The sequence below is a fragment of the Stegodyphus dumicola genome, chromosome 2, assembly GCF_044657685.1.
Source record: "Stegodyphus dumicola isolate Sdum_Otavi_A_Nest chromosome 2, ASM4465768v1".
Classification (NCBI taxonomy): domain Eukaryota; kingdom Metazoa; phylum Arthropoda; class Arachnida; order Araneae; family Eresidae; genus Stegodyphus; species Stegodyphus dumicola.
In genome coordinates, this window is record NC_140769.1 from 181294635 (window position 1) to 181438813 (window position 144179).

Sequence of the window (144179 nt, forward strand, 5' to 3'; positions counted from 1 at the left end):
AAGTAATGGAACGTCCAATTAAGAAATGACCCGGCGTTAAGGCTTCAAAGTCATTTGCATCTGTTGATAAGGGTAAAATTGGACGAGAATTGAGAATACCTTCAATCTGTGTGACAACAGTCCAAAATTCTTCTAAAGTTAATTTATAACTGCTGATTGTACGCTGAAGATGGTATTTAAATGACTTAATACCTGCTTCCCATAAACCACCGAAATTTGGTGCTCTAGGTGGAATTAGTTTCCAATTTATACCTTCAGATGTTAAGAAATCTGCTATATCAGAATTAGATTTAAGGACTAAACTATGCAATTTTTTCAGTTCTGATTTTGCACCAACCATATTAGTACCGTTATCTGACATTATGGTATTACATTTTCCACGTCTAGCAATAAATCTTTTAATAGTAGCAAGTAATGAATCTGTGGTTAAATCAGTTACTACCTCTAAATGAATTGCTTTAGTAGCTAAACAAATGAATATAGCAACGTAGACTTTTGCATAATTACCCTTTCTCTGATTTTTATACTTGATGAGGAATGGACCAGAAAAATCGAGTCCACAAGTATTAAATACAAACCCTGGGTTAACTCTTTCACCAGGTAAATTTCCCATAAGTTGTTCACATACAATTGGTTTAATCTTAAAACATGTTACACATTCATGTACAACCTTTCGAGCTACATCTCGACCATTAATAACCCAAAATTTACTACGAACCTGATGCAATAGTGCTTGAGCACCAAGATGTAAATATTTAACATGGTAATACTGAAAAATTAATCTAGTAAACACATGATCTTTTGGCATTACATAAGGAAACTTTTGGTTGTAATTAAGATTACTATTGGCAAGTCTGCCTCCTACTCTCAGAAGAGAATCATTATCTAGAAATGGACATAAAAATTTTAACTTACTTTTGGAAGAAACACAATTCTTAATTTTTAAAGACAGAATATTCTTGCTAAAATGCTGTAACTGTACATACCTGATAATGATTTTCTCAGCGTCATCCAATTCTTTAACAGTTAGAGAACCTATTAAATGTTTTCCCTTACAATTGGCTATAAATCTACAAACAAAACTTAATACACGAATAATACGAATATAGTTATTACTAATGTTAAGAATATGATCTAAAACAAGGGAATTAGAGTTCACATTTAGATTAACTAAGTCATTATCCTTAAGTTTGAGTTCTTTGACGTATTCCACATCATCCATATCAGATGAAATTAATTTACAAGGATTAGTCAAAAACCTCTCCTTAGTTAAGAAAGTTGGTCCATACCACCATAAATCATTATGAAGAAGATCTTTAGGTTCAGCTCCACGTAATATCAAATCAGCTGGATTATTGTGAGTGTTAACATGGTACCACTCATGAACCGCAGTCATGCTTCGAATAACAGATACTCTATTAGCAACAAATGTCTTTAGTTGATAAGGTTCCTTCTTAATCCATGCTAATACTATTGACGAATCAGTGAAGTAATACACCTTGACAATAGGTAGCTGAATGGCCTCTAATATTCTTTTCATTAGTTTTACCAACAGAACTGCACCACAAAGTTCCAAACGAGGAATGGTAATTGACTTCAGAGGTGACACACGAGACTTGCTGCACAGAAGTCTTGATGAACATTCATTTGAAGATGACATACATTTCACATAAATTGCAGCACCATAGGCTTTCTGACTAGCATCACAGAATCCTATAATTTCTATTTGTTGTAATCCATTGGTTAGAACAAATCTAGGGATGCGATAATCGTTGACTATTTTTAGACTATGTAGAAATTCCTTCCATTCTTCAAAGTAATTTTTAGGAAGAGGTGTATTCCAATTTAATTTTAGAAGCCAAAGGTTTTGTAGAAATATTTTAGCTTTTGTCGTAACAGGTCCAATTAAACCTAACGGATCAAAGAGGCGACCTATCGTTGATAAGACATCTCTTTTCGTGCCTGTTTCTTCAAAGTCAAGTATCTTTAAATCGTAAGAAAAACAGTCTGTAGACGTATTCCATGACATTCCTAAGGCCTTTGTAATCTGAGGCTTATCCGTAACTTGAAAGGAGTAATCCTGAGTAGCACTTTCTTTATTCTTCAATAATTCTGGATTGTTTGAACACCATTTGTGTAACTGCATTCCACCACGTTCTAGAAGACAGGTTAACTGTGTCTGCAACTCCTTGGCTTCTTGCATGGTATTAGCTCCAGTAATAATGTCGTCCACGTAACAGTCCTTCAGTATGGCTCTTGAGGCATGAGGAAAGTCTGTCGCTTCATCCATTGCTAACTGCCTCAGGACCCTTGTTGCAAGGAATGGTGCACTTGCTGTTCCGTATGTTACAGTCCTTAGACGGTAAGTCTGCACAGGACTACCAACTGATTCCTTCCACAAGATCAACTGCAGGTTTCGTTGAGATGGTTCAATAAGTATTCGTCTGTACATCTTCTGAACATCAGCTCCTAATGCATAGTTGTACTTTCGAAATCTAATAATAATAGAAAATAAATCTTCTTGAGGTATTCGCCCTTTCATTAATATTGAGTTCAGTGACTTTCCATTGCTAGTAGCCGTGGATGCATTAAACACAACGCGAAGCTTGGTAGAGGTTTTCTCTGGCCGATAAACTCCATGATGACTAAGATAATTGCAAGTCGATGTTTCAATTTCTTGAACTTCTTCCATGTGATTTAGATCCTTATATTCTTTAATAAAATTCTTATATAATGTTTTCATATTCGAATCACTTTCTAGTTGATTCCACACTTGATGCAATCTTTTCTCAGCCAGCGTTTTCGATTCTCCTAATTCTACACCTTGCCTTATGGGTAACTGAACTACGTATCTTCCATCATTTTGTCTATAGTGAGTACGCTTGAAATGTTCTTCACAGTATTTTTCTTCTTCACTCAAAGCATCCTCGATATTTTCAATGGATTCAACTTCCCAAAATCTTTGCAAAATTTCTTCAACTCTTTCTTCACTATTTAGAACTAAACCACAATAATTTACTTCTGAGTCACTCTTGCATGCACCAGACGCGATATATCCAAAAACTGTTTCTTGAAATATCAACGGTTGATTTTCTAATTGAAATTTTCCTTCTTTTAAAATCTCAAAGAACAATTCGGCCCCTAGTAACATATCTATTTTGTTAGGTGTTCCAAATTGCGGATCCGCTAATTCAATATCAATGGGAATATTTAATGACTTCACATCTAAACACCTTGATGGAGTTACATTGGTTATTTTAGAAATAACTAAGCAATTAACTGATCTTACATATGTTAAATCCTTATTCGAAATCTGTACATCTAGTTGATAATTAATATTTATAACGTTCTCATTAATTCCGGATACAGATGCATAAATTCTTTCTTTCTTTAAATTTAACAAATTAGCAACTCCTTCACACAAGAAACAACTCATGCAGCCGTTATCAAGTATTGCGCGAACTGGGATTCTTTTTCCTTCGGAATTGCAAATATATATTATTGCAGTCGCCAATAAGACGTTTTTTCTGCGTGTCAAAAGACAACTTAATTGATTTTTATTAGAGACATCTGCGTTCTTGTTTATAATTTCGTCACTCGTTGCTTCCGTTTTTGTTTTGTCTAACTTATGTTGAATGGCGCCATTTCTGAGCGGGCGATGTATTAATGAATGGTGTTTTTTATGGCATTCCGAACATCTGAACTTAGAATTGCATTTTGCGATTAAATGCTCGTTACTGAGACAGTTTAGACACAATTTATGGGTTTTAACTATTTCATATCTTTGATTTGGATTTAATTTCAAAAATGAATCACATTTATGCAGTGGATGATTATTATTTTTGCATATAACACAAATCGAAACACTATCGGTTTTAACCATCAGAGCCTTTGATTTCGAATTTTTTTCCAACGGATATTTCATTTTATTAATACTACGGTTAATGTTATCCAATAACTGACATCTTTTCTCTAAAAACGAAATTAATTCATCAAACGTAGGAACTTCCGTAGGTAGCATTAATGCTTAGTTCAAATTGTTTGCGCGTTTCGAAATCTAGTTTCTGAAGTACGATATTTAATAACAGAATATCCGATAAATTATTTTTCTCATATTTTAAAACATTCAAAGCCCTAACGTTTTTAGTAACATTATCTATTACATATCTTATTCCTTTAGACGATTCGAATGTTAAAGTACGTAAATCCATTATTGACTTTATATGCGTCTCAATTAATATTCTTTTATTTTCATACCTATCTTGAAGAGCTTTATATAGAGAACTAAAAGTATCATCAACAGTTTCAAGATTTTTTGCTTCATCAGTTAATGCAGCCTTTAAATAGTAGAGTTTCTGAACTTCTGTTAATTGCGTGTTATTCGCTATGATGTTTTCGAATTGAATCTTAAAATTATTCCATTCGGTATATTTACCAGAAAACTTAGGAATTGGTAATTCTGGCAAACGTATCTGTACTTTAGGATCAAATTTACTACAATCATTTTCATTTTCAGAATGTGCTATAGATGATAGAATTTCCATAATTCTTACCTCTAGAACTTCTGTTCTTTCTTCCATTTCGGCGATTTCTTCATCGATGTCTGTGACATCTTTTTCATCAACGCTTTCGAAATATCTAATCCTCAAGTTTCTTATATCCATTTGAATGCTTTGTAGCGATCTATACTTTATTTGAATTTCATTCTTATTCGAACTATCATCATATTCCTTCACTACATTTTCTAACCTAGTTAGTTTCGCTTTTAACGAAGTTTTGTTTCTATCTAATGCCAGCATTTTGTTCACTTCTCCGGCTCTGCTGACCACCACCTTCACTAGCACTTAATCCAGAAACGTTTTTTTAACCCTCAAAAAAAGAGAAGTTTCTCGTTTTTCTATTCCTTTCTTAACCAGAGAGATAAAGTTCCTCGTCTATGAAGTCCTACAATTTGTAAAGAACAAAAAAATGACCCATATTTACTATTAAATTCCAGCTTACATCTCGAAAGTATGATAAAAGTTTAATGAAATGCACGAGTTTATCAAATTATCCTAACCGAACTCTTTTTCTTAATGATATATATTTATAAACACATAGTACGTACAAAATAAAGCAGACATTAGAACTTCAGATAATTGCATTTTTTCGGAATGAAGACCCCCTTTTAGCCCCCCCCCTAAAAGTAGAATTAGTCTTAAAATGGCATTTTGCGGTGTTTCACTATAAACGGGGAATTACTTTTTAAATTGCTGCCGCCAAATATTATCGCTCTGTATTATATTTAATTATATTATCGCTCTCTATTAAATAATGAAGAAACTGCATGAATCTATATATGTTTTTTTGCATTGTGAAAAAACGACGGTACCTAGAGACATTAAAGTTTGAATAACTAAATACTCTACTCGAACATGGGCACCTGGATGCCTGAATTTCGAATTTGTTTTATTATCTATTTTATGTTTTGCAAGGCTTTAACGAATTTTTATTAACAAATTCAACGATTTCAAAAGGAGAAATGGCAACACTTTACAGGAAAAAAAAATTCGTCTCTAGCCCACAAGACTGTGTATCGGAATTTTAAAGATATGATGTTTTTAAATATTTTTATTGTTGCTCTTGAATTGAATTTTATGTGGTTTAAGAGTAAAGAACATGATATTTAATAAATAAAAGGAACACACAAAACGTTAAAAAAAAGGTCCCTTTGGGTGTAATAAAAAATCTGAAATCCTTCAGATTTATTTTTATTTTTATTTATTTATCTTTTTTTATTATTTTTTTAATAACGAGTACAAAATTTTCCTATATAGAAGTATGGAAGGAGGAACGTGTAAAAATTGATATTTCCTAGTTTTGACAAAATTGATATCCTTAATTTTAGAAAGGCCAAAACATGAATATTTGCCTCATTTAGAAAATATATATCATTAAGTACATACATAAGTTTATTTTTAATTCTAATATATTTTGGAAATAATATAATCTTTAAAGTCTTAAAAATTTTGCGGTTTTGCGATCTGAAGTATCTATCATTAACGAGCTCTTTGCTGAAATCTGCTTAATCACTTTTTATATTTTTTGGAAGATGAGCGAAATCATGCCACAAGAACCCTCAAAGCCTGTTTCCGAGCATTTGAGAATAGAGGACAGAGCATCCTAGTATACATAATTTATACATTAATGTATGAGATAAAATACTAACTCAGAATTTAATTTAAGCCTCTAAACTTCCTTTTCAATTTGGTTATTTCCTCTTTCTATTCAAAAAAATAGCAATATACTATTTTTTTAGGATAGAAAGAGATAGTAAATCTTCCTGAATTAGGTTATTTCCTAAATTCATTCCTGTCTACGCTAACGAAGTAAATCTTATATGAAGCTAAGGAAGTAAAAGAAGGTAAAATTTTTTATCCAATTAGAATTAAATCAAAAGATTAATTAAATTAATAGCAATAAGGAAATAATGTGTTCCCCTCTCAAATTAACTAAATTCACTCTTCTTTATTTAATGTCAATATAATAATCTTCACTTATCCCATGCTTGCATTTGTACAGCTAATACTTTCATCAGCTACCATAATGCTGTCAGTATATGTAAGCGTGCACTAATTATAAAATGCTGAACACGCGTCTAGTTTTGTATATTCTCAAGAATATTAAGCAAAGAATAAATAATATTCAACCAGCTGTGTGACTGCATCTTCCCTATAATTATACAGCCATCATCATCCTTCACAACAGGCTCAAAACAATATATATATATTAACACATATATTTTCAGTACATAGATTATGTATATAGGCGATTGAAATTTACATGTTGCTACTTGTAGTAAATGACTGCGTATGTGTAGGATAGAACAGAGATTGTTCGTAACCAGCATGTGCAATATTTTGTACACAGAAAATCGTTTGTTAATTATATTAATCTTGTAAATATTAATTAATCTTATTACTATCACAAATATAAAAATATTATAACAACATCCATACTGTTTTTAAGTTACACACTTTATCATATTGATAAGCTATGTGTTGTTATAATTTAATTATATATTATGAGTTGTAAAATGGAACATATGTTCAATTTCGGAATAATGTGTATAAAATAAATATTCGAAAATGTATGCTTAGCTTTGTTATCAATTAAACCGAACACCTTAAAAATTATCTTTTTTGGAAGAAAATCTTCTCCAGAAGATTCCAGAAAATCTTTTGTCGGAACCTATCTGATATTTTTTTTATACATTGGGTAAACTGTAGGAAGCCAAGTAATAAAGTTGTTTTCTTCCACACTATAGGGTTCTAGTTGAGTGTTCCTGACAACTAAAATACTCGGAGAAGAGTGTAGCGACTATTCACTAGTCTTCTAATAACTACAAGAATAAAGTCCAAAGAAGGGTTAAATTACCCTTTTGTTTTATCTTCAGAATATTCACAGTCGGCTCTCTCGAGCTTACAGGAAAGCCTCCACTTGGGCTTTAACTAACTGAAACTTAACCGAAACTGTACAGAAATAACTAACCGAGTTGGCCCTCATTTAAACCTCATCGGTGAATACTAATAGTCACGTATAATACGGCCGAATGTAGTAAGATTGGTTTAAAACAACGGCGTGGCAGTTATCTTCTGTTGTCGAGTCAAGAAAGCACGGCACGCTCTACTGAGAACTTCTGAGCTCTTCTGTGGAAGTGACTGAAACTTCCCATTAAATACTGCTTATTCCTCATTTACTTAAAACGCAATCCTGAAAACTCATTCTAGCAAGAAAAAGAAAGGGCTTCAAAATTTAAAATAACTATTAGGAAATTAAAATAAATCCGCACAACACAATCAAGCGTAAGACGAAATTACGAATATTGGAACACTTAACAAAGGAACAAAAATACAGCAATACAGTATTTTACTGTTAGTAAATGTTTTATTAAAACTAATTACATATAAAGGGAAGTATATTTATTAATAAAATTCAGAGAAATTCATTTAGAAATTTGGCAGTGTCCGAAAAAGGAACTACTTGGGATCTTTATTTTCGATGGTCAAATCTAAGGTACTTGAAAAGTTTTTGGACGTTAATTTCTTGAAATTTTCAGTAAAAGCAAAGGTATGGAATTTTCAAGAACTTACCTTTTGGAGGAAGGATATGAATATTCAAATCTAACAGAATTTAAAATCACTCAATAAACAATAACTCACAGGTTTTGCGAAGACCTCTCGCCTTCACAAGAAAAGAAAGTTGAATTAAACTATCTGTTGACGAAGAGTATTTTCGATACTCTTCTGTTATCGGGATCGGATTCAGAAATGTATGTATGGATGTATATGTTCATGTATGCATGTGTATATGTAATTACGTACGCACATACATACACACATAATTGCATGCATGCATACATACATTTCTGAAGCCAGTCTCGATAAGAGTATATGTATTTGGTTCGCACATACATACATACATACTTGCAAGCATATATACATGCATTTCTGAATCCAGTCTCGATAAGAGAAGAGTGCCGTATCTTCGAGTTTTCATTGTATTATGAAGTTTATATTTCTCTTCCCGTTTATCAAGATATCGAATTAATGTTCTACCTGTTTTATGGATTATTTACTACAGTACACAGAGCTGTTTCTTATAAGGTCATTTTGCATATATATAATATGTATTTATTTATCTTACTGCAATTCGTCCAAGACTTGCAAGTATAAAACTACTAATTTGTTTGATGTTATGTCTCGACATGAAAAGCAGATTTTGCGTTTGAGAAAACGGATTAAAAACCGCGTATAGTATCACTAAGCTTCATAAATCCCCAATTCATGATAATTTTTTCACGGCTTTCAGTTAAAGATGCGGCCATTTAAACAATCAGAAGTGGTAGCTTTAAATTATTTTCCGAAATTGAAAAACTGGACTGGAAATATGTTTTTGCTATTAGTTATTTATTAAAACTATTAACTAAAATTTGCATAAGTCTGTCGTAACGTCAAGCAGCATATTGTTACTGATTTTGTATTTAATTTGCTATAATTAATATTGTTTCATTTCCTCGTGCAATGCAGCGCGTGACGAGTTTTAAGAGAAAGCTACCCGAAAAAGTAAAAATACAGGAGAACGAGCATTTAACGTTTAATAAATAGATATTAACTGTATCGTAACTGTACTCCTTTGCTTTCCAGAAACCTCGAGAAAATACCAGAATGTTCTCGTGCATGATTAAGGAGCTTATAAAAAACGGAGCAAAACATCTCAGTTCAGTTGTTTACTTAGTTCTTGTTGATTGTAGCTAATTCGCGGCGAGCTTTCTCTGCGTTTAAATTGCTTCTCTGCGTTCGTGTTCTATTTAATGTTTTAGTAGTTTAAAATATAACTACTGTGTGATATTGTACTAATATTTGTGATGAAAACCATCTAATTACGAATGCTCAAAATGTGATAAATGCGGTATGGTGCCAATCGATTTGTAATAATTTCAGAATTCATCTCGATTTCTTGAGTGAAATTTTAAAATATACGCCTAATAACGATGAGATTTTACAAATATGTCAACATAATTACGTACAAGCAACTCTTAACATCGGCCGAATGTTGATTTATTTAATATTATAAGGAATTAAAATAAATTTATATTATTTTTTTGAGGTATTTGCAATATATATGATGTATTCCCTGTTATAGTAAACAAAAAAATAATTGCTTACATGCACAGCCGTGTGTCTATTATCAGAAATCGCAAAAGCTTGAGAGGACAGATATCCGCAATGGTTTCGGTAAATATTTGGAAGAAACGAAATTTTGCGAATTTTCCAATCGCTTTTATTCCAGAACTTAATCGTTTAGTTCTTGAATCTTTAAGCCTTCTCTTAATCACGTTGTCTCCATCGCTTCTTCAATCTTTAACTTTTATCCAGTACATGAACGGAGAGCAAGTTAAATGCAAAATAGTTGAGATTTCGTTTAAGACAGGTTAACAGTTATGTGTTGTTTAAAAGAAGGTGAAACGAAATAGCGATAAGTGCGGTATATAATAGGAAAAATACATAACCACACTTAATTTTTCGAAATCACACATTTCCATATTCATTTAGGGGGAAAATATAATTTAATGCCAAAATAAGCTATTTAATTCTTGATAATTTTCTAAATTTCTGTTTAGTTAAAATATGTAATATAAAACTCAAGAATAAATAAGTCATTTGAAAAAGTCATTTGTTTTTAATGTGAAAAAAGGGTATCGAAGCAGATCAGTAATCCGAACTCAGCTTCATTTCAGACAGTTTGGAAAAACCGATTCCCTGCTGCAGTTCATGGAAGAAATTTTGATGGAAGAATGTTACAGTGGATATTACTTGGTCACTTTATATGAAACGAGATTTTAATAGTTAAATTATAACAAAGCAGAAAGGAATTACGCCGTAAAAATATCTTGAACGGCTTCAATATTCGTTACGCATTTCAATGCGATCATTCGCAAGTATTTTTGGTAAAAAAATTCTTGTTTTGCGGTTATTGACATCATTTATTACATAAAATAAGAAAAATCTTTATAAAATGGAGATTCATGGAAAGCTCATATAATTTTGTTTTATGCTTTAAATAGACATTAGCAACTCATATCAAAATATGCTTATAAGTAAGTAATTCAAATAGCGTGTGGTTGGCTAAACAGTTAACAGATGGCGCCATATAATAATTCGATCACAGAAACACGTAACCGAGACATGTAAAATGCATACTAATTTAAATTATAAGAAATGACCGAACTATAAAATCTCGAGCTTCTCTATCCATTAAAGATAAATTTTAATTTGAAGTCTCACTGTATATCGTGAGAAAATATCGCGTTCTTAGGTCATTAAAGTCAAATAAAAGACATTAGCTATTGTTCTTCATTTGTCTTGCCATGTTTCTGTACAGAATTGTTTTTAAAGCATCACAAGCGTTTATTTTATTTGAGCTGTTCATTTTTATTTATAAATGTTATATTTAACTTTTAGAAGAGATTTTTCACTTGAAGTATTACGCACATTACAGTAATATTCTTCAGTTTTAAAATTAAGTATAAGTTTTTCTTTGTTTCGTGAGAGATATCAAACTGCGTTTTACATGTCACCAATGCATGCATCGGATTAATATTCATTATACTTATAATATTTTAATATACATAGTTATTTTGTATATGCGTTTTAATTCTATATAGTGTAATTCTAAAATATCTGACAAAAACTTAAAGACAAATAGAAGGGACTGAAATTTTGTAAAGTAATGTGTATGCAGAAATAGCGCATGCAAATACTGAAACGTACATTTTAACGATTTTTTTACAATACGTGCTTAAAATGTGACCACCATCAATAAAATAAGATTCACTAACGTACAGCTCCCGGTTAATGCGCTCGAAGGTTTCGGGAATCATTCTGTGTTCATACTTTGATTAACTACTCTTTCTACCCGCAACTCCATAGATAAAGCGTATATCGACGAGCTGTGCTTTCGTGTAACACGTATTAGCTCAAAATTTCGTCCAGAAATCTTAACGCCAGCTCTTTCACCCGATCTTAAACCGTTTCACCTAATAATCTCAACAGAGCTTTCCATCACTTCAAGGCGCCATTTCCAAATAAGCATACTATTATAAAATCTGCTTATTTCCGATTTCGTACACATTTTGCAGATATTTATTAATCCCCCTATATATTTTTTCAATAAATTTTCCTTTTTAACTCAGCTTCCTCAACCAAGAAATATTTTCAAAATAAAAGATACGTCAGATGAGCAATTTTAGTCTAATATCGTGCAGTTTGTGGTACTGGAAATCTTTGAGTATGCTTATGTCTGCTATGCGAAAATATATATATATATATATAGCAAAGAAGAAAGTTTTTCTGCATAGAATGTTAAACTGGTTCAGAGGAAGGAAAAGAAAATATTACTGATTTTCTGTTTCATAAAAAAAAATTATATTATCTAAATTTTAGATAATTTTAAATAAGGGTAAAACTTTTAATTAATTCTGCAATGCTCTAAATGTAGCTTAACCATACTTTAGTGTATTGGTTTGCTGAAAATAATGATCATCGTTCTGAGAATTTACAATCTACACTTTGAAATTAGAGTACTGACTTGGCTTATATTTGACATATGCTTCTTACGAAATTATGCGTGCTTTTTAGAGAAGTCAAACAACAAGAATCAGCGTAATATTTGTGAATTTTGCAGGACTGGCTTCGAGAGTTTAACTACAGAACTATTTCCGTCAGCTGCCTAAACGCAAATTTGCAGCCATTCTTATGTTATCTGATCAACATATCTTATCTCGTTCATTTGTACTTAGGCAGCTGAGGAGGATGGTTCTATAGTTAAACCATCGAAACTAATCCAGCAAAATTTACAAATGTTACGATAATTCTTGTTGTTTGAATTCTCCAATAACCATTATTCGGCGTGTTATTGTAACCCAAATTATGCATGTTTATTTAGATACAGCTTTTGTAATCTTACGTATGCTAAATCTACGAATCTAATCTACGAACTTACGTATGTTTATTGAGATGCAAATTCTTATCACGCTTTTGCCAGACAATTTAAATTTATTTCCGATTGTGAAATTCGTACTTTGATTTAATTTATAAATCTAATTTTTACATTACTGTTATAATTATTTTTTTTCACTGTATTTCAGCTGCTCTTTACATTCAGATAGTCCTAATGAATGCAATAATTAGAAATGGGAAAAGTAGGTAAGATAGAAAGAAAAGATAGTCCTAATTAATGCAATAATTGTCTCATTAAACGCAAATTATTTGCATAGAACATCTTCTAAAACAACATTCTTTCTAAATATTTAAAATTACGGGAAGTGATTAAAATGCTTGTGAAGTGGAGTGCAAGAAAAAAATGCTAAATAATCCAAATATTTAAAAAAAAATAATATAATTCCCTCCCATGGCAAAGTGTACCTTCTAGCACTTTTGCAGTACACTTAATCCTTGAGGGAGGAGTAAAATTCTTTCTCGTACTCTAAAAACCAATCATCGAAGCCTTTCATGGCACTATGATTACATGTGAAACGCATTTTTATGTTTTTAAATAATAGGAAACGTCAAACAGCACTTTGTATCTTGTAGCAATAACACTACCCTAAAATTATTCTTTCACACTGAAAGTAATCAGTTATCAAAACTTCTTTGGCATGAGAGAAAACGCTGAAGGAAAATTTTTGAGTGGTAGTGCTGACAGAACAAATTTTTTGTTTATAAGAGTAAGGTATTTTTTGTTTACTCTCGAGATTGATGTGGTGTACACTGCGTCAAAAAAAAAAAAAAAAAAAAAAAAAGGGAGGGGGGAGACAGTTTATCTCTAGTTCTACTCGGCCCATTGACAAAACTAAAAATTGCGTTTTTCATGTCTCGAAAGCGCAATTTAGGATATATATTAGGTTTATATATAACATTGTTCTAATATGGGTATTTTGACACAAAATTCCGACTTTTTCTGAAATAACATACCAATTTTTTTCGATATTTCGATTCTACGATTCAAATTATGTCTAGATATTAAATTTTCTAAAATTTGCTGCGAAATTTATAAAGAAATTCAAAAATTTACCTTGGCGCAAATTTTCAGTTTGCGTCAAGAATAATTCACTTAGCGAACTTCTTAATACATGGCAACCAATTTTCCTTTGCCTTCCATTATGCTGAATCGGGAAAAAAGGCATCTCGTTCCTACCCTTTTATATTGTGTATAAGCGAAAAGGTGTGTGTTGGTGTATTTAATTATGGCAAAGCACACGAGGGCTATCTGCCTAAGGGGAGGGATGCCTTTCGTGGAGGACTTTCTAAGGGAAACTGGCTCGTATACACGTTACACATGGGGAAAACCACGAAAACGCCCATGCAGCCAGCCCGTTCGCGGGATTCGAACCTCGGACCGAACTACCAGTGTTCAGCGACTTTTACCGCTCGGCCGCTGGTGGGCGTATAAGCGAAAAAAGAGAAAGTCACATCGTTCTTACTTTCAAATAATTTTAGCAGTGTCTAAACCACATTTGCTGTTTTATCGCTTTCAACAAATATGCCAAATTTCAAAACGCGCCAATGTATAAATTCACGTATACCTCCGGAAATTTTGAATAAAAAACTAGAATTTTTTGAAGGTATGCTTAGAAGTACGCCTACTTTAAGATGATGGTAAAAATTTTATAGATTGTAATTAAAAAATGTTTTTGAAAAATTTATTTAAAAATACAACTTTTAAAAATAAATCATAAAAAATGGGCGAACTTTATTTGGAATGAACCTGAATTTCGAAATGTGAAAGGAAGAATCAAATAAGTTTAATAAAAAAAGAGAGATTAATAAATATATACCAAACTCAATTAACATTGAGGAGCTAAAAATTTGAGAGCTAATTTTTTAAAAATTGCTCTTGCGATTTTTACAAAACTTGGTAGTTTGGTGTAATTTGAGTCGTAGAATGGAAATATGGGAAAAAGTTGGTATCTTGTTTCAGAAAAAGTCCGATTTTGTGCCAAAGTACCTATATTAGAACTCTATATATAACTAATACATATCCTAAGTCACGCTATTGAGACATGAAAAACGCAAATTGAATTCCGTCAATCGTGCCAGAAGAACGAGAGATATAGAAATGTCCCCCCCCCTTTTTTTGCGCAGTTTCTCTGGATACCGTTGCTGAAACATTATTAAAGGTGAGTCTGAAATCCTCAAATTACTATATACCTGTGCTTTATTAATAATACGGTTATCTAACTGAGTTAAGGTAATATTTTTCTTATTCTACGCTACAAATTAAATTCTCTTATTTTTTTATATATGCCTTATGTCTCTAGCCTATTTCATATCACAATTTTCCCCACTTTTGGCAATCACTTTCTCTACCATTAATGTAGACGAACAACAAAATCATGGCTCACATTTTCCAGAAATATTTTCTGTTATACAATTCTGCTTTCCACTCGGCAACTATGGAATAAGCTGAGGTGCTATTGCCTAATATTTCTCACAACCTCTTACGAATGTCTTGCATTGACATGTACATCAAGCATGAATATTTTATTATAGCTCGAATTTCGGTTTCATGCATTACTCCCCCCGGGGGTCGACGTAGAGAACTCTCCGAAGCTACTGGCTAGGATCTGTACCTAGGCAGTCTCGGCCACGGGGGTATATCATTTACGAACTTGGCGGTTCCAGAACCTCTGAGGGAAGACCGTCTGTACGGTTGGACCAAAGGGGGGAAAGGCTATAGGCCACGGGGCAGGTGGTGTCGCTTGCGAGCCACGGTATTGGTAGCGGTAAGGTGGTGGCCAGTCCACTACGACTCTGGTATTCCATGTCAAACCTTCTGCCTGGTGGACTGCCCGTGTAGTACTGGCAGCAGCCCAACCGGCCGGTAGAGCGGCCAAGATTATAGGACCACACCTCATGGTGGTCTCGGTTCGCGGGGGGTGGTGACCCCCGTTGACCCGTTCAGCCGTGAGGAGCGAGAGCATTTCTGATCCGTCGCCCTTAAATGTGGGCCGGTGCGGCGGTGTATCGTTACTTTATTAAGCTCTTCGTGGGCACTTTAGTCTGATGACCACCTCCCGCCTAATACGGAGGCATTTAGGGGTTCAGACCCGGTAGTACGGTCGGTAAGAGACTGTGGAGCCGGAAAATTTAAATGATAGTTCATGCATCGTTAGAATCTGGCTTACATGATTCAGGCTTTGGTTATTTAAAAAAAAAGTAAGCTATCGGTATTAAAATTATCATTAAGTATAAATTTATTATTCATAGAGCAACTTAACATTTTGTGAGAGTTCTATTTAAAGGCGCCTACTTTGAACACAAATTTTCTAATTTAATTATTTTGAACACAATTTGGGTCATTTCACTACATTCTGACCACAGTTTGCACAAAATAAATTTCCTCATGCCTGTTGAGCCTTATTTCTTTGATTTCTAGGCTGGTTTGTAAATATTAATGACAAAAGAGGTTTCAGCTGCAGCAGTACTTCAAATTAGCACTGAGCACCATTGTCGGAATTTAAAACTCATAAAAATCAGAAATACTGACAATGAAAGGGCTCTAAAAAATGCAAAGGCTCTTTATTCAAAAATGGATTCATGTGTAATATGAATACGAATCAGTTTCCCTTAGAAAGTCGTCCGCGAATACATCCCTTTTCTATGGCAGACAGCTCTCGCGTGTTTTGCCATAATTGTATAAGCCAACCAATTAAAACTGGATGCCAAGCATACGATCACATCTGACGGCTATGCAAGATTGCATCATTTATCAAGCAAAAAGCCATCGATGGCTCTTGAGGCATCAAGGTTCATTCTTCTTCTGGCGCCTATCATTGCTGCTAAATCATTGATGACTGCAGGCCACGTACTGTTAGGTGTCTTCCAAGAGAACGTCCTACATGTATTTCGATTGGATTTAAAACAAGGGATTATGGAGACCGATCTATGTGGAGAATGTCTTCATTATCCAGCAGCTTAGTGAGAGCCCTGCACAATGAGGGGCAGCTTTATCGTCCACGAAGAGGAATTTGGAGCTCAGAGCAGCTTCGAAAAGATTTATGACGTGAAGGTGTGTGTGTGTGTGTGTAATTATGGCAAAGCCTCGAGGGCTATCTGCCTAAGAGGAGGGATGCCTTCGTGGAGGACTTTCTAAGGGAAACTGGCTCGTATACGCGTTACACATGGGGAAAACCACGAAAACGCCCAGGCAGCCAGCCCGTTCGCGGGATTCGAACCTCGGACCGAACTACCAGTGTTCAGCGACTTTACCGCTCGGCCGCTGGTGGGCTATGACGTGAAGGAGAATCTGGGTACAACAGGGATCATCAGAATCTCCTTAGAGGATGTGCTGTTTTGAACGGCCAAGCATTATCCCTCCCTAAACAAGAAATCCGCCAACTCCACGACGTAACTTTTGACGATTTTGGAAGAGTGATTTTTTTCCAAATGATCGAGTTATATAATGATGATTGGAATGATCTGTAATTTTTCTCGGACTTTTGAAGAGTTCAAGTTAAAATGATTTCCTTGATAATAATCTTAAAATTAAAATGTGTCTTTGAAAGACATTTAAATTTCAAATTAAACTATTTTTTTTAAAGTAGTAAGGCACAGTAATTTTAAGTGTAAATAGCATATCCAATCGTACACACACACAAACAAAAACAAAAAACTTTATCTGTGAGTTTATTTTACATTCTTGCTATAGCATATGTGAATCTAACATTAGTGTCTTTAAGCCCATAAAGTAAACTTTTCTTGCTTTCTGAAACATAGAAACGATATAATTGATAGAACATGATGTGATATGATACAATGACAAATACGGGTAGCGTGGTGTAACGTGAAAATTTTGGAAAGATTCCATTATAGATATCTAATATGTACATTGTTTAATTCTAGTCAAATTTTAAATTATATTAAATTTAACGATTTCGATAAGTTAATTAGTTAATATAAGTTAATTATAATTAAAAATGTTAAATAAAATTTTTGGCTCCGAAATCGATATTTATAGAATGCTTTTGAAAGTCAGTTGCATAATGTTAGCATAAATTTAGGTATTTTTGCATAACGAAACTCAAAAGCATAAAAGCGAACTAGCGCCAAGATTAATATATATATATTTTTTTTCCCTTTGAGAACATACAGACTCCCCGTGCACCACACATGTACAACACGGGGCTTACAGAAGTAAGTTAACTAGAATATTAAAGGTTACATGTATAAATAAACATTAAAAATTACATGCATAAATAAAGCGAACAAAAGCATTAATATATATTGGCGAGAGAAAGCGAAGGTCAGGGACATTCGATTCTCACTTTAGCTACTTGAACCTGGCCAAAAGTCTAACTCAGTTAGTGCTTTCTCTTTTAAGTACTGTGTAAAGCAGGGATGTCAAACTCATAGGTACACTTGGGCCAAACAAACAAGGTTTAACTTTAGGCGGGCAGAAAAAAAAAAAAAAAAAAAAAAAAAAAATCAATATTCATAGAAACGTAGATTTATTTCGAATAATACAATAATAAACATATATATATATATTTATATAGAAAAGAACAAGAAAAATTTAATGTTTACGTCCTGATACTTGACATCTCTTCTCTGCTAATTATCTTTCCTATTTCGGGAGAAATTTTGTTTGCAGTGATAACTTTCAACGCTGACCCAAGGTGAGCATCATTAATACGGTTTCTAATAGGAGACTTATTACCTTTCATGACTGATAAGTGCTACCAAACATGGAAATAATTTCATATGCGAATTTTCGAGTATTTTCAATCCTGGCTGGTAAATATTTGTAAAATTCAGGCACGCCCACTTCAATGAATTTTGCTTTCAAATTTGAGTTGCATTGAATCTCGATCACCTCCATTTGCATATGGCTGGGTGCTGAGTCAATACTTATTGAGAAAATCGAAGAAAACAAAACAAAAAAAAAATTGTCTTCGAGAGAACTAAAATCATTAAACCTCGTTTCAAATTCAGTTGTTAAATTTGCAATTTTTTTCTGCGTATTTTTGATACGAACAACTATCATCTAAACTTGATTTGTTCATGCTGCACGTCGGGAAGTGCGTCAAATCTTCATTTTTAAGTTGTTTTTCCCAAAGAACTAGTTGACATTTGAATGCTTTAATTATGTCAAACATGTTCGTAATGATATGATCTTTTCCTTGTAACGATAAATTTAAATCGGTTAAGTGTTTGGTTATATCAACCAAGAAAGATAAATCTTGTATCCATATTGGATCGTAAAACAAACTTACGTCTTGATTTTTCGTTTTTAAAAACTGACATATTTCTTCTTTCAAATCCCAGAATTGTTTGAGAATCTTGGAGCAAGATAACCAACGTACCTCGGTATAGTAGGACAAACCCGAATATTCACTATCTAACTCGCTTAAGAAAGCAGTGAATTGACGCTGATTTAAACCTCGAGATCTTATAAATTTTATAACTTTTTTTATATATGACAAAACATTCTCCATATTTATTACTTTCGTGCATAGAACTTGATGTATAATACAATGCATATGATGAATGTTTGAACCGTGAATTTCACTAAGTTTTTTTCTTAGTAATGCTACGAAGCCCTTGTTTTTCCCGGTCAATGATGGAGCGCCATCTGTAGCTACAGAATTTAATTTTGCCAAAGGTAGATTGTATTTCTGCAGAAGTCCAAAAACACAAGTAAATATATCTTCTCCTGTGGTAGTACCAGGCATCGGTATTAGTTCCAGTAATTCCTCAAAAATATTAAAATTTTTGTCGCAAGAACGAAGAAACACTGCTAATTGACCTTTGCCACTAATGTCCGTGCTCTCGTCACAGGCAATGGAGAAACTTTCGAAACTAGATGATTTTGCTTTGATCTGATCACTTAAATTCGCGGCTAAATCAGTAACTCTTTCCGCAACTGTATTTCGAGACAGTGAAATTGATTGAAATACTTTCACATTTCCAGGACAAACAATTTCTCCAGCTTTCATTAGGCATTCCTTGATGAAATCACCGTCAGTAAAAGGCTTCGAATGTTTAGCTATCAACTCGGACAAGACGTAGCTTGCATGTACCGCCGTTTCACTTTCTTGCAATACTTTACTAAACATGGACTGTTGCTTTTTCACTCCTAACTTGAGCTTTTTCAACTTTTCTTCTCTCATTAATCCTTCGTAATTATTATATTTCGATTTGCGTTGTTCGTAATGACGTTTAATATTATATAACTTTGGTACATTAATAGTATTATTACATATCAAGCAGATTATTTTATCTTTTATTTCACAGCAAAAATATTCTAATTCCCATTTTACTTGGAATATTTTATGTTCGTCAGCGATTTTTCGTTTAATTTTACTACCACTTGGTTTTGATATAGACATACTGAATACAAAGGGCTGGAATAAACACGGTTAACGTCAAAAAGTTAACAAAAATTTATTCTTTCCACAAGAGATAAATCAAAATGCTGAAATATTTCTTCAAAAATATTCTAACAATATCACAAAATGTCAAACGTTTAGCAAAAATCAATTCAAAACAGAGAAACTAATTCTATCTCACAGCGAAATCGCTACAAATCTACAGCATTAAGTAAACAAACAGTTCGCTAGAACTACAGCTACTACTGAGATGAGTTGTTTGTTCTCGCCTTTTATAAGCTTTATAATTAATTTCTCGAATATACCGGAAACATCTATAAATATCTGGATTTTTGTGGATGGCAACAGCAATTACGAGATATTTATTTATTAGGTGTTAAATGCACGCGCTGTTCTATTTTTAACCTTCCAACGCAGCTGTCTTTTCAAAAATCGTCTGCGTTGCTAAGGCAACATGAAGCAAATCTAATTACAATTCTAAATAAAAAAACTAAATAAATAAATAACTATGAAATCCGTAACAATATGAATTAAGTAATAATTAATAATAAAGCAAAGTGCATGCACCAATATATCGTACAAAACTATGATTGGAAAACTGAGACCATGAGTTCGACTACATTCGGCTATCGGAGAATGCGTACAAGTTCTGAGTGCACGTGTCCCCCAAAAGCCGAAGGTAGCTGAACGCAAGCTACTCACACGCATTTGTAATTTAAGTAGTGTGTGTGTCAGCTCGTTGTGAGTAATCTAACAACACTGAATAAATTATCGTTAATTACTTAGCAGTAAACATTTCATTTTTTTCTTCGTCGATATGTTATTTTATTATTATATATTATTATTTGCCGATATATTGGCCGGGCCGCAAAAATATTTGTTGTGGGCCGCAAGCGGGCCGCGGGCCGCGAGTTTGACATCCTTGGTGTAAAGGTATGTTCGTGTTTCTCTTTTTTTTTTTTTTGCCTAAATAGGTAAGCCTGATAATTTAGGATTGATGATGATTCTATGTAAGTTATTCTTTTAATACTTCATTTTTCAATGTCTGTGAAGATTACTTTTAATTGGTGTTCTACGTAAGTTAAGCAAAATTCTCATACTCGTTAAATAAAGATTCCGTAGTTATTTTAACTCATTCTTTGATTAAAACTGCTCTAAATAGAGGAAACGTACTCGTACACAATACAACACATAATGAATTTGCCCCCCCCTTCCCCGCTTCAGACTGAGCAGTGAAGTAACTGATAGCTGGTGTTTAGACTCAAGCTTCAATCTGGCGAACAGGCTAAACGCGTAGGTTCTTTATTGGTTTTACCCATGTCATGTGTAACACAAATATGATTCAGTTTACCTTAAAAAAAAAATCTGCCACCAAGACAACTCTTATATTTAGCAGATAATCCTCGAGTGCTTTTTTGTAATCTATGTAATCCAGTCCATAATGAATTTATATATATTCGAATTCATACAGATAAGAGAAAACTCGGTACATTTTTCGTGTTCTTAGCTCCAAGAAAAAATATTGTTTTTAAATCATTCAAAACACAATTTTTTTTTAAATATCTCAAAGCAATTAAGGATACTAAAAGTTAATTATTTTTCTTTTGTTATTGCATCATTTCCTGATAACAGTGATTGTCATGCATCTCAATTTCAAATTTCAATTTTTAATGTGAAACTTAGTTTCAAAGTTTTATCAGCAACAAGGAAAGAAAATTTCTACAATTTCCTGTTTGTTAAAACTGGTCTTTTTCACTTACTCAAAACTCAAAAAGGTAATAAGAAAATCAATTTAATGATATATTAAAATAATTTAATGTTTTAATTCTTTAATACTGCTTCGTCTGGTTAATAGTGGCAATAATATGGGTAGCAGATTTTTTAGAAAGCAGGTATTCATAAGAAATCTTTAATACAGTTAAAGAAAGCCTATTATCAGTTTATTCTACTTACTGCAATATGATGTGTCAGCTTGCATCAATCTGGCGAACAGGCTTGCATCATATTAACAGTAAATTAAGGCATTAAAACTTGCAAGTAATGGAAGTGTCGATAGGTCTTAAAAGTTTCTTATTTTAAACTAACCAGTTGTTATGATTTGGATTTTTAATTTCATTTTTTTCATATTCCTCACCAGAATGCAAATTAGACTCTAGTATATTTAATCTGAGGTTTTTGAATCTTAAAAGCGAGAGTTCCTGGCATCTGTTTAGTAAGCTTAGATTTCTTCCAGCTCTAGCTAGTTGTTACCATCTAGGCTTTGCGCTTTCTTGCCGTCGATACTTTAAATTTACGCGTCGATAATAACTGAGCTAGTTTGTATCTTAGTATTTAATTGTTCAGTCTTAGACCACTGATCAAAGTTTTAGATCTATTTGACTGTTCTAATATAATTTGCATCACCACAAGCAGTGGGTATCTGCAGCACGAGCCGTGCTCTGTTTTGTTAAAAGTTCAGTTTAGATAAAAAGGTTGTTTAAAACCTTCCTGTGTCTTTTTCGTATTATCTTTGACATAGCGATAACTCCTTATATGTCTATTAGGGTTACATGACTAAAATTCTAGTAGCAGACAGTAACGTTACAGACATGCTTTGTTTCCATCTTCCATGCACAGAAAAATAAAAACAATTTAAAATGTATAAATTTTTATTCAATATAAATATTGAATAGTACAAAAACAACACTTACTTTACAAAAACGATACAAAAGTACATTTTTAATTTTGCAGCAAGCTACATGTTCAATAAATAAGGCACTTCACTAAGGAATTGCATTGCTGTTGGCAATTCGTCAGAACTATGAATATTTTTCTTCCTCGGCTATGTTACAAGTAAACTATAAATGTGCGCAGAAATACCATATTTTGATCCCAGCCTAATTCGAATTTCTTCATATGTATATATTCTTAGTTCACGTCTAGGTACATTTTCAATAAATAAGGCACTTCATTTAGGTGTTTTGCACTTTTCAATATTCGTCAAAAATTTGAAAATATTTCTCTTCCGTCTATGTTTTATGTAAATTACAATGTGCTTGAGAATATTAAATTTTGAACACAGCCTCTTTCGAAGCTCTTCATATATTAAATTATCTTGAACTGTCCGTAAAATTTTCTCAGGTCCCCCAAGCTAAAGTGGGCCAGAGGTAATATCTAGTTTCTATTCTATAACGAAATCACTGCATGGAAATCGCAGGTCAAACAGTGGATATGCTGTTAATAATCTTGCTATCATAGAAAATTATTAATTATTAAGAAGTAAATTGTTTTTAAATAGCTTTTGGTTTCATAAATATGCAATGTATTAGAGTAATTATTTACTGCAGCTGTGATGTACAAATGATGTACCTTGTGTATTTGCAGCAGCATCTTTTTCTGCCCTGATAATATTTTCTACGCGAAATAAAAATAATAATATTTAGTTGTCAAAAATCAGCTTAATATACATTTTAAATGAAAGAAAAGAGTTTTCCCTTCCAGCAGGGACTCTTCGATGCTGTTGGGTCAATTACTTTTTATGTATTACTAATTTCAGAAATATACAGCAAGGAAAATGTTCATAATATCAGAACTTATAAAAATTTTCACACTACTCTAGATATATGACATGAAAAGCAAATTTTAAAGACATTCTGTTTAGTTATATTATATGAACCACGTTTCTTTCACTGAGCAACTAAATTTTTAAAAGTTTGATTTCAGAAAACGCACAGAATAAGCAGTCTGCTCAAGATTTTTTTTCACTCACTTTTTTTCATAAATAGAATTTTAGCCACTTCAGCTCATTAAATTCTTTGATAAACTGCAGAAACTAAAAATTGTGTATTTATTAATTGCATTTTTTCCTCTCCTCATGCTAAATTTAATTCTCTATAAGCCTGCATCAACGTGGAAAGACATTCACGTACTATAATGTTCACTATATCAATGTTGAATTGTATAAAATTATCATTATTTAGTTATAACATTTACAAGGGGAAATTTAAATTTTGATCTGCATTTAAGTCGAAAACTATAGTGGTTTTTCTAAACCATTATTTTTCCTAGCGTAAATAATTTATTTTAAGGAATTTTAGTAGTTTTTAAAAACAGAATATACAATATTACATATTCTTTGTAAACAATGGCCTTTGTTCTAGAAATATAACGTAAGTTAAAGAAGTTATTTTAAGCGAAATCTTTATCAATCGGTACATTAATTTCTTTTATCCATACTATTTCTCTGAACTATTCTTCTGCTCTGATTTACCAGAAAAACGGGCTGATTTAATAAATATGACGTCAGCGACATACATGGCTGATTACATACGTGAAATAAAACCAGTCTTAAATATTAGTTTTCCTGGACCTGATTTTTTTTTCTTCTCTGTTAGATCAATGTAAATGCTGGCAGCATTTTCTTATCATTTGATCTTTCTATGTGATGCCCTTGCCGAGGTTTACAATTAACCATAAAAAGGTTGCTTCATCGTCAAGAAAGTTTTCTGTAAAGGAGTTCAACTAACAGAATGTAAGTAAATATGCTTTCCTAATAATTTAACGACTAATTCACTTTGATTTAGGATCCATTAATATTATTTTAAAAAGAAATGTGTCTAAATAACTATTAGAGTGAAAATTTATTCAATGCCCAACTTAATATATCTGCTTTATTTTTTAACTAAGTGTATCTTACAGCGATGCTAAAACGCTACAATAGCTTTTGATATCGGATATTAATATTTATTTTCCAGACTCTTGGGATACAAGTCATTGATCGAATTAAATGCTTGCTGAAAACACGCTGTTTACCCACAAGAGCTGCAGGGAATTCCTCCCAATACAAGAACATCTGAATGCAGCATTTAACTCACATATTAAAATAAAATAAGTGTGATTAGCAATATTTTAACAGGGTATAGATTGCATTTTGTGAGTTCAAAAACCAGCTTCTGAGATGAATTATAAGAAGTAATAACTTGATGAATAAGTAGTAACTTGATGAATTATAAGAAGTAATAATATGAAAACAAAACAAAATGTTAATTTTACATTATGTAAAATTTATCTTTTACTTAAATTATTAATTACGCTTAACACAGTGTGCATTTAAGGTACTTTTTGATATACAGAATATCAAAAAAAGAAGCAAACTTTATATAATTGCAAAATTATTATTTCTTGCAATACAAAAATACGTCATAAGTTACTTAATAAGTAAAACGAAAACCTTTGTATTTTTTTGCTCAGTTATTTTCAGTAGACTGTCTGAACATAATTGCTTTTATTGCTGGATAAATCAGTGTTCACACGATAATCCCGAGTTGTGATCTTAGATTTGTGGATCTCCTCATCTAAGTCCTTGAATACTTTTTCTTTGAGAATTCTTCAAAGAAATTTTGTATATCCCCCAACCACACTAAACAAGCTTTATCAAATAACTACTCTTATAGTAATTCATTTTATAACGCTAGTGGTTCTAAACTGCCTGCTAGACTTTGTCAGAAATAGAAGGAACATTTACAAAATGCCTGACAATATAAGTTTCACCTGTTTCCTATCAGGTGAAGTATAACATGTTTTTGTGTTATAAGAAGTAATTTTATAAGCTAGTAAAATTTGATGTTTTTTTTTTTTTTTTTTCGAAACGCCTTGCAATGCATTTAATTAAAGTTTTCTTACGCAGATAAATTTCTCTCCCTGTAATTCCAAAGCAATGTATCCGAAATGAATACCATTTCAGGAGATTTGTTGAAAGCTAAAAGCTCTGTATCTTTCATGGATGAAAGAAACCTAATACTATTTTACTTCACGCTTTATACATAGGAAACTCAAAACTTTCATTATGTACCTCAGACTACCTAAACATAAAAAATATCACTAAAATATAAGTAATTCATTTCCCAAACACTATGATCTTTCCAATGTAATGAACTCGAAAGTGGATAAAAAATTACGAATTTCCATCTTCTTCCGCGCACATTTATGAATAGATCAATTTCTCTAGAACTGAATAGCTGTACAGTATATGAATTCAGTTTTAAGGAAGACGTTAGCATTGGCTTTAGTCGACATTCATCATTTCCGATTTCAAAACTGCAGGACAGGGAGAAAGCAGTCATGGCAAATAATTTAAGAACCGAGATATGTACACTTCATCTTGAGCAAGAAACTGCTGCCACCACCCACGCTATACAATCAGAGAAAAAGATGCCCGAACAGTTCGGTGGCAAGGAACTCCGCCTTTCCCTGAGAACACCTGTTGCAAAACCAGCAGATCAAAACTTCGTCCGATTTCTGTAATTCAGGAACCAGCCAGCACTTCGTCTGGCATCAGACGTGTTTTCTGCAAGTAGGAAGAGAATTCGCGCAAGAGGGTCACTGTACTGCCCACTGTCTGGCAGTCCCTGACAGACCTCCTTGAACAAAGAGGTTGATCGATGAGTTGTTCATTCAAGATCTGGGAAGTAGATTCTTCGAAATGGAAATCGTCGTCTTCGTCTGGTTCATCTTGCAGCGCCAAAGTGCAGAGTCGGAGGACGCACATCAGTTCGCGCATGTGAGACGCCAGGGACTTAGCACTCGTTGCTAGGTCTGCACTATTACACGTCTCGTCGGAGGAATGCTGTTGCATCTGGTCTGACATGAAGTACACGTGAGCAGTATGGTTCAGCAGCGACGTGTAGAAAGCGAGCAGCACTTCCTTGGTCTCACTGCTCTACAAAAAAATAAAAACGAGAAATATCAATAATAATATCAGGTACTTGTAATTAACATTCATTTGTTACTAATCGTAACATGAAATGGGCAGTATCCACAAGAGCATAGTTTAAACCAATAATCTTACTGACTTATGATATAGCACTTTCAGGCAACAGTTACAGTAAAATAAATTCAGGTTTAAAGAAACAAAGAGAAACATAAAGAGAGTTCAGTTCAACAAAGAGAAAAATTTAAGAAATTTGTTAATAGTTTTGTGTAGTCTCTGTTGAATAAAATGAATGGAGAAAACTTGAGAACTGTGAGGTGAACCAAAACCGATAAATAAGTTTCACTTTGAAACCAATATTCTCTGGTACGTCCAATGTAATCAAGTAGAAAATCAAATTATTTAAAAGCTGTAATTCTTATCCTAATTCCTCTCCTCTAAATGCTCATAAGTTGGAATTCATATAATTCTACATCTCGAGCTAATTTTTGAAATTTTCCATTTCATTACATGGATTACAGTAATATACACTTTGTAAATATACAAAATGTTATATCTAAGTCATTCTTACATGCATATATTATATTACCGACTTACCTCTCTATTTTAATTACTTTTATTATCAACTATATTTTTTCTAATTAATCAAGAATATTTTAATATAATTTTGCTATAATATTAGTGATTACTATGTTATTATTATATTATATCTGCATTATTATTAGAAACAATTAAAATAATGATATCACGGTGAAGACATTTAAATTTTAACGCTTACGTAACAGCATATCATATTACAGTGTTCATACATTGATATCGAAAGTTCTACATGAGTTCCTGTATTTTAACTGGTAAACCGGAATCATCCTTAAAGTCTACAACACGGATCGTGCGAAACTACAAATTGAAATTCTCTGATGAGTACAAAAAGGCCAGAGAAATAGTCAAGTATTGCATAGAAAAATAAAGCCGTACAAGCTACGATCCACGGAATCCTATGATCATTTTTTCTTTCTTTGCTTATCTGATTTCCTTAAAAATTTGCAACAATTTTTAAATAAAAGTAAAGATCTTTATCTTCAAAAATGTTTTTTAATTTCTTTTAAGTCATTGGATTTGAAAGTGACTGTCTTTAATTTTGAACTGTAAGAAACTTGTTCTGGATTCTAATTGAGAATTTTTTCGGCTGTGGAATTAAGGCTGGTAAACTGGTTGAACTTAGATTTGAAGGTGGTTTAGCCTACGACAGAGTGATTTGCGCATCCATGAAAAGAACTAACTTGATTTTCGTCGCAGAATAACTAGATAATAAGTTTGTCTTAGTAAACAGAAGGTTTTTTTTTTTTAAGGTGCATTGATTGTTTCGATAATTTTGATTACATATGTAGAATCGTTCTTGATTGAAAGAGTTATGCTGGGTATGGCCATATTGTTAACATTTAAACCCTTAAGTTTTTGTTTTTTAATAAAGTTCGTAATTTTCAACTAAAGCGTTAAAGCTGAAGATATTGTTTAGCTGAAATATTGTGTGACCTTCTGGATTGTTATTAAGTTAGAGTTCGTTTTATAAAGGATCATACTTTAATTACTGGAAATTTTCTTCGTTGTGGGTCTTCAAAAACTTCATCTTTGAATACTGACACGAGCAGACCTTTTTAAGGTTTCGGAAGTTAGTTGATAGGTGTGAAAATTTACCTTTTCGTTATGAAAATATTTCGTTGCATTTCTAAAACCGGAAACAAAGTCATGCAAACGAAAACTGATCCAGATTTTGTATGTGTCTCTTATTCTTTTTCACAATTTGTATGCAACACTTTGACGTATTCAAGCCAATCAGTTTTATCATTTGAAATCACTATACGAGGAACTTTTTAATATTTGTTAAAGTTAAGCTGGGAAGATTCAGGGTTTAGTAGATTATGATCATTGGTTAGTGGTTTGAACTCGTTATTCTGAGCTATTTCCGTTATGTTTTCGCAAGTTTTGCAGAGAGTAGTTCCCCGCCATTTGGAAGGAGGGGGGGGGTCATTACCTGACAATTCAACATTGTTTTCTTTAAGGAGATAACGTATTCTAAAAAATCTATTGATTCTTCAGAAGCAGTGCAGGATTTATGTATCAGCTACACAAGCTTTGCTTAGAGACCCCACTTTCTTGGGGCCCCCAAAAGAAATTAAACTATAGTATAAATATAGTATAGCAGACTTATAAAGTGACCCCTATCTCAAATATCTTAAGGCCTTATCAAGTCTAAATCCGGCCCTGTTCAGAAGTAGCAGCATTCTTTCTTGCAATAGTTTCTGATGATCAAATTCTTCAAGGGTTTTTGCTTTAAACGGTTTGGGTTTAAGGGTAAAAAGGTGAACCTTTTTATCTTCAAGGTTTTTTTTAGAATCTAGATTTTGGTCCGAAGGGGTTTACGTAACAATGTTTTGAATATCATATTTTTTTAAGCAATGTGAAGACTTAAGAAAGAAATTGGAGTCGGAACAATTTGGCATTAGTTCACCGTCATTGGCATGCATATCAGCCCAAAACTGGGAAGTAGCTGGTGATTTTGGGGATATCGATGGGCAAGAAAGAATACTATCTGTTGAGCAAAGAGAACGCAGCAAAATGAAGAGCTTCTTCGACAACAAAGCAAGTGAAACCCACGAAATAATATCTACATGAGTTCGTTATATTACTTTGGGTGAGTTTAAAATTATGTTTTTAAAACTAGTCCTGCATTTACTTTCTCCGAGAATTTTATTCTTTATAATTTTAATATTAAAAATGAAATTTAAAAGCAGATTTAAAAAATGTTACTTAGTTCTTTTGTAGAATTTTAGTCAATTTTCGACAGCAAACTTGCTTTTCCACAGTTAAGCAAACATAATTCGTTTTAGTTTTGCAATTAAATTATAGATGGCAGCACTAGGCACAATTATAAGAACTGAATTTTTAACATAACTGAAGATATTACTTACAGATTCATCGTTCAACACTGTTGAACTCTCTTTTAAAATTACTTTTTTAACCAAAAATTCAAAAAAAAAAAAAGAAAAAAAAAAAATTAGTATACACGTTAACTTTTTCTAAAATTCAAATGTGATAAAATACAATTTAATAATTTCTGTAATTATAAAGCCCAGCTCTCATTAGAACATGCTTTTAAATAACTATTTTTTCTTGAACTCATTTTTGTTTCCCTTTGACTGATCTTTGTAGCGGGTTTCGGACCACTTATATTAAACATTTCTATATTTTGATTTCTGCTCAATTCTTAGATGCTAATTCAATTCCCGTTCTCCAAACGAGGCTATTTAAATGAAACTAACACTAAATAAAAAAAATAATAATCTTTCGTACTTTTTCTAGAATTATTTCCTCATTTCGTAAAAATTATGTTTGGGTGATATCAAAATCGTTAATGGGGATGCTACATTAAAAAGAAAAAAAAAATATATATATATATATATGCTTCTTCTGTGAGAGCTGATTATTACATTGGAAATTCAGAGTTTAATTCTAAGATTAAAGTTTATTCACACTAATTATGAAACTGTATTTAATAGTAAAGTTCAAGGAAGCCTGGAAAATTTAATTAGATTACTTTATGGATATTTAAACTTTAACATTAAATTGCATGAAGGCATAACTAATTTTTTTAATTAAGCATATTAAAAATTGTTCTATTTAAATAATATTTAATTTTTGATTTATTTTTATATTTAATACATAAATTTTAAATAAGTTTAAAATGAACAAAAGTCAGTTTTAATTTTGCGTTAATTTAAAATGAATAAGCCCAGTTCATATCAAATTTTGCATCTGGTATGGGTCTCTCTTTATTTGTTGCAGGAGCTTAAACTCTTAATTCAACCACTTTAAACTGCAGGTGTATAATGTCACCAATAAAGTAAATCTAAAAATGGAAAGGAAGAAGAGTAAAAATAATTTACAAACTGTGTAAGCATTCTCTGGAAAATATGCATAGTAAAATCATTAACTGATTTTGATGCGCGATGAAAGCTTTATAAAAATACAATTATAAAAATGAAATAGCTTTTGGGAAATTTTAGCAAATCAAAACCTGAAAGAGTGATTGATAATCCAACAAAGATTATGGATAATAAATTTGCTTTCTCAGTTCATACAGAAAACATAAGCTTCTTTATTTAAAGTTTATATTGAAAACAGTTGTCTCCGTTAGCTCAGATAAACCCCAGTCTGAACGGCCCTATCGTACAGCCGTACCACGTGTCCTGGTTTAGCAGACTTAGGGTCTGCGCATTGGCAGCAAGCTGCCCATTGCTTCGGCTTATATTGATGCTGCAAACACAAGAATAAGTCCCTACAGTTGTGCTCTCAGTGCCTCACATTGACAGATCAGTGGAGTAACGTCGTATTTTTTGACGAATTTGTTAGAGTTTTCAAAGGAATCTAAATCTAAGTAAACTTATATAAGTATTTTTCGAGTTTGGGAAAGGAGGGTTGAGGGAATGATCTTCTACAGATGGTGAAAGTGGTGTATGAGGCAAAATAAGTTGAGAACCACCGGCTTAGATTATCGTAGTGGACGTATCCATGCGTGGAGGCAGCGAAGGGAGCAGATGTTAGAAGGCTGCATTCTTCATTATCATACAGGTCCAGCTCTTAGTCTGATGGTAAAGGGTGCCATTGGGTCCACTGGGTGCACATTTCTTTCACCCTAGTTCGATTATCTGGTCCTCACATTTGGACCAGCCAGCATTATATAAGAGATTTCAATGACAGCAGCTATATCAAATCTTCAAGACCTTCGTCACGCCTTTCAGCAAGACGACATGAGACAGCATTTTCGCTAACAATATCCTACATTTCTTCAGTACAAAGGGTGTTAGTCTTAAAAGACTGCAAATGATCTCGAAACTGAATTTAAATCCTAAAACCGTACTATACAGTCGGGTTATGCTATGTCTAAAATATATAGACGAGTTATCGCTCTCTGAAATAGTATAATAAAGACTTACGAAAGTTTTTAAATAACCTTCATTATTTAATCTTCAACTTGTAACATCAAAGGCACGACTTGTGCTACAGACAAGAGCCACTACTCGTGTCGATGTAAATTAAACAATAACAGTCAAAGAACTTTAAACGTTGATAGGGTAGTCTAAAACTACACAGGCAAATAATCTAAGCTATAGGCTGGTTCAATATTTTACCCGCTCGAAAGTTTAAAGTATCGGCAGCAAGAGAATGCAAAGCCGAGATCATTGCTTTTAGATAGGGTTGGCAAAATTGTAATAGAGCTACGCGAGTGCTAGAAAATACCTGGCTAACATTAAAAAAACCTTCAGTTTATATATACTAAAACTAATTTGCATTCTGGTGAGGAATACAGAAGGAAGAATTCGCATTAAACATTAAAATCATAACTGCTTAATTAACATGAAGTTAAATTGCAGTCTCCTGCTTCGGCTAGTGTGTTCTTGAGATATCTCACCAAATGAAAAATCTTTGGTGAACTGTTGCGGACAGATTAGGCTGACAACAACGTTCAACAAGTAATACATATGAACTTCGCCATTAAATTAGAATTTCGTATATTACAGTACCTATAACTGTGATCCGAACTATGTTAGACTTCATGCTAAGCTGTATAACAGCTGCTTCTGCATATTTTATGCATGGAAATGAACACTTTATTTTTAGGTAAATATGGGCTGAAATTTGAACCATTTTATCCTTCTATTATATGGTATTTAAAATAAATATATTTTTTAATTTTGTTAAATGCTTCTTTTTATAGTGTAGAGATTTCGATGTTCAGTAGTATACATAGAATGTATAGAAATGTATAAAAATTGAAGAATTGAAGAGGAAAAAAATCTTATAACAAATGAAAGTAAAACAACTTTTCCATGATACGCTAGTCTAACGAACATCTCTAAAGCCTCACACAGCAAGCATCTGGAACTCCAGTGCCCTTGACATATCGGAAATACCAGATAAATTGCTTTATAGATTGAGAATATCAGAGGAAAAAACTGTGATGAACTTTCAAAAAGATATGTTTAAAATAGTTTTGAGACGTGTCACTTTCCATGATTCCTAGTAACTTCAACAGATCGTCCCTTTTATTTAATCATTCTTTGCTCTGTTCTACCGTAACAAATCCTTGTGAATGAAAACTAGGCAAATTCTTAAACTTGGAAGATCTTCTCATTCATGAAAAATTTCTTATTTAATCTTTCACAAAAGTAATTTCATGGGTACAGGATCATTTATATCAGGCAAGTCTTTTCTTAGGTGAGTTTCACTAACCACGACTTTGTGCGTCAGTTCGAACTGAATGTGTGTTGAAAGAAAGCATAATTTTTAAAGATTTACAATGTGACATTAAGCTATCCTGTGTTATCCTGTGTATGACACTATATTAGTCTAATAATTATGAGTGTGTAATTTTTTCCGGCTGTACTCTTCCATTTGCAGAAGAAAAACAATATAATTCCTGCAGCATAATTTAAATCTTAGAAAACTTTAAATATTTATACAGTTAGGTATTTTTGCAATATGATTTCCAAATTTCCTTACATTTCTTTTACATTGATAGCATAAACTAACACTATTGAACGTGAATCTATTTCACTTCTAAGAATTACAGCTTGGTTTGTGATTAAACTGGAAACTGGAAGAGGCGAATTGAAACCGGAACTAATGAATAAAAAGATCTAAGAAACATCAATCGCACTTTATAAAATTTTCAGTGTACCCAGGCTTATCTTTAATTAATTATTCATATACCCGATATTATTAGGATGAATTTTTATACTATTAAATGATATTAAAAAATAAAAGACGATAGAAAAATTGTGAGTAAATTCATGAAATCCTCCTTCATGAGGGAACAAAAAATAAACGTATCTTATTCTCTTCCAAATTTTATGTGAATAGTTTAAATGTCGCATGTTCTAAAACTAAAATTTTATGTCCGAGGATTAGAAACACACATTACTAATAATTCTTTCAATAAATAGCGACACATTGGGCGTTATCGCAACATAATTATTTAGGTAACACAATTAAAGAGCAACTTACCGATATTTCATCCGCTGTTGGTATTATGGCAACTGAAGGAAGCTCAAGAGATGAACAGTCTTGAAGAACATTCTAAAAAATAAAAGGTGTGTAAGTACTCAGATTTGTCAATAACGGATATATATTCGAAATTAATACCAGACGAAGATAAAATGAAAATACATTGCAAATTCAGAACTCTAATCGAGTCGAATATCTATAGGTTCCCAAGAATTCATATTCCAAAATAGCTTCGTAAATTTCGTAATTATTTTTCCCAGTAAAAATTGTTATTCTGAAAGATTCTTAGTTAAAGAAATATTATTTAAGAAAATCTTAATAATGCTAATAGTAAGCGTATCTTCAAAAAGTAATTTTACTTTCGTTGAACGGGTGCAACTACATTTGGTACCCCGTAGTTTCGTACTAAGAATCCGTTTAAATTAAAAATGCTAGAATAATCCATCATAATTTAACAAAATATATATCTCAAAACTGTGGCAACTGACATTTGAGTTCTGAACAAGAACATAACAATGACAAATATACACTGTCTTACAGGTTTAAAAAGTTGAATTTGAAATTGTGTTATTAGGTCCATACTTCATTTTAACAATTAACAAACTATTATAATTTTGATAATTATCAAATGCATTACTCATTTCACAAATATATGAGTATAGACGATTGCGACTGATTGAAATGTATTCACGAATTTGACGAAGAAGAAGAAATAGAAGATTATTTTGTTGAACATCGGATATCAATAATCAAGCTCCGTCAGATACATAATCTCAACTTTTTATCCAAACGTAACCAATAGATCATACGAAAGACATTTGCTGAAACGCTGATTAAATAGGGTCACGATTATACTGTTGAAATTTAGTTCGCAAAAGCTCCAAAGTTCCATTACAATTTTTTTTTCCGAGATCAGCGAGAAGAATTTACTTTCGTTTGTTTTTATTAATGCTGCTTTTAATTCGTGAATTCAAGAGGCTTAACTTTGAGAAGTTCCGTTCAAATTTCATTTTTCAAACTTTGGGCAAATTTAAAGCGCACACGTGTGCTCTTCCACATTATTACAGCTGAAACAACCAATCTAGGCAACTATGTTCCAATAAACACTTAATTTCAATTTTTAGACTGGAATGGCTATTTATATAAATGTGTTAGTACGAATTCGTTCCGTTTCCCAGACGGTATAGTGGTTAGGAAAGCCTACTATGGTACCGCACGGCTCGGTTTTGAATCCCGGAAAAGGCACAAATATTCGTAAATGTATAATGTCTTCGCAATATGGCAGCACTCTAAATATATGGCGAGCCGAATGTCCTCTGTGTGGTTTTGTGGTAGGGGAGAGGGGCGGGAGAAACTTGGACCACCCTCCGGAATGCTCTACCTCAAAACTAGGGTTTTAAGTAGTGCCTGACTTCCATGTATTTCATGGGAGAATGGCTCTGGCAACCATTCTTCCATGAAATACATGGACAAGGCGACAACAACAATACTTATTACTACAACTAATATAAAAACAGTTTACCTTAAAAGTCCTCAATGAAAACATTACTTGTTTCTTTTCTCTTCGGAGAAGAGGTGGAAGGTTGGCACTTTCATACAATTAAAGCATAGCCTTAGGGCAAAAGACGCGAAATTTGCGTAAACAAATTTACCGCCATTTGTGTTTCAGCTGATATTCTACTCTCTCCAATTATTTCATTTTAAACGGAAAACTAAAATACATAGTTTAATCAAATATTATCTTAAGCAATGTCGATTAAAAATTTGCAAACCTTCGTGAATGCAGTGCGAAATGGTCTTATGATGAGTAAAGAAATCGATGCTACAAACTACTGATGGAATGCTTTAGGGTAATGGATATTGATGGAATGCTCAATGAAATTAACATTTGATGAAATTAACATTTGAAATTAACTTTGCATTGGAGAAGATGGGATGCTTCAGTTTTGTCAACAAAGCAAAGAAAGCATTTTTTGCAATTTTGGGGCTTCTTTGCGCTAGATATTAATTTGGGCAGCCCAATAGAGATTGTATTTAGAGCTGATTGCAGAATATGTTATTTGTTGATACTGACTAAGTGAAACTAAACTGATAGAAGCTTTACTTCTTCTTTACGCAAGCTAATATTTTTTTAATTACGTTGTACGCATATATTATCTCTACATTAAATGAGTTGCATATTTGTTCGTGTAGAATAACTTTGGTAGGCTTTTTTGTGTCTCCCAAAGCTAAAAAATTTAAATGTTAATTAGTGGTAATTATATTGAAATTATTTTCAGTACAGAAGGAAAGACGCCCAAATTCCTTCCTCCCAAAATAATGTAAAATAAAATAAAAATTAAAATTAAAAGTGAAAAAATAAAGGAAGAAGGTTTTTTGATTTCTGTCTTTCTGATAGATATTTAACTTGAGTGGTTCAAGGACACATTTTCTTGAAATAAAATGACCGACTTTCGTAATCCATAATGGCTCACGAAAATTTCGGTGGAAAGAATTTACTTTCGAATGGCGTCTGTTCAGTATAACTGTAGGATAGTTATAGTATTGGGATAACATTTGTTCAATATAAGCAGCATGTTTTCAAAATAATAATCTGTAATTTATTGAGTGGCTATAATTTTATAGTAATCATATCCGAGTAGTTTAATTTTAAAATTCTTTCGTTAAATAATCATTAGAGCAAAGCATGCATAGCCAGTTTGCTCTGAGATGAACAGAGATATTTCAAAAAAAATTTCCTAAGGAAAATTTGCATATATATCAGACATTCAGTATGGAACTCTTCACAATCTTCAAGATGCATGCCAAGAGCGAGCACTTATTATACAGGTGCTCATAAAAATAAAGCTTCCTTCATATGTGCCCCTAGTGATCGCAAAGCCTAACAAATCGAAATAAAATTCGAGATATAAGGATTAGTAATAATTTAAAATATCTTCAGTCGGCAGGAAATTTTCGCTGTGTTATGCGAATGGTGCAGTAAAAGACCACAAATGGCGTTGGAAAGGTACTTCAGAAATCTCGGGCGGAAGAATATTGGAAAGTAAAGGAGTGGAAGGACAAATGGAAAAAGAAATGTGACATGCAGCCGTGTGAGCACACATAACTTACATCATGACATTAAAGATGCATGTATGACGCAAAAAATTATGAACATCGATCACAAACTTAACTTGCTATTATCGATCATTATACATCATCTAAATATGATTTAGATATTATATAGACCCATCACACATGGTGATATCCGCTTCGGGTGAGTGATTAATGTCAAGAATTTTCTGCACTACACGTGCAGTGGGTTTGCATTACCGTAATACAAGTTATGTGACTCATATGTAACACGTTCTTTACTAGCATAAATTTAAGATGTCTGTCCTTTAATATGGTCTGCTAAAAACATAACCACTTTCGATTCATAGCCTGACATTTAAAAATGTATTAAGACAATGTATCCTTATTTATTAACCTCCACGCTAAAATGTAAGGTTTAAGTAAGTAAAACAGCCTCACATGCACTAAGTAATAAACTTCAATCTCCATAACCCACAGCACAAAAGCAATAAAATTAGAAGCAATTAATTGGCCAACGATCAAGGAAAATTTGCATAAAAAGTATTATATTTCATTCACAGCGACACATCATACCGGAAACCTTGAGCTGAACAAATAAAGTCATTAAACGTTACAATTTCTTTTTATATTTGGTCATGTAATAGATACTAATTTCTTTAAGAGCTGAAATCAATTTGTTGCGCCATTTTGTAAGTAAGGACGAGAAGGTTTCCCTCGTGCCGTAGCGAGAATGACCATCAAAACACTTGTTCCTGGGATCACCCAATTTTAACAAGCTATCGTCACACAAATCGCCTGCCGTCATCACTTTACTCTTTAATCCATCTTACCGACACGAAATTATTTCCGGGGAAAACCTTTCCATTGTTTGTTGATGTTCGCTTTCCGACACTGTTACACCAGCCCCAATGCCCTATTGTTTCGAGGTGGGGGCGGAAGAGGTGCCGGTGGTTCGCGGACGACCGCTTTCGCTTCCAGACTGTCCTCTAGGTTATGTAAAAGGGTCTCCTTGCGATTTCCGGGTTGGAAAACCCTATCATCGAATGCCAAACAAGTGTGTTATTAGCCATGCACAAAATGGAGATCGATTTCGTTCAACCCTCCCCCAGTGGAGTTCGAAAGAGATAGTACCACTTAGCTATGGTACTGTCAATATTAATATGATCTCGAGCAAAAACGTAACAACCATTAAAAAAGGGAAAAAAAATAATATATAAATATTTAGTATGACTTTCAGTTAAGGTATTATAATAGCTGCTAAAGCCTGTCGCTGGTTTTTTTTTTTTTTTTTTTTTTTTTTTTTTTCATTGATATTGTTTCGTATTAACTTTAGGATAGGCAGAAGAGGGAATACTCATTGCCATATTTTCTTCTGCAATTTGGTACGGAATGAATAAGTCAGTTTACATTTAATGTTATTATTCAAATGAATTTCATTAAAAGAATACCTGAGTTCGATTCAGGAATAACATTTATTATCACATTACAAGAAGTATATTGTTACGAGCGTTAAATTTCAATTAAAATTTATCCTAAAATAAAATGAAATTTTGAAGTCTTTTTTTTTTTTTTTTTTTTTTTTCCATTTTTGCACATAATTTTATGCTCCCACCCTTTAACGCTATAATAATCAGCTTGTTTTCTATTGTAATAATTTTTGGCCATTAAAAAGTTAAGTAAAACACACACTTTTATGCTGCCATGTCTTGATTTAACGCTATAATAATCAGCTTGTATTATGTTGTATTCTAATAATGTGGATTAAAGTTAAATAAAGGACAAACATTTATGCTCCCACTTAATGCTATAATAGTTGGCTTATATTATATTGTAATAATACTTGTGATTTAAAATTAAGTAAAAATAAATTAATGCGAAAATTTATAACAGAAAAAAACAATGTTTACAATTTTTTTGGCAGCTGAAGTACGCATCTAGAAGAACTAATCATTGACGATTAATCCTTCCATCTGAAGGATCACCTGATCTCATTTTTGAGTGAATGAAAGTTGCTCCATAAATTCTATTTAAGCACTATCGAAAATCTGAAGAAGAGTACCTGACGTCGACAAAATGTGGTGCAACAGCAAGAATGTGGTGGAACATTCTGCAGATGAAAAACTTTAAACACGATCTGAATTTCCAGACATCTCAGAAAGGAAAAGTCTTTATTAAGTTTTTATAGTTTAAGTTTTAGTTTAAGTTTTGATATTTGTAAATTACTATCTCATTTTCAGTTGAAATTTATATGAACGTACACAGCATCCATTTATAAAAAAATATAACTTATATTTATAAAAAAAATATAACTCTTCTTCCACAGCATTTCCATTAACATGAGATATTTAAGAATTATTTCAGGCATGCCTCGTAAGATATGTTAAAAAATATTTAAATACAGTATATCTTTGGAATTTTCGATAGACAGTATTGCGCGTTGGAATAAAAAATGTTTTATTCCGCATAGTCTTTTGACACTGCTCGCTTTGAAATCATTAAGTTTCTTAATCAAAAATTCGCTAAAGTTTAAAAAGTATGAAACAGAAATAAAACAAATTCTAAATTCATGATTCGGGCTTTCAGGTGCCAATATTCGGGTGGAGGACTACTTAATTAAAAATTTGGTGGATTTTGATATCGTTGTTTTTTCACAATGCGAGAAACATACATACATTCATGAAGATACTTCATTATTTAATTTCTTTAAATATAATACAGGGGAATAATATTTCGTGACAACAATTTGGAAAGTGATGTAGCCCTTTTATAGTGATTCGACGCAAAATGTCGTTTCGAGACTAATAGCCCTTTTGGGATAACGTTCCTTTGGGCTAAAAAGTTCTTTTAACAGAAAATCCACACCATCTTTTTATATTTATTTTCTTATATGTATATATATATACTATATATATATATACTATATATATATATAGTATGATGTGCATATAAAATTTATCCTTAAAGATAAATTACACTTCCAAAATTGTCGCTTAGGATAAAGAACATTTGCTTCATATAATAATTCTAGATAAGAGTTATTCCAAAACGCTGTACCTGTGCGGTTCATTATTCGGAACGGCATCAGGTTTTCTAGATTTAAATTGTGAAAACTGTCTGTAATAATTTTAAGCGGCTATAATCACTCCTTCGATAGGATCGATAAACCTGTACCTGTGCGGTACAAAAACGCTGTACCTGTATTCCAAAACGCTGTATCTGTTATTCCAAAACGCTGTACCTGTGCGGTTCATTATTCGGAACGGCATCAGGTTTTCTAGATTTAAATTGTGAAAACTGTCTGTAATAATTATAAGCGGCTATAATCACTCCTTCACTAGGATCGATATTTCTATTTTGATGCCTAATACCTATTATATAAGTTTAGTTTAAAAAGTAACAATACACGATCTACATTATTTATAATATTTAAATATGCATGAATATCGCTTTTTTTTCCTACTCTATAATATTTTTCTTGTTTTTATTTTTTATATTTATATAACTGAAAGGTTATTTACCATTCTTGGCAAGAGTATATATATTTTTCAATTTCATCTGTGACATAAAATTTGTCTGAAAATTTTTATCATCTAAGAAGAAAAGGACTGCTGGAAAGAAGCAGGATAATATAAGAGTTTTTTGCACTCATTAATGTCAATTTTTTCACCTTGCAGCTTCTGTTGTATTTATTACTACACAATCAAATGCGTCTTTTAATAAAATGTGAAGCTATAATCACTTTGGATTATATCTAACTTCTCTGATACTTTAAATTATCATTCATGCCCTTTAACATTAGAATCAACAAATCCCAAAAGTTTCATATTTTATATTCAAGAACGAGCTGTTTTTCTTTCCCCTAGCTTGAGACAGTCGACAGACGTTTCGAACATGATAAGCAGAGAGTATATTATCACGCTGCTAGTTACGCTGATTACAGTTTGTTACGACAAATATTGGTACCAATAACTTATCTGCACGACTTACCAATAGCTTACGTGCATGTTTTCTTGGATTGGAAAGTCATGCAAAGCCATTGTGTTCTGATTTCCAAAGATTTCGGTCAATAAGTGCTGTTATTACAGCAGACCATGAATGGTTTTCTATATATGTTATACTATACAGAAAATAGAACAAAATTCCAAAAACGTAAATGTTTCAACCAAACACCATTAAAATTCTCTCGTTAAAGGAAAAAATACTGCTCAAAAAAAATTTTCACATTTGACCTTGAAGTAAGGACTGTCGTACAGTTCGCTAGCATATTCATTCAGATTGTTTTTTGTCCCTTAGTGATTTGTTTCTTTGTTAAATGTACATCTCAGCTTGATGTTAAATAACTGCTTTATGTGTTTCTTTATTTTTGATTAATTTTATACGATTAATTTTTCGTTTTCTCTTTTGTTTTTGCAAAACGTTTATAAAAAAATTACAATTTTTGTTTTAAATTAAAAGAAAGAAGACTAATTACCTACAAATACATAGCTTAATGGGGATATAGTTAACTTGGAAATATAGTCCAAATTTTGCTATCTGCTTTTACTGTGAATTGCAAGTTCCTTAATCTAACATTTAAAATAATCATTTTATATAGAAAAAATATTTCCATTGCAATTAGAGATTCACTGAAAACTCATACTTCAAAGCCTGCATTTAATTATCCTCTCCTCGCCCTTTCTAAAAAAAAAAAAAAAAAAAAAAAAAAAAACTTAAAGGTTTCAGATTTTAAATTACGTCCAAAGGGGCGTTTTGTGTGTTACCTTTATTTATTAAATATCATGTTCTTCGCACTTAAACCATAAAATTCAGTTCAATAGCAATGTCGCAAAATAATTTTAAAATGAGCATATCTTTAGAATTTCTGATACACAGTTCCTTGCGCTGGAAATGAAAAGGGTTTTACCCCGTAGAGTGTTGGCATTGCTCGCTTTGAAATCCTTGAGTTTGTTAATAAAAAATTCGTTAAAATTTTACAAAATATGAAATCGATAACAAAACAAATTTCAAATTTGGTCTTCCACATGCCCACATTCGTAGGAGGATTACGTCATTCAAAATTCGATGGCTCTATGTACCGTTGTTTTATGACAATGCAAGAAATATACATTTTATGCAGATTTTTCATTATTTAATTTCTTCAAATATTATGCAGGACTCTAACTTTTGGTGGCAATAGTTTGAAAAGTTAAACGGACATTTATAGTGATTCAACGCAAAATCGCAAAACCGTCCTTCAGGGACAAAGCCCATTTGGACTACAAATTGCAAGTATTTTGAGTAACGGAAAATCAGATTGGTGGATAACTTTTACAAAATTCTCAGATTTTCGATTTAATCCAGGAGAAGTTTTATAATAGGTATAAAAGTATGAGGTATCATCGAACATAATATGAAGAAATAAATTTCGAAGCTTTCAAATGTAATGCATAATCATGGATCGTATGTATCATAAAAGCGCCGAAATTATTTTATTCAGTCTTTGGAAATATAGATAAAGCTGGTGTAACCATAGAAATTCTAAGCTCAAATGTTTCGTCCAGCAGAACATCCTTTTGCTAATTAAGGGATTTTTTTGAAATAGTCTTATAAAGCTGCTTCATCACCTTTGTCAGATTGCCGTCAGCTTCTTCATCGCTCTGTGATTTTTGTCAATTAAGATTAATAATTAATTGGAAATTATAAGCTAAGGATTTAAGCAAGAAAGCACATATTACAATTTATTTCGCATAACCTCTCGCAGTACTACTGTTTAAATCACCCAAGCTATTAGCCATCTAATATTTTCAAATAACTCCACCATTTCTTACTGTAACATTTCCATTCAGACGAAATTTTCTTCTGATAAACGTCGGGAAAATGGAACCGAAAACTAACAGATACTCACAAAACCTAGCTTTCTAAAAACGGAACGCTAAAGTAGTCGGTAAGAATTAATTTTCCAAAGAAAGGGGAAAATATCCATGCAAAAATTAGAGACTCACAGTCCTGAGGATGGTCTCTGCGCTACCTCTTAGTAAGATAGCTTTTGCTTTGAGCTCCTTGACAACTGTCCTTCTGGTAGCCAACCTGTCCTGCTCGCTCTCTCGTGCTAGTGTGGAACCTTGCAGTCGTGTTGCGTCCACCAAAGCGCACGGATTTTGCAGCTTCTCCGAGAAAGGTAACTCCGAGACGCGTAGAGTGCCTTCAGTGGGAAGTGGCGTAGCCGATACCGAATGGAACAGCATGGCGCAGCTCCAGAAGAAGGCGCACACCGTGACCAAAGAATAAAGAGTGGGTTGTTGGAGTACGAGCTCTGGAAAGAAAAGTGATTCAGTGTTTAAATTCCTGAAACAAATAAAAAGAAACTGCTCTGAACTATCTTAAGATTTGATGAAGCAACAAAATTTGTTATTCACTTCATAACAATGAGCTAAAAAATCAGACGAAAAATGCGGAATAAATTTTCCAAATTTTTCGTCTGATTTTTTATAAAATGATATATAAATTTTGAAAGAGAATATTATAATTATAGTAAAAAGGAAAACCAACAAAATCATCTGACTTTTTAAACGAGGATATTATATGAGGAGGAACATTAAAAGAAAATTCTGCTCTGAAGGAAATTGTTCTTCAATTGTTTATAATAAATACTGCATAAATACTGTAGTCCAGCATAAATAAGTACTGTAGTCCAGCATAATTAATAAAATACAACATTATTTATTTAGTAATTAATTAAAAATATTCAATTTACTTAAAACTTTCAACTCTCTACAAGTTTACCTTCTCCTGTTTCTTTTCTTAAAATAAAAGTGTCTAAGAGAGAAGGAATGTGAAAACTCCGGATTCTCTTAAATTCATGTTTAAAAAAAGTGGAGTTCAGAATATGTATCTATGACCCTTGCTTTTAAAGTAGAAGAATTAGATCTTGCTTGTTAAACAATGAAAAATTTTGAAATAAAATGTGCATTTTACATATAGCTGTCTTACGAACTAGTATGTCTTTGAACATTGTTGAGAAGCTACCTAAATGTATTTTCAAATTAAAATGCTCAGATGGTTGCCGCAATTTTATTTTCGATAGAAATATTTCATTTTAATAATTGATAGTTCTAATACTAAACTCTAAGCCAAAAAATATTTCAACAAAAAGATGTGCAAAATGACTTTTCACATTGTACAAGAGGATATTTCATGGGTCTGATGACAACTTGATTTAACGTATTTGGTAAAAACCATGCTGGTGCCTTCTGTGTTCTGTGGGTACGCTAACTTTCTGTTGTGTCTGCAGCAAATTCACATTAATTAGCACTTCAGACTTAAACAGCGACTTGTACATTATTTGCAAATAGTTCGAGAGCTATTTTAAGCATGACAATTAAACCAATAATTATAGTACTGTTCTTTCAAAAACTGTAATAATTTTAATTAATTTAATAAAATTAATTGCAATTCATTTAATACGATTAGTTTATTACAAAATTAAGCAGACATTTTATTTTCCATTCTTAATATGCTTTGAGAGATAACTTCCATTCTAAATATGGTTAATTCTTGTAAAAATTTCATTAGAGTCTTTATTTTAGGTAGTATCATCTGTACTTCCTCTCAACCGATATAAATCAAGTTTTCTATAACATTATGGAACTCTCAGAAGCAACCACGAGTTTTCTAAAAAAAAGATTACCCATTTCAGCCGCTCATTTTACTCAAAATTATCTGAAAACTGTGCAAGTTAAAATTCCCAATTTATCATATCCTATAGAATATCTTCCTCCCTCGCTTCGCGTATGTCAAAGAATTTGCTAGCAGTTCATTAGTGTTTATAGCTAAATCGGTTTATCTGATTCACCTCCTTGACGACATCCCCCCCGGCATGAAATGTAATTAGAGCAGATCTAATTACTTCACCTAAAACTCTTGAATGATGGCAAACACTAGGCACCTGGGTCAGGGGAAGAAAGACTGCACAAGCTTCCGCTACCTGGACTGATAGCTAAAGGGGAAAGCAAAAGCAGCACCTAATTTAATGAGAACTGATTACGTAAACATTTCTAGCGGCCATGGGATTGTGCTTACTGTCAAAAAATGACGAGCAATAAATACTATCGGCACTCCGAAGACAAAGGGTAGAAGACATACGCATGCGCAACTCCTTCATCACGGCACCCCAAACAAACACTCACGACAATCCCTTATGACTTTGGAATTTCCGAAGGTGAATGAAATCTTGGAAATTCCATTGAAAAGTTCTTACGTCAACATGGGGAAAGCAACGAGTACTTCGGACGCATGTGCGTCACTGACGCCACAGATGATCTGTTGTCATTTTCAGAAAGGTATAAAAATTATATATATGTGTATAAAAACAACTAAATGAAACAGGCCTACCCATTCACGTCATCTGAGAAGTATGCAATCATAATTTGCTTTCTTAAGAGATCGTTTAGTTGACAGACATTTTCAGAATGTAATTGGGAATTGTCGTAAGATTATTTTGCCAGCCAGACATTAAATTTACTAAATAATCAGGGTCCAGAACCTCACAAGAACTCAGCCAAAGATATACCATAATCTTCAACATCGTTAAGATAAATTGCTTATTTAAATATACTGATTAATATATAAGTAATATTGAATTTGCTTCGTGTAATAAACATTGCAGTGTAAGTAAGAAAATATTTCTTTGCTTTTATTAATAATACAGGCAAATTTTCATTCAGTACCAAAAATGTTTCACGCAAAAATCGGCTAGAAGAAATAAAAAAGAATGAGACTTTTTACGAAACTTTTATATTCTACTTTATAAAATATATTCGTAATAAAATATATTAACATTTTGTACATTTTACAATAATGAAATAATGAAAAGAAATTGTAATTTAAAATGCAGGCAATGAAATGTAAAATTGATAATATATATTATTTGAAATATATAACAGAAAATACAATATTGATTGCATAAAAGAACTAGTTACTTCCATATACTCATTTAGAGAAAGTCGGGAAGAAAATCAATGAAAGAAATATCCCCCACGCATTTCTTTCAAAATTACTTTTAAAATATTTAATTGCAATACCTTAAAATATATTAAAAATTCTGCTCAGATTTATAAGTTTTCTAAACTTTGATTTGTATTTATGGTCAAAATATTCTAATTAACTAGCCAGGTTGCATACAGAAATATATTTTTATAAATTTAATACATTATTCCCCGAATTCGATAGCCTAGGTAAAGAAACGAAATATATTTTAAAACAAAAGAAAGACTAAAAGAACATTTGAAAGATTTCCGATTTTAACATCGCATCAGAGGATTGTTTAAGGTTTTTTATGTTCTCGCTGAACATCGCAGGTTACCAATCTGCTTTTGGACTCACTCCTGCTAACGCAATTCTCCTTTCTTTATTATTATTATTATTATTATTATTATTATTAAGCATCGCTTTCTTCACATTTACGCGACATAAAACTCAGCAAAATCACAAAATATTCAAAAACTGCATATCTTTAGAATTCCCGATAAAGGGGTTTCCATGCACACTTTTATATTCGCTACATTATTTCTTTGAAAACTAGCTGGGCGAACTGCCAGCCGCCTAAAAGAGTTATCACAAAAATATATAATCATTTTAATGAGTCCAATTAATGGCATTTCATAAAAATATTTAATATTTCTAATTAGACTCTAGAGACATTAGGTATTTTTGGAACCAGGCAAAATGAAAAATTAGCAACGCCTGCCCCGGGAATCGACCCGCGGACCTCTCAATTACGCGCTGAGCGTGCAGACCACTACAGCACGAAGGCTCGCTAAGAAGGCGGGAGAAATACCTTATCAGACATCTCATGATTTGAATGCATTTTTATTTAAATCGATCAAATTGAAAAGTATTTTTATTTCTTTTGCTACCCAGTAACAGAAAGAAATTTGAAAGTTAAATATTTTATGCTTTACTGAACGGCAACACATTGTTTCGTGGAAAAAATACGTATTCTGTTTGAAACAGTGGTAGCATATTATTTTTAAATTGCTGAATTTGTGAATTTAAATTCGAAGATAAATATCTTAAATTTTGCCGAATCCTGCAGCGTTGGATATAAAAATGTTTTATTTCCAATAGGTGTTGCCAATTCTCCCTTTGAAATCCCTAAGTTTGTTAAATAAAAATTCATTATGTGAAAAAAATGTCTGAAGGCTTTGAGATTTATTGCGCCCCGAGGAGCGTTTCTTTAACGTCTTGTGTGTTACCTTTATTTGTTAAATATCATGTTCTTCGCACTTAAATCATAAATGGACGTAGCCTTTCCTGGAGCTCAGTTGCTGTGAATTATTAAAAAAAATCTTCAAGCACTCTAAATTTCCGGCATTCCCTCATTAAGAATTTAATTCACCGGAATACATATCTATATTATTCAAAACGAATTGAATATCATTACTTAGTTATTTAAGTTCGTGGAAGGAAACAGAGAAATTCCACTTGTTTCACATAAATTATAAAATAAAGAAGTTGGATAATTTTTCTTCCCAAAATACCTCCATTTTTTTAAGTTTCTCGTCCGTTTCTAACAAGTCATCATTATAAATATGAAAGAAAACGTGATCTTTAGGAATGATTGAAAGTTTTCGTTCTTTATGAAGCGATATTTTCGAAAAGTGTCACGAAAACAGCTTATTGTAGCAAAACACGCAAACATAATCTGTTCTTAAAAAAAGTGTCTGTGAAAGTTAAGAGACAGAAGCAAATTGATTTTCCTTAAATGATTCTTCATACAGCCATCAAGATTTTGAATGAACTTATTGTAATTATCGCTAGCATAATATTGGTAATTTCTGTTTTGAGATTTCATAGTTAGTTGATTTTTATATCATAAAAAATAAACAAAATCCAAGATAAAGGGAAAAAAAGAAGAAGTCCTAATAAGATCTAATAAGTCTTTTGATTCTAAATAAGATCACTTTTTAGGTCTACACTGTGGGGGGGGGGTGAAAGACACTTCTATTCTATTTATATAATGGGCCGATTAACGAAATTCAACTTGCGTTTTTCATGTCTCGAAAAGGCGACTTAGGATATGTATTAGATTTATATATAGCATTCTTCTAATGCAGGTATTTTGACACAAAATCGAAATTTTTCTGAAACAACATACCAATTTTTTCCCATATTTCGATTCTGCGAATCAAATTACGCCAAACTACAAAGTTTCGTAAAAATCACACGAGTAGTTTTTAAAATATTAACTCTCAAAATTTTAGCCCCTCATTGTTAATTGAGTTTGGTATATATATATCTCTGTTTTTATTAAGCTTATTTGATTCTTCCTTTCATATTACGAAATTAAGGTTCATTCCAAATAAAATTCACCCATTTTTTATGATTTTTTTAAAATTTATATTTTAAAATAATTTTTATGCATTTTTTAAAAAACATTTTGAATTATAATTTATAAAATTTTTACCAGCATCTTAAAGTAGACGTATTTCTAAGCATACCTGCAAAAAATGTACGTGAATTTATTATATTGGCGCGTTTTGAAATTTGGCATATTTGTTGAAAGCGATAAAACATCAAATGCGATGTAGACTCTTTACTAAAATTATTTGGAAGTAGAAAAGATGTGACTTTTCCGCTCATGCCCAATGTAAAAAGGTATGAACGAGGTGCCTTTTTTTCTTCGCTCCGGCATAATGGAAGGGAAAGAAAAATTGGTTGCATTATATTAAGAAGTTTGCCAAGTGAATTATTCATGGCGCAAATTGAAAAAAATTACATCAAGATAAATTTTTGAATTTCTCCGTATATTTCGCACGAAATTGTACAAAATTTAGTATCTAGGCATAATTTGAGTTGTAGAATCAAAATATGGAAAAATTTGGTATGCTTTTTCAGAAAAAGTCCGATTTTGCGTCAAAATACCTATGTTAGAACAATGTTATATATAAATGTAATATATATCCTAAGTTGCGCTTTCGAGACATGAAAAACGGAATTCGAATTTTGTCAATCGGTTTAGTAGAACGGGAGATATAGAACTGCACCCCCTTTTTTTTTTTCCGCAGTGCACAAACAGTGACAAAGCATATATGGGAAATAAAATGACACTAATCGATTGTTTTATTTTAAAATTTATGGAGATATTTTATTGATATTCTACGTATGAACACTATTGAAATTTTACATCGCTTCAATCAAAAAACATGATACTTTCATAGCGACATAGCGAGCATAAAAATACCTATTCTTTTTGCAATTAAAAAACATTTCTTCCATTTTATATTCTTTCTTGCAGATTTTTTAATTTCTATCTTGGCTCGCAACAAAAATAATTAATACCTAGAATGTTAGGTCCAACATATGAGATTTTTCACACAGTTCATTGTAATTGATTTACATGTTACTAGCTAAGACTGCAATAATATTGTCACGAAATGTACAGGCGCGGTGGGATAGCTTTCTCGCTAAGCAGGTTTAGGGTTGCCGTAAAATAGCAAGGGAAGGCATGTGTTAAGCTTCGGAAACGACTGAACCGAAGAGTCAGGAGCTGTGCTCTGCGTGTCGTTGAGTGCATCGCGAGTTGTAGCGTGGAGAGTCTCGAGAATACGTGGAGTTCCGAGAACGATCAAGCAGAGTCGGAAGCTGTACTCTGGTGCTTTACAGTGAAGCTGTCTCCACCGTGATAGCTTGATAACCTGAAAGCCGCGTCGCTGATCGTGTCAGCGTGTTTATAACAGTTCGACGACTGTGAACGAGATTTTGGAATTGTCCTGATTAATACCGGCCAATAAAGTGGGTTTCGATACTTCATCAAGTGTCGTCGTTATTCACTTCAAATCCACACGAACCCCGTACGAACGTGAAGGAAGAAAATAACGTACAACTGGTGTCAGAAAAGAAAAACGCAACAACATATTTGAGAGCTTGTATAGTAGAGTGGAAACAGTTTATCGAATATTTTAAAGAGGCACATTAATTAGAGATCTACTTTCTTGGTTTAAATAGAGTGGTAAAAGAAATTACAGGATTTTTCACACAAGGAAAAAGGAAACAATCGAATGCATGCGTTTTGAAAAGTTCGAGATCACAGCGGGAACTTAACGCATCGACACTTTAGGAAATTCATTAACGAGATTTTTACAGGTTCTGCGAGATTTTATGTAGTTGGAAAAACATTCTAAGCCTTCTTGTAGAAAATTTAAATGCAATTTTGGTTTTGGCACTTAAATAAGAGCTAGATTTATATGGCAGTTGTGTTAAATAAGTAATAACTATTAAGTACATGGCATGAATTTTAAATTTACGAAAACGTAAAGGACTCATTTTAGACGTATTAATTTGAAGTAAAATAAACTAACTCTTCTTCTCCCAATTAAAATTAGCTTATGTAGCAATATTAGTAGAAACCTGCATTAAGATGCTTAAGGCAACCTTTATGTGAAACGCAAAACAAGTGCTAAAATGGATGGATCCTACACTATGGCTAGGATAACAACTTTTAATTTCGAAAGATTTAATATCGAGTGCTTTTGGATCAAATATTCTCAGTTGCTAATTCGAGAGTATTCATACAAAGTAATACATTGAACATATGATCTTTTCGATACCCCAATTGCTCCTGCATTTAGTTAGAATGGAGCCAACGACTGTTAGGATTTTGCTTCGTGAATCTCCATTAAATTCACATTACATTGGATAATATTAAATTCTAATTCACATTTTATGTAACTTGAAATACCACAAGCAACGATTAATTTGTAAGCACAAGACGTGCATTGCTAAGTTTAAATAGTAATAAAAAAAAGTTTAAACTTCTTCAGACTCTGTAGTTACTTTAACAGATGGGGCAATAAACCGCCGGAACACTCTTAAAAAGCTCAAGAAATTAATTAACGAGTTGAAACCTACAACTGTGTTACTACGCAGTTGTAGGTTTCAACTCCTTAATTACAGAAATTTTATCAAATATATAGGTATTATTCAGAAGTTTACTGGCATTTGTAACAGGTATATGAGGGAAAATAGCGTAAAAAAATAAACTGAAATTCCTTTAATACAACTCAACTGCATGCCACATACTGAAAGGAGAAACTACTCCAATAATTAGAAGAAATATATTATGTACTAAATATATATTATGTTCTAGTAAGAAATACCTCATGTATTAAAAGAGTTACGCATATTATTTTTGAATTATTATATTTAAAATTTATCTATTCACTCTAAAAGAACTTCTATCGCAGGTTTATTTGCATTAACGGCAGAATGTCTGTTATTAATAATCAAATCGTTTGAATGTTTTGGAAACGAAAGATAGATGGCGCTCCGATTAAATCAAAGATATATATTTTGGAGAAAACATCTGTATTTTATTATAAAATTTCGAATATAATTACAGATTTCCAGTCCTTTTCCAAATAATTCGTCAATATGAACAGATTGATATTCCGTCTTGTTTCTTAGCGATAACTAAGTTTTTTTTTTTCATTTTTATTCCAATATTACAATGTACGCGAGATTTTCCTCTGTTAAATAAAGGCAAGTATTCGGGAAAGACTTCCAGGTAAACTGGCTTATATTCTAAATACACATAAACCATGCAATTATCCGTACAAACGTCTCGTTTGCAGGGATTCGAACTTCCTATTTTCAGCGATTTTACACTCGGGCAACGGTAAATCATTCAGACTTTACCTTATTTGTATTTTACATCTGCTATCATTTGCCGAAAACCTACTTATGCTATATATCGTGATTTCCTAAATGTCAGACTGAAACAAATACGTGGAAGGACTTGCATTATCAGTCCTTAAAGAGCTCAAACACATATTTTAAATCATAACAATTTCTTTTTTCTGTTCAGAAAAGAAATTTTAAAGCAATATTGATAAGTCCAAAAATATTTATAGTGAAGCAAATGTTTTAAAACTGCAGAGTAGTGTATTTAAATTAGAACAATCTATAGGAAAAGCGTATGAAATGGAAGTACTTTATGTAAATTTTCTTTTAAAGTTCCTAAGCCCCATATACAGTTTATTTTGTTGATCGCAAATCTGCGAATTACAGATATAAATTATTAAATATCTTAATAATTTAATAACTATTATTATTAATCATAAACGGAAATAATGAAATAATTATTAATCATAAACTGAAATAATGTTTTCAAAGGATTAGAAAGCTTCTTTTTTTCTTTTTCTTTCCCCACACCCCTAGAAATATATATATAAGGAGATTATATTCCGCAAAATACTTTTTCACAAGGTATTGTCCCCGCGAAAATTAATCTTCCTTCTTTACCCTCTGATTTATACAATGTTTAGGAAACGTTTCTCAGTTATTTTTAATATCAAGGAAAGAGAGTGATGCTGAGTTATTTTTAGATGATATCGCATTCAACGCCTATTGTGACCCACAACTGCTTCCAAGATTTCGAGGGCTTGTATTTTTTAAATCGATTTGCATAGATCTTGTACTAAAAATTGAAACATATACACCAAACTGTTTTCCTAATATACTATTTTTTCTCCATTTTAAGTCTTACTTGTTACAAAATAACTATCATCAAAAGTATTCTTTGCAATAAAATATTTATGCCAAAATTTTGTATCGCAAACTCACAAAACAGTTCGGGCACTCGAAAGTTTTTTTAGATGTTTTGCAAGAAGATATTTCTTGACATATTTTTTTGTTCTTTTAAATAAAAATACATCACAAATGTTATCGTTTGCATTTGGAAATTATTACTTGTTTAGCAAAATATGTTAACAGTTCTGTATCTGAAATGAACATGGCAAGACGCTACAAAACCACAAATTATGTTCGAAATTTTACTAATCAAGATTTTAAAGATAATAAAAATATTCAGAATATGTAAAAATTTAAATATTCTTGAGGCAAAACGTTTAATTATGTTTGGTATATTAAAACGTTGCAAATTATTTGGAACTGTTGAAATGCACTGAGAGCTGGATCACATTCCAAGCTAATAGGAAGAAATCGGAGATTTATCCTGCGAAAAATTCGGCAAGTTCAAAAATTAAAGCTGTAAGTCTTGCTGATTTCGAAGGAAGGTTTTCCAATAAAAGTTAACCCTGACATTGCTAGAAGATTCATAACAGCATTTAGATACAATGGGTGATCAGCAAGAAGAAAATCTTCTTCATTAAGAAAACAAGGAAAATATGCCTATTATTCACAAAATCTATAGTAAGCGAAGTTTTATTATATTGTAACAGTGTTATATTTTCAGGAAGGTCAAAATTTAACATATTTGAGTCCCAAATATTTAAATAATTTAACATATTTTTCTTAATCCGAATTAAGAAATGAATTCCAAAATCTTGTTGCTTTGGGGTATTAGCATAATGCTTGATGATGTTTCGCTGCTTTTGGAATAAGAAATTTAGTGCTTATCAAAAATAATACGGAATAGTATAAATATATACATACTGCTAATGAAAATCTGAAAGCATCTTCGAGAAAACCTAGAATGGAAAGTGTATCCAAGTTCTTTCAGGATAACGATCTTAAACATACAGCCCTAAATATTCGCTTGTAGTTATTACACAACTGTCTTGAAGTTATCAAAACTCCTCCATATTGTTTGGACTTAAATCCTATTGAAAAGTATGGAATGAATTGGAAGTAGGATAAGTAAACATAACATTTCTTTGAAAGCTATACGAAGGAATGGAAAAAATGGAACATTCTTACTTCAGAAAATTAATTGAATCCAAAAAGTGAAATGTGCAATTTTAGCAGAAGGTTAGCTAATGAAGTATTATATATCCCTTTATTTTCAGGTTTTTATTGAATATAAAGTGCTTGTTCAAAATATCCGAATACTTATGTAAGTTCATTTTCAGAACTTTTGAACAAACTATTTTTTTCACAAAAATAATTTGCAAATAAAACTGAAAAACGCAAGTGCTCTAAAAGAAATTGTGCTACTGTATTCAGTTCTGAATGACACTGGTCTACCAGTAACATTAAATAAGACTTCTAAATACTGGTAATTCCTTCTCATGTTCGACTTCTGCAGCTAAATTAACCAGCTGCAGAGCATTTTCTTCGTCGTGCGTAGCATGAATATAAGCTCTAGAAAGTTCTTTACAAAAACATCCGACCAAAATGCCGTGATTGAACTGCGAGTTCATTGGAACAGTGATATTTGGAATTAAACGTTTTTAGAAGGAAAGTTAATTAGAAGTGAACATTTTAGAAGTAGTTTCCACTTCCATTTATCTTCCACTAAGACTATAAAATGTGAGATGCGCTTTAATATAAGAGAACGATATTCTGAACATAAACGGACAGAAGGCCTCAATGAATTTTTTCAATGAAAGTGAAAAATTCTTACCAAAAGCCGTTGCCATTTTAATTGAGGCGCAACCATCGTCATTACTAGGATGTCCGCCAAAGCATTCCAGACAACAGTGAAACCGAATTTCTCTTAAAAAATAAATTTAAAAAAAAAAAAAAAGGAAAGTGCAATCTAACCCAGCTGATCAGCAGTGCGCAAAGAGGCAGAGAAAAGCGCAGTTATTTAACAGCAGACGACTTTTCCTTTCTTTTTTGATTCCCCTTTCGCGCTTCACTCGCGATCGTCTGCTCGATGAAGAGAACCTCGACAAAAGAATATTTAAATTCGACTTCTTTTTGATACTCGAAGCAGGATTTTGGTAAAATCGGGCTGAAAACAAAAAACGTGTCTATGCTTTACTCTTTTTGTTAAGAATTCCAAGAGGACGGGGGGGAAAAGAATGTTCAGACGATGTACATTCTCCCAAGACTTTTGACTTCTCGCAATATTTTTTTTACATGGCTTCTCACGCAATGGAAATAGAAAATAAATAAAGCTTTAACCGTCGCCTTTTTGTATAATGTTAAGCTATTCCAAATACCGAAAATATCAGCTTATCAAATAACGGATTTTTAAAACGGCATTTTTCAGTGTTTTTAGTTTGGAAAACGTCTTTATATAATTTTCTGCTTTCGGTAAACTCCTATACAAAACATTTAAAGTGTAGTTTATAGTACTTTAGTTCTTTAAATGATAAATTTAACTATCCCTAACTAGTTGTCAGTACTCGTATAACTACATATGTGGGCCTCCATATATATTGCTTGTTGTTAGAAATTCATATGATCAGATTTCTACTCAAAGCTAAATATTCTTTGCACTCAAACACAAGATAACAGGATAACTCCTTTGCATCTCCTAATTCCTCTCTTGACTGATTTACTTTATCTAGACGTGCATTAAGTTTTTCTTAAAAGCAGTAAAGAACCGGTGAGAAAGTTTCTCTACGTTTGGACAAAACAATGCCAGTCTTCCAGCTCAGATAGTTTTTTCTTACCAGCCTAAAACTCATTGATCAAATGTAAACTCGCGATTGTTAGTTTGCTAGATTAAAATTGGCTTTAATTTGTTTTAGGTAGGTTTAACCGAATTATTTTCTCGTAATTCTTAATGGGATCGAGGTTGCGAAATGCAAGTTTAAATGGATGCAATAATAGAAATATCTTTATGATGTAAATATGCATCTTAGTCGTTTATTTCGACGAAAATGTAGTGTAACGTTTTCGACTTTGCGCTGACTAGTATTCAAAACTTCGTTTAACATCTTACGACTTCAACAGAACAAATTAAAAACACATAGATCCAAGACATATTGTTACTGATGTAACCTTTTTTCCCCTCCTTTTCATATGCCTCCGTGATGTTATACGAAAGCAAGTCAGGCTAGTAATCGGAAGGTCCTATGTTTGAGTCCTTTCGAGGGGTTTCACATTTGTTATGTCTCCTGCTCAAAAATTACATGCTGAATCCTGTCTAAACTCAGACGTTTGAAATATTCTTTTTTTGCAGCTTATACGCACAAGATTAAAAAAAACAAAAAGAAACTAAGAAGATCGTAGTCACTTTTCATCTCACAGCCACACAAGCCATTTTCCTTCGAACTGTCTGGAGCATATTTCGATTCGTCTTCCAGAAATTTGAAAATCTTAATTCTAATGAAAGAAAATTAAAATTTTAAAAAAGCCTGAAATGAGTCAGATTTTAAATTACGTGCAAAGGGGCGTTTTTTTTTAACATTTTGCGTGTTACCTTTATTTATTACATATCATGTTCTTCTCACTTAAACCATAAAATTCAGTTCAACAGCAATATCCAAACATAATTTGAGTATATCTTTAGAAATTCCGATGCACAATCTTAGTCGCTGGAGATTTTTTTTTTTTTTTTTTTTTTTCTGTACAACGCTGCCATTGCTCACTTTGAAGTCCTTGAGTTTGTTAATCAAAAATTCGTTAAAGTTTCACAAAATATGAAATCGATAATAAAACAAATTCCAAATTTCAAATTTGGGCTTCTTGATGCCCATATTTGGAGTTGGATTACGTCATTTAAAATGGGATGGCCCTAGGTACCGTTGTTTTATTACAATGCGAGAAACATACATACATTTATGCAGATTCTTCATTATTTATAATCTTCGAATATAATGCAGGGCGATAATATTGGATGACAACAGTTTGAAAAGTGAAACGGACATTCACAGTGATTCGACGCAAAATCCACGACATACAGAGACGCGTGTTTTCTTCAATGTCAGAATATGACGTTTTATAATAATAGCATGTTTAATGTTTAGTAATTTTTTTTATTTCATATTTTGTAAAAAGGATAAATTAACAAACTCTACGATTTGAAAGCGAGGAGTGGCAAGATTTTTCGAAATAAAGCAGATTTTTATCTCCTTTGCGCGAGAGTGTTGCCACTCGAAAATATGTGCGATAATTAGCGTTTTCAGAGTTTTTAATTAATATCCCTGCCAATTAAAGTTGTGCGAAGATGAGAATGGTCGAAATAGCTTCTCATGAATTTTTAGAATCCGGAATAATATATTTAATGTTTGGCAGTGTTATTTTTGACATAAAAATAACTACAAATTTTTGTTAACAGACAAAAGTATGACACAAATACTAACAAATATGTAATTATGACACAAAATACTTAAAAATGTTTTATTAACAGACTAAGATTTGAAAGCGAACAATGGCAACACCTTTCGAAATGAAGCAGATTTTTATCTCCAGCGTGCGAGACTGTTGCCACTCGGAAAAATTAGTGTGAAAATTAGAGTTTTCTAAGTTTTTAATTAATATCTCGGGTGATTAAAGTCTTATGAAGACGAGAATGATCGAAATGGTCTCCCACGAAGTTTTAGAATCCTAGGTATCTCTCTCGAAACTGAACTTCCCACCGTTCCGGAGGAGATAATGCCACAAACAAACAAACAGACGTACGCAGATTTTAATAGTGTAAAACCTTGAATAATAACTCATTTGTTTTTACTGAGAATATGATCGCAAAGTCCAAGAGGACAGTGAAAATGCGTGTTTGAAATAAAATTTTCGCATTACTTTGGTTAGTAATTTGGCAATTTTGTAAAACATTTGCATGTATCATTTTCAGCACATTTCTGTACATAGAATATACATGTCAGTCAGCTAGAATAAAATGGCTATTACCAGATATCTATCTGTTTTAATTTGTTATTTTTTTGGTGCAATCTGTAAGTTTATTTCTTGAATAATTATTTATGTAGCTTTTGAACTTCCAATCAGATTTGCAGTATCAGTCTGGAATGACAGTGATGCGATTATTGGTAATGGAGTCACTTGTCTCATATAAGCTTCAAAGTATAGAGAAAAGGTAATCTAAAATATATAGCTCAAATCTAGTTCCATATTTAGATTTAAAGTTGTGAATGTTTCTTGATTCAGACATAAAGGTAGTTTTCTTGCAGCATCATTGACTGATGTTAGCGTTGTTTCTGTGACTTCCTTTGATAATTAATTGGATTTTATGCTCAGGTTTATGCTAAGGAAAAGTTTCTTTGTTACATTTACTGGTCGATTTTCTTCATAAGTAATGTATCAGTGTTCAATTCTGCCTTGAGTGCCACTTACTTAAAGAAATAGGTGAATTAAATTATTTTTGTTATTTAATTAAGTTTAATTTAAATAAAATCCATTCTTACAGTTTAATTACAGCATACATCATGAATTATTTAAAAAGAATAACAAGAATTTTGCTTTTATTTTTTACTTTTATTTTTTACTTTCGTTTATTATGCAGATTATCATGTACCTCCACTTCGCAGAATCATAACTTCTGCAATTTCAGTTCTTCCAATGCGCATTTTTCAGCTGCTATTATTTAATGCCAAAATAATAAATAGCTCGTGTATAGCTTCCAAATCCAGCAAGCTTGCTTTCCTGTTTATTCAAGGCAGCACAATCCATATTCGCATGGTTATCTTCTGACTTATCTGCAGTTATAGTCCAAAGGGGCAATTTGCCCAGAAGAACTATCAGTTTCGTTTTTGGCATTTTGCATTGATTCACTATAAATGTCTGTTCACTTTTCAAATTGTTGCAACCAAATATTAGAGCCCTGTATTATATTTAAAGAAATTAAATAATGAAGAATCTGCATGAATGTATGTACGTTTCTCGCATTGTGATAAAATAACGATACCTAGAGCCATCAAATTTTGAATAAGGTACGTTTCCGGCCGAAAATGGACATTTGGAAGATATAATTTGGAATTTGTTTTATTATTGATTGCATATTTTGTAAATTTAACGAATTTTTGATTAATAAACTCAACGATTTCAAAGCCAGCAATGACAACGTTGTACAGAGAAACACGTATCGACTGCGTATCGGAAATACTGAAGATATGCTCATTTTAAAATTATGTTGCGACATTGCTGTTGATTTGAACTTTATGGTTTAAGTGCGAAGTATCTGACATTTAATAAATAAACATAGCACACAAAACGTTAAAAAAAAAAAAAAAAAAAAAAAAAAACCTTTGGGCGTAATGTAAAATCTGAAAGTTTTCAGATTTTGATTTCACTTTATGTCTTGCATGTTAAGCTTGATTTCATTTCACGATATCGAACAGAAAAAAATTTTATTGAAATAAAATACTCCAGCGTAAACTTTAATTTCAGTTTTCTTAATTTTTTTGGAATAGAAATAATAAGGACTAATAAAAGGAGTTTTTGAAATAGAAATTTATTTATCCAATTATACCTTAAAAGTTATTAGGAATAAAATTACGCCGAATTTTATACTTTCCCTTTTATGTATCGAGAATGTGTTTATCAAGAAACTGTTTAATTTCTAAATTGATTTTTTAATTAAATAGAGAAAGAATGTATGTATAAACATCTGCAAGTAAACAATGTACTTCGGCGTAAAATTCTGTAACGTTGTTGCAATATCAGGTGGATCGTTTGCAAGTTTTTTCAGAGTTTCCGTTCGCTTAATAGAAAATGGAATCAAAGAGTGAAAGTGAGTTTTTTGCTTATTGTATTATAAATTAAAACATTTTGTTATCTATACATTAGTAATGTATTAAAAATGTTTTAAATGCATTATTAAATAATTATGTTTTAAGTACATTATTAGGTCAAAGATTTTGTTTTTCACATTTATATAAATGACGTAATGTTTTGCCTTTTTTTTGTAATATTCTCACTTTTTTTCTGAATCATGATCAGAATCTAATTTTTCTGAGCCATTTTTATCTTTATTATGCCATACAGTACTTCCCATTTGTTTTTGGACCCTTGTGGTTTTGAAATTTATTTATAAAAAACATCTACTAAAGAATTAACTTCAGATGTTTATTCCAAATAGTTTTGTTTACCTATTTTGAAAATCTGTTTCTTACAAAATTATATGTTCAAGATGTTTCTTGAAGTAAAAACTTAAATCGAACACAAGTAATTTGAATACGCAAATGTTTTATTTAGATTTTTTATACAAAAATTATTTTTGTTGATTTTTTTCAGTTTTAAATGAAAATATATTAGAATAGTTATCTTTTGTAGCTTGAAACTTTAGCTCTTGAGGTCTATATTCGCTCTTGACTCTATTTTGTTCTCTATTGACTCTATTTTAACTATTAAGCAAAATATTTAGTAATTATAAATTTTAAGTAAACACGAGAAGGTGCAGCAAACTAACGACAAATCCTATATAAATGTAATTACGCATAATTTTAAAGCAATAAAATGCCTCAGAAGAATTAAAGAAATAGTTAGCATAAAACATTCAACTGTCTTTAATGTTTCAAAACTCTGAGTACAACATGAAGAAGTTGAAACAACTGTATTTTTTGGATTTAAATTCTGTTGAACATATACCTAGTTAACCGAAGAAAAGAACAAGGAAACATGATACTTCTTCAAAAGCCAACTGAAAATAATTTTGATACAGGAATGGAACAAAATTTAATATTCCTACCAGAAAAAAAATTACTTAAACCCATGCCTTAATAATAGCATGTTAGGTTTTACTAGCCTTCAGCCATTTTGTTGTGCAGTAGATTATTGAATTTTATGCACTAGTGAATCGTTTAAAGAGATATTGCTGAGCACTACGCAAAAAAGAATCTGAGTTTTCTTTCTGATAGGGCACTGACTATTAAACTCAAAGGTACTTTCCATCACCTGAGATTATACAATTAAAACGCATCATAAATGCAAATTTACATGTGAACTAAATGTTTTTATCAGAATAAATGATTTGCTACCTTGTATAACAATTATGTTTTACAGCTCTATAATTTTCACTTGGAATGTATTATCCTTCGGTTTTGTGCCGAGATTATGTACTGAAGACAATGCACAGCTGGCTTACAATAGTACACATTGAGAAACAACGGAACTAGATATAACATATTAACAAGTATTTTAATGTATAAATTTATTTCTTCAGTGTTGAATCAGCGAAAAACATTTGCCGTTAAAATGCATATTATAATTTTAAATACAGAATATATATATAGATATAATTTACATTTATTGTGGTATATGATTGTGCGAACGAAGAGTTTTTATAATAATGTGCGCACTATTTGACTGAATTTAATTTTTTTGTTTGTATGAACCGTACAAAGTCTGTTTAATGAAAAAATAGTATAGGAATATTTTTCACAAAAATGAAGATAACTATAGTTCACATTTAGGTCTTCTCCTGAAAAAATGCGAGCACATATAAGTAATGATTTTAGTCTCACTTAAAAGTCTAATAAAAACTGGAATTTTTCATTGCAAGAACGTCTATTATGATACTGTCATTAGGTTATATCGATGCAGGAACATGAAAAATGTGCAATGTCCTCCGAGATTCGAACTCCGAGCCTCCTGATTGCTATCCCCACGTGCTATCCATTTATACCACGAAGACATGCGGTAAAGAGGGATAAATTACCTTATAATATAAAAGCAAATTGCAAATTTTAATTTATTAATTAAATACGGAGGAAAAGTTATAAGTTCTGCTATATACATCTACATTATGAAATGAGAAATCTTTTAATTTTTTATTTTTCTTAAAAAGTTAAAACTATACGAAATGTAAATGTGTGGTGTCGAATCATTTTGTGTGGTCTTGCTTTTATTGCTAATATGCAAATACATTTGCGATGTGCTTACACTATACTCACATTTTGTCATCAATAAAGAAAATGTAAAAGCAAAAATCCATTAAAAAATAAAGAAAAGTGTTTGAAAGAGGAAAATTCCCTATTTAACTCCGATTATAGTTAACAGAATAGCATTCCGCTCTTTTCGATTGGTAACAAGTAGCCGATGTTTATCAACGTGTTCCACAGCAGCAAATTCGTTCTGCTCCCGATCTTCTCTATCTTGCGGAGAAACCCTTCAGTTAAATAATTTGACAGACCGATTTTAGTTGACTCGCGTGCACTCTGCGGTCGCAGTTAACCATCTGTAATGACACCTCTCATGCCGCATTCAAGATTTGGATTGCGGTTTCGTACTCAGAAAGAAAAGAGGAGAGGAAATGGACAACTGGCTTGCTGCCAGATAACGACGTAGATATCAGTGTTTATGTCTGTTTTCTATTTTCTTTCCCGCTTATTATGTCTTTTACTTTTTAACGCTTTCTCCATTTAGCATTCTGTTATCAGCTTTCAAGGAATTATACCCCAATAGAAGTATCAACTCGTAACACGGTAAATCATATGTACAGTCACAGAAACAACGAAGATACCTGAAGTATGAATAAATGTAAACTTTGCATCCCTTTAATATGTTAATGCTACAAATTTTTTCAGGCTCTGTGTTTACAAATATAGAAACTAATACGCATAAAGTAATTCAGGTTAATGTTTACGCTATTAAATCAACCTAACTTTTATTGCCATTAAAGGAATTATATAATTTTTTATCACAGTTTCATTTATACAGTATTTCTCCCGCCTTCTTATTATGCCTTCGTAGTGTTGTGGTCAGCCCGCTCGGCGCGTATTCGAGAGGCCTGTGGTTCGAGTCCCAACGAAGCCGTTGCCCATTTTGCATCTCTCCTGCTTCGAAAATACCTAATGTCTCTACACAGTTAATTATATAAGGGTGTATGTTATTTTATCTCTTATCTTACCAATTTCCTTCAACTCATTTTTATAAAACACTTGTCCTTATTTTATTTCAAGAAATTAGCAAGTTAAAATAAAATTCAATATTCGGAATTATTATTTTTACAAATATCCATCAGGTAAATTCTTTTTATTTTTCTGAAGTTTAACGAAACTTTTATGTTTTATCTTCAGAACTGCTTGTAATATTCTATTGCAGCCCACGCGATCCGTATAAGCCTAACATTATACTCTTACCATTATAAGCAATCAATATGAAGTTATAATATCACATTGCTTATCATATTAACTATGTGTCTAATACCATATTACCTTGTTCGTTGTCCTTCCCCCCCCCTAAATTTTATTACCCGAAAATCGAGAGGTGAAAATTACGCGAATAACTTAATTTCCGAAAGACACGATTGCAATAAGAACGTCATGTAAAAAGTAATCATGGCTAAACTATAGGTAATTATTATAATATTATCTCCTTAAAAGAAACCTACATTCCAATAAGAGTGTACCAATGGCCGAGCGGTAAAAGTCGCTGAACACTGGTAGTTCGGTCCGAGGTTCGAATCCCGTGAACGGGCTGGCTGCATGGGCGTTTTCGTCGTTTTCCCCATGTGTAACATGTATACGATCCAGTTTCCCTTAGAAAGTCCTCCACGAAGGCCTCCCTCCGCTTAGGCAGATAGCCCTCGTGTGCTTTGCCTTAATTAATTATACACCACACAGTTCTAATAAGATATCTCTTTCTCTACTTCCTTGTAAAGTGAATCTCGCCCGTTCTTGAATCTCACCTGTTGTCTCTGCTATAGTTCGACCGCCTCATTCGCGACCATGAGCGCAAACACGCATGTGCCATTCGGACCGAATTATTCTCAAAATAAGGGGGAAGGAGGGGGACTTTCTTTCCTTCCAGCATAGCTCTTTGAGGAGAAGAGACAGCAAGTAATACCGCCCCTTTTGGGCGAGTTTATGTGTTTTGGCAGAATGCCAACCAGGGTTGCGCTTGAGACGGTCGAAATATATGCCTTATGTTTCAAATAATCCATAAATAATTAGAGAAAGTGAATATGAAGCCGATTTAACGAAACTATAGACTGAATGGCAGTTTGTGTTTGCTTCGCAATGATGGGTCGATTTTTGTATTAAGCTGGGCGTAAAGTTCAACAACTTCAGCGTGACCTTCGAAAGTAGTTTTTGAGGATTTATCTTTGTTAATAGGAAGAAAACAGTTACTACATAGGTGAATCCATTTTTATAGTTTAGTAGAGCTCCTTATCTGAACGCACTGGGGAAGGGAAAAATTAAGCAGATAATTTTTAGATTTTTAGAACGTGGCGAGAAAGTACAGTAACATTTAAATGCATTTCAATGATTACAATATTCGTAACAGAATAATTGCTGTTTAAACTATGAATACCCTGCTGTGAATTTCATAAAAATTCATACTCTGAGGATGATTAGAAAAGATTATCCTAACCTTATATATCATATCGCATAGTTACTGGACTTCTTTTTCGTAGCAGACCATGTCTGCATACATGATTGCTACAATAGGAAATGATTCGCACTGTGTTTAATGGATGAAAATATTCATTAAATGCTTGGTGGAATTTAGAAAAAAATCACTTTCTTACTTGCAGCTTAAAAACGGAATTAGTTTGAGGATATTGTATTGTATATCATTAAATGCTGTATTGCTATCCATATAGTCCATATAGAAGAAACTGGTTGTGTTTCCTTCACATTCAAAATTTAAAGATTCGTTAATAATCTTTACTAAAAATAGTTTTATGCATTAATATGTTTTATGCTTACTAAAAATAGTTTTATGCATTAAAAGAAATTACTGTAACCGTAACAGATTTGATTCCTGTTTTTTTAAAAAACATCTTTCCCGTTTCTGAAGAGAATTTTATATTCATAATTCGTGGAGAGGAGTGAAGGGAGAACATGTTTGTTTTAGGTTTTCCCCGTCATATTAATTTAATATTTGTTATTTATATAACTGAGTCATTGCATTAATTATGAGTTTCTTATATTTCTTTTATTTTTCAAAATTAACGTTAATAGTTTTTTTTTAAATTTAAATTATATTCTCCTTCATCCTGTGCTAGTTCTTAATAGTTACAATAGGAATAGTTCCCCCCGGGGTTTGCAAGACGTCTTCGTCGAACTTTTACAGGCCTTTCAGGAGGAGGCTAGTCTTTTAGGCTGTACTTTCCAGCTGGGAATTTCTGGAACAACCGTTAACCGTTAACTTGTACTAAGACTATGAACAAGGTAAAATTACTACTTGCCTTTATGGCAAACTGATGCAGGTAGTTTATCCCGTCCCTTCACCCATTTCCAGTCCATTTGAAAATACCAAATTATTTATGGGATACCTCAATACTTTGGGACAGATATAACAGCAAAGCACTTTTAATTCGATATTTGATTCGGATACAGCATTTCATAATTTAAGTACTGTGAAGAGCTTCATAACTAATTTGACTGTTTTTCCCTTACCATTATTAAATTTTACGTACTAAAATTACATCTTGAATACAGTTTGATTGAACCACGAGTACTTAACAGCATATGTTTGTTTTTACGGTATAATGCGTAAACATTGATCTCAGAATCACTATAAATAATGCCAGAGCAATCATTTAATGAAAATATTAAAATAGCACATTTTGCTTTAGAAGCGAGTCTCGTATCAAAAATTAGTGGCTAATGAAGTAAAATGATAGTGACTACAAGATTAATGCTGATATAGTGAAAAGGAATCAGCATTCGAACTGCAGACGACTTTGAAAAATAAGTCTAAGAATTTAAATCAATTTTTTTTAGGTTTTTGTGAATAAGTACTATACATCTGTGACCCTTTTTACTAAGTACTACCACCATTAAAACTTGAATACAATAACATTAAAATGGATGATAAGTGCATCAACTGCAAACATAAAAAAACTTCTATTTTTGGATTGAAAACACGAAATTTCCTATTCTTAAGTGAAACTGAATGTTAATTTTAATTTCAAAACATAAAATATTTATATCCAGGGTGAAATGTAATACTGAATTGTGTTTAATGCTAATTTTGAAGAGAAAGAATACTTAAATTTATGACTAATGGCATAATCTTTCATTTTCAGAAACTAATCTGTGCTGCAGTCTGTCCGTCTTAACCGTACAGATGAAATCTCTAAAAGACATATAGTCTTTAGAGACTGGATTTTATTTAGCATAAATTAATCACAATATATTGACTTTAAAGTTTAATTCATTGACATTTAAAAATGGCGGTGATATTATGTGTCTTGCTTCGCAGCGAATTTTTCTTAACTATGGTGCATATGAGAGAAATGAAAACCTAGAACACTGATAACCTAGAATTTACCAACACATTGGTTAAGTATTATGGAATTGCACACTAGTCTTCTGAATGTGTAAGTTTTAGATCTTGGACGTTTTAGAAGTCATTTCACACATTGCAAGTTAAGGCAACTCACCCGTGCTAAACCGATTTCAAGTCTGGTAAGAAAGCCGGCCAATCCATTCGAGTATAATAATATACTCGAATAATTTATAAAGATCCAAGACTATATTTATAAAGATACATTTATAAAGATCCAAGACTTCCACATAAATATGATTTGTTACAAAACCTTCCTCATAGGTATGTAACTTGGTGCGGCTGTTTCCTTAATGTCACCACACATCATATAACCTTGTTGCGGGGAAACGAGAATTTTCATGAACAAGGGTAGGCTAGTGATTTGTTCCTCGCTCCTTTAAGACCATCTGAACTCGCCAATAAACAGTATAGAGTCCTATTCCTCATGGCTCTACTGAATATTCCGTTGACACGAACTTAAATGGACTCCTCTGGAAGAGGAAGTGAGTGAGAGATATGTCATTAATTACATTATAACTATGCATTTTCCCACATGAATTTCAACTTATTGAAGCCTTCATGAAACAGTAACACGGCTGACTGGAGTTGCTGTGCCAGCCTGAAGGTCTAAAACCAACTCTCTTGCTAAGACATTCACAGTTTCTTGGGCTGACAGTGACAGAATACGATCTTTGGACACATTTGCTGCTCTTGGCCGTCCTTCACCAGGCTCTCTACTAACTGATTCACTACTTAAAAAGAGGTTCCGAATTTTTTATATGGAGGCATGTTCAGATCTTGAGCAACTTTGCCTCCCCCAAGTCTACCAAGTCTGCCCCCAAGTCTGCCAAGTCTACCATCCATTCTCCATCATTAACTTTCTCTGAAATGATGCCTTTGAGTCATGATTCATAAATACTGGTCATTTTCAGATACCACACTGATTTTAAACAACATTATTACCCAAGTCATTTGCTCAACATGTTGTCTTTCGCCTAATTTGCTTATCTCATGCACTAACTTATCCTCATAAATCAAGTTTCCTGCTCAAATTGTAGATACATTACGTTATTTCGAAGCAGGAAACATGAAAAATGAGCAATGCCCTCGCCGGGACTCAAACCACGGTTCTCTCGAATACGCGCCGAGTGTGCTGACCACTACACCATGAAGGCATGCTAAAAAGGCTGGAAAAATATCTTATATACTCACACTATTAAAGGGCGACTGGGGAATAGGGGACTCAATCGACATGTTCTGGTGGTGAAGAATCCTCATCTAGCACCTTTTATAGTTCAAACGTCACTGTAGAGATATTAGGTATTTTTTTTAAATAGGAGAGATCAAAAATAAGCAATGCCTTCGCCGGGACTCGAACCATGGACCTCTCGAATACGCACCAAGCGTGCTGACCACTACACCACGAAGGAATGCTAAGAAAGCGGGAGAAATACCTTATAAATTAAAATAGTTAAAATAAGTTATTATTCCATTGTACAATAGTTTGAAACTAATCAATCTGCATATTTTTTTCAGATTTTCAGATAACTATACTTTCTTTAATTTTGGAAGCTGCGTAATTAAACTATACTTATTAAGTTCTAGCAGACATGTATCTCTTGCCTCTAAAAAGCAATTATGATAATTTAATAGTGTCCTTTATAGATCACCTTAACTGGGTTCTTCAAACTACAATACTGTTTATTGATTCCTTTACAAAAATCTGAATAAATTTTAAGGGAGCTCTTTTTCGGTTGTTTATTTTTCATGTGTAGCATAACGTAAGCAATGTTTCATCTACGGAAATTTCCGAATACTCAGGTAATTAAATACGATTTGGTGGATAAAACAATGATATGCATGTCTACCATTAAGCTTGAAAGAACTGCGTGCAAAAAGGATGCTAAATTTAATCATTTCGCTGACTTACCCAATGCGTGTCTTTCCATTAACTCTTCCCCCCCTTCCGGTTTGTTTCCCCTTTCTACTGGCAAGTTAGTCGTTGGAAAAACCACTTAAAGTTAAAAACAAAAGAAATAGGAAAGATTCTGTGATTTCGAAAATTATAGATTTTGAAGATAATTTTCGTCCTTTTATCGGACAATCTGATATTATCTTTAAGAGGTATACAGAACAAATTCAGCTGTTATTGCTAATTAGTTACATACTTTTTATCTTTCCTTTCTTTCTCTCTCTCCCCTCCCTTCCCTTTATTTAACAAGCTCAAAAACAACCCGAGAACTTACGCGGAAGTTCAATCAAATGGACGAAGTTACACAATAACTATTTCCCCCGAAAAAAAAAAGAGGTATTAAAAATTGAATTAACTTTCACAATTCCTGAAATTACAACTTGGTGTTTAATATGCGTGTGAGTAATCTTTATACTGTCAACATTTAAAAAAATTATTGAGATCTTATAAACGCGCTTCAGCAATCTTTGAGGCATTAAAATTTTAGTCAAATAATTTATCGAAATAACTTTGAAATCCAGAAATTAATTTATTTACTAGGATCCAAAAGAAATAAATGTACGCTAGGTTTCGTATGTTTATTTAAACTGTTATGTAAATAGGACCCTGAATAGTTTCAAAACATTTTGTGCATTGGCTTGAATATAATAATCTCAAAACACTCAAAACAGTGATGCAATGGTACAATGCGATATTTGTCTCTTTGGGTAAATTTCACGAATTCAGTTATGCAAGAAGGTGTGATGAGGTTTTAAATGAAATATTCTCGGCCTTTTATTTCACTTTCGAACGAAAAAGACTTACAATTTTCGTTTTAATATTTGAACTGTAGCCAGTTGAAATGATGGGTTTGGAATTTGGTACCTATATATATATATATATATGGATTGTTGATTGCTCTAAAGTTATGATACCTATAAAGCAAACATACTTTTGAACTCTGGATTTTTTTTAAATGACAATTTACATTCAAACAAGAATAAATGCATTAATCAGTTTTAATTCTAGCATAATATGCAAATTAATTTCCTGAATTAAAATTAAAATAATCTTTCTTAATTTTTCGCATCTTTTTCCTAGCAGGCAAAAACGTTTCCCTGCAGTTTAGGAGAAGCTAACGGTACTTCTCTAGTATAAATGAACGTGTACAACAAAAATTACAGCAGGCAAATTCATCTGTCACACCCCTTTCGTTCAAATTGAGGAAAAGCAATTTAAATATAACACTGAATTTGAATTACTTTATAAGGTATTTCTCCCATCTTGTTAGCATGCCTACGTGGTTCGTCAGCAAGCTCGGCGCGTATTTGAGAGGTCCGAGGTTCGAGTCCCGGCGAGGGCATTGCTCAGTTTTCCAGTCTCTAGATTTAAATAAACCTAATGTCTCTACAGTGGCGCCCGAACTAAAAAAGGAGGTGGATGATGATTCTCCACCACCAGGATTTGGCGATGGGGTCCTCTAATCCCCAGTTGCCCTCTAAAAGGGGAAGTATATATGGTATTTCTCCCGCCTTCTTAACATGCCTTCGTGATGTAACGGTGAGGACTCTCGGAGCGTATTCGAGAAGTCCGAAGTTCGAGTCCCGGCGAGGGCATTGCACATTTTTTATGTCTTCTGCTTCCAAATAACCTAACACTCACCTGCGGCCGAGCGGTAAAGTCGCTGAACACTGGTAGTTCGGTCCGAGGTTCGAATCCCACGAACGGGCTGGCTGCATGGGTGTTTTCCCCATGTGTAACGTGTATAAGAGCCAGTTTCCCTTAGAAAGTCCTCCACGAAGGCATCCCTTCCTTAGGAAGATAGTCCTCGAGGCTTTGCCGTAATTAAATAACCTAACCTAACCTAACCTAACCTAACCTAACCAAATAACCTAATGTCTTCTACAACTTTAATGTTTTCTCATATTTTAATAATGGATTGAGTTTACGTTAGTATTAATTAAAACAAATCATAAAAATAAAAGCTAACTGCAGTAATGTAAAATTAACAACATTTTTAAAAGTTACCAGATATGAGTTGCTTTTTTTTTTTTTTTTTTTTTTTTTTTTATCTTATGTGGACACCACATGAATTTCTTGTACGGCTTATTAACTATACATACTTTTTGACGCATTTCATTTAAACTGATCTTCTCGAATTTCACTAGAGATAGATTTCTCATTCAATTAATTTTTTCACTTCACGGCAAAGCAAAAATACACAAAAACTCAAAACATCTTCATTAAAAATTATAAAACACAAAAAACATAAAACACCAAATACAGTTCAAAAGAGTTTATTAAAAAAAAAAAAACTTAATAGTTAAAATTAGAATTTCTACGCCAGCCAGCAGGCAGGAAAACAGACTTTCGGTGCGCCAACCTGAAAATTTACTTTTCATCCCACACGGCAAAAAGACTCTGAAATTGGTGCCCAAACTGACTTAATTCACCATTCTACTAAGAGTGTCAAATGTAAACAAATGGCGGCTTCGCTAGGCTTAGAGAGACTTAAACAGCTTTTAAATTGTTGCTAATTCTACAACTATTGCATGCAGAATAACTAATTAACCAAAGGCATAAAAACCTTATTCTTTAAGTCTCTCTCTCTTTATATATATGTGTGTCACTTTTTTTTAAAAAATGCATAATTTTAATTGTGTATTGAAATATAAAAAGTATGTTTCAGCTATTACAGCATTCTCGTCATATTTATGAAACAATGAAAGCGTAAGGCACCTGCAAGCGCAGCTGACTGAGACATTTAACAAAATGTTCAGCCACAATAGGACTGATAACATATAAATAATATATATGTGTATACATTTAAAAATTTTTGCTTTTTGTAGTTCATATTTTAATTTTAGTCATGTATGGCCAAGAATATTGGGATAACTAGAAAAACAGATTTTTTTTAAAATTTTTATTTATTATTGCATTTAACAAAAAAAAAAAAAAAAAAAAAAAGGAAAACAAAATAAAGAAGAGGTATATGTGGCTATGCATTTCGAGATAAACTGTGTAGGGGAAAAAAAAAAAAAAAAAAAAGACTAACATAAATTGTAAAATGCAAGTAAAATTTTAAATTAAAAAATTTTTAAAAATTAACTGTATTTAAAACAGAATACTACACGAACAGTAGAAGAAATGGAAATGAATTTTAGTAATACTTCACTTCTTTTTAAGGTAACTTTCATTTCCCCTCTTTCATCCCAGAAGTTTAGCACTGTTTTTTCCTTTTCATGTGTTTTAAAAATGAAATGTTGTCTGTATTTTATTTGAGAGTACCAAATTATATATACATTAAAAAAATTGCTGAATTTATAAATGTTTAACTTCTTTTTGGTACAACTTAAAAATTTTACTTTCGTTAAATTTGATTTCGAATTTTCGATTTTTTTACTGATGACTAAATGATTTTCACCAATTTGGTAAGATTGCTATATCGTCAGAATGATTGCTTCACCTATCAAATAAACTATTCAAATGGAAATAGAAAAATACCGACATTCAACTAAAATAGCCCACTTATGGGCTATTTTTAAAAATCCCTCTTTTTTTTTTTTTTTTTTTTTTCTTTTCCCAAATTAAATAGGAACAGCAGAATGTAAATAGGCAAATTCAGCATCATAGAGAGAATCGAATATGTAGTTACTTTCAAAGATTCAAATCAAAGATTACTGTTCTTAGTCAACAAGCATGCCTAAATAATCGAAATATTTATTACCAATGGCTGAACCAATAACAATGCTAAACATGGTAATTCGCCCTGACTTCGAAAAGGTTAGCTGTGTGGGAGGAGTCGCTTTCGTGATAAAAAAGTATCTGTAAATACGAGACAGTTTCTCTTAAAAAATGTTCCACGAAAGCTCCCCACTCTTTTAAGTATATTCTTTGTATCCTTGACGTTAAACAAGTAACAATCCAATCTGCATTAAAAAATTCGCAATCATTTCATTTAAAGTAAAAAAATCTGAAATGCTGACTGGCATTACCGATCAGTCATATAGTCAAACAGGAAAAATTCACAGAAAATTCAAGAACACCGAATGAAAGATAGCCTCTCTTTCTCTCTTTTTTTTTTTTTTTTCGTCCATAAATCGCCAAATAAGATACACTTCTCAGAACCATAACTAATTTTGCAACTTCTTACAATTTTGTAATCGAAATGTTCTCCTCGTTTGAAACAGTATTATGAAACCTAAGTAGTTTCGAAGAAGGAATCAGTGTTTATGAACGTGCAGTGTATTCGTGCAATGCTAAAAAATACAATAAATGTGTCAAAATAACTAAAATTGAGCACTGATAAATCATAATTACAATACAATACAGGATTATCAGGTAACGAATTCTACAAATCAGTTTATGTAACCCTTCCGTCAATGATAAAAATAAAATGAAAATAATGCTTAGTGAAATGAGGAGAGATAAAATCAGGTTCTCTTTTTGTTCAGATTATTCCTCTGTTTTCTTTTCCCCACGTTATTTTTAGTTCAGTTATCTACGTGATTGAAGATGTAAGAGATATGAATGTAATGAAAATGTAAATAAAACATTTTCTATTACTCTGTTTTAAACGTATAATTTGACTGAAAACTGACAGTGCATAGCTAGTTGCAATAAATTTAATTTCAAAGGAGGGCCACAGAAATAATTTCTAACGTATCTTCCCTCCTAATACGTTTGAATACAGTAAATTCATTTTAAAATTCGAAGTTCTTATGTTTAATACCTGAAAATTATTTAATTCCTGCCGAAAAGACTTCCCTTCTTCTCTAAGAAAATTCTCTTTTTAAAATTGCATTGTAATAAATAAATAATTATTTAACCATTTTATTTAACAGTAACACTTAAAACGCGTTGTTGCTTTCACTGCGATCTAAGAACACGTCTCTAAATAATTTTCAACAATGACCCTTATGGCAAAGATAAAATTATATCTGACATTAGTATTCTTAAAATGAATTAATTTTATTCCGAATAAAACACAAAGACGTTATTGATAACCAATTAAATACAGATTTACTAATATTTATAAATAACCGAATAATGAAAGCAAATAAAAAATGAGTTAAATGAAAAAATTTCTCTAAAGAATCTCATGAGTTTGATGATATAAAACATTACAATAAAATTGAAGAACTAATTTTTGGTTGGTAATTAAAAATTTTGCTTTTAAATAAAGCGAAATTAATTAGAGATCGAAAATGAAGTTCACATGCACTTCAAAAATATAATATTGAGAATGGAGATTTAAGACCATACTCTTTCTCTCTGCTTTTAAAATTTGAATCTCCAAGAATAAATGTAATATAATCCAGTGCTGTTTGGAAGCAGTTAAAATCATTTAAATAAAGTGCTTTAGATCTATGCGTTTAGTTTGAATACCCCATGGAAAATGGTTGAAATTCTTGACTTTTTAAGATAATTTATTTAAATTTAGACTTACCGCTATTTTTTGTATCTTTTTTGCGGTGTTCGGTTGTAACGTTGTAAAAGATGTGTTCCAGCATACCCACAAGGACGCAGAGAATTTTCTTTGTCAAACGAACGAAAGCAAAGGTGGCCGCTCACACCGAAAAAAAGACCTTTCTGATGACCGAATGACAGACGACTGTACCGGCATGATCCTCACCTTATGCTCTTATATCAAGACCACACCGGCCGCTAGTTTCATCAAAATGAAGACACAACCGCGGGATGGGTATGCCTCACTCGGCGCTTTATCGCTCTTTTGGTGCAAGGCTGTTAGTTGCATACCTGGGGAACTGGCACGTGACCTACCGCACAATCGCGGAAGATAAAACACGACCGTTCTCCCTTCCTCGCCCCACCCTCAAATCGAACGGAACAAGATAAGCAATCTGCCTCTAAATTAATCTAAACTCAGGCCGCCGTTTGTAGTACTGCTTATCGAGGGTCACGTAATCGGTTTGTGGTTGAGATGAGCTATTAGCTGTACAAACGAACACCCCAGGCTAAATGAAAATTGATGAGGAAACCCGAACAAGTCCAGCAAATAAAGAATTAAAATAATCCTGTGGTTGATATGAATAACAAAAATCCTCTCTTTTCCAAATGCATTCATAACTGAATTAAAAATTAGTAACAACAGTAATCAAAGCTTAGTGTATCGAAAAAAAGAAAAAAAAAATCCTTTTCTGGACTCCGACACATTTTTATCGGAAGTTCTAACTGATCAAATAGAGTTAAAACTCATTCATGTCGATTGACCTGCTCAAATGAGAGGCCACGGTTAGCGCGTCGCGCAGCAGCACCATAGGTCCGGGGTTCGATTCCCGAGCTGGGAAAGGTTGATTCACCTTTTCATCCCTTGAGAGAGGGTCCATAAAATAACTACCAAGTTCGCTTGAGGACTAAATATCGAGGGTCTTGCGACAAGCTGACCACTTGTCCAGGCAATATGCAAAACATCTCGGAGCCCACGGTCTAGAAAGCAGATATCAGGGCACTGCTGGCCATGGACTTCTAAGGGCATGGACCCTAAGCGAATAGAGGACTTCGGAGATCACTTTCTAAGGATAACTGCGTCACATTATACATGGCAAACACTGTAAAAAACACTTTGCATTCATCCAGTTTTATGGAGGTTGAAACTAAACAGACTATCGGTATTCAGCAGTGTCTAAAAGAAAAGGGAACTGTTTGAATAGTAACAGTAACAATTTATTCTAAGTGGAAAAAGAAAGGAGATCGAGATTGAGCACTAGTTGGAACAGCTGAATGAACTAAGATATTGAGTTCAAAGAGAGAGTTTGATGTTTAAGGTGTTTTTTATTATTTTGAGTTCAAAGAGAGAGTTTATTCTGAATTTCGAACAAATATTTTTAGACCAAATGAGCTGTTCAAACTTATTCCGCCCGTTTGATTAATATAATTATTTTAATACTTGAATTTTTTCTAACCAAAGAAGAAAACGTTTTTCACCTATATTAGAAAGTGAAATATTAAAAAAAATCTAGTTTGATCTATGAGGGTTTTGAATGAGCTTAATGCGTATGTACCCTCCACAATAATTAATATTTAACGTTTATCTTAGAAAATACTTTTATAATCACTTCATTATTTTAAAGTTATTTGAAACTAATACGTTTATTTCATTTTAACTCTGTGTAGATTACGGAAAGAAAACTCTGTCCTTTCTTATACAGCGTATCATGTTAAAAACAAAGTAGATTAGACATACCAAATACAAAGTAACAAAAAAGACCTTATTTTAGGGAAGTTGCACATAGTAAGATATCACTCAATGCAATCAAATTTTGAATTCTATTCGCGATCCAAGGAGAGGATCGCAATTAACTAATTAATCGCTTAAAAAAGTACCCACTAGAATGAAGGGGTGTTTTTACTAACACCAGTGCAACTGGTGTGGCCGCAAGGCGGCAAAATATTTAGAATTTAGTGAATCGCTGAGCAGCAAAATTTTAAGAATTCAGGGGAGACTCTAAGCAGTAGAGTTTAGGGTTAGTTACTTTTTTTACATCTTATATAGTCTATAGAGTACAGAATTTAGGAGTGGCAGAGATAGTACCGAGAGGCAAAATGATTAGCGCGAGTGCTGAAAAACATAAATCCTGTCCTAGCAAAATAAAATTTCGTAGAGGGGATCATGCTTCGAAAGCTGAAAGATGAGAAGAAAGGAAAGAATTTGGAAGCATCTTTGGCACATATTGTCGTTGTGCAAAACTAAGACTCGTAATTTTTCTTGTATGTTGTCAAAATCGGCAAAGAAAAAAAGTCTTTTACTTCCTTGTGCGAAGTAAAGGCAGTATTATAATCGCGAAACATTTCGAGTATCATATTTCAACGAAAATATCCATTTCAACCGCCCTCGAAACCATTTGAACGATGTTTTTGCATGGCATCTGTACGTACGTTCAGAATAAAGGACTATTTTTGCCAAAAATGATTGTATAATAGAATTAAAAGGAATTCAAAAGAGTTTTTCCCTTGACGTCTGTACGTACGTACGTATGTATGTATGTATCTAGCATAACTCAAGTAGCCGTAGAACGAGTAGCATAACGAGTAGCCCTAGAACGTTGAAATTTTGTATATGGGACTGCTGTAACATATAGTTGTGCCCCTCCCTTTTTTGTTGCAACTGGCTGCACAAATCGTATATAAATAAATGTATATATGTTACCATTCTAATATCTGGCTCATTGAAGTTAGTTTTTTAGTCTTATATGTTAGTAAATTGTGCATTTTTCGCTTTAAAAGTCATTGAATTATGTGTTTTTTATGTTCCGGTTAAGGTTTTTATGCCTTTAGTTAATCTGCATGAAATAGTTTTAGAATTATTAACAGTTTAGAAGTGGGGAGTTAAGCCTAATTAACCGCCATATGTTTACATTTGAAACTCGGTAGAATAGTGAAGTAAGTCAGTTTCTGCTCCTTGAATGTCCTTTTTGCCGAGTGAGACCAAAAGTCAACTTTCAGTTTTGCATACCGAAAATTGCTTGTTTTTGCGTAGAGATTCTAATTTTAATTGTGAAAATTGTTTTTTTTTAACTGCATTTGGTGCTTTATACTTTTCTGTATTTTAAAATTTTTAATGAAGATGTTTTGAGTTTTTATGTATTTTAGCTTTGTTGCGAAGGAAGAACTAAATTTGAGTGAGAAATAGATGCGAGGAAATAAGTTAAAATTAAATGCAGCAAAAAATGTGTATACTTTAATAGGCCAAGCAAGGAAGTCACGTGGTGTCCACATCAGATTTTTTTATATAATCTTTTAGATTTAATCAATCTGTTATTGACTAAGGGAATCTGTTATTGACTAAGGGATTAAACTAAGGGATTTAAAAGAATTAATTGTACTTTTATAATAATATATATTTTTATTTTACCTCTTTTAATAATATGGCTAACATTATACAAATTTAAGCATATTTAATTCACATTATATCTATTGGATAATTTTTATGAGCATTTACAATTTTGAAAAGATATATCTAATGTCATGCTAGATGACTAGCATCGAGTCATTTATTTTTTACCTTTTCAAGAAGTTTTCCCCTTTACGTGATTTAATAATTAAAAAAAAAAAAAAATTCCTGCGATTTTTAGTTGCAGACTTCGTATACTCTTCACTAAGGTGTAGACTGTCATCTGAAGTTTTCAGATTGCGATTGGCTTATTTATTTAATATGATGCGTTGCTGTATGCTTTATTTTGCATTAAATTCAGCTGCCAATTTCTCTTTTAGAAAACCAGTCCAGCAAAACCTTTTCGTGAAGAAATATTAATTTTTTTCTATGCTCTTTATTTTCCTGCTCATTTTTGCTACTATCCTGTCTATGTATTTGAAAATAAGGCCTTTTTATTTTGCTTTTGAAGTTCAGTGTGTTGCCAACTATAGATTGCGTAATAAAAGTACTCAGAAATTATTTGTATATTACTCTCTGTCTGCTTATTCCTTTTTATTCGTTTTTTTTTAAACTTGATTCAGAAATAAATTATTAGCTGCTTTTTTTCTCTTCACTTTATACTGAGAGATAAATTTCACGCTGATATATAATCTCATATTGGCAGAGGAATTTGTGTGAGAAGTTAAAAACTAATATTACCCCAAAGCATTAAAAATGGATATATGCAAACCATTTTTATAATAAACTGAATTTGAACGCTTTCGAAATGCCTTAAAATAATGAAAAGGATTTTGATAGGAACTATTTTGTTTCTTCCTTTTTCAAATATATATCTACATTTCAGTCGTCTAAAGTAAATATCCAATTTCCACCTCATCGACAAGGTGTTTAACATATTGAAAATATTTGGGTTAAGTTTTCTATGAAGGATATTTATTAAAAATTATGTAACGGAGGTTGATTGAATTATAAAATATCTAATTAGTAAACTGAATTTTAAAAAATCCAATAATACTATTATTTGTGCATCATACATTTTTCACAAATTTATATTATATGAAAATTTCCCTTATTTCGAAACTATTATGTTTGTTATATAATGTTAATTAAGAATCTTCGTCAAAAGTAATTTAGTATCTGCCTTTTCCGTCAGAGGCAAAAGCAGGTTACCATATCTCATTTTTAAATACATATTATTTTTTTTAATCCTGTGCCATTGTCCATACTTCTTGGGAGTAAAACGCTGAACGACAGCATGAACTGTAAATTTGTAGCAAAAGAATTCAGTTTTAATGATTAAGCTGTAGAGACATTAGCTTATTCCGAAGCAGGGGATGTGAAAAATGAGCAAAGCCCTCCCCGGGACTCGAATCACGGACCTCTCGAATACGCGACGAGCGTGCTCACCACTACACCACGAAGGCATGATAAGAAGACGGGAGAAATACCTTATACACTCCCCTTTTTAAAGGGCGACTGGAGATTAGGGGACCCAATAGTCAAATCCTAATGGTGAAGAATCATCATCCACCACCTGTTTTAGTTCGAGCGCCAATTTAGAGACATTAGGTTAGGTATTTTGGAATTTGCACATTAAAAAAATGGGCAATATGCAGGAAATAACATTATTCAATTTAAAATACGTATCTCTATTTCTCTGTTCTAAATCTACTATATTAGTTTAACTTCAAAAAAAAAAATTACTTTTTCAAACTGATTATAAATATTGTGAATTTGCTGTGTACTGTGTTAGCTCCCAACATCATTTTTGCTATTTCCGAAAACATATTAGTCTCATGTTTTCGGAGATCTGCAGAGAACATGAAATAGTGATATAGTGCAGATAAGTGAACATGAAATAAAGAATTAATAATCACAACACCTTAAATATGAATTATTTTAAATTAAGAATACATTCACTAAAATTCTATGCAATTAATACACATTTACGGAGCTAGGATATGAAGAAATAATACTTTTTATCTCTAGGAAAAAATTGCTACATTTTTTATGTTAAGTTCACCACACTACAGTATTGCAAAAAGTGCAATCTCACAGCAACAAAAATATAACGCACGTAATAATATTTTCGGTACTGCTATCAAAATGTAAACAAACATTATGAAGGTGTACCCTCGAGCCCAAGCAAAGTCAAGGCTTTCCTAAGCGTAGAAGAAATGATGTCATCGGAAGCCAAATCCAAGCACGAGGAGGGATTTCTCTCCATGTGCGTGGCACGGTACAGAATGCTTATATGCCTCCGGGACTCGAACCACGGACCTCTCGAATGCGTGTCGAGCGTGCTCACCATTACATCAGGAATGCATCCTAAGAAGGCGGGAGAAATACCTTATAAAACGAAATAAAATGTTTTACCTCATATGGGTTTTATGACCATTTATGAATAAATTAAAACTTTGTCTTATATTTCAATGAATGCCAAAACTCATCATATAGTAACTACGATTTAAAACAAAATATACGAGAAAATGTTCTGCATTATGTGTGTGGAAGTGGGGATCTTAATACATATAATATAAAGTGATAGTCTTTCATTAATTATGCTAACAACTGTCTGTAACGTTATTAAGTAATGCATTGATTGCATTTAAATCACTCAGTTGATTGCAAGCTGCATTCTGTTATAAACTGAAAAATAAATTAAAAATTTTCTGCCGCATTATAGGAAAAAATAATCTCAAGGAATTGCCGGTTTGTCAAGTTGTATCGTTGATTTCAAAAGCTGATATCAATCTCTAACATAACATAAAGGGATGAGAAACAAAAAATGGAGACGTTAATAATATAAAAATTTTGTAACGTCAAAAATCTGATTACACTCGCTCTGCCCTTATCTTTTAACATTCAAACTTGAAATTTGTTTTTGACAGAAATATTTCGGGCCATTTCAAACCAGAAAAGTTTTTAAACTTTCATGATAAAATTGGACCCGATAGTTATCGAGGTGTACTCAAATTTCTTAATTTACATTAATAATTTCTATTCATTTATAACATGTTAAAATATTGACGTTAATTATAAAACTATTATGAACTTAAAAAAAAATACAATTTTTTTTTCAGTTTAAGAAATTAATAAATGATCCACATTTAACTATTTCATTGAAGAATTTCACTTTTATAAAAAATTCGACAAATCGAAATGTTTAACCATCAGATTTATGCATTTCTTAGCCCAGTAATTTCAGGTTTAATTTGTGCGAAGCTTTTCCCAAATTTAATAGGAGTAATTCCCTTTTTTGAGAAAATTTATACACATTTTCCTTCTGTAGTTTAAATGAAGTGTAAGAAAGAAGCATAAAGTTGCTTAGATTTTTTATAAGGTGAATTGTCAGAATCGCAGAATTACGTCATTAATTGGCCTAATATAGAAAAGCTGAAACAACTTCGTTATTGAGTAAGAAGGAGATGTACAAAAAGTACAAATAAAAAGGTTAATTCAAGGCTAATATAACGAAAGAAAATAAGCATTAACGATACATAACTTTTCACCCTTTCTGAAAATTCCGGTTTCAATGCTAGAGTATTAAACATTTCCTGACGTAACATTCTCAATATAGTATAGTTTATGTGAATTCCTATGTTTAATTATTACTAATTAGTAATTGACTATCTACAGATAGCCATTTAACAACGGATTATTAATTCCTTTGACTAAACATTTCGAATTTGACAAACAATCAAGATACTTTGATCAGAATACTTCTAAGCCCTTGTTTTGGTATTGGTTTATTCAGACTACGGCAAAGCACACCGGGGCTATCTGCCAAAAGAGGTGGTATGCCTTTGTGAAGGGATTTCTAAGGGAAACTGGTTCGTATACACGTTAGGTCCCTATCACATTATGTTCCGGCTTCGAGAGACTTGACGTCAAAAGGGACAATTCTCACAACCCGCACATTTCCAGGAAACCCACGTAGCTAGGTTACCATTTTCACTTACTAAAAAGACTTGAAATCCAAACAGTAATCGATTATCGAGATTGGAATCACGTGATCCTTCAGAAGCAGAACTTTCGTCTGATTGGTTGATCTCTACGCGGGACAGAGTTCCAGCCGAAACATTTTTGGCGAGTTTTCAAACAATCCCGCATAGCCGGTACATCGTTTCCATAGCTAGGCAGGACTTCGATTCCAGCGAAGCTCGTTTTCCTAGGAATCCTCCAGTTTAAGCCAGTGCTAACAGAATCTCGTTTCTCAGAAAAGTTCTGTCTAGCACGGACCGTTGTTAGATGTGATAACCTCTTTACACACGCTGAAAATCTCGGAAATGCCCAAACAGCCAGCCCGTTTACCTGGAATCGATCCCAGGTGTTTTAAGCCCTTGTGTCAAACTTAAAACAGAACTTTAGTAACTTTAACTGATGCATTATTTACTTGAGTAATCATAATGTTCTCTTAATTTCTAATTTTAAATGAAGGGCAAAATTCTGGTTTTTTAGGAAAACAGCGCTGAAACTTTGTCTTCAACATAACACCTTTGTTAAAATTTGATCTGAATGCTATCTGTATAAATTTTAACATAAAAAAAAAAAGTCATCGTAATTTTTTACTTTACGTCATATTTAATTTAATTTATTTTACTTTATTTGCTTCATTTCATTTTATTTTATTTTTAAGTGAGCGTTAAAAAGTGTGAAAATTTAGACTACTGCTCTGCGAACGCAAGTGACTGTACAATGAAGTTCAAATTTTTTACACTTGGGCGCTGCAATTAATAAATCTAATGCTTTAACTTAAAAATGCTATTTCAGGAATAAATTACAAAATCTTTGAAAATAAAATCGGCAGATCATTCGAGTAGTCTCTCTCTCTTTTTTCCCTCCGTGAGAGACTGTGATTTACGTATAGAGTTGAACCATATTATGTTCTTTACTTAAGAGGCTGATTGAATGCATTTCAAAATAAGCCCAGTCTATAACAGTGTTAAAACTCTTTAACGCAATCCGAATAATTGCGCACAAAGATATGTAATAAATTATTTCAGAGAAATATTTTCTTTTCTGATTATTTTTTCCGGATTGAAAAGCGTATCTGATTATGTTAATTTTCTTGCATAAAATAAGAAAAGAAAATATTCTTCACGCAATTCCTCTAAAAAAATGTACTTATAGTCCCTTCAGGTGATTTATTACAAAATTTACCATTAATAAGAAACCGAACGTTTCTTACGAACAGATGCAATGTGTTTGGTTACAGGGTTGAGTAAATCGATTGCTTGTTGAGTCTCACCCACCGTAGAGGTCAACACTTCCAGATCTGCTCGTTTTGTTTAAGCGCGGATGATGACGCGATTAAAGAAAGACCGCTCTTGCTGATGCGTTGGCGGGCTGTTGGCGACAAACGAAAATCTCCGCCCATCAGCCGACGTCAAAGTCACTGATTTCATTCATGCGCCGTATATGCGGGCATACGGATGGTGGATTACTCGCACGTGCTTAAAAGCTAGGCGTAAAGAAAATTTTTCTCGTCTACAGCAGTGTCAAGTTCAGCTGAAAAGCACTTTTTTTTTTTTTTTTTTTTCAGTTTTAGCAAATACCGTATATTTTATAAAACATTTTTTCAGATTTACTGCAGTAGCTGCTCGTTATTTCAGAAGGAAATAAAGAGTGAAGGGATTTACAAGTTATGTGATATTAAAAGATAGAGTTATTTTAATAGTAGCAAACGTAATCCCTTTATAAATATTATCCTTTCCAAATTAAAAATAAAATTTTCTAAAATGACAACACAAAATTTCAGTCTTAAAAAAATTCCAACGATATATAAAATTTTCGCTCTGCGAGCATTGTTTGAAAATTTATTACCGTCATCCCTCGCTAATTGTGGTCATCCTGTAGTATTTTAGTGATCATCTTTTAGTGTTTTTGGCAAGAAGGTGTTTTTGCCAAGCGTTTTAACAAAGCACTTTTTCTCTTTTCGAACTGCGCGTATAGTCATTGTTATTTAATAAGTCGTCTGTAGAAAGAAGGAAAAAAAAGAGCAACATTTTAGAAACAGACGAAACAGCATACATTTATAAGTATCTTTGCACTGTTTAAGGTATTTAATATACTTGTATTTGTTCTGTTCTTTCCTACATACAACATTAAGCAAGAAATTAAATACTGGTATTTTTCACAAAACGTTTGTCTTTATTTTAAAATGAGCATTTTTGATGCAGATTTTTGAAGTACGAATATTTGTATAATTGTGCGTGCATGTGAGACTGTGATGAAGTAATTTGTATTTTCCTTTGATATTATCTTCATTCTTATTATTGAAAGGGCAAAAATCACAGTGAATTTCAGGATATAAATACCTATTTATTTATTAACGCAACGATTTCAGATGATAATTACGAAAGCACTACATAGAAATACCACTGCATTTTAAGAAAGAGTGCTTTACCCTATAAATGAAATCTAGAATCATTCAGAGAACGGAAGGGATAATTTGAAATCAGTTCTTATTCATTTTATCAATGAGTAATTCAGATGCTTCTGTCTAGAAAGGCAAATTATTGTATATATGACATATTTGGAATTTAAATAACATTAGCTATCCAAAAGCTAACTGAATCTATTGAACACGTTAATGAAATGAGCCACTTATAGAGTTCGACTTACTTTAGGAGCATAAACTAGTTTCAAATGCCTAATACACGTTTTCTTCTGCTTTATCTGCACCTTCATCAAATTGTATTTATGAAATTTCAATGTGGCTTGGTGATGAACAAGGTGCTAATCTTATCGTGAAACAAATTTTTACGAATTTTGAAGCATTATCTGAGATTTCAGGGATAACTTTTTTTTTTTCACGACTATCAAATTCAGCAGTTTTAGTTGTTTCGCCGTCTATTTCTCAATTTTTCTTACAAATCATGGGTTATTTTTTCTACCGATTCTTTACCGGCCCCCAACAAGATAGACTTTCGTTTTAGAAGAAATATGAAAGAATGCGGGGTTGATAAAAATATAATTGTCTGCTGTGTATATGAATTTATACGGCGGGCACAAAGACACAGTAGTTGGAGCAGATTGTATCATTGTTAGATCAAGAATTTCTGCCTCTCGAATATTAAAAAAGGCTAGCATAATCTTATTATTAATATAGAATAAATTTTCATAGAATTACTAGCGGGCTACGGCCCAAGCAATATTTATAAATTCAATGTAGTGAAAAATTAAAAATAAAATTGAATGAAGAACACGAACTCCATTTTTTTTACGTATTGCTGACATTTCATCAACAAATGACCAAACAAATTCTTGAACAGACCAGAGTAAATCAGACGTTAAGATTTCGAATCAAAGAAGGTATAACAAATGAAAGAAACAATTATACTTTCTTTTTATTTTAAATCTCTATTTATTAATGTTCCAGTTGAAGAAAAGTAAAATGAATTAGGCTTTGAGAATTCAATTTCACGCATACTGAAATTGAAGAGTTAATTTTTGTTACTAAAGTTTCTTTAAGCCAAAATGATTTTTATCGCCAGAATGAAGGATTAGCTACGGGTAATGCCTTCATTCCTGTACTCTTGAGGTCAAATTATTTGAAAAATTGTATTTTCCTCTTAGGATTCGTTACGTAGACCACATTTTCTCATATTCTAATGGTAATAGAGAAGATTTTATACCTAAATTTATCTGTTATAAATTCGATTGATCCAACCATCCAATTCACTTTTGAAGCCATCGAGTTGTTCGCGCTTTCAAAGTTTGTTCCTCAAAATCTGTGCTACCTAATGAACTCAGTTATTTGAGATCACTTGCTATTGACCGAGGATTTTTCTCCCATGGTCATTAATGAAGCCATTAAGAAATTTTCACCTTGCCATCAAAGAAGACATTCCGCTCTTAGAAATAGCATTAATAGTTCATGTTTGCCGTGCTTGTCATGATTCCATTTCATCTTCCTATCAGTTACAAAATTACACAGATTCTACAGAAATTCAGTTTTTAAATCACTTTCTCGCCTGTTCGTGGTTCTTTTCTTAAAGATTTCATTTCTGACTTATTTCTTCGAGAATTTACAATAATCTTGTCAGTATTGTTTGAGATATATCGACCAAATTAAAAAAGCGTTAAAATTGCGTATAAAGGGTTAAAAAGCGTTAAAATTGCGAATACGAATCTTATGCCCGAAAAGGCGAATAGTATAGGAAAGCCTTTCTAATTAGTAGTTTTATATATTAAAAATATAAAATCTCGAATTATTGGTAGTTCATGTTTGACAAATACGTAGGGATTACTGTAAAAGACTGGAAAGAAAAGCATTTAGAAGAAAAATTATTTATAAATCCACACTAACCACTTTAGCATCTGGTTTCATGTGGTATTACTCATCCATTGATTTATAATCATACGTATTATTTTAATATGGAGCCGTTATTTGCTTTTCTGGTTAGCAACACTTTCAAAATGCATGATAATATCCAATGCATTACAAATAGTAGGTAAGATAAACTATTTGAATATGTAATTTTGTAAGTACTTTCTCCTTTCTTACCGTGCGTCTTCATAGTGTCATCGGAAGAACGTCTGGCTGGTGACTGAAGAGTCCGGATTTCGACTAATAGGCACCGACGAAGGCATCGCTCGTTTTCGTATTTCTTGCTTCGGGGATCCAATAGATTCTACACGTGGTGCTTGAACTTAAAATGTGGTGTACGATAATTCGTCACTACTTGGAAACCCTCTTTTACAGTCGCCCTTGAAGTGGGTAGAATGCAAAGAATTTTCTTCCTTTTTATCGCTTGCCTTCATGGTGTTATTGGGCACTTGCGGCTGACAACAGGAAGATCCGAAGTTCGAGTCCCGGAAAGAGCATTGCTCATTTTACATGCTTCTTGCTTTTGAAAACGGCATGACTCTGCAAGTTATACTTGAAAGTAGTTGTAAAGAAAATAGGAGGATGGTTAAGAATATCTTCCTGAATAGCCCTCAGAATATTTCCAAAACTGATGGTATATGTGAAATTTCGAGAAATTTGCATTTCTGGAGCAAGTAAGCAAATTTGTTATATGTATGTTAACACCTAGGATTTTCTTTTCTTTAAATCACTGAAGATATTAATGTTCGGTACATTATTATGAAATGATTGTAGGTGGATGGAAGTTATTGTTTTTTACTCGAAGAGCATTAAGGAGAGGTGGATTTTAAAAATTAGTTTCAGTTTTTGGGTTTTCAACAAGACATTTTACACATATACATATTATAATATCAGTTTATAAAATATATGTTCAAAATTTCAATTTATTTTAAATTAAAAAGTTTTAAAACAAATAATTATTTTAATTAAAGATTAAAAATGCTCCTTGCGCTCTAATTTTCAATATTTTTTCCTAATTTTTCCTTTTAGTTAGTTATAAAGACTTAATAAAAAGATTTTGTGCATCCATTATTGAATATGACGAATCAAAAAATTTTAAAAAGAAATTTTGTGAACTTTTTTTTCGGAAAAATATCACCTTTTGTTAAACATTTATTCACAAGTTTAAACTTCTTAATAACCTCATTTTCAAAAATGCATACACAGTACTACTGCAACATATAACAAGATAGTTTCTTCCAAATATCATTCATTTTGAACTAAAAATGAGTCGCATGGAGCATTTTCAAGACATAGGAACTGTCAAAAAATGTGTTTTTCTTCAAACTTACCTTTAATACATGGTCATGAGAAACAGCAAATTGACTTTAAATATGAATTTGTAAACACTAGATGAAATTTTCGTATCATTTAGCTATTTTTAATCTCATAATATTAAATATGGCAAATATAAACATATCTCAAATTGGTATGTGATTCAAAGTTATAGGGAGAAACAATTTATGCATTATATCCAATAAAACTTTAAAATTCCCCCTCACCATATGTTTTACCTTCATTACAAATAGAAGTTAAGATAATAGTAGGTAAATATTTGAATTTACATTATCTTTTAAAGCTTTACAATATGTTTTACTATTTCTGCTATTTTCCAAGCAGGTAAACTTCTCTTTTTGCTTTGGTTCAAGCGACGTTGATCCCGCTTTTTTGCAAAGAATAGGAGAAACTTGTTTCCCTATGCTCTACGAGTACAGCATTTACATAACCAAAGTTAAATTCATTAATAGTTGTAAATCCTGACATTTCTAGACTTTTCTTTAGAAATAAACACTTCTTTTGAGCAAATATATAAATTATAACTGTTGAAATAAATTTTTTTTAAATATTTTCTCCAAAATTTAAAGGGCAAAGTTTACATTGTTTATACATTTTAAATGCTTGTAACTTCTTTAAAAATTAGAATATTTGAATTCGGTTTTTTGCATACGATGTAGTTACGTATATGGAATATTACGAGAGTAAAAAATCAAATTCAATATTTTGGTTTAACTATTTTAAAGTCCACCGTCCCCTTAATTCGTGAAGCCTTTGGCTTTCATCGATGTAGCATGTAAAGACAGCAACCTGTTGTCACTATCCATAAATGTTGCACCAGTTTTGAACATCGGCTGCAAATCCTGCTGATTCTATTCCATCATTAGTAATTAACAGTGTGTATGCTATTTAGATAAATGCTTAGCTATGAAAATTTCTACCATAGTCTCATTCATGAGTAATGAAGAAAATAATATAAATTTTTGCTCCATCAGCGACTGAAATTGTTTTCAAGGACTTTTGGTGTAGAAATTACTGCAAGTTGGGAAATATTCTTCTGTTTTTCACTGGATGCGAAACATCCAGACTTCAAAGAATACAAAATGTACACGTTCAGCATATTTCAATTTTATGTATGTCACAATTTGAAATAAATTAGGGTGATGCGCCAAAAATTTAGCTGAATGCAAGAACTTAGATGTTGGTTTTTTTTTTTTTTTTTTTTTTTTTTTTTTTTAATGTTCATTTAACAGTTAGAGTAAAATTCAAGTAATATTTTTAATTACGTAAATTATTTATTAGGAATATTACCTGCTAAAAACACCTTCCTAACATTCGCTGGAGAGTGTTATAATAACAAGATGAGGCTCCACATCAAAATATTCAATTACTGCAGGCCCACCAGCGGCCGAGCGGTAAAGTCGCTGAACAGTGGTAGTTCGGTCGCGAGGTTCGAATCCCGCGAACGGGCTGGCTGCATGGGCGTTTTTGTGGTTTTCCCCATGTGTAACGTGTATACGAGCCAGTTTCCCTTAGAAAGTCCTCCACGAAGGCATCCCTCCTCTTAGGCAGATAGCCCTCGAGGCTTTGCCATACTCACACACACACTCAATTACTGCAAGTTACTTTACTTTTCGAACTATACCGTTCTTATATATGGTGTTAGAAACATTTTTAATTAACTGCAGATTCTTAATTGTAGGATACATTACAGATTAAACATATTGTAAATTATATTAATTAGATATATTATTACGTTATTAAAAATAAAAATATAGGTCAGAATTATTAAAAAATAAATTTATTCATTGGAAACTGCTTAGTTCGTTAAAAAATATAATTCATTTTGAAACATAAATGAAATTAAGAAACATAAATTACTTATTTTACATATTTTAACATTTAAACATAAATTAAACAACAATTTTGAAACATAAATTTATACTATTTATTTTGAAACATATAAAAGCTTTATGTCATGTCGAATATATTCGACGTGACATAAGAATATTGCTATAGCAACATTCTGGAAACTTAGTGAAGACATGAAATTTTCCAGAGTAGGAGACTGAAAAAATCAGCTATGTTTTTATCAGCGTTTAAATCAGGGATCTTCCAACTACTATCACTTATACCACGAAATATAACAAAAGTATAAAAATGCTGCAATTCCCTTATAATTTGATGTTTTGATAACGAAGATGATATCTTACGTTCTCATATAATTTCTATTACTTACCAAGTTGCGTAAATGATAAATTAGATAACACTGTAACGTAAGTTAAAAATAAAAAACTTTTGAGTTATTACTGTGAATCTATAACACTGTTATTATCTATGTTACTATCTACTGTTATTATATATATCACCAATCTTACAAAAGCATCGTGGTTTAAAATGTAAATTGTTAGCAGTTAATTTGAAAAAAAAATATTGAACTTTAATGTCTACTTAATCTAGCATCCACTAATTTTTTGTTTGTTTCAAATATTGAAAAAAAATTTGCGCAACCAACTTTAGGTAAGCTAGGTTAGGTGAAGAACTTGAAGGCACTTTGGCCTATAATTTTCAGAACACTATAAGGGAACTGACTTATATTCGTGTTACACGCAGATAAAACCATGAAAACCTCAACCATCCTTTTAGATTCTGGGGTAAGGAGCAGACAAAACTGTGCTTAATGGTTTTATCGGTGAAGCAGTAAGCTGACTAGCGATACAGTAAGCGGTTACCATGTTGATGGTTCTGGGTTTAAGAATGAAAATCGTAATGCAAACTATAATTTTGCAATATGAGGAATAAATCGATTTATTGAATCATTGAATCAACTTGTTACGATTTGTCCTGACATCATTCCATCTGGCTTTGAAAGAGGTAAGACATACAAACAAGAAAGATACTAGAAAAGTATAATTATAATGGTGTGACTGTGTGGGGTTGCAGCATTAAATATACTACACAACATTGTATTGGAAAATGGTAGGATGTAAAACGGTCGCTATTATAAAGACGTTATTGAATACCATGGTTCGTTTGTTTAGTGGTGTCATTGGTCAGGCATTTCTTTTCTGAATGATAACATGATGTCTCATCGAATCAGCGCAGATCAAAATCTCTTCCTGAAGAATGATAATATCAGTAATATGAGTCGAAACGATTAGCTGTACGCTACATTGCTTTGATTTGCTATTTTATGCACGTTATTGGTTATTATCTTGTGTCAAGTATCAAAATATGAATAATTTATCATATCTGTAAATTTTCGCTTATATATTTTATCTGTACTCGCAGAATGTTTTCCATAACTTAAGTTCTGAACTCGTGAATGCAATGTTATATCACAGTTGTTTTTATTTATAATCTAGCATGTTCAACTCTCTTTTAAAATATGCTTTAGAATTCTTTGCTTTTACAGCCACAGAATAATCTCTTATTCTTGTTAAAATATCAAAAGTGTTACTGGAAACTAAGCGTTATTTCGCACTGTACGTAATAGCTGCAGAACATAAATTTAATAAATAAAACCACAAGGAATGGTACATTGTAACAAACGCATGTTTGGCAGTTTAAAATGTGTTTAGCACAGCTTGAAGTAAAAGATTCTGTCTACAGTGCATCTTCAGGAAATAATTAGATGCAGGCAGATTTCCTTTGAAAATCGATTGAAAATACCTTAGCATATTTCTGCTTATCTCAACAATCAATATGCTCCATAATTATCTTTTCGCAATAAAAAAAATGTTTCAAACTCAACTGAATTTTAGATTCGTATGGTAAATAAAATAACAGTAATCTGAATTACTCAATTTTTCAAAATGCACATGGTCTTTCTACATACTGTTATTCCAGTTTTGATAGAGAGCGCCAATGGAAGCAGGTATCTTCGTCTAGCATTATCCCTCGAAAAGATTTTCAGACCGACGAATTTTAAGCTCCTCTCCATTCAGCAGAGACACTGTAGTCATAAGTATCCATGCTCTTTTTCTGGATTCGAAACTAAATCCTTCAGCAAATCACACATCAGTCACCTTCCACTTACCATCACTGCATGACAGGCAATTTATTTTTAATTTAACCCCAAATAAAAAATAGAGCATTTTTCCATACACAGAGAGAGATTGCTTAAAACATGGCTTGTATAAAGACGTCCCTGAATTTCATGAATTGAGTAATTAACTATCTTCTATAAAAAATATAAATTTAATTCTATTCCTAATTTAAAAAGCTGAATTTAGTGTACAATTTTAAAAATAACACACTCAATTTTCTTATATAATATATTTTGTTGAAGAAATTCCTGTTTTCAGAAACGCATTGCATACTGAAAGATATATATTCTGAAAATAAAATTATAAATGCTATGCATTAAGCTCATTACGTTTTGCATGGACTAAATATTGTTATCTTATCTGGAGAATGCCTGGAGAATGTTTTAAATGAGACTGGCTCGTATTTGTATTATACATGGGGGAAGAGGCAAAATAAATGTTCAAGCAATCAGTCTGCATTAAATACTATATTTTCAGGTAAATTACCAAAAACCGCCAAATTTTTTAACTTAAACTATCCTAACTGCGCATTTTGTTGTCGTGTTATGTAGAAATATATCTTATGAGCATTTTCAAGACATATGAGCCTTTTCAAGCCTATTTCGGCAATCTTGGATTTCATATTGATTACTGGCCATGTACTACGAGAAAACAAGGAAAGTATTTGAAAGTCAAATTATTTCTAATCACTTGAAACATTATTTCCCGTCCTTCGCTTCGTAAAGAAAGTATTGACTAGTACTACTGAAATATTTTTTCAATTATTTAAAAATTGAGAGTGTTCATTTATTTTATATCATATGCATTATTTTATATCATATGCATGATCGTGGAATGTTTTCTGTATTTCAGTTTTACCCTTATATTTCAGTTATTCGGATGTTAGGATCCACTTTTAGGCGTGAGCAATTTCAGATCTAGACTATCACTTTTATATTAGAAACATAATTTCATCTATTAAGGGACTTTATTGGATTTCAAAGGATGTCAGAAGGCTTGTGATATATTTATCAGATAGCATATATAATCTCCATGCCAATTTTCTGCAGTATTCATGATAGTAAATAAAAGTACATTAACATCACTAAAAGCAGTAAGATATTATTATCAACACTAAAAATGTAGCGAACAATTTCCATGTTTGGATTTATTTTCATCAGACGGATTCTATTTTGTGTAAGTCTTTCCTCGATTCTGATGCATCTCCAGTTATCTAGAAAAGTAAATTAGATATTGAAAAAAGAAAAAGAAAATATTGTTGTATGTCATATTATTTGTCGTAAGGATTATCTTTTATTAATTACAGTAATAATTTAAATGTTCATAAAAATTACCATTTTGTATACCGAAATATTATAAATTTGCAATACATTTAAATTATAATATATTATAAATTAAATGTATTGAAATATTATAAATTAAATGTATTTTAAATTATATTAATTTGATATATTATTAAAAACTAAATTGAAATTTAAATTATTAGGGAGCACATTAATTGTTTTTGAATTACTCCATTTGGTAAGAAATACATTGCACCCCAGACAAATAAGTTACATGGAGTGCCCTAATCATAAGTGTAACAGTTAAGTATTTTGGTGAAGATTATCAGCTAAAGAACGATTATTAATACGGAAGACTGGTTATCATTACAAAACTTTGACAGCACGAAAACTTGAATTTTAAGTAATGTTATTTGTCTTCAGTGGTAGTACGTAATACTTACTCGATTTGGTCCTTTCGTTACTTACTCGTTAGTTGCTTTTGGAGGAGAGATCAAAGCCCGAACACTCATAATTGTATACTGATTTCAATTCCCGATGCCTTTGATGTCTAGAGTCAAAGTTTTCCCAGATGAGCCTTGATAATTTTATTCCGAATCCATCCTGAACCACAATTATTCCTTAACTGATAATCTTAACTCAGCCTTCGTTTTCTTTTTCTTCTGCAAATGATGATGAGTTTGGAAGCAGGCAAAATGAAAAATTAACAACTGCGGACCTCTGAAATACCGGCTCAGTGTGCTGACCACTACACCACGAAGGCACGCTGAGGAAGTGGGAGAAATACCTTATAAGTTTATGACGAATAATTCTATGCTCTTTATACCAAAGTAGTCAGGTGATTTAACCATCTTCCCTCTGACTTTTGTTAAGGACAAAATTTTAATATAGCTTTTTCCCATCTTTTATTCTTGGTAGCTTATTACGTTATAATGTACTGATCATGATAGAACTTTTAAAAACGTCTAAGGCGAAAATTATATCGTATATTTGGGCTAAAAGCCCTAATTTATGACTGCAATTATTTTAGATGGAAATATGTCAATAAAAAGGGAAATAAGAAGTGGATCTGCCGATCTTCTCTTTGTAATGGAAATATTGTTTAGATAGTTCTAAGTGAAGTAGCTGATGAAAAAAGTCATGCATGTATAAAGGATGACGTAAAAATTTATGTAGAAAAGAAATAAATGATTTGTAAAAAATGGTGGCCATTCGAATGTCCGTCATATTCCTCATGCGGTCTTTATTTTCGCAGTCGTTGGGATATAGACATATATTTCTAATTACAAAAATGTTTTAAATTATGCAAATATTAATATTTCGAGAGTTTAAATTCAGAAAAATCAATTATAAAAATTGCAAAATCTTATTTTGTATACGGTCTCTTCTGTTCCTACATTTATATTTAGTAAAAGTTAACACCTATTCAAAAAACAGGATGGAATTTATTCACAGGCAGCATGGAACATATCGACACACCAGACAAATATTCTTAATTTGACAATACTCACAAAGCTATAATTCTTGCTTTCAAAACTGGAAGAAAAATGAATTGTTTAAATACAAAAGTAAAGTGCTTTACCAAAGGAACTTTTAAATTACGTTCGTTGAAATTTGGGCAACCTTGCAATCTCTGTATTTATATTAGAAGTATTGATAATGCTATGTTTTTTGCTGTAGTTAGCTTATCAAGACTACTGTTCCTTCTAATTGATTTGGGAAACATCAACAGGAATCCTGAGTGGGAACAGGGAGCTTACTTAAGCTATGTTCGTGTGTACGATGAAACTTTACCCTTTATTTCACACAGCGCACAGGTGCTTCCGCACTTCAGGATACAGAGATCAACACTTTTGGACTAAAACGTAAAAAAGAAGAAATATTCACTTAACAACTAACGTAACTAAATAAGAATTAAACTTAAATGCTTCGCAGAGACTATTAACGGGAAGACTGGCCTCTTGGCACTGCATATGTAGCGAGCTAGATGCAAATATATAGTACATCAGCAGGAACTAAGTTCGGGCCTATATACAGACACGAATTTTTGCAACTCATTAGTATTCTGTCCGGAAATGTAAAATAAGAGAGGATAGCAAAGTTTAAAATAAAATAAACGTTAGTAAACATTTAAAATCTTTATAAGCTTGTCCATTAGTTACATTTTTTCATAATATCGCACGTTGGAAAATGCATCTACTTTCAGTTCTTTATTAATGTTCTTCTTAATGAACTTGTAGAGTAATTACGTTATTTTGAAGCAGGAGACATGGAAAATATGCGATGCCCTTGCCGGAACTCGAACCTGGACCTGTCGAATACATTCCGAGCGTGCTATCTAAACCACGAAGGCAAACTGGAAGGAGGGAGAAAATACCTTATATACGCCCTCTTTTAAAGGGGACTGGGGATTAGGGGATTCGATTGCCAAATTCTGTTGTGAAGAATTATCGTCCATTAACGTTTAGTTCGAGCGCCATTAATGTTTAGTCCATTAGTGTTTAGTTCGAGCGTTCGTATTCTTTGCAAATATAAACTAATGAGAGACTGTGTGAGGAATTATCCTCAAGTCTTAAGTGCGACAAAGTCTAGAGAAGGATGTAAAGAACCCTTTATTAACTCAATATAAATTCCACAGATGGCACTGACTAGTGCTTTTCAGAAGTCAACACTTTTGCTTTAATTCAAAGGGTAATAAGTAACGTAAAAATAAAATAGAATTAAATTAGCCTAATGGCCTTTCACGGGTCACTTAAAGTGCGGGCAGGATGGTAAAATTTGGCGTAAACAAGCTAGAAGCACTGATGTAATGGCTAGAAGCACTCAACGTTACAGAAATCTAATAGTAAATCAAAGATAACAACATGGCCTTCAAGCAGGCATAATATGCTTTAACCCTCTGACCGGCCAGAGTTTTTGCTAAGAAAGTACAAATTTTCCAAAACTACTATGAGAAAAAATTATTTTCTTGATTTTAATACAAAAATTCTCCTGGTATTTTATATCTGGATTTGTGTACTTTTAATATATTGCCATAGTTTCTTTCCCATATTTTAATATGAACGTATATATACGTTCTTAGAGATATCACAAAAAATTTTCAAGGCCGTATATATACAGCCTTGCCGTTTAGAGGCCATGCCGGTCACCTTCCAAAACCTTCCCTTAAATACTATTTTTTTCTACCTCGTATGAATATACACGCGCTAAATTATTAACATTCTGGTAAAAAAACATGGGTTAAAAACGAGAATACAAGAAAAGTTGTTTTAAAATATATTTAACAGTTATATAAATTAAATGAGTCCCCAGAAACTTATTTAGGATCTAATATCAAAATGTAATCAAAACCTAAAATTTAAGCTTTAAAAAGTATGTAAGTAAGAAAGGCTGCTTTATAGTTTCAGAATAATGACAAAATAGGGTTTAGAGTTAAAATTTTACACTAGACCATAATAGGCTGCTATCTTGTAGAGAGAGACCCTTGAGAACACATATGAAGAGATTAAAAAGTTTCACTAAAATATTACAAAGTAAAATTAAATAAAAATAGTACATATGACTGTTTTTTATGCACAGCAAATATTTTAAAAAGAAAAACTACGTTAAAAGATATTATATTGCGGAAAGCATCAATTTTATCTACTTATTAAAGGAAAAATTCAGATTGTGTTATAAATGAGATGAGAGACTATTTTTATGATGGGACCATTTAGGAATAAAATTATTGAATTCTGGGGTTCATTATTATTATCTGAGGCTGAACTGGAAATATTAAGGCTAAGTGTTGGAAGTGTTATGAATCGATCTCGTCTCCGCTCGACAACTGACTTGATTTATCAGTGGCAGATTACGCAAATTTATTTTTATGCGTGATGCAATATTTCGAAAGTTTCCCTTTCGAAAGGCATCCATAAAAGTTTACTTTCTGTACACAGATCTAAAGGACAAAGTTTTGCCGTAGTTCTTTAGAATTCATCTTTAGGAACTTTTAGTCTATACCACACATGACTGGCTTCTGATTATAATAAGATACTGGCACAAAATTTTGTCAGCGTTAGCGAAACAAGGAAGCCGCTGGAAAGAACATAAGTGTGTTCTTGGAAATGGCTTCTTGTGGTTCTCAATCGAGCAAATTAAATATGTTCGGCGCCTGAAATCTTAAACCGCGAGCAATTTCCATGCAGTGCGGGTCGACGCCTTTGAGTCTTGCGACCTGGAGAACTACACCCTTCCTTGATATCTACCCTGTATAAAAGGATAAAGCACTCCCGGTCGCTGGCGCCGGGTAGTTCACCGATTCAGACTCTTTTCCTTGAAAACCCTCCGAAGATCGAACTTACTTTTTGTTCTGCTATCGAGCCTGTCGACCAGGAAGACGGTGTCGGGCCACCACCAATCTCGTTGCTGCAGGTGATTTAAGAATTTACATAGAATTTTCTACCTTTTTCGTCTGTTCATATGAAGGAAGTAAGTACAGTATAAGTACAAACCATGGGAAATGTAAACAGCACTGAAGTTTTGCTACAGGCCTTTAATGATTTAAGCACAACATTCGCACTTCACAAATTCAGCAACGAGCCTAGTAAATCATATTGAGCTTTCAATTTAAACCTCATCTCTTCCCAGGTGTTATCATAACATTAGGGAGTTATGAGATATAGTAAATCGAAATGACTTGCATTTATAAAATTACCACTGAGTTTACTCATAATATAAAATAATGTATGTTCACCGAAAATTTAAAAATGAATATACTGACCTATTATGTCGAATTATATCGATTAGAAGAGGAAATACGCAAATGAAATAATTGTTTGTATTCCATTAAAAGTATGGCGCATGCCTGAGTCTCATCAAAGGAAGACATCATCTGTTTGAGTCATAAATCATGCTTTTGGGCAATTATCTTACTCGTTTTCTTTCCTTTCTATTGCAAAATAATTCGATTGCCTTTAACAGTGTCAGTTATGCAAGTTCCGTGAGGTGTGACACTTTTATTGAATTTATTTTCTATGGAGATTAAACATCATATTTTGATTATTCGTTTTCTGGAAGATTGAATTACTTCGGATATTTGACTATTATTAAAAATAAAAAATTGTATGTGTTTGACTATTATTCTTAACATTTTTATGTATTTGAGAATTATTCCAGTAAATACAAGGTTTTTCAATGGGTCACGATAATCCGTTATTTGAATAATTTGTCCGTAGTCGAAACTAGTATCGCCAAATTTTGGGCACTTGTCCAGGGGTACAAGGGAAACTTATTTGAGGTGACTGGTAAATTTTGTTCGAACTCGAACCTAAACTATTACATACATAGACCGCTATTGAATTAGAGAGCGTATTATTTTAGTCAAAACATTTTACCTTTGTAGCCAGAGATCTTCCGAAACCCTAAGAAAATGGTCTAGTGTCTTTAAAGGCTACAGAGTTTTATTGAAAACAAGGTTCATTCCTGATGTCTACTTCCGACTACTTGGTCCAAGACACGCTTTCAAGAGTATGAGGCTCCTTAGCATGCAATAAGTAACGTCTTGCTCCTATTTCAGTATGACAATTATTTCAGTCTAAAAGGCTCCCCGAATCGTTTGATCTCCTATAGCTCTGACCTATCGCCATTCGATTTCTTCTTATGGAGCTAAGGTCTGTAGAGATCGACAAAAACCACAGAAGCTTTCAAAACAGCGATATCAAATATTATATTAGCTATTTCAATAGTCTGGATTCTCAAGAACTTCTAGATGTTATTCCATTTTTCATTGTCGAGACCTTGGGAAACATCTTGTATTTTCAAAAAAAAAAAAAAAAAAAAAGACAAACTCATAATTCTTGGTAATGAAGAGATGAAAAGCATAGGAATGTCATTGAGCTCTGAGACATACAATCCGAAATGACTTACAAAACTGACCCTGAGTTCACACATAATATAAAAGCGTAATGAAAAAAATGCATCTAAAAATAAATGAATATCTATATTTCCTGAAAATTTAAAAATGAATATACAGACATATTATGTCGAATCATTCTGATTAGAATAATGAAATGCGTGAATGAAGTAATTTTTTATATTCCATAAAAGTATGATGTATGCCTTATTAGCCTCATTCCTTAGTACAACTAAATAAATCACAATCACCCCATACTTCTCATCGAAAAGGGTACAATCAACTGATTGTGTCATATATCATGCTTTTGAGAAATTCAACTTAAGCGTTTCATTTTTCTTTGCAATGTAAAATAATTCGATTGCCATTAAAAGAGAACCAGACTGTTGTAGGAAATAACAATTTGATGCCAGAGATGTAAAGGCAAATAAACCCCTCGTTGATTGGTTTATTGATTAACATAAAGCACGCGAGAGCTATCTCACTCAGAAGTGGAATGACTTCAGGAGGACTTCCTAACGGAAACTGACCCATATTCACATTACACACGGAGGAAACGATGAAAAAGTACGTGATGCAGTCTCTTTCTCCAGATTTTGAAAAAGTCCTATTATCGGCCAAGCGGTAAAGCCGCTGAACACTGGTAGTTCGGCCCGAGGCCGGGTTGGCGGCCTAGGAGCTTTCGTAGTTTCCCTCATGTGAAACGTGTATACGAGCCACTTTTCTTTAAAAAGTCCTCCACGAAGACGTCCCTACTCTTAGATAGATACAGCTTGAGGCTTTGCAATAATCACATAAACCAAAACAAAACTGTCTTATCTCCTCCGTCATTGATGGAAAGTAAATTCTTTAAAGTATATAAATAAAATGCAATAAAATGGAGCGGAAACAAATTAGGACTACTGCAAGTGGGTCAGTGCAGCGAATTAGAATCTGCAGGAATAGTATTTGTTTACAGTAGTAATTTTTAAAGTGAGAGTTGGGAAGTAATTTTATGTGGACGCCAGAAGTTCTGAAGCTCTTTTTGCCTTGTAACTGTACACATTGACCTATAGTTATCGCATAATTACAATTACGTAATTATATATTTATATATTACTTAAACGATTTTCTTCTACGCATTCTTTGTCTCTTCCTCTTTTGGGTTCATAGCAATTGGTATTCAGAGAAGATAGAGCAAAATACCAAAAAGTTTGAAACATACCAGTTTATAGCATAATGAAATTTTGTACTGGTGTATTGTGGATCTCCCCGTTGAGAGCTAACCTTAATGCAGGAATTGTACTGAAATATCCAAAGACAAGCGTAACGACATAAATAAGTTCATGTTATGATATGCTTTCTAAGAGAAAACTATTTTACGTTTACATACAATTTCTACAAGGATGGTTTTTGAAGCCATCCTTGTAGAAATTGTATGTAAACGTAAAAAGTAAGTAATTCGAAGTAAAAAGCTTTTGAAGAAACTTTCGTATACTATCAACTAAACTATTAATTAGAATTCTGCAATTTGTAGGCTGGAACTAAAACGGAATAACAAAGTTCCTGTGGGACATATAGATTAACTATGCCAAATTAGGGTTAGAATACCTAAGCACAGACTAAGAAGCAGAATCTCAATATGCATCAGAACCGTTTGAAACTGCTGTTGTGAGACATAATCTACTCAGAGTCTTTTCTTTATTAAATTAATTGAAAAAGGGGAAACTGACGGTGGATGGTTTTAGAATATAAGATAGTTTTTAACTGAAATCAGTGATAATCGAAGCTCGAATTTAACCTAATATTAAAGTCTTAAAGTTTCACCCTCAAAATTGTCAGAGCGTTACGTAAATCTAACGGTCTACTCCAATCTAAAAAGTTTCTTTGCTTTATTTTATATTTTACATAGCTGTATGTTTCCTTTAAACATTTCGGGCCCACCAGCGGCCGAGCGGTAACGTCGCTGAACACTGGTAGTTCGGTCCGAGGTTCGAATCCCGCGAACGGGCAGGCTGCATGGGTGTTTTCGTGGTTTTCCATATGTGTAACGTGTATACGAGCCAGTTTCTCTTAAAAAGTTGCCCACCAGCGGCCGAGCGGTAAAGTCGCTGAACACTTGTAGTTCGGTCCAAGGTTCGAATCCCGCGAACGGGCTGGCTGCATGGGCGTTTTCGTGGTTTTCCCCATGTGTAACGTGTATACGAGCCAGTTTCCCTCAGAAAGTCCTCCACGAAGGCATCCCTCCCCTAAGGCAGATAGCCCTCGAGGCTTTGCCATAATCACACACACACACTCTTAAAAAGTCCTCCACGAAGGCGTCGCTCCCTTAAGGCAGATAGCCCTCGAGTGCTTTGCCGTAATCTAATAAACCAAACCAAACCTTTAAACATTTCAAATAATTAACTTTTCTGCTTACGTTTGTTATCAACAACTTATTATTTGCATATAGCTTACAATCTAACCGCAGTTCAGAGTTTTGCTTGTTATGTCATTTCACAAATAAATAAATCTAAGAATAAGTTTTTAGTAATAAATGAATTTCATCTCAAATTCAGATAGAAAAATCATATGAAATTAGGTTTTAAAAATATGAAATATATCATCAGGAGGCCATTGTTTTCAGGAGCGCTGATTTCCCATCTTTTCTAAACCTGTAAATTTCGGAGTATCATAAAACGTACTTTTTAATCTGAAGGTATCCCTTTTGAGTTCATAATTGTAAATGGTTCAGATTGAAACAAGTGGCTGCTCGTAGTTTTGGGAAAAATCCCAATGAAATAGAAAAGAAGATCTGGTAATTTTTCTACGGATCTGTAAGGTTACATCTTTTCCGAATATGTGCAATTAACCTTGCAAGAAATCTCTCCGAAAGTCTGCTACAAAAATAGTGTCCAACAGTGCATTAAGAGGAACAAATAGTAACTTATCCAGAGTAAACGCCCGATGTCGATTCAGAAAATTTTCGAATGAATCATCTGATCTCCGCATTCTCTTTCGAATTTCGAAATAAGCAAATAAAAAGTTCTAAAGGGCAGTTGGAGGGAGAGTGGAAGAGAGGAAAAGCATCTATTTTTTAGTTCGTCTGGTGAAGACGGGGGGGGGGTAGTCCAGGTAGGGGGAATTTTTGCGGTTTTTCTTATGTGTTGCCGCTTTACGGATGCTCTGCTTGGAATTGTTTCCTGGAAAATTGTCTGCAGGTGTGTAGGAAATGTTCACAGGTATTTTCCCTTACTCGGACGAAATAAATAACACCAGGAGCTCCGAATGACGTCTCCTCCCCCTTCAACCGTTATTTCCTTACACTCGTCTGCGAGGCCGCTTAAAATCATATACTAAACAAGGTCACTTAAAATCCGTTAGCGAGAAGATAAGCATTAGTTGTAGGCTGATAGATACCTCATTGCAGAAGCGCGTTTATAATTAACCATAGCTAATATAATATTTTGTCTCTTCATTTTCATTAAATCTGTCCTAAATACATCTAAAAATTCCGAAAGAAGGGGAATATTATAGATGCCAATTTTCGGTCGAATTGTAAAATAATTCATATTTTCCACAATATCTAATGTACTGAATTTCATTGAAATTTAACGCATAGTTTTGAAAATATTATATCTCATATAAGCATACATAAATTTAATAAAACAACCGTAGGGTTTATAATAACGATGCAAAGCAATTTTTTGAATATTTCTATGACATTCTTCTCCTTTTTTTCGGAGGGTGGAACTATTCTAAGCCTTCGATAGTCATTCTACGTTTTCTGAGAATGAAGAAAGTATTTCTCATTTCTTATGTGAATATTTACACTATGAAAACCATCGTATAGACGTCACGATGTTTCACTGCTTAACCCAAAGATCTACAGTCCAGTAAATTATTCACATATGATTTCTAGGATTAAGCGAAAGCTAAGGGAGTAATTTCATGGAGAAAATCCTGTTAGTAAAATATATCAAGGTTTTCTCTAAGCTGCGAACGGCTATGAATTGCTCTCTGTTGAAAAATAGGGAGTCTCATCTCGCAGAAAACACAATGTCAAAGAGAAAATATCTCCCCCTTATAAAACGTCTCTAAACGATTTGAGAAAAACTCTAAAATGAAACAGTAATGCAACCATTTTCCAAAAAAAAAAAAAAAAAAGTTAAAACTTCTTTAAGTCAATCACCAGTGCATAGAAGTCCAACAGTCTCAATAGTAGAGTATGTGACTAAAGCCAATATCACGATAACACTACTTCAAAAGTTGGTTTACGCGTACAGTCTTTACGGTGTCTTGGTAAAATGCCATTGTTTCATCATTTTCAACAGTAGAGTATATGGCTAAAACCAATATCACAATAACACTACTTCAAAAGTTAGTTTACACGTGTGGTATCTTGGTAAGATGCCATTGTTGTATCCTTTTCAACGGTAGAGTATATGACTAAAACCAATATCACAATAACATTACTTCAAAAGATTCTTGCAGATTTCAGCGCTATTGGCAAGCAAGGAGTTTAATGGCCTAACGGCCAATGTAACTGGCATTTGATAAATAAAAATAAAATAAATTACTTCAAAAGTTAGTTTACACATACGGTGTCTTGGTAAGATGCTGTTGTGCTGGAGAATCTTTTATTCGAATAACAAAATTAAATTGATTCCGCGTTTGTTACATGCGATTAATTCTTCAATAACATTCTATATGGAAATTCTAGATGATAATATAAGAATAACCGCTTCTTATAAATTTCTGCTGAAGGCACTGAATTAGCATACGCCACTATGCATCACATCAGATTAGTGAACGTAAAATAACCTGATTTATACGTGGTATTTCTCCCTATTTTATAAGATAAGCCATGATTTAAAGATTTAAAATTAAGTGCCAAAAGATAAACCTGACGGGGTTTCTATAGCAAGACTAATTGAAAGACACACTGAGAATGTGTTCGAAGTATCGTACAACTTCGGTTTTCAGTACCATATTAGTGAATACTATAGCGATAACAACTGTCACAACACCTGGACAGAATGTAAAAGCTACTCTAGATATTCTGCCTCTAAATGATGCTAATGATTTGGGTAATCACTTTCATGGCACGGTAAGGGAGAAGTGAAAATCATATTCGACCGCCTGCAAGATTTACGTAGTCCTCCTCTCACAAGATCAGAAATATAGTAGATAATCAGAAAACTCAAGAAAAATAAAACCACAGTTCAAGCTGGCTGAGTAAGCCAATAGTTTCAGTCATTCCAAAATGAACTCCAAAGAATCTAATAAGTGATGGTAGTAAAGTTGTGGTAATACAGTTTGGAAATCGGAAAACTAATAAAAAGATTAGCAGCATGAACTAAGAACATATCAGCTAAGAAGATAGTAGCATGAACTACATCGTTTTAATTCACATTCAAGGAAGGATTTTATGTAAACAATAATCTAAGAGAAAATGCAGATAAGAACAATGCTCAAAGCAAATATACTTCTATTGTGTTTAACTCAACTTGGTGGAAGGATAATGTCTATTCTTTATATAAATTGGGAAGGAGTTTATGTATAATACAAAATTAGTAAGGTTTATTTCTAATGGAAAATTTCAAATTACGACACATAGTGGAACAGAAATAAAGGATATTCTTGGGATTCGTATCTTACTCCATGAAACACTATAATTCTACCCTACTCATATTGAAAATCATAGATGATCATATCAAGACCTAAGCCAGTGGTTCTAAACTAGTGGCCCAAGAAACAATTTTATGCGTCCCGCTGATACATTTCAGTTATGTATTTGTTTTAATACAGTTCTTATAAATTAGAATATAGCATGCATTCATTGCGCAGTAAATTGCAATATAGAGTTTAAGAAAATAGATAAACGCTAGTAAACCTTTCAGCAGTCATTGCATTCCAATGACTTTCAATGCTAGCGCTGGCACACAGCCAAATGTACATATGTAACGCACATAACAGCGCTCTGAGAAATCCACAAAAGAAGCTAAAGTGAAAAAAAGGACATTAATCGTCGCAACTCAAGAAATGATAATTTAAAATATAAATATAAATAATATTAGATACATATGAATTATGATTATATGTGCGATTGCTAGTGAATGAAAAAGAAACAGAATGAATAGATTTAATAAAATCAGTTAACTGAAAAAATTATAGATTTTATAAGCTTGCATGCCAGGCCGCATGACTGGGTTAAGGTGGGATGTCAGTATAATCAATAAATTGATTCGCCCGCCTATAATTGGTAGAATATTTATATTCAGTTTGTGCATGGTTTTTTTTACTTTCCTTCAGTCAGTCACTAATTGGTAAGCTGGATGTACAGCTACTCATTTCCTGTTGCTAAACAGATAGAGACAAACTAACGTACAACTTTGTAAAACCTCATATTTGTGCTCGTCGTTAGATTTACGCTATAATAATATTGGAAAGTAAACTTATACTTTTTAAAATATGGCTTACAATAACAATAAAATATTTTTACGGAAGCAAATCCAATGAGGCAACAGTATATGAAAGTCTTGCTATCGGCGCACATCATTACAAAAAGATAAAAACCATTTAGTTAGACTGTTCGATTAAATTTGCTGAATTTCTTCGTCCTGACAATCAACAATTGTTTAAAAATATTTTTTGTCAGCTGACACCGAAGAAGAATGTATTAACGAAATCGGTACTAATTTACGATGCCAGTTAATGAAAAATTTTTAATTTTGCAGCATCCTCAAAATCAGTTGGCGAGAGTCACAAATAAACACATCACACACATAGCACAGCTTGTCTTTTTTGTACGAAGTGTTCTGATGAATTTGAAGGAGTTGAGAAATTACTGGGAATAATTCCAATGAAAGGAAAAACTATTTCACAAAATGCTTTTTCGAAAATAAAAGCTGTGATATATAAAGATAAGTTGCGTTGGGATAAAAAAGTTGGATTAGCAAGAGAGGATGCATTAGCTATAGTTGGTAAGAAAAGCAAAGTAGAGATAAAATTAAGAAATATAGTTAAAGATTTTTTTTCCAGAATATGTGTTGAGCTATATATTGCATTATTCATCAAGAAGCATTCTGTGCTAAAAATTTGCAAATTGATATTATGGGACAGTGAACTTTATCCGTGGACGAGCTCTAAATCATTGTGGGTTCGAGGAAATGATTTATTATAGCTAAATGAGATGGTTAAGTCGAGGAGCTGTATTGAAATTCTTTTTGTTTTAATAAATGAATTCAAAATTTCTATGACGCAAAAAATTATACCATCAACGAGTTGCATCAACGCGTGGATAACAGGTTGAGCATTTCTTGTTGATTTAACCTCCATTTAAACATTACCAATAAAAAGCTATAAGGAAAGAATAAACTTATCACTGGCATATATGCTTTTATTAAATCTGTAGAGTCATTAGGATTTTTTTCGATGTCAGGAAACTGAAGAAATGTGCAATGCCCTCGCCGGGACTCGAACCTGGACCTGTCGAATACTCGCCGAGTGTGTTAACCACTACACCACAAAGGCATGCACAAAGGAGGAAGAAAATAAAAGCTTTTAAAAACAAACTGCAAATACTGGAAACGTATCTGAAATCAAAACATTTCGCACAATTTCTATGTATTAAATCTCTACCTGTTATTCCAAATGAAAACTTTCAAGAATACGCAAGAAAAATAACAGTACTACGAGAAAAATTTAAACCTAGATTTCAGGAATTTTAAGATTTTGAGATGATTTTAAATTATTTTCATCATTATTAAAAGCGTATGTGAATAATGTACCACAAAATCTAAGAATGAAACTTCATTACATTACAGTGTAATTAATACAAAGTCTTATTCAAAGATTTGAAGATACTACAGATCTGATTCACTTGTCAAAAGATAATTATCCTGACGAATTTTCGCAATATGTGCTTTGTTTGAATATTTCTTTGAAATTTGTTTTGTATGAGAGGACATTTATATATGGACAATTTTTTTCGCATGTGAAAATTGAGAAGTCAATAAAAGAGCTCGACTAACCGAGCTTTGCAATCCGCAGTGAAGGTAGTTTCCAATAACGTTTCGTCAAGACTACAAAGCGTTATCAAACCCAAAACGGCATCAAGTGTCAAGCTGTAGTAAAAAATATAGATATGTAATAATTATTTACATAGAATCATATGTATTTTTCTGTATGTGTCAATAAAAAATTTAATACATAAAAGAAAGAGAACAGGCAGCCGTTAATTATTCTCAACTATGGTTCCGCTGGAGAAGTTTTTTCTGAAAATTTGGTTTCAGAAAATTAAATTTATTTTAAAGCATTGATATTGAGGTATAGTTGAATCATTCCTAAAAGTTGAAGTTTTATTCCTAAAAGTTGAATTCATACTACATGTAACATTGAAAAAATAACTAAACAATTGGAAAATATTCCGCATGCTGTCACGAGAATTTTAATAATTTTGCAGACTTAAATAAAAAAAATTATGATAATTTTTAGGAGGTTTGTATTGTTTCTTTTTCGATAAATTTGAACTGAGTAGAAAACAAGATATGTTTACGCTATATTTTCTCAAAAATCTGACGCAAAAATTTTAAATATTATCAGATTTTATGAAATTGTGTAGCTGTTACTAAATATGATTTCATAGTGCGTTGTAAACATTTTGAGAAGTTTACTATTAATGGTGAATTTAAGACAATTGTAAAATATTTTCTCTTACTCACTAGTACTAAGAACGCATGTTAATGGATTTTTCAGACGTTCCTATATTAGGCTTGACTTTATCACTCTTTATAAGAACTCAAAAATATATTTTCTAGTAATATACCTTGCATGATTTGATAATTTCTAAAGTACTTGTATGAACATGAATTCCTTTCGCTCATACTAAACATCTCTTACAGATAAACGCCTTTTATTATTTAATAATGTGCGAATTTACTGAAAAATTGTATATTTGCTATCGTTATTATACACTCCAAGTCTAGCAAAAGCAGTATATAATTATAATGCTTTCTCTTACTAATGAGAAAAACAATGGAGTATAGATTATCCAGAGCTCTTTTTGAAAACGAAAGAGTTTTTCGAATAATTTTCGACTTAAAATAATATACTCTAAATGAGCATGCTCTTGCAATGCAGTATTTTGATTTTTTCGCATTCTAATAAGCTATTTCATGTATAAAGGACTCTCAGTTTCTTTTAACAACATACGACCATAAAAAAAGCGCTCATACGATTCAAATTTTGGACATGGAAATAACATTATAAAACAAATGAACTTTTCATGCTATTTTGATTTCGCAAAAATATATTGTTCTTTAACCAGAGGTCGTAAATACAGAAATCTAACGCAATTCGTAAAACTGTTTAAGTGAAAACGGAAATGGCCAACCATTTATAAAAATTTTGTCAATTTCGTAAAACTAGTTATTCTGTTAATCCAAAATACCAGGTGTTATATATTTCATACTACAGTAGATCAGTGGGCCTTTTTTCAAATAAGCAGAAATATCTTAAAAAATAAAAAAGGAAAAAAATAAGAACATAGACCCTGGAAGGAAAAGATTTTAAAAGATAAAATTTAAATTATTTAATTGATACATTCATGCTAAAACGGACATTGTGCTTAGCTGTCAAAATTACCAGATGCAATTGCCCAATCTCTAATGGGCAAATCTCGTTTGCCCATTAGAGACTGGTCAGTTGCCTGATCCCTACTGGACAAATCTCGAAAATCAAATGTCATCAAAAACTTAACGAGGTGATTCTTTTAATTAGGAAGTACCATTTAATTTAATAATTAGCAAAATTATATCTTTAAGCAATAGTAAGAAGCAATAAAAATAGTTTTAAAAAATAAATGAACAGATATTTATTGTTTTTGAGAAACGAAAAAAAAATTCGCTCTCGTCTTTTTGTATGTAATTATGGTCTTAACTCTGAGGGTAAATAGAATTACTTGCTGCTGAAGAAAAGAAGCTTTTTTTCTGTATATGAAAATAACCTGCTAGTTTTTATTAATTTTAATGCCAAGCAAATTTAGAATTTTGCAAATTATTTCTTTTCATGCTGCATGTTACTGTCACTCTTTATTTATAGAATTCATGCGAAATATTAGCGTTATTCTCCAACAGCAGTGCATTCAGTTATTGTTTCCCTACACAAATGAGCCTTTTCTTTCTTTCATCTTGACATAGACCACTTTTTCCACAATAAAAAGCCACAAAAGGCACGTGCTTCAATGAATCTGTATGGAATCTTAATTTGACGGAGGGAGGGCGTATCCCAGCTGCAGCAGAAGATAAGGGTTAGATTACGCGATTAAGCGATGTCTAAATATAGTCCTCCGATTCCGACAAAGTGGTGAAAACTTTTTTACAATCGCCGATCTTTCATTAATCAAATCTCAACTGATTGTTCATAAGAGCAAAGGGGGTAGCTTCAGCCACCGGTGTGGATGACGGAAGAGAGCGTATGAGTCATCCCGAGCACTACTGGAAAAATAACAGTCATCAGACGATCTAGTGGAATGTTGTTAGTAAAAATAAATTGTAGTTTGATGCTGCAGATACCAGTTTTAAACAGAGAGAGGTAAAGAGTTCAAACTTCAACCAATCACTCTTTTACATATCTGCCGAAGCAACAATATCTGGAACAAACATAAAAGTCATTTAAAGTGTAACTCTCCAGGCGTTTCAAGATGAAACAAATTTATATTTCATAATAATAATGGTAATATAGTTACGAATAAAGAGGCTCATAACATTTTAATCACTTTAAGAGCTTCCAGATGTAAAAGTTTCTGACGTTACCAAGACAGCTTCCAAAACGATAAAGGTTAAGGAAAGAGGTTGTAAGAAACGTTTGTGAGGTTTATTTTAATTTTATACTAGTTATTTTTAATTTGAAATCCTTTCCTTTAAATTCTTGTTTCCTACTTACAATTTCCCTAGCAGGATGTGTTCCGAGTACCGCGTTGTATGTAAATGAGATAAAAGGAGTACTTAAAGAAGATTTAGCTTACTTCATGCTATTTCGTTATTAAAACAACTTCGTTCGGCCGTATTGTACTTGCCTGTTGATAATCGCCGACTAATTTAATTAAGGGCTAACTACGCTAGATAATTTTGTTTATCTTCAGCTAAGTCAGTTTAGATTAGTATTAGAAAATTAGCAGGTAATCAATCAAACGTTTCAATTATTCCTTTACGCCAAATTATTACTGACGTTTTGCAATCTAATGAAACCAAGTTCTTACCTTTCAGTTGCAGTTAAAAGGAAGAGACGCAAGTAAAAATAATATTGCGTTCCTACGGGTTCGTGTTTTTGGAGTGACTAATGACATCACTGGATGGAGAATGAAAAAACAATTTATTAACTAGTATTACTCAGAACAGCTCCAATTTAAAATATATACTCCATTTTTAAATCTATATATACTCGGCTGCAAAAGGAAGAGTTAGAAAGAAATCCTATAACCAAGATACATAAATAGTCCCACCAGGCGGCCGAGCGGTAAAACACTGAACATACTGAACACTGGTAGTCCGGGGATCGAGTCCCGGCGGCATATAAGCATTCTGTACCGCGCCACGCGCACAGGAAAAAACCTGTACTTGGGGTTGGATATACTTTCAGATGGCAGCATTTTCTCTTGGCATAATGACATTTAGGCGGGATTATTATGGTTTTGTTTTTGCTGAATGACGCGCACGTGTAGCTCGGAAGCGGGAAAATTATCGTTTGTTTCCTGCTGCTTCATGGAATAATAAAATTATAAAATCTTTCAAAGATGCTGTTAAAATCAGATGCAGTCTTAAGCTCTTAGATTTTATAAATAGCTGAATTCAGAAATTAGAGCAAAAACCAGAACACGATGATCTTGATCCAACTGTAAAGGCATTGTGCGCTAGTAAGTATATCATTATTATTGTAATTTTTTTGCATTCTGTTCCTTTCATAATGCAGAAAATAATTCCTTTGCAGATGTTATGTTGTTACCATGTTAATGTCCATGTCTTTCACATTTCTAATATTCTGTTACCTTAAATCAAAGAAAAATGTGCATTCAGTATTGTCGCTGAATTAAATGCCACGTGTATAAGAAAAGAAACTTCCTTCTCTGACTAACACTATTTTTATGCAAAGGTATAAAAGACGTTACACATTAAAAAATGGTTAATATTCATAAAATAATATTATTCAATTTAAAATACGTATCTCTATTTATCTTTTCCAAATCTACTATATTAGTCTAACTTCAAAAATAAATTTCACTTTTTCAGACTGATTATAAATATTGTGAATTTGCTGTGTACTATGTTAGCTCCCAACATCGTGTTTGCTATTTGCGAAAACTGACCTGTCTCATGCTTTCAGAGAATGCGTCTGCAGAGAATGGTATACAGTGAACATGAAATAATGAATTAATAATCACAACACCTTAAATATGGAGGATTTTAAATTAAGAATACATTTATTAAAAATCTCTGCAATTAATACACATTTACGGAGCTTGCACATGAAGAAATAATAATACTTTTTCTCTCTAGGGGAAAAAATTGCTACATTTTTCATATTAAGAGCATCCCACTAGTGTTGTAAGAAGTGTAATCTCATAGCAACAAAAATACAACGCACATAATAATCTTTTCGGTACTGCTATCAAAATCTAAACAAAGGGTATGGATGTAAACAGTACCCTCGAGCCCAAGCAATATCCTAAGCGTTCCTAAGCATAGAAGAAATGATGTCATCGTAAGCCAAATCCAATCATGAGGAGCGATTTTGTGCGTGGAGCGGTATAGAATGCTTATATGCGTCCCGGCGAACGGGCCGGCTGCAAGGGCGTTTTCGTGTGTTTCCCCATGTGTAATCGTGGATACGAGCCAGTTTCTCTTAAAAAGACCTCCATGGGGCATCCCTCCTTTTCCTTGTAGTGCCTAAGGGCAGAGCACGTAATAACAAATATATATATATATATATATATATGCTTAAATATTTAAAAGCGTCTCTTTATTAATTACAGGTTATCGGGACAGGATTCAGAAGTGTATGTGTTCGTGTATGCGTGCATGTGTGTATGTACATATGTATGCTGTGTGCACATGTATGCACACAGACGCACACCGAATAATACACTGACTACCAATAAGTATTTGGACACCCGTGATAGAAAAGAAAAACTAACTTTATTCAAAATCAATAGTTGGTAGAGCCTCCACGAGAGATAATTACAGAGTGGAACCTCCGGGTCATACTTTCCACAAGTCTTTGTATGACAGCTAGTGGTATTTTCTTCCACTCGGCTTGGAGAAGACAAAGAAGTTCCTTCACCGATTTTGCACGGGTAGTACACCCCTGAATTCGGCGATGCAACTCGTCCCAGAGGTTCTCGATAGGGTTCAGGTCTGGACTCTGGGCAGGCCAGTCCATTCGATGAACTTCATTGGCACCATACCAACCTTGTTTAACGTCGAAATATGACAACTGGCATTGTCGTCCTGAAAGTAACAGGGGTCCAACCTGTAAAACTGCCACAACGTAGGAAGCACATTGTCATCCAAAATAGTGCAGTAGGCATCGGAGTTGAGCTTACCATAAATGGGGACCAAGGGTCCCAGCCCATACCAGGAGAAACACCCCCCAGACCATAATTCCACCTCCGCCGAACTTGCCTGTTGGCACAATGCATTCTGGCAGAAGACGTTCTCCAGGTAGACGCCAGACCCAGACCCTGCCATCCTACGGTAAAGGGTGAACCTTGATTAGTCACTCCAAAGAACCCGTTTCCACTGATCTACGGTCCAATTTCGATGTGCTTTGCACCACATTAACCGAGCAGCGCGGTTGGACTTTGCGATCAAAGGCTTATGGGCAGCAGCACGACCATGAAAACCAAGCAGATGTGCTTCCTTACGGATGGTATTCATTGAAACAATACTCCCGGATGCCTGTTGAAACTCCTCGCGGATGAGGGCCATCAGTTGGGTGCGGTTCTTCCGAATTTCTCTGGACAGCACTCGTCGGTCTCTATCTCGCAGTTTCGTTGGTCTGCCAACTCGTGGCACATTCCGACAATCACCGCTCACCTTCCACTTCTTAATCACATAGGCCACTGTCGATTTTGGGTACTTCAGATCGCTAGATAATTCCCTTAAGGATCGGCCACATTTGTGAACCCCGATAATTATACCTTTCTTGAAATCAGAGAGCTCCGAACTGCGAGGCATCTTGCATGCAACTAAAGCCGATGCTGTTTCCTGCACGATATATACCAGCGGAGTCTATGACGTACCTTAGGACTGCAGATATCGTCATTTGCATAGGTGTCCAAATACTTATTGGTAGTCAGTGTATTACATTACTGAATCCGGTCCCGATAGCAGAAGAGAACCTATTTACATTAATAACAAAGTATTCAAAAAATCTATTGCATGGAAACAACCATTTAGAACGAAATATTCTGCTGATAAAGATTCTGCCAATGAAAAATAATTATTACTTAAAAAAAACTAATTTTTGAATGCCTCGTGATTTGCAAGTAAGTTGTCATGTATCTTTGATTGTTTGTTTGTGGTACCATCTCCTCTTGAACGGCGGGGAGTTGAGTTTCAAGAGAGGTAGCCCTCCCCCGCCAAATTCCAATAATTCGACCATTTCGACCATTCTCATCATCCCACAACTTTAATTAGCAGGTATATTAATTAAAAAATTTAAAATTAAAAAAGCTAATTTTCGCATTCATTTTTCCAAGTGGCAATAGTTTCACACGCTGGAGATAAAAGTGCTTTATTTTGAAAAGTGTTGCTACTGGTCGCTTTCACCTTTATTTATTAAATATCATGTTCTTCGCACTTAAACCATAAAACTCAATTCAACAGCAATATCGCAAAATAAATTTTAAAAGAGCATATCTTTAGTGTTTCCAATACACCGTCTCACGCGCTGGAGATAAAAATGTTTTTTTTTTTTTTTTTTTTTTTTTTTTTTTTCGTACAGTGTTGCCATTGCTCGCTTTGAAATCGTTGAGTTTCTTAATCAAAAATTCGTTAAAATTTTACAAAACATGAAATAGATAATAAAACTAATTCCAAGTTCGGACTTCCAGATCCCCACACTCTAGTGGAGGACAACTTATTGAAAATTTGATGTCTCTAGATACCGTTGCTTTTCGCAGCGCGAGAACATTCGTGCAGATTCTTCATTATTTAGTTTCGTTCAATATAATACGGGGCTCTAATATTTGGTGGCAACAATCTGAAAAGTAAAACGGACATTTATAGTGAACCAACGCAAAATCACAAAACGGAAACAACAGTCCTTCAGGGACAAAGCCCCTTTGAACTGAAAATAAAAAATAAAAAATATAAAAATTACACCACGAAGGCATGCAGAAAGGCGGGAAAAAATACCTTATAACTTTATATCGATTTAGCTATTAGTTGGGAAAAATAAATATCGTAGTAATTTTGAAGTTTTCCTTGCTAGGCGACTAATGCTTTATGTTTGCAAATAGCAGTTTGCATCTAATAAATGGTAAAATTCATTATTTTTGACTCTCATTTTAATAATAATAATAATAACAATAAAAGATTTTAGAGCACGTAGGAAGAGAGCAAGTTTATTTTAATAATTACAGTAACGGGAGATTACAAATCTGTGGTTCTTCAATGAGTATTTTCTTTCAGACAGTGGAGTGACATTTATAGTGAAACAACGCAAAGTGTCAAAACGAAATATCCAGAATATCCTTGTGCATAACTAAAAAGCTTATAAAAACCAGATTCAAACATCTCAGTTCAGTTGTTTTATTAGTTGTTTACTTAGGTCTTTTTGTTGATTCTAGAGAATTCGCTGTGATATCGGATTAGCTTTGTCTGTTTTGAATTGAGTTCTATTCAAACTTTTAGTAGTTTAAAATATACCCTACTGCGAGATATTGTGTTATTGTACCAACATCTCTAAGGAAATTTCAGTATTTTTTTCTGTTTGTTGTGATAAGAATAAATTTTATTAACTTTTCTTTGGACTTGTGCATTCAATTTATTGAGAACCCGTATGCACGCAAAAATATTATCTCTACATATAATAAAACAAAGAGTCTGTCTGTGTGTGTGTGTGTCTTTCGCTCGCGTTGCGCGTAAGCTAATAGACCCACGGCTACGAAATTTGGTACATCTAGACAAAAGCCAGTGCACCTGGAAGCGATTTTTTCGAAATTCGAATTCGAATGTTTTTTATTTTATGTTTTGTGACGAAATCGCGTCATTTTGAGACATAATGGGCTATAGGAAAGCGAGATTTTACTCTACACACTCCATTTTCACATCGTCAAGAAACGTAGGTACTTAGCTATTTTACGAAATTAAAATAAATTTCGTGTTTCAATAAATCGATGAAATACGAATTTATTTAACAAAGGAAACTTAACACCTTTTCAACGGGATATTTTTCTAAAAATGTTTATTTAAAAAAATGTACTGTTTATTTTTCTTTGATTTTTGGACACTTTAAATTGTCATCCACTGCTTTTGAAAAAATGATAATATTTTGTATTTTTAAAAAAATTTTTAAATGAAGCTTCCGAGTATACTTCTCACATCTTTAAAAAAATGATTTTGGCAACAATTTTCCTTTCTTATTGTTGTTGATAGATTTTTGATGAAATCGCATTATTTTGAATAGTTTCATTCTTTTAGAAATATGGGTTTTTCAACAATTTTTCATCGTATTTCTTATGTCACTATTTTTAAGAGATTGGCATATTTCATTGTCATTTTTTTTACATATATAATACATTTATTTTATTTTATTTTATTTATTTATTTATTTATTTATTGATAAAGTTGTTCTGCAGAGTAAAATTCTGCGCGTAATTTTTTGTTTTGAGTTTCTTTCATGTTATTTTTTGGTTATTTCACTATTTGTAAGATACTGAAAAGCTTTGCTGATTTTTTTTCTTCAACGGAAAGTTGGTTAATTTTTTTATTAGGATAATTAATATTTGTATTAAGGGATATAGCTTATTTCATTATAATTTTTTTCTCTTGAAAATATAAGATAAAATATCATTAATTATATTTTGCTTTTCAGAATTTTTTGTTTTTTGTATTCTTTTATGTTATTTATTGCTCATTTCATTGTTTTTGAGATATTGAAAAGTTTTGAGTGATATTTTTAGGAAACGAAGTTCTTAATCCCCTGGTTAATTTATTTATTAGGATAATTAATATTTGTATTAAGGGATATTGCTTATTTCATTATAATTTTGTTATACGTAATAAACTTTTTTTATGAAGTTGTTCTGTAGTGTAAAATTCTGCGCAGTTTTTAAATTTAACGTTTGGTGTTCCATTTAGCCATTTTTTCGGTACATTTAAAAGCCAGACGAAGGCTGGCAGCGAAGCTGCTAGTTATTATTAAAGGTCATATTCAGACGTTGGAAAAAGCACACGATTTGCATGTGACGTCATTGTATGTCGAAAATGTTTCGTTAATGTCAGCATTTTAAATAAATAGCTGCTGTTGGCAACTTCTTTGTTTCAGGTTATAATAACTGACACGGTAGGTTATGGCTACTTAATTCTTTTATTGATGTTGAGAAAATTTTGTTATATTTCATCTAATTTAAATTATGACGTCATATCTATTAACCCGAAGTGTGAAAAGATTTTGTGTTCTGATCTGGCAACAAAACATTATTTATGAATTGGTTATTGCTTTGAAAGAATGAACTGATTTTAAACATACTGAAATGTTTTTATATATTTTACTTTCATGTGTACATACAACTTATAAATTTTGCTTTGGCTGTAGCCCGCTCATGCCCGCCAGTCTATACTATTAAAATGTGTGCTCATTTGTTTGTTTATTTGTGATATAATCTCCTCCAAAACGGCAGGGAACTGAGTTTCAGAGGTATCCTCGGATTCTAAAAAATTCGTGGAAAGCCATTCCGATCATTCTTATCTTCGTACGACTTTAATCAGCCGAAATATTAATTAAAAACTGTGAAAGCGCTGATTTTCGCACTCATTTTTCCGAATGACAACTGCAAACTTTTCTGTAGATAAAAACCTGCCTTACTTCGAAAACTACTGCCACTGCTTACTTTCAAATCTTAGAGTTTGCTAATTAAAAAATTTGTAAGTTTTACAAAATATGAAATAAAAATAGCATTGCTAAGCATTAAATATATTATTAGCCCAAAGGGGCTTTGTTCCTGAAGGACTATTATTTTCGTTTTGAGATTTTGCTTTGAAAACTTTAAAAGGCTGTATCACTTTTCGAATTGTTGCCACAAAATACTATCGCCCGGTATTATATTTGAAGAAATTAAATAGTGAAGAATCTGCATAAATGTAGGTATGTTTCTTGTATTGTGATAAAACAAGGTACCTAGAGCTATCCAGTTTTGAATGACGTAATCCTACTGCGAATATGGGCATCTGGAAGCCTAAATATGAAACTTGAAATTTATTTTATTTTCGATTTCATATTTTGTAAAACTTTAACGAATTTTTTATTAAAAAACTCGAGGATTTGAAAGCGAGCAATGGCAACGTTGAACAGAAAAAACATTTTTATCTCCAGGGCGTGAGACTGTGTATCGGAAATTCTAAAGATATGCTCAATTTAAAATTATTTTTCGATATTGCTCTTGAACGGAATTTTATGGTTTAAGTGCGAAGAACATGCTATTTAATAAATAAGGATAATACACAAAACGTTAAAAAAACGCCTCTTTGGACGTCATTTAAAATCTGAAAACTTTCAGATTTTTTTTATTATTATTATATAAAGTTTATAATGTTCCTCGGTGCTTTGTCTATGTTGAACGTAGAGGAACTTAGTGAGCTGTGTAGCGAATTATAGCCGAGTTCGAGTATTTAATGACTAAACTACAGGTATGCTATCGTCAGCTTCAACAGTTTGCCGTTGTCTATTAATTTGTGGTATTGAGCACATACAGTATTTCTTTGCGAAGAATTCTCCTTCCTCAAAGCCATCGGTTACAGCCGAAAATATCTCGGTAAAAATATCTCGGACGAAAACGTTGCGGAGAAAACAAAGCAAGGCGAAAACGTCGTAGTACAAAACAGCGTGGGAAAAAAATAAAGCAAAGAGAAAACATCGCTGTTATAAAACATCGTGGTGCAAAATATAGTCGTCGAAATTAAAGCGGTTCAAAAACTTCGCAAATCGGTTTAGAAGATATTTTATTTAAGATTTAAAATATATTAATCTTACAATAATGTTTCTGTTATTGACTGCTTTTATGAATGAAAATTAGTGCAACGAACATTAATTTATGGATAAATTAATGGCATTATAGGAAGTTTCTCTATATACGTCTAAAATGCCATATTCTAGTTAAACTCTCAACGTCCATATTTTACAGCGGTCAGAGCAGATGTGTTGAAACAAAGTATAAACCTGCATTAGATGCAATTTATTGCCTTTAAGAAAATATCTTTATTATTGTAAAACGTATATTTTAATTACCCACATGAATACCAGCGGCTATCAAAGTTACTCTTCCTTCTTTTCTACTGTTTCTTGTTCCAATTTATTTTTGTCCATTCTTACCATAATTTTGCTGCCTATGCTGCTGTTAAATTTTCTGTAATTTTAATGTATATGACATAAGAGCGAAGAAAATTATGCTTAATAATAAAGCTAAAAAGACGAAAAAATGGGATAGTAGGAGAGAGTGCGACAGCAGATTGGTAGACTGCGAGCTCAACGAGAGCATAAAAAACCTTAACAAACCCTTTTGAGAAACCTTTAAAATATGAAGCCTTTCAGATTCTTTTAATTATTATTTTTCCATTATTATTTTTAAAACTTGAATTTTTATAAATAAATTTTAGTTGTTACGGAAGTTTTTCTTTAACAGAAACATCAAACAATTTGAGTCTTTTTGATATAAATTAAACTTATAACATACTTTTAAGAATTGCCAGATAGAGCCAAATTTAACGAAAACATTCGCAAGAATAAATAGAAGCCTGACAAAAAGATTTGAAAGGCCCTCCTCGATACTGAAAACGGCACAAACTGAACTAAAATGTACTAAGACATCTGCTATTAAACATTAATGTAGTATTTTCTTTCGATAATTATACTACATTCACTTCTCAAAAAGGGAAAAAAAAAGAGACATGCATAAGGTGAAACCGACCAAAACATATGAGCGACTAGGAGCATGGATTCTCTGCATTAAAATTCAGTTCAGCGCCTTTTCAATAACTGTTGTCAAATATCGATTTGCATCTTATTTTTCTTGAGAAATTCTTTCAGGATTTTTTTTTTTTTTTTTTTTTTTTTTGTCGATTTCGCAGACCGAACACCATTATTATGCAATATTTAAAATATTTCCGATCTTTAAATTAAAGTTAAAACTTTTACTTTGTAAACAATAATTAAATGATTATTGCTAGTCGAGCCGTATCATTAGAAGAAATTATTCAGGGTTACATTGCTCTTAGTATCTGCCGCTCTCAAATTCTTTTGAAGGTTTAAAAAAGCTATTTTAAGGACTTATACAAACTGAGAATATTTGATGCAAATTTACTTGTTGATAAATAATCATGTTTTGAATTAATAATGTATCTTCTTTGAAAAATATAAAGATTTTTTTTTAAATGTGCTTTAAATAACTTCAGTTTGTCGCATGTTAATGCCAAAGCAAACCTGAATCAAATATTTTGAATTATGTAAGTCACATAATTAAAGGCAGTAATTAAATTAAAATCAAATAATTCGTTAATGATAGTAGCAACAGAAACCAGCTGATACTACACTGGAATTACATATTCCGTAGCCTTAAATAATTTGCGTGCACCAAATAATGTAATCAAGATAATATCAATTGAATTTCGATCATTTCATGCAATGGGTTTTACTATGGAGGCTATACTTAAGAGTGTTATTATATTAGAGTTTACTGTTTTCAGTGCTTAAATGTGATATCATTTTCTTGCAAATATTAAACTATTTTACATTTTCAGTTTAAAAACGTTTTCGTACTAGTTTGAAAATTTTTATGTGTAATCAAAATAAATAAATAAATAAAGCAAAAAATAAATAAATAAATAAACAAATAAATAAATCTGAAAGCTTTCATTTTTTATATTACACCCAAAAGGCAGTTTTTTTTCCATTTACATACACATTACACGTTTCGAGAGCATTTGAGCTAAAAATATTTCAAAACAGCCTATCTTTAGAATTTCCGATAAACAGTCTCGCGCGCTGGAGATAAATTTTTTTTTTTTCGTGCATTGCTGTCATTCCTCGCTTTGAAATCGTTGAGTTTGTTAATCAAAAATTCGTTAAAGATTTACAAAATATGAAACAGATAATAAAATAAATTCGAAATTCAAAATTGGGTCGTCCAGGTGCCGATCTTCGGGTGGAGGATTACGTTATTTAAAATGTGATGGTTCTAGTTATCTTCTTTTTTTCACAGTGCAAGAAACATACATACACTCATGCAAATTCTTCATTATTTAATTTCTTTAAATATATTACAGAGCGATAATATTTGGTGACAACAATTTCAAAAGTGATTCGCCGTTTATAGTGAAACGCCACAAAATGCAATTTTGAAACTAATAGCTCTTCTGGGCTACCGCTCCTTTGTACTAACAAAGCTTACTGATTATAAAAATTAATTCTTTATACAAAACAAAGTTAATGCGATTCTAAAACACTAAGCACAGCTGTGTGTTTATCTTATTGCTGTATATACAGGATTGTAGAAAAGCTGACTATGTGTCGAAAGCTTGTAGAAATGATCTTGTGAAAGATGGTTCATTAACTGATTGTTCTATTTGAACAATGAACCCAATAAAATAAATTTTTAAGACTAATAATTTTTGGCATGCAGTACGTTAGTAAAATATATGAAACTTCAGTTTCTATAAGGGTCCTATTATAAAAAGGTGCTTCTGAGAAAATTCCATATTTTCGATACCTGAATTAGTCCAACAAAATAAAAGGTCATCCTCATACCATTAATGTTAATTATTAAATCATTATTTAAAATTTTGGAAACCACTAAAAAGCACTGCAATGAATATTAATTTTTTGTCTGAAGATTTTTAAAATATACCTTTTATACGAAAGAAGATATAATAATGAAACATATTTTAGCCCGCCTAAAAACGATAGAACTATTTTTTTTTATTTAATGAAATTCATTTTTTATACAAGCCCTAAAATTATTGACTTTCCCTTGTACAATTCTAACCTGTACTAAATGCTAACTCGTAGTATCGTAAACACGGACATATGACTAATTGCCCTGCCTTGCATTCTGATAGAGGAAAATAAACTCAAATGGAGGTTTAAAGTAAACCTGTTTATTGGCATGTCAGCTTAATAGTTACACAAACTATACAGTAGCTGAAAATCAGTATCCGCTGCTTTTGAGAAACATAGGAAAAATGTTCTAGTCAAATTAAAATATTAAATACACAGAAATTGGCGCTTAGATATGCGCTTTTTCAGCCTTAAATATTCATGAAACAGTCGTGAAGTTAAGCTAGAGAAGTTAAGGGTAATAAAGTATTTTAACAGCAGGTAACGATACCTACCAAAGTCTGTCTCAAGTACTGCGCATTTATGCACAGTAATTAATTGGCAGCTTCGTGAGAGTTGACGAAAGCATAAGCAAAATAATAAGAAAACTGGATGAATTAACATAAAACCTCTCCTTCTTTGTTTTTACTGGAAGAAAACAAACATTTATTTCCTCAAGCCAGATAATTATACAGTTTTTTCAGGGTCACTTTTTTATTGTTTCAAAACACTTTATCAGCCCGAAAGGGCGTTAGCCCAGAAGGTCTATTAGTCTCGAAACGGCATTTTGCGTCGGTTCGCTATAAATGTCCGTTTAACTTTTCAAATTGTTGCCACCATATATTATCGTCCTGTATTATATTTAAAGAAATTATATAATGAAGAATCTGCGTGAATGTGTGTATGTTTCTTGCACTGTGAAAAAACGAAGGTGCCTAGAGTCGTCAAATTTTGAATAACATTACCTCCGCAGAAACATGGGCACTTGGAAGCCCGAAATTTGAATTTCGAGTTTGTTTTATCATCTACTTAAAATTTTGTAAAACGAAAGCCAATGGATTTTTGATTACAAACTCAACGATTTCAAAGCGATCAAGGCAGCACTGTACGGAAAACATATTTTTACCTCCAGAGCGCGAAACTGTAATATCGAAAATTTCAAAAAATATGCTGTTTTTAAATATTTTTAGTCCAAAAAGGCATTAGCCCAAGTACTCTCGAAAAGTGCATATGTGTGTAAAGTAAAAAAACGCTCCGTTGGGATTCATATAAAATCTAAAAGCTTTAAGACCTTTTTTTAATATTTATTCTTATTTTTATTTTTTATTTTTTTTATGCTGAAAGGTTTTTCAATCTGATAAGAAACCACTAATCAAGCTGGAAGAGAAATTCGCCACTGTAAAACGTAAGTGACATAGCAACTTTTATTTTGGCACAAATTTTAAATGAAACTATATCGATTTTGAGAATGATCAAACCCAGGTCCCTCTTCTCCAAAGCAAAAGCATTTTGCAAAAACAGAGTACACCGCCATACTGCAGTGTTATTCTGAGGTTCTGCTGCTTAAGCAGTATTTCCCAGAGCAATCACAGCGTTCCTTACGGAGCTTGAGAATGGTATAAAATATTCCTCTTGTAAGGAGATCCTGGATGGCTAGAACGAAGAGAAGAGGTGCTTTGCCTTTGTAGCAGCTAGAACCATCATGTATCTGGGTACGTGAGTCTATACATACGGAACATCAATAGGAGAACATTCTAGTAGCCGATGAGGAGCATGAGTATCCGTAAGTGTGAGAACAGTATCAGCTTCCAGATGGCATTGTCTAATCCGAAAAAAATAAGAGGTAAGATAAATATATGGTATTTAAGTACTTACATCGAACTCAATTTGATTATTTACAGAAAGGGTGAAAACCGGATATCTGGTAACAAATCTTTCTCGCGTTGTCATTAACTAAAGAAGATAAACTTTTGTAAATGGGTAAAGCTTCAAGGAAATCCAATTCAAGAACCGAAGAAGATCAATGGATAATTTTGGCAGACCCCAAGTTAAAATTATGATTCAGATTCCAGTTACAACTAGTTACTGCAAGTTCGTTTATTTTCCATTTCGAATATAAAATTCGTGTTCCTTGACATTAAATTTTAACGCTATTTTAGTTTGATCGATATATCTCACACCACACAAATAAAATATGCTATAAATTTCCCATGAATTAAACTCAGATATGAAATCTTTAAAAATCAAATAACGAATTGTACTGCTTGGTGATAAAATGACTTGAAATTTGAACCTTTGGAGAATCTATGCAATTTTGTAATTGTTGCAATAATGACATGGAATGACGACAAGATTATTAATGTTATTTCCAACAGCGAAAGTCCTCTCGTATGGATTGGTGGAAGGGGAGAAAGGTGGAGACCTCTGGATCCCCCTCCAGGGTGCTCTGCCTCAAAACTGGGGTGGAAAATAGAAGTCCAACATCTCTTTGGAGTAGCCTCTCGGAACCGTTGTTCCGTGTAATATGGACGATACAGCAACAACAGCGAAATGTCTCTTTTGAAGGCAAGATCAACATTTTTCAAAAGATTTAAGTTTACTATGAGGGAAAATCCTCTTGTCTGTGGCAAATGAATTTCACAAAGCTTCTGAAGAACAAACTTTGAGAGCGCAATGCATATAAAGCGTAAAAAGAAGCCATTCTTAGCTTAGCAGATTGACATGAATTAGGTAGGCAAACAAACAGAAAAATTTGCACAGTAAACCTTGATGTTGAAATTAAATTCATTGCAAATTATTAGAATATTTAGGAAAGGAAGAGAATTGTTAAATTCAATTTCAGAAGTGAACTGGATAGCTGAATCAGTTGAATTCGAAATAAATAAAATCTGGGATAATTCTTCTTTATTACCATAAAAAATGCGAATGTTTCATCTATGTAGTGAGTCCAGAGTCGAAACGATAATTTTTCAAATAACTGACGTCAAAATAATACACGGTAATGTTAACAAATAACTGGACTAATGTAAGAAATACGAATTACCTACAGCTAAAACAACAGTCTGGCGATAATACGAGTAATTATTTCAGAAAACGAATTGTGTTTGACTCAAAACTTTAGTGATAGAAATTTAAACCTCAATTTCAGTATGTGTGAAATGGAATTTTAGCATTTGTAACATTTAACATGACATGACAATGTTAAATCACCGATAACATTTAGTAAACAGTAATTTAACATCAAAAGAAATCGTAAATGCATAGTGGGGATAAATATGTTTAAGTTTATCTATGACTTCAAAAGAATTTTTCTTCAGAATCTTTTCTATTTAGTGAACTCGGTTATCATTAGATTGGTTACCATTGACAGGGGATTTTCTCTTATGGTCATTCATCATCATAATCAGCTTTTGCAATTTTTCCTTTCCGATTGCTTTAACCTTACGCGCTGGTAAAATTAATTGAGAAAGCCTACAGCTTAGTTTATTGCCTGTGCAATCTTAGGCTGCGGGTTGAACTGAGTTACATTTTTTAACTTACAAGGAGACAACTTACAAGGAGAAGGACGTATAACTTCCTACCAAAAGTAGACACGGAACGTCTTAGAACAATAGCCCCACTGACACAGTACATAACGGGTCATGGCCCATTTCCATCTTACTTTATGCGTCATGGCATCTCAACATCTGACAATTGTGTCTGTGGCATGCTAGGTTCTCCCGAGCACTACCTATTTGGCTGTGGTCTAACAACAGACCACCACTTACCACATCCAACGAATGATAGAATACTTTACTGTCGTTTCATAATCGAACACCCGCCAGCTATAAGGAGTATCTGCGCCATTGTACAGCAAATCAACGCCCTAGGGCAAGATATTTGCCAGCTACAATAGCATGGTACTGCAGACAATGCACTCAACGATCAAGTATTCGCAGTATGTACACATTCTGTAAGCGCCACATTCAATTTCGAGCCTCATGTAATCATCTGCTTCCAATAGCCAGCAACGTGCGTAAATAATGTTACTGACATGTTTATCTGTGTAAAGCACTGGGCACTCAATGGAATGATGTGTTATCGTAGTATAAACTAGTAATGCCTGCTATATATTGCAATAGTGACCTATGTAAAATAATGTGTATGTCCGTATAGTGTATAATATCTAGTATCATAACATATTGTATATATCTAACTTCCCAACGAAATGTAAATGCCATATGTAGTGAATGGCTCTAAAATAGTGCATGTAAAGTAATGTATGTTCCTAATGTAGTGTATTTATTTAATGTACTGTATGTCTCTAATGTAACCATGAATCTTTCCAGAATTGTATAACTGTAATTGTCCAAGATCAAAATGAATAATATTCGTACAATTAGTTTATGCACTGTAACATATGTAACATATGTAACATATGTAAATAATGTAATGCCAGTCTCTAATGAAGTAATGTATGTTCCTAATGTAGAGTATTCGTCTACTGTATCGTATGTCTCTAATGTAACCCTGAGTACTTCCAGAATTGTATAACTGTAATTATTCCAGATCGAAATGTATAATATCCGTACAATGCACCAATGTAGTGTATACAACGAAACATGTAAATTATGCAACAGACGCCTCTAATGAAAGTATGTACATTTTTTATTATGGGTACCGAGCATATTTCCGCATAGCGCTTCTGCTTTACGCACACCTTACTATGTCTCATATGTTTCTTATGTATGCAATATTTGCATTTATATGCTCTATGTGTTTCCGTATGTATTCTATGTGTCATGTTATGTATTCTCGTGTGTGTTTTTATGTCTTTATGTTACGTAATTATGACTGTGTTTTACGTTTCCGTTTAATTTTATATATCTATGTGTTTCAGATTATATGTGTGCTTTAGAGTTTTAATGCTATCCTTTATATTCTTTTTAAGTTACTTTGTTTTATAAACAACGTCCTATATAAAATCTACTTGACATCTAGCCCCTGTATGGCCATGTCAACACCTGGTGCAGCCTCATGGGGCTCCAGCGAGTTGTTTCTTCAAGATAGTGGAGGACGTGGGGCATATGCCTGTTTACCTATGTTATACGCCAGGCGACCCCGTCCTCCGTCACCTGTCACCTGTAGCACAAGTTGTATATTTCATGTTAAATATTTAAGGTAAAATACAAATAATATTTAAAACCTTCATAAGTCTTTATCATACGATTTCAGGCATATCGATAACTCCCTAGCCTGTCTAATAGAGTTGAGAACTTAATTTCAGTATCTAGATCACTACCAAACAGGTTCATAAAGATCCCATCTATGATTTTAATTCTTGGAGAATTTATAGCATATTTATTCAGTGTAGTTTAAGATGTATCAGCTAAACTAAAAGAGCGTTAAAATTTTGAGTCAAGGATCAAGAATTTTACGCTTGAAAAGGAGAAATAAACAAATATTTGATAGCTAATCGTAGTATTAGGGTCTGCGAAAATTATCTGTAAAGCTTTTTCAATTCAGTGTTTTCTTGAATTTTTCGCCCTCAGAAAAAAATTATCTTCTTTAGTTAATGATATTAATTCCAATTCATTCCTTCCTAACGCTTTTAAAATTCTGATACTTTAACTTTTCATAATTCATTACTATTTTCTTCGACAGATGGAGCTACGCTCGAGTTCGTGTTGCTCCGCTCATTGTTTTGATGCTAATATGATCGTCGCATTGCAAAAATATTTTGCTCCTGAAGAAGAGGGATCTGTATCTAATCACGCTCGAAATCGGTAGAGTTTTATTCAAAATCAAAGCCAAAATATGGTTTCTTTTTTCCTAGCTTTAAGAAATAACAATCAGAATTTTCTTAACCAGCATAAATTTTTTAATCTCGTTCAGTTTTGCTGAAATTTAACCAAAGATGTAGTAAACTAAAATTATATTCTTTTTCATTAACTTTTATAAGAGAAAATGTGAGCAACTGTTCAAGAGATATTTAATCTTTCTGACATCTTTTAACTCTATATACTAATTCAGTATAACTACCTTTATCCAAATTAATCAGGGTGGGACGATTTCGAAATGGTCAGGATTGTGATTCCTAAAAAGAGAATATCTCATTTTTGAGCCCATCATTTTTGATAATGTTACGCTTAAGGGGGGCACAGTACCTTTGCGTTAACCGAAATAACGTTAAACACAACTAAACGCTACCTTCTGATACACAAATAATATCATAATAATTTCTATTTTTTGCTTATAGATGTGAAACTCACACCTTTTTTAACATTGTGTTCAAAAATAAAAACTTTCACTTCAATAATAATTTTCAAATTGTTGATTTAAAATACTCATGATTAACAGATAAATAAAAATCAATAAGTAGGGCGCACATCATAAAATTTAAAAAAAGGTATGCAGAAAACAATTTGTGGTCAAAATCCTTTTAGAATATATCTAACTTTAATTTAAAACCAGAATATATTAAAAAAACTACTTAAATTTATAAAATGGTAAAACAATTAAAAAAAATTATCAAAATATTTCGATACTTTTTAATTAAAAATTTAAAATTTTTTATCAAAATATGATATTTTTTGGTTTAACATGTAGATAATATAAAGATACACATATGATTCAATTTTCATGTATTTATCATATATAGTTTGAAAGCAATTATGCGCGGAATCTTAAAATTTAACATTTTGAGAAAAGTCAATTCAAAGTTTTAATATTAATTTTTCCTTATTTATATTTTAGTAACATTAATCAAAATGCTCCAGGTGAATAAACAACTCCTTCTTTTAGCTTATTCATTTCATCTTGTTTCTATTTCTCACTTCGCTTAGCTATACGAGCCTCTAAACTGTTAATTAGCGCTCGTTGCTTAGCAAATTTTAAGCGAAGTTCATCTGCCTTTTTATCAAATGTTTTGCTTTCAGTACCAGATGTCAATTGTAAGTTACTCATCAAAGATAAAATTGCACATTTTCCATCATTGAAGCTAAATTTACTGCAATTTCCACAATGTTTTTTGCAGAATTTGTTGTTTTGGGGCAAAATATCCAAATCAATGAATTTAACGATTCATTCGCATTTTGCGTTCGCCCGCCAATACACCTTTTTAACAAGTCTGGGTGAAACAAATCTTTAAAAATAGGCTTTACGACATCCATAACAGCCACAGGTACAGATTTTTTATGTTTAAAATTTTTCAGTGCACCAGTAAAAAAAGCTTTTTTGTATTGACACCAAGAATCTGCTCCATCTGGACAAAAATCGTGAATTGCTTCGTTATCATTCGAGCGTTTATGATACCATATAACCCATATTGCTTTCTGCATATCACGATAGTTGTTACAGTGTTTTCGTATGGCATTACCATAATACGTAGTAAGTTGGTCAATCAAGACGTCGGTAAGACGACCTTTACCACAAAGTGGTTTTCCGTCACTTAGCTTTTTTCCACGAAATTCACTTTTTAATTTTCTTAAACGTGTACCCATTCTTTTTTGAACATGACCAACACATTCTATTTTAGAAATGGGATCACTATATGTGTTATTATTCGAAAGTGCTAAATAAGTTGTACAGTCACCATCACCAATATAGTTCACATAACGAACACCATATTTTTCTTCTGACCGAGAAAACATTTCAACCATCCCGTTCGTTCACTTCCATCTTGGCAGATGATCCCGAATGATTTTTTGCACACACTTTCGAGTGAAGACGTTTCCATTTTAAATAGTTTTTCTGTTGAAAAAAAATATTTCGCAGTTTTACAACCTTTACAATGCGCACTAGAAGTATATCTGTCTATAACATTGCCTGTCTCACTGCCAATTATAGACGTCCCACCGAAACGTGACGAATGGCCCCTAGTTTTCCAGTTGCCATCGCCACTAACTCTCAAATCCATGGAACCAATCAACTGGACCTCTTCATCAGCTGCATTTTTCATACTTTTTTCTGCAACAGTATATGTAGCTGCATGTATATGACTTACAATCTTGTTATGAGATTTTTGTGCGACAGGCTACGGTAAGTCCATAAGTCCACAAAAGGTTTTACACTCTGCTAGTCCTTTGCCAATGTACATCATAGCCAGAATAAATCGTCTATTTAAGTCAGAAGCATTCTGTTTTTCCCCAACCATCTTAGAGTTTTTGAAAGAGGAAATTATTCCACAAGAACTGCATGTAACATTGATTTTTATCGTCAGCCCATAATTTATTTCTGAATTTATATGTATTTTATTATGGCATATCGAACAACATAAACATTGTTCTAATGCTGAAAATAACAGATTTTTATTGATAATAGCATAACCATAAAAATTATCATTCATGTTATCCACAAGTTCAGCTGATGCAGATGAATCGTTACCGATCTTTCTTGCTGATGCAGAAATGTTTAGGTCTATGTCAACACACTCAGGCTTTGTACGTTGATTTCCATAATACTGATGCCTCTTCCGTCTTTTTGGTCTTTGACCAGATGCCCTTTTAGCATTAACAGCATTCATTTTGCTTTTAAAAAAGCAGTTTTGTTTTGTGAAAACGGCAATTCAAACTCCGTTCGGTAAAGTAGTCAGAGTCACTAACCACTTTCTCGTCTGGGTGGCTTAGAAGTCATCTTCTGGACAGAAACTTCGCAGCCGGTCAGTCTGTAGCATATTGATACTGTGTAATAATTTCTTCACATCTAATTTTGAATAATGAGCAAATGAAAAATATAATTTAAATCCAATTTAGAATTCGTTGATTTTGGAACTTAACTGATTTAAATACACCATTTCGGTTACTCGAAATTTAATTAAATTAGTCTTGCTGTATGCAAAGTTTTTGTGTATGTGAGTGTAAGGAAACATTGTTCCTCATATCAAGGTGAAAAAATATGTTATATTTGAAATTTTATTTTTTAAATTTTATTTTAAAATTTAAAAAAATATTTTTATTTCATTTAATAAAATTTATTTTTATTATAGCATTTTCAAAATAATTTAAGGATTTTTAAAAAAATTTTCTAGGAATAATCTAAAATCAAACTATTTCACGATGAATGGATTATATCACGAAAAAAAATTGGACAAAAATTTTCATAAATATTCTATGATTATTTATAATCACACTGGAAATTCCACTGGAGTGTATAAAAATTATTTCGAAATTTCTTCCATTTTTCTATAAACCATTCTGAATTTTTCTGTAGTGTTAATTTATAAGGTATTTCTCCCGCATTCTTAACGAGCCTTCGTGGTGTAGTGGTCTGCATGCTGGGAGCGTATTCCAGAGGTCCGTGGTTCGATTCCCGGCAAATGTGTTGCTCATTTTTTGTGTCTCCGGCTTTTCAAAAAATACCTAATGTCTCTACAGTGGCGCCCGAACTAAAAGGGTGTTGGATGATGGTTCTCCTCACCAGGATTTGGCGATTGGGTCCCCAAGAAACCCCAGTCGCCCTTTAAAAGGGGGAGTATATAAGGTATTTCTCCCGCCGTCTTAGTGAGCCTTCGTGGTGTAGTTGCCTGCACGCTCAACGCGTAATTGAGAGGTCCGCGTTCGTTTCCCGGCGAAGGCGTTGCATATTTTTCATATTTCCTGCTTACAAAATACCTAATGTCTCTATAAATTTATATATGGGATCAGTTTCGCTTAATCTTCTTTGGTTTTATATACAGTATATGCGATTTGAAGCATTCGAACGGCTCAGAAACAGAATTCGGAAGGACGTGACACTTTTACACCAGTTTCTTTTGAAAACTATCAAACATTCAAAGGAAAAATTAGCTTGCTATTAAAAAGTCCTCTATAATGCTTATTTTTAATGTTTACTAATGTGTTAAAGAGTGCAAAAGAGCAACATGCCAAACTGAATATTAATAATTGATAACTTTCGATCTATATTTAGAATTAACTTTAGTTGAAAAGTCTGACTCCATTTCGACATAATCAATGAGGATTCTATCCCCTTTAGGAAACAGTTACTGAAGGCAAATGAGTAATTTGTTTCGTTCTGTAGTAGATATATCTAGGCATGCATCTGGTTTTACTTGATATAAGGCTCATATTACCATCATATTTAGCTGAAAAAATGAATTCATCTCATCAGAAAAGTTGGCTTTTGAAGAAGGGAAACCGCTCAATTTGTCTCCTTAAATGCACTGAATGTTTAAAATTGAAATTATAAGTTTAACAAACGATTATAACTATGGCAATAATCTAGTTAATAGTTTTCAACACAGAATCTTAATTACATAATAAATCAAAGCTGAGACTATAAAAAATGTTACAAGAGAAAAATATGAATGAAAAGGAAAATATTTTTCTCTATATTTTTTCTTAGGTGTTTGCGTGTGATAGCCACATACTTGACCTCAAAATACGTTTCAAATGTAAAACTGTTCAACTCATAATAATACGCTTTTAAATGCTATTTATTTGGATGGTATCACGCAATATTTCCATCCGTTATATGCGACAGAAAAAAAATAATAAATCCGGCGATTGACCGAAGAAAGTGCAGCCACTTGGATACCTAAAAGGGAATTCATTTATTAGAATTTTAATTTCCCGATAGCAGTTCCTGTTTATGTGTATGTGAAAAATGTGAACGTATAATGGGATAAAGCAGATTCCTGTGATGTTGAAAATGAACTCTTTAGAATGAAAACGTTTGTTTCTCTGATCATCGAAACAAAAATTACATAGTTCTTTAGTTAACTGTTAATTAAAAATAATTTACTTTAAAAAGCTGCTAATTAAAACTAACTTTTTTTAAAAAAAGCTCCTATTTAAGAACTAAGAAAAGCAAAATTCAGTAATGTTTCTAGCTGGTTCGTCTATAGCGAATTCGAAATTTCGTTAAATTTGTCTAAACAGTATTTATTCCATAGTTTTGTTAACTAGACTAATTGTTAGTAAGAGAGTTTTTTGCAGGAATAATTCGAAGTAATTGGTTCCTATAACTCTTGCATTTGATTGAATGATTAATCTAATTCAATTATTATGGGGGGTGATAATTTGCTGTTAACTTTTACGTAAAAGTACACCTTAAAGAAAAGTTGAATGACAAAAGTTATCAGAAATGCCGTTTGGATTCCTCAGTTAATTCCTCAAAATACAGACTCATTTAATTTTAAAAAAATGAATGAAAAAAGTTTAATTGGAAAACCTTTTTTCTTTATTATTATTTCGAAAGTACATGCCTGTGGTTATTATTCATCAGAAGCATTGATATCATTACGGCACTGAAGGAATTATTATTATTATTTTATTATGTGTACGTCCTCAATGTTTTTGCCGCTAACCCATTAGTAAAAAGTTTCTGTATTTGTGGAAACGATCAGCACGAGTGAGTAAGCTTCGCGTGCGAGCTTTCTTGAGTGTTGCATTGCATAGAGATAATGCTTGAGGTCGAGCTTGTTGGAACAATGGAAATGAACAGCAAAATTGAGAATTTCGTGTCGTATGAAGTAAGGGCTATCAATCAGCGTTTGCTTGTCTATGGTACTAATGTGTTGGATAAATCAGTAGTGAAATGATAGTACTGGAAGTTTAGAGGGCGTAAAAGTTCTTGTTGAAGAGCGTTCTGACGTCCATATCCCTTTATGGTTTCTATTACATAGTTCGAATTGCCATGCTATTGTTCATAAGCTTCATCCACAATTTGCACATCCCCGCAATCTGTGTTGCATAAAAGCATTACTCTTCATCTGAGCTACAATAAATCGAATGGTTGCCGCTATACATGCTAACCAAGAAGCCCAAAAAAACTACATAAGAGGACCTACTGACATTTTTTGACATGACACTTAAAAGAATACGATGACTTTATATCCCGTAGCTTGATTAAGGACAGAATCTCGATTGTTCACTCTGCTCCGGACTGTAAACAATAATCCATCATGGCAAATCATCCGAATTCCAGAAGAGAGTAAAGCTGTGATCTAAAAAAGACACCATTCCTTCCTTATTTAATTTTTAATCCATGGTCAAATAATTGAGAAAGCAAAAATTGTTCAATACTTAAAAGATTGAGAAAGATCATTGAAAGTCTCTGGTTAATGGTGTGACCATCCTCTCCAACAAAAGCTAGCCGCATGTCGCTGTATAAGGTATTTCTCCCACTTCCCTAGCGTGCCTTCGTGGTCTAGTGCTTCTGCACACTGAGCCGGTATTTCAGAGGTCCGTGGTTCGATTCCCGGTGAAGGCGGTTGCATATTTTTCATCTTTTCTGCTTCCAATTAACCTAATGACTCTACAGCTGAATCCACACAAACTACTTCAGAACTTTCAGTGGAAGTTTTATGATCGGCCCGTCTCTAAACTTAACCTCAACCTACTACCAAATTTTCACTAAATTAAAGAAATTTCTTTGTGGTAAGTACATTTCTGACAAAAACAGCTCTAGCAAGGTACAACTGCCTTTCTTAGTGGACTGTGTTATATGTAGGAGCTTAGTGTTCGAGCATATTGTCATTGGGCGGCAGAAGTATATAACAACAATGATTCACAAAATTTGTCATCTGCTACGATAAGTGTTTCGATGCAAAGTTATGTACTTTAAAAATATTTTCAATTGAGTAATTTCTTCTATTCTTTTATAACATATACCTCAATGACAAAAAATCCTTGAAGCTAATTATGTTATCCCTCATGTGGATGACGTAAAGTAAGACTAAATTGTCACATTCTATTATTTAAATAACTCCTCAATCAGATAATGGCTACAAATATTAGAGAATTCAGAGCACATACGTTGATTAGTTTTCGCTAGAAACTTTCAGTAATTACTGCTAAACATTCCTCGTACTGATCAATAAAAAAATTGTACGGGGATTTGACCTAACAGTACCCATAAAAAACACTATATATATATATATATATGCAGGTACCCCAGTACAAAAACTCATATAACTGTACAGATACCCGTATGCCAAATTCCTATTAAAACCAGTATACAAAAACCCGTTGACGTAGCTATAAGGGTAAAGAGTAACTGTAGGCCAAATCTCTGAAAAAACTAGTAGATAAGAACTCGTAGACCGATATGGGTGTCCATATAAACCAGTGCACGAATACCAACAAGCTAAACCCCTAAGGAAAACTAATTGAATTATAGGGTTGTTCATATGCACATACAGAATCCGTAGAAAAAAACGTTCGCAACCGTCTAATGAAATGTAATAAGTTAAGAAAATTTCAAATAAAGATGATATTTATTATTAAAAATCTCACAGTATGCTGAAAAGATCAAGGAATTTTACATATTTTAAATATTTTATATCAATTTTATTATGTATTATTAACTTTATTGAAATATTTTTGTTTCAATTTTGAATTTTTTTGTTTACTTAAGTATTTCCTATAGGATTTTGCCCTCCTTTTGTGATCTTGATTTAATTTTTATCTCTTGGCTTACATCACTTCATATATTTGTTTAATATTGCATATTTCAGAGCTTTCCACACATTTTAGCTCTATAAACAGAGATAAGCTATGAAAACTTAAACAAAGGTATTGCACTTTATCTTAGAAAAACAAAATATAAATTTAAATGTTTTTCTTTGGAAAAAAAAACATATACGAAGAATTGTACATGAAGAAAATGTTTTAAAATTTTTAAAAATAACAAAAATCACAAATAATAGATAAATTAAAAATGAGGGTTCAATAACGTAATGCAAATGTTAAAATAATTTAGTAATAACTTATTTACATTACTTGTATCCTTCATTGGAAAACTAAACCAAGGAGTTAGTTTTCATTTAGTTTGCTATTTAACTACAAATTTATTGAAATGGATAGTATTTTTCAGCAACGGATGATATCTTAAGTTATCTCTTATGCACTTAAATGAAACTGAATGAAACCCTAATTTTCGTGAAGAAAAAGGTAATTGTAAGTCAAAATATAAATTAACAAGAAAACGAAAAGAACAAGGGACCTGCAAATCTGAAATTTTGCAAAGAGTTCATACAAGCCTCCAAAAACTTGCCACCGATTCCGATACGTGTACGAGTAGCAGCTCATTATGACCCACACACACATAAATACTCTATATAGAAGAAATCAATAACCCTAGAATATAATGAAATAAAGAAATATTAATAGACAAATACTGTGACGACAATTTCTATAAAACAACCATCCTTGACTATTACCTGTATTTTTCAGAATAGGCACAATCATCAACATACAAAATATATTTATATTACAATGAAACAAATTTTCAAAAATTTACGTGAGACGCCAAACATATTTCTTAACTCACACATTGGGAATTACGGGCAAATCTCATTGCCTATACCGTATTTCCTCGCGTATTTCCCCCCTAGTTCTGAAAATTTTAAAATATTATCATAATTTAACTCTTCCTGTGTTGGATATAGCTTTCTCTCTAAGGGCTAGTTTATTCGCAAACTGTATTCTCTTGGTTACTTTTATTTTTATTCAGTTTTCAATTTTTATTTCCATTTCATCTATATCCTTTTCCCTTGCATTTATTATTTGGCACATATCTTGTGAAGATTCTCCGTTAAGCTACTTGGACGTGGTAGGTATTCTCACACATAAGAAACTTTTCAAACATGTGATTTCACTTTCCTTTTATTATTTGTGTTCCAGCTCATTATAGCCTTTATCTATTGCTGACGTGTTGTATTTTTCAAAGTCTGTCGAAAGCGGATTTGTTCGCCCAATTCTCCATCTTTCTTCTCATGTCCGTCTTGGGAACTGCGGTCAAGACTCATTCATGTGAGGTGCTTCCGGGTCTTTATAAGGGAACTGAGACTGACACGTCTCGCCTGTCGATAGATATCCGTCAAATATCGACTCAGGATTAGTCAGATGTGTTGCAATGTTTATATTACTATGTATTCTTATTGGAATATAGGTTTCTTTTAAAGAAATAACATTGCGATATTTACCATCAATTTATCCAAGACCGCTTTTCATTTATGTTTTTAATGTAACCGCGTTCTTTGGAAATTTAAGTGCTCGCATAATTTTCTCCTCTTAAATTTCGGACGATAAAATTAGTTAGAAAAACGGGCAAAATATGGTAATATTTATAATCTGATTATATAATGTACTATTCACCTTATATAATAATTTATATAAATAAAATCTATATGTTATAGGTATCTAGGCAATATGTATTTCACGGTATAAAAAAACTAAGTTATTAACGCTTGTATTGCAAAAAATTCCATCTCTGTGAATAAATACTAATATTAATTAATACGAAATTATAAATATCTGTTAAATGATTGATTTATTTAAACTAAATCTCTGCGAAAAAAGTATAAAAAAGTGCTCAGTGTATTTACACCATCAAATGAAATTTATATAATTCATTACTTAGCAATACAAATAAATCTCTTATTTTATGTATTGTTATACATATAAATCTCTTCTTTATTTTAAATTAATACCAGCAGAAATACTCGATGCCAGTCAAGTTAGATTGAGAGTAATGTATCTAACAGCAGAGAGAACGATACCACTGTAATCCTTCTCTAATAACGATGAAAAAAAAAGTATTCATAGTCATACATTTTTCAGTCTGAAGCCATATGGAACCCATATGAAAAATTTCGATAGAAAAATAAACTACTTCTTTCTCATTATATCAGCAACAATGGCACGCAGTTTTTAATGATTTTCGTCTTTCTAATCAAATGGTCGCGAAAGCTCAAATTCCATCCAATATTTCATCTATATTCAATTTGAGTCGATCAAATGTAGCAAAAAATTGATCATAATTTATCAGAAATCAATAATGTGAACAAGCATTCTTCTTTTATATATACAGAGTTTATAAAAGTTGCAATGTTTTGATTAAAAAACTGTACGATTTGGAAGCGATCAGTATCAACACTTTTCGAAACAAAGAATTTTTATCTCCAATGCGCTAGACTGTTGTCGCTCGGAAAAATGAATGCCAAAATTAGTGTTTTCAAAGTATTTAATTAATATCTCGGTTGATTAAAATCGTACGAAGATGGGAATAATCGAAATGGCTCCAGAAGAAATTTTTTAATAGGGACTAATGTATTTAATGTTTGGCAATGCTATTTTTATTTCATTGCAAAACTTTGAATATTTTTATTAACATAGTCTACGATTTGAAAGTGAGCAGTAGCAATATTTCTCGAAATAAAACAGATTTTTTATCTCCAGGGTGAAGACTGTTGCCATACGGAAAAATTAAAACGAAAATTAGCGTTTTCAGAGTTTTTAATTAATATTTCTGATTTTAGCTTTTTTTTTTTTTTTTTTTTTTTTTTTTAAGTAGACGTTGACCTTTTCCAGGACCCAGAAAAGAATTGTAAAAAGTTTGATAATTTTTTATAGCATATACACTCTTAGCCAAAAAAAGCGACGCACCACGACGCACCGAGAAGGTATAAAGCAAATTGAGCACAAATTGATATGCATACAGGTTTCAACGGAAAATGCAAAATTTTACATTTTGGCTGCCAATGAATGAACGGTTGTCGCTACAGCGCATCTGATCAACGCAACTGGCGGAATATTTAAGAGGAGAAATTACGCTTTCAGGTCATAAATTCTTCACGAATTTCATTCCGTGTACTCTGGTAGACAGTAATTATGCCTCGCATACAGGTGCGCGAACGATATGCGCAGATGTCAGAATTTGAGAGAGGTCGTGTAGTTGGCCTCAAAGAAGCCGGTTGGTCTTATCGACGAATACTCGACATTTGAGCAGGAACGATGCTACTATTAGACGATGTTGGCAGGAATGGGTGAACCATGGCCGCACACAGCGTCAAGAAGGAAGCGGTAGGCCTAGAGAAATGACAGAACGTGAAGACCGAGCAATCGTAACAGCGGCACTCACAGCCCCAGATGCATCATTATAATCGATTGTACGTGCAACTAGTGCTTCAGTAATCGCAAGGACCATTCATAGACGGCTCACAGAAAGGGAGCTGAGCTGAGGTCACGGCGCCCCTTGCGCCGACTACCATTGACCTCTGTACAACGCCAAGACCGTTTACAGTGGTACCGGGCTCATTCGCACTAGAATGTCACTAACTGGAGTAGAATAGTTTTCATTGATGAGTCCCGCTTTGAACTGAGCTCCGATGACCAGCGAAGGCCAGTCTGGAGACGCCCCGGACAGCGATGTGATACCAACCTGACTGTCTTCCGGGGCAGACAGGCCGACAACCAGGAGTGATGGTCTGGGGTGCCATTTCATTTCATAGTAGGGCACCTTAGGTTGTCATCCGTCGCAACCTTACAGCACAGCGGTACGTCGACGAAGTTCTAAGGCCCGTTGTGTTGCCCTTCATGTCACGCCACCCTGGGCTTACAGTTCAGCAAGATAATGCCCGCCCCCACACTGCACATGTTTCTACTGCTTGCCTTAGTGCCAACTATTTTGCTATACCCAAAGCAAGAGCTAAAATGCCATATTACAGAGAAACTAAATCAGATCCTTCCCCTCAAAGAAATAAATGCCAATATTGATTATATAGCAAATATTAAGAATGGAGGCATCGCGATCAGCAGCACTTCAAAGGAAGAACTCAACAAGATTACTAACGCCATAAACGTTTCCGAAGAAGCAAATAACTTAATAGAAATAAAAACACCAAGGGTTAAAAAACCGAAAATCTCAATCAATAATATCCCGAATACATTACCACCAAAATTAGTTCTCGAAGAACTAGTTGACCAACTAAGGATTGATAAAGAGGAGATTTCACCTCTCTTTTACACAAAAGGCAAAAACCCAAACACCATTAAGTGGGTTCTCGAATGCTCCCCTCGTACTCTATCAAAATGTATTGAACGTAGGAAAATTATAATTAATTGGAGCATTCTCCCAATCGCAGAATTCTACGGAGTGAGGAGATGCTACAGATGCCAAGATTTCTCACATTCTGGTAGTGCATGCAAATTTAGGACTTCTTGCGCTTTCTGTGGCGGACCTCACTCCATAAGGAATTGCAAAGAAGACGTACCGGATTGTATCAACTGTAAACTGTTCAACTGCACATATGGAACCTACATCAATACTTCACATGCTGCATTCTCCCCCAAATGCCCATTATATCAGAGGGAAATCTCAAAAATTAAAGCTGCTGCAGTTTACACATCAAAGCAAGAAGAATAGTTAGCTTACTACATAGTTTCTTTTAAGTTAATTTAAACTTCCCTTTCTGTCCATGAATCCATCAAGTACTACCGCCGCCCTTTCAATTCCCCAATCTCAACTGTTTACGACAATTTTACACAATAATTCGCCTCCACAGGACAAGCTTAGAATTCTTCAAATAAACTTAGGCAGAGGAAAAAAGGCGTCAGAACAACTTAGTGAAGTAATTGAAAATAACAATCATGATGTAATTTGCATTACTGAGCCGTATTGCGTAAAAGGTGAAGTTAGATGCCTTCCCCTTCACTGGCAAATATTTCAATGTACTGAAAAGGATCCTCTAGTTAACCCACGTGCCAGTATTATAGTCACCAATACCAAATGGTCCCCTACAATTATATTAAGCCATAGAGATGTGATGACGATAAGTATTAACTGTAAATCAGAACAGCTATTAATTACTTCCATTTACTGCTCACCACGAGAGGATATGGGGCCGAATCTACACACATTAGAAAATATCTCTAGTAATCTCAGAAGATCACAGCACGTGATTACAGGTGACTTCAATGCTCACCATCAAATGTGGCATTACAATAATACAGATAATAGAGGACATACACTAGCTGACTTTATTGCTACACACAATCTGTATATACATAACCTCTCTTCAGACACTCCTACATTTGAAACAACAAATGGTAAAGGATGGCCGGACTTGACACTGTCAACATTGAGTATCTCCAATAAAATACAAGAATGGAAAGTTCTTGATGATCCAAGCCACTCAGATCATAACTACATTTCATTTGAATTATCAGAAGAAATGCCCGACCTCAAATTAAGAAGATTTTCAATCTCAAAGCAAAAAGCAAGGCAATTTGGAAGAAAAATCTCCACATGTCTTCAGTATGCGGAGAAACTTATAGATAAATGCACATCACCCGATGCAGTCCATGATTTAATGGAAACAATTATCAAAACAATACAGGAGACAGCGACCAACACATTTAAACTCCGTAACAACAACAAGATTACGAAGACTAACTCGTGGACAAAGGAATTAAGACGTGAAAAGCAACATACAAGGGCCCTTCGTAGAAAAATGAAAAGTGCTCCGGAAGGGTTGAAAATGGAAATATGGATAAAATACAAGCAACAATTGGCAAATTACAAAAAGAAAATAACTGAAGCAAAATTAAGCAGCTGGAAGAATTACTGCTGTAGTAATAAAGATACGTACGGCCAGCTGTATAAAATGGCTACAAGTAAAGTTTTTAGTCCCGCACATATCGGTCTTTCGAGAGATCAACTCTCACATAACAGCCAGCTTGGTAATGTCACTGAAAAGATTCTCAACAATATTCTAGATGTTGTCTTCCTAAAAGATAACGCAGAAGATGATGGCCACTCACATTCCGATATTAGATACAATAATACCGCTCCAAATACTCCAGACGATGTGGAATTCCACTCACAAGAAATTTCAAAAATTATTAAGTATCTTCCGAATAATAAAGCTCCGGGACCTGACGGATTAGACAACAGGATTATTAAGATAATTCACCACGCAATGCCTTTTCTGTTCCACAAACTACTAAACCTCTGCCTCAAATTTTATGTCTTCCCGAATTGTCTCAAACAGGGACAAACAATACTATTCAAGAAAAATAATAAAGATCCTACGGATCCGGAAGCCTTCAGACCAATCAACCTCTTACCTGCAATAGGTAAACTTCTGGAACGTGCAATCGCGGGCAGATTACGCCACCACTTAGAGAAAAACGAAACCATAAGCCCCAACCAATACGGCTTCAGACCTCTCAAATCTACATCACATGCGATAGTAGAACTTCAAGAGCAGATCCGTAGGAATAAATCTTCAGCTCTCCATACAGCAGTACTCTGCATGGATCTCAAAAATGCGTTTGACTCCGTGTGGTGGCCTGGTATCCTTGAAGCCTTGCGCAACATTAAATGCCCTCAGAACATATTCAAGCTAATGAATAGTTTCCTAACAAACAGAGCAACGATAATCATCAGCAACAACTGTATAGTAGAAAGAAGAATAACGAGGGGCTGTCCACAGGGTTCTTGTCTAAGTGCAGACCTGTGGAACATCACCTTCAATTATATCACCTCCTACAAGTGGCCGGACCATACAAAGCTCATCGCCTTTGCCGACGATGTGGCCTTTGTAACAAATGGGCATTCAAGAGACATACTAGAAAAGAATAGTAACGAGACTCTCTCCATATTCCATTCCCTCTGCGTCAATCAAAAACTAATAATTTCAGAGTCTAAATCACATATTATTTTATTTCCAAAACCGGGCAAATCGCTACAAAGGCTACCTTGCATTAAAATCAATAATAGAAGAATCAAGATCTCAAAAGAAATCAAATTTCTTGGATTGAAAATTGATCAAAAGTTTTCTTGGATCCCACACCTCATGGAAATTCGGAAGAAGACCCAAACTATTTCTAGAGCCCTCGCGAGGATGCAAGGCACAACGTGGGGCCTCAAGTCGAGGATGCAAAACATTCTCTATAATACCGTGATCGAAAAAATAATCCTCTACGGGGCATCAGCATGGACTCACCCTATGACAGTGAAAAAGAAAAGACTCTTAGCTTCGATCCAACGCCCCTTCCTCTTACAAATAGCAAAAGCATACAGAACTACCTCAACGGCAGCTCTCTGTGTATTAACAGGAATCCCACCCCTCCACCTGAAAGCAAAAGAAGATGCAGACTTAGCCACGTTATTCCACCTCAAGAAAAACATAGAGGTAGAAGATCAAAACCTGTGCCCCCTTGATTTTGAACAGCCACGAAATCCTTACCTAAGACACCCTGCAGTACATGCAAAACTCAGATTATCTACAAAAGAAGACACCCTCAGTGTACCTTCATTTCCAGTCGTGTACACAGATGGGTCAAAGTTAAACGAAGAAGTAGGATGCGCATTCTTTGCACTCCGCTCAGAACAAGAAACAACAGAATGGAAAGGACACCTAAGGAACAACAACAGCGTTTTCCAAGCTGAGCTTTCAGCCATAAAACACGCTATTCTGTGGTCTCATCAAAAGCATCTAACATATGTTACCATCTACAGTGATAGCCAAGCGGCAATTAAAGCTGTCGATGATGCAAGAAACAAATCATCAATAGTGCAAGATATCTACGATTTATTATCACAGCGCAAGAGAACATCTATAAAAATAAAGTGGGTAAAAGCGCATGCTGGACAAGCCCAAAATGAAAGGGCAGATGCTAAAAATGCAGCTCAAGACCCATCTCTACCTCCAATCAATGTCCCATTCCCTAAATCGTATGTGAAACATATGTTGAAAAAAATTACATTAAAAAAATGGCAAACTGAATGGGAAAATGCAGAAGTAAGTAGAAGGCTTTTCAACTTCTACAAGAAACCCACATATGATCCAATCTCTTATAACTTCTTCATCAACATATTCTTATCTGGACATGGTCCTTTCCCCACGTACTACTTTGCACGAAATTTGAGCGATTCAGACAAGTGCGTATGTGGGGAAAAGGGAGACCCAGAACACTATGTTTTCAAGTGCCAGCTCACAAAAGAGCTACACTGCAAAGGAAGGTCACAAATTACGCCTGAGTACATTAAATGCATGCTAACGATACCTCAATTACAACAAAAGGTTTCCTTGATTATGAAGAAACTTTTTGCATATAAAAGAGAAGACATATGTCAAGATGCTATCACATCTGTATAAATACCTCTTATTCTACAACTTGCAAAAATAATGCAAGATTTCAGAAAAATTGCAAGTGTCTGAAACAGGCTAAATATGGTATAAATAGTTTTTATAAAATAGTTACATTAAGAATTTGGACTGTATTAATGTAATAATTAAATCATTAATTAAAAAATAATATAAATAATATACGACTCTATTAGATATATTAGTGTAAATGTAAGTATTATGTGATTTTCTAATGTATATTTTCTGTATTTATGATTCATTAATTTACAAAAATAATAATGTAAGATTTCAGCGCTGATGCATTTGTGTGTAACAAGTTAAAAAAAATGAAAGGAAATGTATTAATAAAAGAATTCGCCTTAGTAATTCAACTAAGTATGATAAAGTGCACAAAAAAAAAAAAAAAAAAAAAAAAAAAAAAAAAAAAAAAAGAAAGAAAGAAATCCTTAAATCCTTCAATTAGCTCCTTAAAATGATGTTTATTTTAATTCGATGTAACTAGATATACTAATGTAAATATATTGTTTGTATGAAGTACAATGTACAATGAAAGTTTGTATGTATGTTCGAAGTAATTATGTTATTTCAATCTGCCATAATCCAACTTTTGTTAATAGGTTAATTTCTTTGCAATAATTGTATACTATGTCTTTGTAATTGTATATTCAATACGTAAGTCTAATATTAATGTAAAATTACTATGTAAATGTCTTGGTAGGCTAGCATCCGATGAGGGCCAACTAAAAGCCCAGCGGGGTACAGTAGTGCGGCGGAGCAACACCTGTAAAAGTCACTGACAAAGTTCTGGTGCTCCGTCCACTTTTCCCTGTCCCTGTCCCTGCTTGCCTTAGTGCTTGCCGAACATTACACATTACCTTGGCCAGCAAGGTCACCGGATCTCTCTCCTATTGAGCCCATTTGGAGCATTATGGGCAGTGCTCTCCAACCAGCTCGGGATGTTGACGATCTAACGCGCCAGTTGGACAGAATTTGGCACGATACCCCTCAGGAGGACATCCGCAACCTCTATCAATCGATGTCAAGCCGAATAAGTGCTCGCATAAGGGCCAGAGGTGGACAAACGGGTTACTGACTTTTCAATTTGTGAAGCTGTATCACTTCAATAAATCATCCAATTTTTCTCAAACTATAATAATTTTTTTTTCTGCACATGTACATCATTTCTACCGATTTTTGTCCCATTCGGATAACTCCTTCTTGGTGCATCTCGTTTTTTTTTTTTTTTTTTTTTTTTTTTTTTTTTTTTTTTTTGTGTGTGTGTGTGTGTGTGTGTGTGTGTGTATGTTTTTTTTTTTTTTTTTGTGTGTGTGTAAGAGTGTATATATAGATATATAGATAAGGCTGTGTAGATAGAGCCCTATATTAAAATTACTCTCATTCTATTCTATTACGAACATTCCAGTTAAATGAATATAGCACATATAATCACATTTGTTTATAAACAGTTTTATCTACTTTAATATCTATAAAAATAGGTAAACTAAGTGCAGAAAATTTAACTACTATTCCTGTAGTACAATTAGTTTTAACCTATGCAAGGAAAAAATGTTTTTAATTTTAATTAAATAATGGCACGATTTTTAATCTATTTCTTTGACTTTATTTTTATGAACTGCACCTTGAGCCCTTGCCTCGCAACCAAATCTGAAAATGATCATTTTTAAGAAAGTAAGCAATTACAAACATTCAATATTAGCTCACTGTAAGGTTCAAAAACTTATATAAACTCCAAGAAGGCGAATTGCACCAAATGAGGACTTTGGCGCAGAAGCACCAGCAAAAGAAACTCGCAGTTGGGTGAAATAGGCAAAAGGAAGAGGGGTGGTGTGCGCGAACCGGCTTTTTCTGCCGAAGTTCTCTTCTGTAAAATTTTGTTATTATATTTTTATGTGTGTGTGCAAAATAAATTCACGTATCGTGAAGCTGGTGTGTTCATTATTAATCGATCATATATTATGAATTAACAAGCTCTTCTATGCCGTGGAATGGTTCAGTGTAAAACCAAAAGTGGATGCGTTCATCGTCCCGAGTAAATTACACGTAAACTTTACTCAAACTAATACAACCACCTCTACAAGTCGGTTACAAACTTTCATGAGAGATAGAGTTCACCTAGACGATGGAAAATCACATTAGCACTGCATGGTCGGAAACGCTTACATGGCGCGGTAGTGACTACACAAATCACCAGAAAGAAGGACACGAACAGGATGAGAAAACATGCTTATTATGCATAGTACAGCAGAAACCAAGAAATAAGAACAAAGACAGACAACGATCGTCATCATAAATTGTGTTCGAAATTACGACCTCGGACCCTGATGCAGAAACCTTGCGTCATGTCTCTTCCATGCGGTTTTCCATGCGCCAGAGATGTGAGGCCTGGATCACGGTCCAGGATCGCAATTTCGAAAACCTTACTGAATGACGTTCCTTGTCTATTTTTGTTTCTATTTCTTGATTTCTCCTGTACTAAGCGTAATAAACATATTTTCTCACCTTTTTTCATGTTCTTCCTTTGTGTTTTGTGTTGTCACTACCGCACCAAGAAAGCCTTTTCGACCATGATTTGCTATCGTCTCCATCTCTTCTGAAAGTTTGTAACTGATTTTCTGAAGCACTTTGTATATAAATGAATAAATACAAAGCAAAAAGCAGTTCAAAACTTAATCCAATCGCACTCTGCAAACAGCAATACATGCTGGCGATAATGCAAAATAAATTAAGGTAATGCTTTTAAATCCATATTCAATTCAGGGAAATACATATGCAGAAAACTAGAAGCACGGTGTCAAACTACATAATAGGTAGGGCAAAAAAAGAAAAAAGGGAAAAATAAGAAATTTGTATCTTTTGCTGCATCGTCATCAGGGAGTTGGTGCAACAACAACAACAACAACCAAAAAAAAAAAAAAAAACACCACT

General features: G+C 32.8%; 1 protein-coding gene across 2 annotated transcripts; it reads right to left on the reverse strand.

The window, feature by feature from the left end:
* Nucleotides 1-22560: 22560 nt before the first annotated feature.
* On the reverse strand, nucleotides 22561-73268 carry LOC118189565 (uncharacterized). 2 transcript variants are annotated; one of them, XM_035360183.2, is made up of 4 exons: nucleotides 73004-73268; nucleotides 42740-43050; nucleotides 33684-33755; nucleotides 22561-26627 (listed from the first exon to the last, which is right to left on the reverse strand). In XM_035360183.2, the coding sequence occupies exons 1-4, from the start codon at nucleotides 73065-73067 to the stop codon at nucleotides 26214-26216; spliced, it is 861 nt and encodes a 286-aa protein (XP_035216074.1). In that variant the 5' UTR covers nucleotides 73068-73268; the 3' UTR covers nucleotides 22561-26213. The 2 variants fall into 2 exon arrangements, with proteins under 2 accessions (XP_035216074.1, XP_035216075.1); XM_035360184.2 differs by having other exon boundaries at nucleotides 42740-43082.
* Nucleotides 73269-144179: the final 70911 nt, after the last annotated feature.

What these genes read in the sequence shown, in the direction of transcription:
- LOC118189565 (XM_035360183.2), bottom strand. Translation starts at nt 73,067, where the DNA reads ATGCTGGAACACATCTTTTACAACGTTACAACCGAACACCGCAAAAAA. An exon ending in AAAAGATACAAAAAATAGCG is followed by an intron (nt 43,051 to 73,003) that starts GTAAGTCTAAAT and finishes TTTTCTTTCCAG; the next exon opens with AGCTCGTACTCCAACAACCC. An exon ending in CAGAGACCATCCTCAGGACT is followed by an intron (nt 33,756 to 42,739) that starts GTGAGTCTCTAA and finishes TTTATTTTTTAG; the next exon opens with AATGTTCTTCAAGACTGTTC.